This window comes from Meriones unguiculatus, chromosome 3, assembly GCF_030254825.1.
Source record: "Meriones unguiculatus strain TT.TT164.6M chromosome 3, Bangor_MerUng_6.1, whole genome shotgun sequence".
NCBI classification, from domain to species: domain Eukaryota; kingdom Metazoa; phylum Chordata; class Mammalia; order Rodentia; family Muridae; genus Meriones; species Meriones unguiculatus.
Window position 1 is genome coordinate 147,772,191 of NC_083351.1, and position 144,179 is coordinate 147,916,369.

Here is a 144,179-nt window from a genome sequence, read left to right on the forward strand (position 1 = left end):
AACCTAAATAAGCCCTTTCCTCCCCAAGTTGCTTTTGGCCATGGTGTTAGAAACCTGAACTAAGACAATTTGTTTAAATGCAGCAGACGTCGCAATAACCATGGAGATCAATACAATTGGCCGTTTGTAAACTCATTTCAGTGACACAGCCTGGTGCCTGACCATTGGTCCGCCTCATTACCTGGGAACAACGTTGTCTATCTAAATTTGGGTGTGTGTCACTTCTATAACAAGACTTTGATGATGAAACTGAAGTATCAAAGTTCTCATTTACGGCTGCTTGGCATAAACACTGTGGCATGAAAAGAGGATTATAGGCCAAATTCTGTAAGTCTAGAAATTGTAATGTTGTAAGATGATTGAGCCATCAGGGTAGAAAGGAGACTTTTTTGGGTGACTTTTATTATTAGAGGTTTAGTCTCCTCAGAGTGTTATCTAACACCAGTAGTGATCTTGTCCATTTGTTTTTCATCTCCTTCCACAGAAAAGCACATTCTTTGCATTGTTCACCACTGTATATTCATTTCCTGAATAGATGTTAAAAGTATGAATAAATGAATTAGAAGTATACTGAATGAATGAAATGAACAAAACCCAAAAACAAAGATTGAGGCAACCCTTGCCTTAGCGCTATTTCCAGGTTTAAGAATGTTTCTATGGGACTGGGGTGATGGCTCAGTGGTTAAGAGCACTGGCTGCTCTTCCAGAAGACCCAGGCTCAACTCCCAGCACCTACAGGTCAGCTCACGACTATGTATAGACTCCAGTTCTTGGGGATCCGATACCCTTTTCTGGCCTCCACAGACATCAGGCACCCCTGTGGTCCACAGACATATGTAAGCAAAACACCCATACATATTTTAAAAAGGATGCTTCTAGCTGTGGCCAAAGAAACCTTTTCCTGAATGAACACAGACATTGTGAGGTAGGCTCTCTGTGACCTTGTTGCTAGTTTTTCTTAGTCTAGTGAGACAGAACACTGCACAAGCTACTGGAGGCCATTTTGTTACTTATGAACAGTCACCAAAGGACAAAAGAACCTTAGATCCCTTACAAGTGTGTCCCTGAGGCCTGGGATATCTTCTTGGAGCTCACGGTTTTAATTATACATTTCCAGCTACAAACCAGCCCCTCCCTGGACCTTATACCCTGGGCAGTGCAAAATGTGTGGCCCAACCTTGAAGGACATCTTGTTTCTGGGGATGAATGGAACATAGCCAGACTCTGAGACAGCACCCCGCCACCGCTGCCCTCTCAAGGATTCACAGTCTCTGTGTTTTCTACAGTTATTTTTGAGAACTACAAGCAAAATATCAGGGAGCCCAGCGTCTTTCCATTTGTACAACTGTCCTTAAAGAGTCAAAGGGGCATTTGGTATTCAGTAGAAAGGTTCTATTTAAAGGTCATTGGTGCTTGTTGGAGATTGCTCCAATAATCTTTAACTTTCTCCTCTCTCCAGTATCCAAGTGATTCTTCCTGTGACTCCACTCCAAGATCACACCTCCTGGGTTTTCTTAGCTCTCCCAGGGACCAACGTCTGGATTAGTTACCAGTGGCTGGGTGAACTGTTACCCCAGAGCCCAGCATCCATGGAGAGCAGCCTGTACCTTCTCCACCTGACTCTGTGGTATACACAGCAGCTGCCCATCCTGAACCACTCCACTCAGGACAGGTGCAAAGGTCAGATGATGCTGCATCCCATTTATAGACGTGAACAACCTCTATCTGGGCACTGTGACCATAACGCACAAGTCGTTTGATGGCTTCTTTATGCTAATAAACAATTACTGCTTGTGGTCTTATCAAATTAACTAAGGAAGCACAGGCATATGGACTTCCCGGTCCATATATATGAGAGACACTGATCACAAGAACTTACCAAATGCACCAGACAAGCTAAAATGTGATCTTTTCATCCAAGATGCTTAAAAAGAGGGATGTCTGAGACTGTGTGTGAGACACTGGACCTATCACCTCGACGCAGATAATCCCAGCTCACATCGGCTTAATTTCCCTGTCACTGATATTTACAAGCACTGTGTGGACAACCCCCCACCCCCACCCCAGGCGGATCAACATCAGTGTATTGATCCAAAGCCCAATCACATTGGCTCTCTTTACATTGTTGCATTTTTTTTCTCCTTCCCCAATAATGAGAATTAAACCCAGGGCCTTGCCCATGCTAGGCAAGCTTTCTGCCACTGAATTATAACCCAGATCCTTGATTTTTTTTTTCCAACAGTGTTCCCCTGTGCAGCCCTGGCTGGCTTTGAACTCTTGACTCTCCTACCTCTGGCCTTCCTTGTGCTGAGATTATAGGTATGTACTGCATTTTTGCTTCGCTCATGCTGGGATTATGGATATATGTTGTATTTTCAAATCCTACAGTCTCTTTAATCTTTCCCCATTTTCTGTGGCCTAATATAAATGTCTGAAGAGTGACACATGATTTGAGTGTTGAGATCATTACATGTTAAGATGTTAGCAATTAAGGTTGGAATGGAATAGATGGAATAGAGAACTTGTAATGGCCAACTGAAACCAGGGCTGTTCCAGGAAGTAAAGCCAAAGAAACTGATGTGGCTTATGAATCTGTTGGTATTTGATGAATTCTGACACTGTGGAGAGCCCAGATGCATAGATCTATGCTGATGCTGATGCTAACTCCATTTTTTTTTCTTTGTCTTGTAGAATTCTTTTTGTTTTTTATTTAATATTTTTTTTCCAGAGCTGAGGACTGAACCCAGGGCCTTGCTCTTGCTAGGCAAGCGCTCTACCACTGAGCTAAATCCCCAACCCCTACTAACTCCATTCTTCACAACAGTACTATAAAGCAATTATGATCAAATGGAAAATATGCATTTGTTTTTTGTCTTGATTCCTGGCACACAGCTCCTAAACCTCCGGAATCTATGATATTAAAAAGGTTAGTTTTGGTTGGGTAAAGTAGCATGTACCTTTAATCCTAGCACTCAGAAGGCAGAGGCAAGGAGATTTCTATGAGTTCGGGGCCAGCCTGGTCTACATAATGAGTTCTAGGACAGCTAGAACCACATAGTAAGATCCAAAAAATATAATTTCTACATGATGACGAGAAGATTCTTTAATGTGTGGCCCTAGATAGGTTTGGGATAGGGGCTAGACACTAGCAAGTCCACAGAATGGCTTTCCTGGACCTCTCCAGTGGACAGTGGGCTGTTCAGATATGATGACAGTATCCTCACTGCAATTGTCCTAAAAAAGCAAAGATCTGTGTCACATGCTTTATGTACTGTTTTGTGATTGCCAGTCCATGACTGTCCTTCTGAAGTCCTGACCAACTCTTCCACAGACGAGAAGTGTACAGAAAGTATACTTTCACTCTCAGGAAGTAAGACTCTTTGGGAGCCATCTCGGAAGTTATCAACCCACAGCACTCAGATACATTTTCCAAGAAGTGAATGAATTATTCTGATCAACTGGAAGCACTCTAAATTCAATCCACTTGGATCTAACATGAGAACTTCAGTTTCTAGCAACGTGAAACATTTCATAGGCATTAGTGTTTTCACCCTGGGCCCCCGCAGATGAAAATATTCTACTTATATTGTATCTCAAGTCTTGATATGGGTATTGTAAAGTGACCACGAAATTAAGTAATTTTAGAGCCATGGAGAACACTCATTACTAAAACTCTCCCACAGGGTTAGCCCCAGGACAAATCATGAAGCTAAGGAAGTTCATTGTTTCTCATTCACCTTCAAAGCCCTCCCCTGCCCCATTGCCTTGTGTGTGCTGTTCAGCTCAGCAGAAGGAGATGCTTACCGTGCAGGAAATACTTTTGCGTACATACTATGAAAGTGCCAGTTGGCTATAATGATCATGTATAAATGAATGGCTCGTTCAAACTCAATGAAACCCAATTTTTCCCTCTTACTTTAAAACTCCGGTTGAACATCTGATGTGACTGTTTTCTTACACTTGGTTGAGATCTATGAAAATCCTTAAGGCTGGAATGTTTGTTATGGAAAGATTATCAGGCATCTAGGTCTTCCTGAGAGGCAGTAGATTCCCACGCCTCAACATCAACTCACCCAAAGAGTGCTGAGTGGAAGGACAATGGGAGGTCACTTGCTTGTGCGTTTAGCTCATGCGTCCTCAGACTTTGTTAGTGGTGCTCACCTGTCTTCAGATCTAAGTTCAGGGACTTTGCTCCAATATCTTCATTTCAATGAAGGTTAGATTGACATCAGATGGATGAAATGCTGGAATAAGCTAAAGCCCAAGCAGCTTGGGCACACCTGTGAGGATTTTTTTTTTTTTCAAACAGATCATTTGAGGTGAGAACACCTAAATCTTGATCATCTGAGGCCCCAAGACCCACCTTAAATCTAGACCACACCTTCTGGCAGCAGCCTGCATAAGAGGACACAGAGGGAAGCTTTTGCTCTTTGCCTCCTTGCCCTCATTCTCACTGGAGAGCTCCTCTACGGTGCTGCTGAGGCATTCCTTCACTGGTGTTAGAACCTGCTTCCTTAGGATTCCCAAGGAGGCTGGAAACTAACGGAGACATCCAGCTTCACAGACTAAGCCATTATGTGATTCTTGGAGTTTCCATCGGGAAACAGGTCATTATTATTAGCCAGACTGTAGATTTCAAGCCACTCTAATATCCTTTTTCAATATAAACACATTGAAAAATCTATTATATATTATGAATTATATAATAATATATTCATTTTATCAGTTGTGTTTTTCTAGAGAACCTTGACTTTTATATACGTGTCATTTACTAATACATTACAGTTTATTCCTTGTTCTTTTTTTTTTTTTTTTTTTGTCTTTTATGCGTTATCTTTCTCTCTGACCCCAACTCGATGCTAATATTTCAGCTCCATAATTGCAGTAATCTGTTTTCTTCATTGATGCAGTGCCTGGATCTTAAATGGTATTAACACTTGGTACATAAAGTGAGTAGGTACTTGTGGTACAAGAGTAAGAAAGATAGAATTATCTACCTAGTGCAAACTCCCTTAAAACACATACTCACACAAATGATATCCACTGGGTTAACTCCAGCCACGGGGCTGTTGCAATGTTCCTATCTTTAGGTGGTTTCCTACAAGCCCTCTTGGAGCAGAGTGTGGTGGGTCACACCTATAACCCCAGCACCCAAAGGACCGAGGCAGGAGGAGGGCTGTAGGCTTAGATTTTCTTTTCTTTTCTTTCTTTCTTTCTTTCTTTCTTTCTTTCTTTCTTTCTTTCTTTCTTTCTTTCTTCCTTCCTTCCTTCCTTCCTTCCTTCCTTCCTTCCTTCCTTCCTTCCTTTTTTCTGAACCTACTTTATTTAGGGTTCTTAGGCACCTTTACCCCCCTTCCAACCCCCGAAAACTTAGGTAGGAGACTAAGGAGATTAGGGAAAAGGGCTGTAGAGCTCTTTTATATACTTCCTGCTGATTAGAGTCAGTGGATTCTTAGGGGATTACCAGACTCAGTCATCAAGATACCAGCGGTCCAGTTGAAAGGCCAACACAAAGCAGTAAAAGCCAAAGGGCTCAGTTGGGTTGCCTGGAGAAGTTCTCTGGAATGTTTCTCTCTGCAAAGCCAAGTGTCAAAGCACAAAGATCAGCACAGCAATGTCAATTCAAAAAGAGATCTCTCACTCTGCCTGGGCTTCTAGATATGCCCTCTTCTCAAAGTCCACTCACAGATGTTCTCAGCTGGCCAAAGTCACACCTTTCTATGAGAGAGCAAAACACCACATGCCCTCTCACAAGCCAACCTGGACAAAACATCACATGCCCAGCTTGCAATAAAACATAACATGACCAGACTAAGTCCAGAAACTTCCAATTCAGAATACCATGAGTTTGTGTCTAGGCTGGGCCGTTAGAGAGATGGCTCAGTAGAAAGTATTTACTGTTCTTTTTTTTTTCAATTTTTATTTATTTATTCACTTTACATCCTAATAAGGGCCCCCTCCTTCCTCTCCTCTGAGCAGTCCATCAGCTATATCTGTACAGGAAGGCCAGGTCCAGTCCATGCATGGTCCTTAGTTGGTGCTTCAGTCTCCACAATCCCCCAAGGGTCCAGACCAGTTGGCTCTGTTGGTCTTCTTGAGGAGCTCCTGTCCCCTCCACGTCTTTCTTTCTTTCCTTCTTTCTTTCTTTCTTTCTTTCTTTCTTTCTTTCTTTCTTTCTTCCTTTTCTTTCTTTCTTTCTAACAGGTTTTCTCTGTTTAGCCTTAGCTGTCCTGGACTCGCTTTGTAGACCAGGCTGTTCTCAGACTCACAGAGATCCACCTGCCTCTGCCTCCTGGAGTGCTGGAATCACAAGTGTGTGCACCACGACTGACTTCCCTCCAGGTCTTTCTATCACTCCCTCCACTTTTTCGCAAGGTTTGTCTGTGAGTCTCAGCATCTGTTTCGATCCACTGCTTGGTGGAGCCTCTCGGAGGACAGCTCCTGTGTGCAAGCATAGCAGAATGTTGTTAATAATGTCAGGGTCTGGCTCTCTCCCAAAGAGTGGGTCCCAGGTTGGGCCAGGTATTGGTTGGACATTCCCTCAATCTCTGCTCCATCATTATCCCTGCACATCTTGTAGGCAGGGTAAATTTTGAACTGAAGGTGTTGTGGTGTTAGCAGGCAGTTTCCTGGGTCCAGCCATCTCAGGAACAAGTTCCATCTTGCTGGCAGAGTAAAAAATGATTTCATATTCCCAGGCCTTGGTATCCAACTCCTATTCTGCTTCTTCAGGTGGTTAATGTTTGTTTGTTAACCAGTAAAGGATGTAAAGAGGGAAGTTGCTATTATCCGTTACCTAAGCTAAGGCGCACAAGTCATGAATGTGTTGTCCATCTTGACTTAACTAAGTGTAGCTGGCCCACTCCTTTGTTCCATTATCACTAGAAATTCTAGGCCAAAGTCCAAGAGGGGACATGACTGCAAAGAGCTGAGTGGAGGGTCTGAAATCAGGTGACCTGGAAAGAACCAGTCACCCGTGTTTGCTTCCTTGCTTAACCCTTTGAGTCAAAATATGATTAGTAAATGCAAAAGCCCACCTCAATTTCCCTCACTTTGAGTTCCCATCCTTTAAAAGTGTGTACAATCTCCCTTCAAGAACTAGGTACAGATCTCGAACTGGTTACCTCCCTGTGTACCCAGAAAATAAAGCTTGTATCAAGCTTCTGTCTTCGAAGTGAGTTTTCTCAGCTTCCACCCCACACCCAACACTGGGTGGGTTGCTGTTCCCCTCTCTCCACTTACTGTTCTTACAGAGGGCCTGAGTTCAGTTCCCAGCACTCACATGACAGCTCACAATGGTTTATAACCGCAGCTCTAAGGAACTCAATGCTGCCTCTGGCCTCCAGAGGTTCTTGTACACATATGCACTCAGGCATCCAGATACATTTAAAATTAAATAAGTAAATTTTTAAAAATAAATAAGAATATAAAACAAATGCCCTAGCCAGACTATGGCTTCTCTCAGAACACTCTAAGTGCCCTTCTTACAAAGCCCAGATTCTCAAGGCACCCAGTGTTCCAATTTCACACTCTTTTTTTTTTTTTTCCTGAAAGTATAGTTTTCCTTTCAAATGTAAATGCTCCTGAACCACAGCCATGCTGTCTTTACTCTGCCAGTTAATACCTCTGAGGCTTAGGGAAGAAAACATGCTTGTTTTTCTCTCAAGTGGGGTCAAACCAGGTCAGACAGCTACTAACTACTCCTGTCAATAAAACTAAGATAGCCAGCGCCTCCTTCCCGAACTATGAAAAAGACAAACCTCATTACTCTCCGAAAGCCACATAAAAGCAAGTGCATTCCACTGACAGTTTAATAAAAAGCAGGACAGGCATCACAGGAAGCCTAGAGAGAGTGACAGCTGGAAGGGAGCTGCACAGGACGGGTTAGAGAGCCTCAGTGTACCCAAGCACAGAGTGTTTAAAAGACATTTAATTAAAGTGCATGAAAATGGCAACTGACTTAAAGTAGAAGCGTCTACAAGCTCTCAGCATAGGTCATTATGCTTGTCTGTACAATGAAGGTTAGACATGGGAACCATTTTTTTCTGGAGAGAAAACAAAGCGGGAACAAAAAGCATTGTATATCAAGACCAGCCCTGCGAGAGCCAGAAACAAAATGAAGACAAGGAGAGGGGGAGTCACTGAAACCAGCAATTAAGAGCTGTCTTGGGAAGTAAAGGAATGTTTTGGTGGGAGGGACACACGCACACAAAAACAAACCTTTGCGGTTTTGTTTCTTGCGCTGAAGGAAGAAAGCACTAATAGCAACATGAGACAAGACTGCCAGACCTAAAACTCAAGAGCGGAGCTGGCCCAGAAAGAGCTGCTGGTCACACATATAGGTTCCAAACCAAAAATGCAATCACCCCACAAGCGGAGAATTTTACTTCTCCAGTCACCCTCAGCAGCCACACATGACCCAGGTCAGCTCAGGCACAGGGCATTTTTATCACGGCAGGAAGTTCCAGAAGAGATCTCTGTTCTGAGCTAAGCAGAAAAGCAAATCCTGGTTAGGGTCTACAACAATGGGCCTCATGTTCTCTCAGCCCCAAGAGAAGCAGGATAAACTCCCAATGCGGGAGTCCACCATAGCCTTGGCTACTGAGGTCAGGAGTCTCAATGCTGTTCTTTTTTAACTATGTCTCAGTATACATGATGGATTTTATTGTGGCATTTTTTATCTGTACACAATGCATTTTGATCATAGCCACTCCCTTTTCCCCTCTTACTCCTGCTGATCCCCTTTCTCTTCCTAACTGCTCTCCCATGTGCATTTAGGTCTTGCTTCTCTGCTTGGCTTTTTGTAGTTTGTTTTTGTTGTGGTGGTGGTTGGTTAGTTGGTTGGTTGGTTTGTTGGTTGGTTTTGTTGAGACAGGGTTTCTCTGTGCTGTCCTAGAACTTACTCTGTAGACCAGGCTGGCCTCAAACTCAGAGATCTGCCTGCCTCTGCCTCCTGAGTGCTGGGATTAAAGGCGTGTACCACCACACCCAGCTTTTGTTTTTGTTTTGATCCAATGACTTATGTTACAGTTGCTTCCAGGTATGAGGTTTATCACTAATGACTACAGCACTGGAAAAAAAAATACTCTTCCCTACCCCAGTATCCATTAACTTTAAAACTCTTCAGGGAAGGGTGAAAGCATGTAAGCCCCGCCTCACCCTGTGACAGGAGCTGCTGAGCACAACCTTGTGGAGACCTCGTACGGCTGACCACAGCTGCTGCAAGCTCCAGTGTAAAAGCCACTTCATTCCCAAAAGTGGAGCCATGTCCCGTCACCAACCCCACCCCACCCCAACTTTCGACAGCTCGCTCATTCTTTCCACCTCTTCTGCTGCTTCTCTGAGCTTGTGCAGGTGGCTCAGTACTTCTGCAAACAAGATGTATCCACACACAAACAACTGCGGTGTGGTTTAAGGCATGGAAGTGCATATTTGTACCAAAGTGAATAAAGCACACTCTAAAACTTGTCATCATTCACATACTTTGTCAAGGATCAACGTAAAATCAGACTATTACAATAATGCTGTCGATATTATAACAGAGACAGGGGAGGGGGGAGCGGGGGCTAGAGAAATGACGCCGTGGTTAACATCATGTCGTGTGCTATTCTTACAGAGGACCTGTGTTCAGTTCCCAGAACCCATGTCAGGCAGCTCACAACTGCCTGTAAAGCCAGCTTCAAGGGATCTGAGACATCTGGTCTCCATGGGAACGGCACTCACATGCACACACCCACACACCCACACACAGACACACATGCATTTACAGAATGACAGTATTTTTAAAAGTAAATATAACAGGAATATTATTTACCATTGTCCAGCCGATCGGTTTTCCAAAGCTAGCCGAGGCTGTTAGTTTTCTATTACTATAACAAAATACCTCGTGAGGAGAAAAGATTTGATTTTGGCTTCAATTTTTACAAGTTCTAGATCATGATCACTGGGCCCTATCACTTTGGAACTATAGTATATTTCTCTGGGTTCAAAATACTTTCCAGTCCACTAAAAAGAAACAAATGGACCGAAGTATGCGAAGCTGAGAAGTGTACAGGAAATACTCCCTCCAAGCAATGTGCCTGCTCCCCACCGGACAAAACGCTAACGCTTTTCCCCTGAACAATCAAGCTACATTCTGTCTTAGCCATTTCAGTCCTGGGCTTGGCTGGTCACGTGTGTTTCAAACAAATAAAAATGCCTCTAAAATGATAATGAAAATGTATACACTGGGAAGCTCTGTAAGCGTCATAGATGCGTATATTTCCTGTAAACGTCATAGGATAAGAAATACCCACATGTCTGAAGGCTTCTATGCATTAATACTCAAAAGACACGTTGGTGGTGTAGTTAACCTACCAAGACTACACAAGAAATGATGCAAGCTAACTATACAAGGAAACGAAACACAAAGCAAACAAAAGGAGAATTAACCAATTAACCGCTAGAGCTTTCTTTTGTGGGAAGCAGGGACCCAGGCGGGAGATTTGAAGCATCCACAGATGAAACTGGAAAACGTCGAACTGCTGTGCGGGTGGCTTTTGGGAAAAGTTTGTATCCTTCCCCTGTTCCAGTAAGAATGGAGAGGGAAAAAGAAGACTGTATCCAGGATGCTGAAATCCCTCGGTCAGATCAATCCCAGGATGGAGTGAGGAGCCTGCAGTGTAGCGATGAGGAGACTGAGGGAACGAGCAAGCCACGTACCTGTGCAGTGAGTCCTGGAACTAACCTCCACTCCCGTTCTGGAGGGAGCTTCCACCCAATACTGATCGGATGGGGTCAGGGGTGAAGATTGAGCCCACCTTGCTTCAGTTTGGGCTGCACATGCAGAGACATCGTCACTCAGGGGCTTCCCCTGGGCTCACCAGCGCCCCCCCTTATGACTGCCTATTGGTCCAATTTCGTTCTCACGAATACCTGCCCAACTCAGCACCACCCCCTGTATTTGATGATGGTATGAGGAAACCCCGCTACGCCCCCTTTTTTTTACCTCCTGCATGCAAATTTTACTCCAGAGGTCATTTTTCAGGAACCCCTATCCGCGGCCTCACCTGCCTCCAGACCCCTCATCTATATTAACCATGCCCTTGGATATGGAGCACCTCAATGATCTCACCCAGTACCACAGTTAGTTGTCTGGATGGCGTATCCCTATAAGGACAGCACCAAACAGGTTGCTGGAAGTGATACTGTCTTTAAACCAGAATTTTAAACCTTCAGGAAACTTGCTTCAAAATTGGCTAAGTCTCTCTCTGGTGCCTGGGACCAATGAGAGACAGCAAAGTCATCCAAGTGGGACACCCAAACCTAGATCAAGACCTACCTGGCCCTGCACCCCATTCCTCTCCTTTTAGACATTCTCTGATGCTCCTCTGTATGGAGCTGAGGTGGCCTTGAGAGATCCCAGGACTCTCCCCTCTGTGTGTGCTCTTGTTTCACCGTGGCTAGCACCAGTTCTAAGTGGGTATTTGGCAAGTAGACAGCTCCTCCCTGCCAGAGTATTTCTCTCGGGAATCACATAAGACTGAGCTGACAGATGGTACTGACACTCTGATTTGGACCAACTTTCCTATCAGACACAGGAAGAAATTCTAGGCTCTGGCCTATCACTCACTCACCACCCACTTTTAGGCTTGAGTCATGCACATGGAAAGGTGGAGGAGTGATAATGACATATTTTGCATGTTATCACCCTCCCCCCGCAAAAAAAAAAAACAGTCATCTCACACCTCTACAAGCTGCTTGATATGTCCAGCCACCCTCTGTGTGACCATGTCTGTATTACTCAGGTATTTTGAGCATTTTCTCTGAAACTTGACTGGATCCCCTGACTGATTTCCTCCCTTGCCTTCAGTGTATGTTATGCCATGCATGCGCCTCATGCTGGGAAAGGGACAGACCTTCCTTATAGATACAAGACTAACCTTCAAGAGCCCCTCATCTCTCTTCCATTCTGAGAGCCACATCTGGAGGATGAGATACCATCAGCACTACAAAAGGCCTACTACTACTGCACTGATGATACACAAAAGAGCTCAAGATGGAGATGGAAAGATGTCTCAATGGTTAAGAACTCACAACTGCCTGCAACTCTTCCAGGGGATACACAGTTCTGGCTTGTTCAGGCACCTCTTCTCACACACACACATACACACACACACACACACACACACACACACACACACGCACACGCACGCACACATAACTAACTAAAAATAGAGTTCAAGAGAAGCTATTACTGAGAGATACTGTTCAATATTTATGCAAATAAATAAATAAAAACAAAAGCATCCACATCTTCCAGCGTTCCAGATTTCTTGTGTGGTCACCATCAACAAAGTACAGGCTCAGCCTTTAAAGGCATTGTAGAATGCCAGTAAGCACAGTTGGCCTGATGAATGGTTCAGTGTCAGCTGCTTAAATGATATAATTAGCTTTGCATAAGTGGAAATGGCGGCCTGAAGAGGCAAGAAAATCTGTACTGCCTCAGTAAGAAAATGATTGCATTGTGGGTAATCATACCACATATTATCATCATAGAGTTGCCAGACAGAAGCTATGAAGTCAGCTGGAAACGGTCAGTTTGACAATAAAGAAGACAAAGCAATGGTCTCTGAGCCTAAGCGGAAAGAAACGGTCCCTGGATTCTATGAAGAACCTTCTAGTGCACTGATTTTTATGATAAATGAAGATGTAGATTTCTCTTTTTGTCTCATAGAGTTTCTCTTGCTGTGAAGAGACACTACAATCATGGCAACTCTTTTAAAGGAAAATATTTAATTGGAGCTGGTTTACAGTTTCAGAGGCTTAGTCCATTATAATCATGATGGGAAGTATGGTGGCCCGCAGGACAAACATGGTGCTAGAGAATGAGCTGAGAGTTCTACATCTGGATCCAAAGGCAGCAGAAGTGAGTGTGAGCCACCAGGCAGGCTGGAGCCCTGGAGATCTCCTTTTTTTTTTTTTTAATAATTTTTACTTTTTATATTAATCACAGGTTATTTACTTTGTATCCCAGCTGTAGCCCCCTCCTTCATTCCCTCCCAATCCCACTCTCCCTCCCTCATCTCCTCCCTGCCCCTTTCCAAGTCCACTGATAGGGGAGGTCCTCCTCCCTTTCCATCTGACCCTAGCTTATCAGGTATCTTCAGGACTGACTGTAATGTCCTCCTCTGTGGCCTAGTAAAGCTGCTCCTCCCTTGGGGGGATGGGGAGGTCAAGAAGCCAGCCATTGAGTTCATGTCAGAAATAGTACCTGTTCCCCTTACTAGGGTACCCACTTGGATATTGAGCTACCATGGGCTACATCCGAGCAGGGGTTCTAGCTTATATCCATACATAATCCTTGGTTAGAGAAACAGTCTCATAAAGGACTCCTGTGCCCAGATATATTGGGTCATTGTGGAGCTCCTGTCCTCTCCAGGTCATATTAACTCCCCCTTCTTTCATATGATTCCCTGCACTTTGCCAAAGGCTTGGTTATGAGTCTCAGCATATGCTTTGATACACTGCTAGGTAGAGTCTTTCACAGGCCCTCTGCAGTAGGCTCCTGTCAAACCCACACACCTATGAATACTTGATTTTTGACAAAGAAGCCAAAACCGTTCAGTGAAAAAAGACAGCATTGGAGATCTCAAAGCCTACCTGCTAATGAGATACTTCTTCCAGCAAGGCCACTCCTCCTCCAACAAGGCCACACCTCCTAACAGTGACACTCTCTATGGACAAAATGAGTGTATGGGGGTCATTCCTATTCAAACCACCACACTTTTCTACTCATTTTCTTAATCTCCATTGAGAGTCACTGAACATTCCATGGGTCCATGGACTCTGTAATGCTGCCAACTGAAGATGACCCAGTTGACGGCTGCCTCCCTTATCCATCATCTTGGGTAATCCTCATACTTCTGGTTCAGGAGCTGGATTCACAGATTCTCTCCTAATTAACAGAACACGACAGACATGAAGAGTGTCACTTTTGAAACTGAGTTATAAAATAACAGTAGTTTTCAATTTAGGCTCTTCTCCTGTACTCTTGCCCTCAAAACCCTGTCTGTCTCATACAAGTGCTCTCACTCTTTCTCTCAGGCTCTGGGAAACAAGCTGCCATGCCGTAGACTACCCCAAGAAGAAATGAGGGAGGAGAGGAGGCGAGATCTCTCCCCAGCACCCAGAAACTAGTCATCTGAGCTAGCTGAGAAACAGACATTCTAGTTGCTTTCTAACAGCGACCTAAGTGAGTTTAAGAGAGGTCTTCTTCCAGTCAAGCCCTCAGGGGCTCCCCTCACAGCTTGATGGAAACCTCTAGGGAGATCTGAGCAATGAAATTCCTAACACACATCCCCCTCCCCAAATTATGAAGTAATAGGAATTTAAAAGCCTCTTTGAGGTCATTCGTTATAAGCAATGGATGACTCACCCATTGCTAATGAAGAACAATCCAACCTCAGCTAGTAGGAGAGAGACAAGGCCTTCAAACCAGAAATTTCAATATTGTAATGAGTAATTATCAGAATTATTAGTCACCGAATTTTCTTTGAGCCTGTCCTCCATTTAGCAGATTGGCCACTTGCAGCTCTTTCTCCTCTGGACAGAAGCCAGCTACCTCTTTTCTAATCTTTTGCTCCTAAAGCACACACTTTACTCTCTAACACGGTGACATCCAAAATGACAGAAAGAAAGAAAGAAAGAAAGAAAGAAAGAAAGAAAGAAAGAAAGAAAGAAAGAAAGAAAGAAAGAAAGAGAGAAAGAAAAGGTTGGTCACAGGCAATCAAGGAGACTAGACTGTATAGAATTTTCCAATCCTAGAACAGAGCAAAGTTTTAAAACACAATGTGTGGCTTTAAGAAGGGCAGGAAAGCTTTTTTGTTGGGGGTTGGGGTCTGGTGCTAATGTATTCTCATGGTAATTGCTGGTCCCCAAGATCAGGTTGCTTCCCAGATGAACACATTCTCAAATACACCTGTCCATGTTGTGTAAACATTGCTCTACCTAAATTAAAGTTGATTGGTTAATTAAAAAAAAATTCTGAAGCCTGGGCAGGGAAGAAATGAGAGGCAGAGCTAAAGTTCATGGGCTTTGGGGACAGAAGGATCATGGGAAGGCGAGAGATAGGCATGGGAGGAGAAGAAGAAAGAGTCATCATGGGAAAGACCCATGTGGGCTGGGAGGAAGAATGGCATGGAAAGAAACGGCCCAATGGAAAGCATGTGCAAGTATTTGTGGAGATATTGGATGGGAAGTAGCCCAGACACTAATGATCAAAGCAAATGTCACTGGATGTGGGGCTGAGAGGCAGTGAGGTGGATCAGGGGGGTGGTATCTGCCCAGCCCCAGGCGAAATGAGGTTTATTTAAGAACAACAGGTGTCTGTGTCTTTTATTGATATGATAGCAGATTAATAATAACTGCCGCCATGATTACAGGCTTTAATAATAACCATTATTGCCTTATTTATTTTCTACAACACTTTTTACCAGAAGATGCCTTGAGAAAGGTTCTCAGAAGGACCGAGAAGATGGACCGCAGATGTAGGAATGTGATGGAGCTGCATGTGAAGGGACAGAGTGGGGCTAGACAATCAGGGTGTAGATGGTCTTAAATCAAGAATGAAAAGCTGGACCCGAAGCTGGCAAGGAAGGAGCTGCAGCAAGCTGAGCAGGGATCAGTGAGCAAATGATGCCGGGTGCATGAGTCTGACCACAGGCGGTAGGTGAATGAGTTTAGAGATGACCTTTGAACATGGGATCTGTCCCTCCCACCTGTGTTATGTATCGCCGAATGGTCAAGTACCCCGTAATACAGCAACTTAAAGCCTGTATTGTTTCAGCTTCCATGAGTTGGAAACGTAGATGCTGCTGGCTGGTGCTAGATCAAGCTAGATCGAGCTGCTGGTCATGGCAGCTGTCTCAAGCTTTATAGGGGAATACATGCTAGTCACCTGGCTTCTAAGATCACCATTCAGACAGCTAACTTAGAGCCTTATTCTCAATTCCTTGAAGAACAGCTTAAAACAAACCCGGCCTTCTTCAGAGCAGGGCAGTGGGAAGATGGGCAACACAGAAATCCATGTCTTTATGTAACTGAATCCCAGAAGTGATGTGACATCACTTTGCCTTGCTGTTTGTTGGAAGCCAAGTTGCCAAGTTGAGCCCACACCCAAGCAAGAGGATTGGGTGAGTAAAAGAATCCCGTGGAGCCAAAGAATCCTTGGGACCCTCTGAGGGGCTGCCTGCCAGACTTCTGAATGTACTCGCTGTGATCAAAGCCAGCACAGTATGAGCTTCTGAGTGCTGGTGCCAGATGCTTCAGGCCACCTCTTTTCAAAACCTGTTCCGTAGGTACCATGTGGGTTTTTCTTGTTGTTTCTGTTTTTCTTTGCTTTGTGTTGCATTTTGAGACAAGGTTTCCCCGTGTAGCCCTGCCTTGTCTGGAACTTGCTATGTCGGCAAAGTTCGAACTCACAGAGATCCATCTGCCTCTGCCTGAAGAGCTAGGATTAAAGGCGTGTGCCATCACATCCAGCTCATTTGTGGTTTTGTTTTGTTCACTTTGTTTGAGACAGGGTTTCTCTGTGTAGTCCTGGAACTCACTCTGTAGACCAGGCTGACCTCAAACTCAGAGATCTGCCTGCATCTGCCTCCTAAATGCTGGGATTAAGGGCATATGCTACCACTGCCCAGCTCTTTTGTGTTTTTAAATCTAAAATCCCATGTTTAGATATGTTATTACACATACACGATCTTGGAATTTCAGTCTCAGTGTCCTTGTCTCTTCCTTGACACCTTCCAAGAGAAACATTGACTCTAGAGTAAACCTGCTTAGGGTTTCCAGTTACAAACCCACTCTCCTGTTTTCCAGGCAACTTGGGAATGCACTTTAGAGCTTACATCTCTAGCTGTGTGCTTGTAGAACGAAGTGCTCATCCCTGTTCAATTAACTGTGATGCTCTTGTTTTCATTTTCGTTACATGCTAGCAACAGAGCCTGGGCAAAAATCAATCCTGATGGACTTAAGTGTCTCCCTATTGATCTCTGCTCTGGATTTTCCGTCACCCGCTGCCATCCTCATCAATGATGACCACAACACTGGTAATTTACTTCGTGCTGGGCACTAAGATCAAATATTGTCATTTGTATTATATTTTTTTTCCTGCAAAACAACCTGTGAGTTAGTTGTTATTTTAATTCCACATTTTAAATTTAAAACCAGTGACCTAGAGTAGTTAAATAGATCAGCTAGAGTCAGACAGCCCACAGTGATGTAGCAGGTTTAAGTCAATTCTACAGGCTTGGAAGCTGGAGCCTCTCACCGCCATGCTCCCCAATCTCCTTCTGGATGTTAGTCCGTGGCCTTTACTTCCAGACCGTGGGTGTAGCAGAAGACCTAAACAAAAAGCTCCTTGCTGCCATCCCCATTTTCAATAAAAAGGCAAGCTGCTGCTTTGCTGGGAGCAAGAAAAGACAAATTACCCACACTGCACTAGATACTGGGTTGACGTGTTGACGTACTCGGGAGACATCAGAAAGGAGTCCTCTCAGGCTTGCAGAAGAAAAGATACTTTTCCCACTTCCACACAGCGAATTTGTGTAGTAAGGGGTGGCCTCCGCGCTGCTTAATGCTTAATCGCATGATCACTTCCGTAAGGGGAGCCTGAAGTTCTAATCCACAGTGCCTACAGAGTGTGAATAACCCCTGTGCCTAAACATAGCCACCGTGGCAAAACAGACATCCAAGCCAATATTCCTCCTGGGGCGCGAACGCTTTCAAGTCAACCCCTGCAATGACATTTTTCTCATATTTTTGTTTTTCAAGTTAATCTCTATTGTCTCTTTAATCTTTTTTTTTTTTTTTTTTTTAAAGAGAATCAATAGATTGGTGACTTAGAAGTCCAGAGCCATGACAGAATTTACCCAAGAGGTATCATCATCAACAGAAAAATATCAGCAGCGGTACAGACATCGGGGCACTGTCAGTGAAGGGAAAAACAAACGAAGCTTCTTGGAACGCTGTGGAGATGCCCCCAAGGAGAGACAGTCTACACAAGCGGAGTCCTGACAGGGATTCCATGGCAACCATCACTGAAGGCTATGGCTGTAATAAGGGAAGAGAGCTGGGAGAGCCGTCTGGCTGTTATCTCACAGATGCTGCTCTCAGCTCTCTTTCGGGGTTGCGGGTTGAAAGAGTCAGCGAAATGGGTGGCCCCCCTTACAGGGTCTGAGTCCCCAGGAGTCTGCGGCCTCTTTGCTGATATCTTGCATCTCTACCTACCTTTAAAAGGCCTCATGAACTAGCTCAGGAGCGAAGAGCCCGTGGAAACACATTTGCACAGGGCTGTGGACTGGTGGGTGCCGCCGTGGGGGCTTCAGGCCAGCTATTGCCAAGTCTTGAGTGCTGTGGGATTCACTGCTGATGGTTCTAGAAAGGCTCCACACTCTAAGCAGGGCCACCACAGCCTTGGGGACAACCGAGGCAGCACAGGTGACTTCTCATAAGGAGCTGCCCCTGATGAATTCAGACACGTGAGGCTAGCCAGCCTCCTCTCCTGTGATTAGTCTTTCTTGGGAACTTTTTCTGCCTGGTAGGGAGGACAGTTGTGGGATGACACCCAGCAGGTTTGGGCACAGGAGGAGTGAGAAGCTGATCGGTCAGGCAAGGCTGCTTGGCTCATTTCATACTGGGCACTCTCCTTACACTCCAAGGGCGCAATAGGGAAGAACGGGGAGAAACCTCTGCTTTCTTCATACTTCCATTCTACCGGAAATGTCACGAGGCTGATATTTAAAGACCGCAAGACTAGTTTTAGGGAAAACCTACCCCTCGCTGTAACTTAGTAAGAAAACGCCTGTTACACACTTAGGTAGCTACATGTTGGCAAGCTCGGAGGAACGAACACAATGGCCACACAGGAACTGTGACAATGAGTCGAGACAGTCACCCACCCTGGGGATTCTGTATTAGATGTCACTGTCCCTTTCACTGATCCGCTAGGGCTCTAATGTACCAACTTCTAATGTCTGTGCAGTGTCTACTGGACACAGAGTGAGTGCTGAGCTTAAACACTGGTTCTTATAGCCACTGGCAGCAGCAACGCTCCCTTCTCCTCTCGGTGGTCAAGGCCCGGAGTATGCCTGTGTGCTTCCAATAACATTCCCTTTATCTGAAAATCCATTCCCCAAAGCCACTTTGGATTTACACGCTAGACAGGACGTGTCACAGAACTCCACAGTCAGGAATATCGGAGTCCTCTTTCACTATTCAGGGTTTTAAAAGCTTCGTTTTATCATAGTGGAGGGCACAGGGTTAAGCAAGACTGCTGACAGGTATCTGTTGGTCGGGGTCATCCAGTGACCCCTTGCTTTCCTTCTGCTAACAGTTGCTCTTGTCATTTTCTCTGGGAAATCCATCACTTCCTGTTCTCTGTGTAGGATTCAAGTGCATCTGTCTCCCCGAAAGCGACGTCACAGAGCACACATTACCTCAGCCAAGCCGTGTTCAAGATTCTCACCATTAGTAAATGGTTTGAGTTACAAGGCCTGATGCTCTCTCATCAGGACCAGTGAAGTTCAATGGGACCTTCTGTGGAAAGTCTACAGCGAAACAATATGTGTTCCTCAACGAATTTGAAGCCTCAGACCGTGGAAGACCTTTGAACTTGATGGGCCCAAAGAATAAAGACAAAATATAGAATCAGAGTCAGGAAAAGAGAGAGAGATCCTGGGGATGTTGTTACAGCCTTCAATCAAACCATACCGGAAGCTAGAAACAGCCGTAGGCTTCCCAGCCTGGTAATGAGTGAGTCGACAGTGTCGCATCACTGCAGCAGATGCCTGAGACAGCTTCTGAGGGAAGGTTTATTCTTACTCACAGTTCTGAACGTGTCAGTCTTTGCTTATCAGCCCTTTTGCTTTTGAGTCAGTCATGGCAGGGAGCATGTAGCAGAACAAAACTGGTTACCTCAGAGGGTATCTGGAGGAGGAAGGGAACCAGCAAGGGGAAAGGGAGTACATGAGGGAGGTTAGGAATAGGTGAGTGCTTTCAAAGTATAATGATTGAGATGCATATGTCAAAAATAAGCCAAGTACAGTTATTGATACAGTTATATAGATGTACATACATATATCTGTGAAAATCTCGCAATGAAACCCATGATTTTGTACACTAAAATAATTTCAGTTTGGGGACGGAAGCTGGAATTTGGCTCAGTGGTGAAGAGCACGGACTGCTTTTGCAGAGGCTTCATCTGTGACTCCAGTTCCAGACCTGACGACCCTTTCTGGCATCAGAGGTGGTGCATGCATGCATGTGGTGCCCATACCTGTACGTAGGCAGAACGCTGGCATGCATAAAAATAAATAAGCCTTTAAAAAATAGTTTAAGAAATGATTTCCTGCAGGCTAGGAATTTCTTCTGGGTATGTATCCTAAAGCATCTGCCCAGATGTGCAAAGATAAGAATGCACATTGTACTTTGGCTCCTAGTAGTGATGGAGGTTGGAGAAAAAGCAATCAAAATGTCATCTACAGAAGAATTAACTAATCGCACAGTTTTCCAATAGAATATTACTCTACACATTACCGCACATGAATTATTTTTATATACATTAACACGAGTGAATTTCACAGAGTTCAGAATGCATGTGGTATTTATTTATGTGTACTTAAAAAAAAAAGCCATGAGAATGCTAAGCACTAAATTCTGAAGAACTGTTGTCTGTGGGTGTCGGTGAAGAAGATCAATAGAAAGTTCACAGGAGTCCTGCTGAGCTCTGGTCTTCACTCCATACGGCAGATGGTGTGCTCACTGTTACATTGGGTACCACTCTTCCAGGTACGAAAGGTTTCACAGTACATTAAAGTGTGCTTACTAGAAAAAGAAAGAGAGAAGGAAAGGAAGAGAGAAAGAAAGAGAGAAAGAAAGAAAGAAAGAAAGAAAGAAAGAAAGAAAGAAAGAAAGAGAGAGAGAGAGAGAGAAAGAAAAGTCCTGCTTACATCAAGACTGGGAAATAAAAGGGAGGTGGGAATGGGGCTAGGGTCTGTTCCCTGAGAGAACATGATCCCCAATGATGCTCTGAAGACATCACTAGGTCTCATCCTCCAGTATGGTGATGGGCTGCTGCCCTACAACAGACTCTCCTGTTTTTCACTTGAGCCTGTTTATATTAAATTTACAGCTTCTTGCAAAGCCAGAGCCCAGCTATTAAGCCGGTGTGGCTACCATCACCAAGCAAGCAAAAAGAACACCCCACTGATAGGGTTTGAGGGAAAACAGGTTCCTGTCCAGCTACCAACCAGAAGATGTACAGACAACAGACCCTGACCACTGGGAGCTTACAAAAAGCATGGCACTCCGCCGTGGAAGGCTGTGCCTCTCTGTTTATAAATGGAGGGAGGATGTGTGGTTCAAGTGTTTACAGTTAGGGAGCTAACAGGCTGCCTTGGAGGATGCAGTCCCTGGGTCTTCCAGATCCCATTAGAGAATGTGACTCTCACAGGGTGCTACCATTTGGGTTTACACACGTGCATGCGCACGCACACAGACACACACATGCACAATCACTTCTAAAGCCCAGAATCTCTTTTCAAGCTGGGGCGTAAAGTAAACCACATGAGGGTGTAGAGCCTCAGATGCTCCTTATATATTACAGCCATTCACATTTCCAGTTATCATAACGCTGCTCTTTTTTTGTTGTTGTTGTTGTTTTTGTTTTATTAAGACTGCACTAGAAATTTAGAGTGTAGACCCAGAGTGTTGGCTAACCTCCAAAACCAAAGCGCCCTGTTTTCACAGAATGCATAGGGTTCATTTTGTCTTTTTCTTCCAAGTTTGAACCTGGTTTCCAAAACGGATATGCTGCCCTTTGCAGATGATCAGACCCATCTTCTAAAGGGCTCAGTCAAGAGAAGTAACCCCCATTCCCATAAAAGACCCCTGCTGCAAAGTCTTACCTGGGAGGAACCACATTCCACAAATCACACAGCCCCAGGAAAGCCTCCTTCCCAAACAGAGGATTTCGCTTAATGTTCTTCCAGTAGTGCTCACGGCCCAATAAATCTTGTGAGGGCTTCTCCATGGGATAATGAGATTTGGGAATAGGATTAATCACAGAGCATGTATCCCCGAAGTTTCAAAGAATTCATGTTCTTTAAATCAGCTTCTCAGTTTGTTAGAAAATGAAGTTAAAAGAACACTAAATTGTTCCTCGCCTTGTCATTTAACTAAAACAACAACATAGAGCAAGAATACTATCTTTAGTCCACCAAAAGAGATAGGAAGGGAAGGGAAGAAGGAAGGGAGGGAGGAAAGAAAGACTGAAGGAAGGAAGGAAGGAAGGAAGGAAGGAAGGGAGGGAGGGAGGGAGGGAGGGAGGGAGGGAGGGAGGGAGGGAAGGGAAGGGAGGGAGGGAAGGGAAGGGAGGGAGGGAAGGGAAGGGAAGAGAAGGAAGAAAAGCAAACATCTCTGCCCAACTGATCCAGGGCTTTTAGCTGGGCTAAAAATGAAATGAAATGAAATGAAATGAAATGAAATGAAATGAAATGAAATGAAATGAAATGAAATGAAATGAAATGAAATGAAATGAAATGAAATGAAACAGAAACACGTATTGTCGCCTGTGCACTCAGTACTAAGGCAATAACCTGATCCCACTGGCTTATCTCAGTAGAGTTGTGTTGTGGTTGTTGTGTTTGGTCTGCTGGCTGTTGGGGAGGAGGCCTAATGGATCCACCTCACAGCTTATCTTGGGGTGTGCAGGGAGCCCCCTCTTTGACAGCAGACGAAGGAGAGCAGACAGGGCATGCAGACAAACACATGGGCCAGCTGTTAGCCCTGGCCATCTCTGCTGTGGTTTAATGTACAATGTTGTCCACAGGCTCATGTTCGGAATGGTTGGCTCGTAGTCAGTAGCAGTATTTTAGAAAGCTGTAGAAACTTTGGGGGGAAGGCCTGGCTGGAGGAAGTAGGTGTCTGGGCTAATTCTTGAAATGTATACTACATTTCTGGGCAGTTCCCTTTCTCTACTTCTTGTCAGACATGATGGAAAGTGCCCAATATGCCTTCTCCACCAATAGGCAGTAAACCGGCTGAAACCCTGAGCCCAAGTCAGTCTTCCTGCCTTATGTTCTTCTTTCCCATAATTTGCCTAAATTCATGCAAAGGTAACTAACATGTTGCTGTAATCAACCCTCAGGTCAGAGCTCAGCATGGCATCCTTACTAACTGCAAGGGAAGCTAGGAAATGTTTTTCCACTCAGCATCCAGGAAGAGGAGAGTGTTGGGTACTCCTCCAACTGTTCTGTCGCCCCTGTTATGACCCTCATTCAAAGTAGTCCTTATCAAAACCAAGCTAGTTTCTTAATTTACAATTTATAAAGTCCCTAAATATACCTTATTCCAAATAATACTTAAAAACACTGTGAGAAACAGCCATTTTAATTCTCACTGTAAAGATGAATAAAATGAAGCAAGAGAGAATGGGCCGCAGAGCTGGGTCTTGATGCAAGCCTGGTGACTACAGTGGGTTGAGGGAGGTGGCCAAGGAAACTGCCTGTGCCATGGCTCTTTTAAGGGACAACAGCCCAGGGCACTTTGTAAAAAAAAACTCACTCTCAAGAATTCAGCATAAGGTAGCCTTTGATCTGGAGACTCTAACATGATATACTCTTGAACACTATGGGGAATTTATAGTTATAATAACACCACACCACACTTCCACAGAATCCATAATTTATGAAGACATTTTCTCATTTCATCCTTGCCCTATGCTTGCCTCCCAAGAGAGTCATGGAAGATGGTATTTCCCATTTCTAAAGTCCAGCAGACAGGGCTGGGTGTGGGGGCTTAGGCCTTTAATCAGGAGGCAGAGGCAGTAAGACAAACTTTGCCCTTAGTTGTGTGATCTGCAAGAGAGAAGGGCAGCAGGGCTATGAAACACAGGGTTCTTCTAAAGCATGTTAGAGTACAAAGCATCACTGCCTTTCTCAGGATAGAGTTTCTCGGGAGTACAGGAGAAAAAGAGTTCAGGCAAAGTGTTCATTTTAGAGGCCATCTTAGGAAGTGAGGGGAAACAAGGAGGGAATGTCCACTGTAGACCAGGTTATCTTGTGGCTAACTAAGACTCATCTGCTGCAGAACTCGTAGAGATATGGTAGTCATCCTTCAGTTATTGATTGACAGCTGCCCCAGGGCCATTAGCGTATTAGCTAAGAGCCCCTCTCTGTGTAGGACATCCTTGGGGAATTACAGAAGGATTTTTATTAGTCTGTTTGTGTGTTTTAAAGATGATCTCACTACGAAGCCCAGGAGGCCTAGAACTCTTTATGTAGACCAGGTGAAATTCTTCTGGGAGAGGAAAGTGGAAGTCCACATGGCCAAGAAGATTTGAGTGGTATGAACTGGTCTTGATGAGGGTTGGGGGAAACATAAGATTGAGTGGGATGGTAAAGGAGGTGAATCTAAGAAGAGTTTTGGGGAGAGGGTGAATATGAGCAAAATATTTTGTACAAAATTCTCAAAGAACTAAAACTGTAGACAGACAGAAAGAATTAATTCTTCTACGACAGTGGTCCTCAACCTTCTTAATGCTGCCACCCTTTGATACAGTTCTTCGGGTTGTGGTGACCCCCCAACCATAAATTTATTTTCGTGGCTACTTCATAACTGTAATTTTGCTAGTGTTATGAATTTTATTGTAAATATCTGATATGCAACCCATATGAAAAGGTCGTTTGACCCCCAAAAGGGTCATGGCCCACAGGTTGAGAACCACTGTTCTATAGGCTGATGAGAATGACAGAGATATTTCGGGGACCAACAACATTTTCTAGGCGCTTGTGTTAGACCAGGGGGCCTCTTGCCTGTGCCCCTCCCAGCAGCCCAGTCCCATTCTCATGGGTCCCTCTACCATGAGGCTTCGTTAGCAGACCCTTGGCTTTCCCAAGGCTTTGTTCATTCCTCATATTGAACATGATGCTTGAAAACGCATGGCATGAAAGAGCAAGCGAGTGGATGAGTGGGATGAAGGCAGAGTGGAGGGAGAACAGACCTGCCTAGCAAAACCCCTGGTTTACAAGATTCTCCATCAATGTGAGTTCTCATCCTGCCTATGGATTTCTTTACCCTGGTGATAAATTACATCAACTGCAGAGTCAGCATCAGATGAAAACTTTATGCACGGATAAATATCATTTCATTTCATGGGGGAACCATGAAGAGTTTAGAGCAGTGCCCTGCCCCCCTCCATGAACGCTTCGTGTCTACTGTGGCTTGTAGCTATGACTCACTCTGTAGACCTCCCTCTGTCCTTTGCCAGCCTCATCCTGCTGATCCCCCTTTTGAGGATATTGGCAGTTCACCTGTCTGGTGTAGTCATCAGCAAAGGGCAGGGCCGCTCACAGTGCTGCTTGGCTTGCTGTATCTCTGTCCAGCATACGGCCAGCTACATGCTGCCTCCATCTGCCTCCCACCTCTTCACCTCACACTCTATCCCACCATGAGCCTCATGAATGTCACAGTGAATTTCCAAACTCTAAATATCATGAGCTTTATGGTCAGAAAGCACATCCCTTTCAGTAAAAAAAAAAAAAAAAAAAAAAAAAAAAAAAAAAAAAGACTTGCTACATTAATGGTCATATAGTAGGTTGGGGGGTGCAGTTTAGTGGTAAAATATAAGGTTCTGGGTTCATTCTCCCTCTGATATACATGCCTAACACACACACACACACACACACACACACTCACAAACACACACACATCATGTCAATGCTGAAATGCCACAGGAATTCATTTATTACACAAAACTTTAAAGCTTTTTTTTTAAAAGATTTTTTAAAAGTATGTTTAACTTCAACTACACAAAAGGGTATGTTTTGTAAGAGAGAAAGGGAGTGCTGATTTAACTAGCAGAAATAAAATGTCTAGCCCAACCTCTGCTTTCCTTAGTTTCAGATAAGAACTATTCAGAACGTCCATTATTACTACATGAGGGCAATCCATGTCCCGGGCAGCCATACTAAACCACCACAAATTATACAGCTTAAAAACACACACACACACAAATACTTACTTTCTCTGTTTTGACAGGAGACAGAGACCAAGGCATGGCCAGGATCGGTTCCTTCTAAATACTCAGAGAATCTAATCACTGCTTCTCAGGCCACCTGGCCTCGCCTCTAGCAGTGGCCACCATCTTTGACCCAAGAGCTTGGCTCCTCTCATCGCCCCACCCTCTGCCTAGCTCACATTCGCTGGCCCTGCCCTGCCCCCTGTGTTGATTGCCTTCTCTTTCTATGGAGAATAGAGTTTTAATTCTGGCCCTCCCCCTAAGTTCAGAGTGGTCTCATCTGAGATCCTGTGCTTAACTGGGTCTACGTCTGTGCAATAACTTCACATTCACAGATACTGGGAGTTAGGACTGGAGCACATTGTTCTGGAGGCTACAACTGAGCCCACTACTAGTATATATTTACCTATTAGAAAAAATAACTGCACTTGCTAGAGAGAGAGAGAATTTACACGTTTTAAGGACGTATAGAAAAACATCCGCTTCCTCTTTGCTGCCAAATACTAATTTGCTATAGATGTTTGGATCTTTTGTCTTCCCAAGATGCCCTGGAGGAAAGCAGGGGTTTCAGTAGTTACACTGGAGTTTATGAATAAACACAGGAAACAATTTGTTCCATGGTTCACGGCCTTGGAGATGTGTACAAGTTCTTTCAAGCTAGGACTAATTATTTAGTTTAAAGGCTGATAATTTATTTGCCAAAGAGTCAGAAAATAGCCAGAGATTAAAGAGCAGCTGTGGATGAATTAATTTTATCCCTGTCACATGAATGAGAGCTGGAAATTTACCAGGAACAAAACAAGTAAAAGAATTGAAAATCGTAAGCATGTACATAAGACTTAAGCTGATTATTTTCTGTCTGCTTTCTATGACCGAGAATAATAATAACAGCACAAAATACTGAGTATTCATTTCCTGGCTACCAGGCACTGTTTGGAGCACTTTCCGGGTAGGTGTCTTCTCAATCCTTCTTCACAACAACTTCTGAGAATGATTATCCCATATTGCAGAAGGGGACACTGAGGCGGAAAGAAGCCACACAGTTTGGTCAAAAGCCACTACATGCAAGGCCAGGTCTTATTAAAGAGAGACAAGATACCAGAGTGCCCACTTCTTTAATTAATTGATTGATTAATTAATATTCACTTCGTATTCCAGCTGTAGCCCCCTCCCTTGTTTCCTCCCAGTCCCACCCACCCTCCCTCTTCTCTTTCCATGCCCTTTCCCTAGTCCACCTATAGGGGAGGTCTTCCTCCCCTTCTGTCTGACCCTTGCTTATCAAGTCTCATCAGGGCTGGCTGCAACATCTTCCTCTGTGGCCTGGTAAGGCTGCTCCCCCATCAGGGGAGGTGATCAAAGAGCCAGCCACTGAGTTCATGTCAGAGAAAGGCCCTGCCCCCCTTACTAGGGAACCCACTTGGAAACTGAGCAGCCAATGGGCTACATCTGAGCAGGGGGTCTAGGTCTTCTCTACGCATGGTCCTTGCTTTTGAGTATTGGTCTCTGCAGGCCCCAGAGCACCCACTTCTAATGTCTGCTATTTTAAAAGATTTTTCATTATTATTCTTATTTAAAACAACATAGATAGTAGAGATTTATCTGTATCAGAAGGTGTTTCCCTTCTGCAAGGCCAAAGCATTAGAATCTTGCCTATCACTACCAAGTACCAAACCCCTACAACCCTTCATCTTCCCACCTTCAAATTGATTGATCCATTATGTGTCTTTCTCCAGAAGAATAAAAGGTGAAAATACATGCTTCTGGGAGTAATGTCTTTACTTGCCTGTGCATCCAGCACCAGGCACTGCAGACAAGGCCCAGATGAAAGATGCTATGGCAGTTTGAATGAGAGTGGCCCTCACTGGCTAATATTATCGAATGTTCGGGCCTCAGTTAGTGGCACTGTTTGAGAAGGAGTAGTTGGTGCAGCCTTGTTGGAGTAGATGCGGCCTTGTTGGAGGAGGTGTCACTAGGAGTGAGCTTTGAGGTTTCAAACGCCCTCACCAAACCCAGTCTCTCCATCTCTGTCTCTCTCTTTCTCTGCCTGTGGGTCAGGATGTAAAGCTTTCAGCTACTGCTCTAGCACCATGCCTGTCTGCTTCCCATCACGATGATCATGCATTAACCCTCAAAAACTGTAAGCAAGCCCTCAATTAAATGCTTTCTTCTATAAGTTGCCTTGGTTACGGCGTTTTGGCCCGGGAATAGAACAGTAACTAAGACAGATGCCTTCCAATATCAAAACCAAGACAGTCCAGACTACAGATTGTATAGAAAACAGTTAAAAGGTAACAAAAAGGTCAGTTATAAGAAAAAAAATAATTGAGCCACGGTGTTCAACATTGTGCACTAGGTAATAAAATTATTTTTAAAGCCCCAAGAAAGTGGTAGCTCCGAGAGTGAGGAGAGTGGTTGCTCTTGGTTAGTGCAGGACACATGGAAAACTTCCAGAAGGATCACCCACGTTTGGCTTCTTGTCATGTAGTGATTGCAAGAGTGGTTCCACAGGGTCAGCCACGGCTTCGTGTGCTGGTCTGGATCTGCTTTGTTTTACCTTAAATCCATTAAAACATTGTACTAACATTTCAATTTTGAGATCATTTGTATTCTTTATTTGTAAGTGCAGAAGCAATTACCATACAAAATGACCAGAAGAGATAAGGGTGGTTCTTCTGGGGACTGCCTATCTAAGAATGACGAACGCCTGTGTTTCATCAGGAATCTTTTGGTGCTGTCTGAGTCTTAAAATTACATGTATGAGATATAGATTTACAAATCAATTTTAACATAGAATAACCTAGGGATAGTAAAGATTTACTTGCAGAACTCTCAGAATGATTTATTGATGAACACAGACCACCCAGCCTAGCGTTCGGCTTTCAGTAGGTTTTCAATAAATGGCTGCAGTTATTTTTATTCTTTCACACGAAACTGTAAGATGATGACATTAATCCACAGATTTCCCAGCACTACGCAGCATATGCCATACACTCAACGAGTATGTATTTTTTAAACAAGTAAGCAGTCTTTTTTCATCAAGTCCAAAATATCTTCAACATAAATGAGTTTTCCCAGCCTATCCTTTACCACTGTAAACCAGCTAGAAAATGTGACATCACACTGAGACATCTGGTATCAGCGTTAGGGAGAGACTCAGGCTGAGGCTGACACAAAAGAGCATAGTCCCTCCCTTTCTCTGCTTAAGAAGCCGTTCTGCAATCACCTGGGATTCCTGGAATGCCTCCTCATGTAAATGAGGCATCTCAGTGCCTTAGCCCTGATTTTTGCACACCCTGGATAGTTCTACACCCTCCCTCAAAGTTCCATATAATCCTAGTTCATAATAATCCTATAAATTCATTCTAATCCTAGTTATAATCCTAAAATTGATCTGCCTCCCCCCTAAGCTGATCCCAGAGTGTCAACACTCCCATCCGTATCATGGGGCTTTTGAATTCCCCGCTCCTGCTTTATTTGTTTGTCTTTGTGGACCAATATTGGCCTGCGGTTTCTGGGATTCCCACACCTACTTAAAGGATGGCAGAAACATCCTCACAGACGCATCGAAGGTGTGCGTTAATAATCTAGGTGTTTCTCAACCCAATTCAGTTGTCAATCCAGATTAACCACCACACTGCTTTGTATTCAAAAGTCAAGAGGTTTTTAGAAGTGGGAGCTAAACTCCTCTACAGATGCTTCCTCACTCTCTCCCATAGCTAACCTCCTCGGACAAACGGGCTCAATAATGGGAAACAGAACAGAGTGGAGCAGCTTTCAGGGGAGATGCTTGACTTGGTCAAGGAATGAATGAGAATGGCGAAAAAGGAAAGGAAAAAGAAGGCAGGATAGAACAGAACTTTATCTAACCCAGTGAGACAGACCTAGGGCACGAGGTGCTTGGCAGAAGAACCACCTGCCTCCCATAGTTCAAAGGACCCTCTGCCCTCTGATGAGATGCAGCAGAAGAACCCTACCAATGGTCTCTCACCTGCTCGTGGAGAATCCTCCAGCAAGTACCAGTGTAACAGCCATCTGCTACTAGTGTGCACTCTGACTCAAGAGTCAGACTCAAGAGGCAAAGCTAGCAAAGGTCGTCACCTAGAAGTAGATAAATTATTGTACATGCTATCTTTAAGAACAACTGATGGAGTGTGAATATGAACTATTTATTAGATAATAGTTTTAAATCAGTGTCCAGTTTTTTAATTCGATCATAGTGCCAACGGGTGATATAAGAAAATGCCCTCTAAAGAGATCACAAATTCAAGTGTTTTAAGAGTAAAGCATCGTGCTGTCTCTAACACACTCTCAAATGATCCAATCATTGCAATAAGTCTCATATACATAGATATAAAAAGATATGACAAGCCAGGACCACGCATGGAGATAACCTAGAACCCCTACACAGATGTAGCCCATGGCAGTTCAGTTTCCAAGTGGGTTGCCTAGTAAGGGGAACAGGGACGCTCTCCGACATGAACTCAGTGGCTGGCTCTTTGACCACCTCGCCCTGAGAGAGGAGCATCCTTACCAGACCACAGAGGAAGACAACGCAGTCCTGATGAGACCTGATAGACTAGAGTCAGATGGAAGGGGAGGAGGACCTCCCCTATCAGGGGACTGGGGGAGGTTTGTGGGAGGAGAAGAAGTAAGGGTGTGGTTGGGAAAGGATGAGAAAGGGGTTACAGCTGGGCTACAAAATGAATAAATTGTAATTAATAAAAAATAAATTTAAAAAAGAAGATATGACAAAATTATTAAAATCAGAAAATCTACACAAGGGTGAGTATATGTTTATTACTCTATTCTTGTAACTTTTTGGTATGGTTTATGATCTTTCAAAGTGAAATATAAAGTAAATACCTCAAGCTGTTATTCTAGGAATGAATTGGATGGAGCAAGAAAGAAAGTCAGACCCAGAAAGAAAGAAAAATAGCTTGGGCTCAAAAGTTTGTGCCTGATGTGGTGGATGTTGTTGGCATGTTTTGAAAATAGAGGAATAAGGCCTGGGAATGAAAGAATGACAATGTTTCATTTATACATGTCAATAAAATTGGACTAGTTAGCTTACTACAATTGGTCTAGTAACAATATTAATTTTAATAATAATTTCGTAATAATTTTTAAGATCACCACCAACAGGTGCTATATGATATACCATTGTTGTGAATTATTATTAACTTCATAATAACTTGTTCCCATTGTTATAATAATCATGGTGTTGTACCCAGATCACGGAGACCCCAAAAGACCACCAGAATTTGAGTCTGTTGCAAAATGATGAGGGTTTGTTTAATACAAGCTCAAGCCTGGGTCTCAGCAACCTCCCTGGTGAAGAGGAGGAGTGTAGTGGGGTGGTCTAGGGGAACAAGGTTTTTAAAGGGAAAAACTGCAAGCAGTGGATAACATGCCTTGGCATTACATAATTGGGTAAGGAAAATTGACTTTTAAAATGATTGGTTTACTTTAGGCGCCAAGACCATAAACAGTTCTGGTCTGGCCATCTGGGCCCATTTCCTAGCAACTCTATCTCTAGTGGGCAGGAAAAGAATTTGGTAAAGCTAGTTCCTTTCCTTAGGTGGCTGGACATATCTCCACCTGGCTGGCCTTCATTCAGGCTGTGCTTTAAACTTTAAACCAATACCCAAAAAAACTAATTTCTAATTCTTTGGTCTCTCAATGGATAAGCCGAAATGCCAACCAAATTTATCTATAGTTCAAGAGATAAGGAAAGAGGCAGTGAGAGTTATTGTTGTTTGTTTGTTTGTTTTGTTTGTCTTTTTAAGATTTATTTATTTATCCATTTTGTGTATATGAGTATCCTAGCTGCATGTACACCTGCACACCAGAAGAGGGCAACAGATCACATCATAGGTTGTGAGCCTCCATGTGATTGCTGGGAATTGAACTCAAGACCTCTGGAAGAGCAAACACTGCTCTTAATTGCTGAGCCATCTCTCCAGACTCGTTGTTGTTATTGGTGGTGGTGGTAGCGGTATTAGCATTGTGGCTGGCATTACTGGTAGTGGTTATAGTAATATTGTTGGTAATGGTGATTGTTGATAGTGGTGGTATTGGTGATGGTGGTGGTGTCATTGGTGTTGGTGGTATTACTGTTGGCATTGGTGGTGATTGTAATGGTGGTCATGGCATGTTTGTAGTTGGTGATGGTGGTATTAATAGCAAAAGCCTCGTATGATTCTGACGAACAGTCGGGTCAGTTACCCATTGCCTTGGGCATAGTCTATCTGAATTCTAGACTGATCATGGTGCCTTTGGCTTCTCTCAGTGTTTTAGAGCAAACCTACCCTCAGGCTGCAGTAGCATAAGGATAATCTGAAAGGAAAGCAAGAGTATGTAAAATCCCTTAAAGTGAGGCAAGCTGTCCTGTCTCACTGAGGGCTTTGAACTGATAGGCCACTGAGTCTTCTTTCTAAAGCCTGACCTTCAACTTTTAGATTTATACTTTTCATCTCAAAAATAGACACACAAAAAAAGTAAAAGTAAATTTTATTTCATTCACGTGTCCATGGTGTGACTTCGGAAACAATTACAAAACAACTACAAATCAAGAGAAATGTTTCATCCAGAAGACAAGTTTCACAACTAGACCCACTGGAAATTCCAGACACTGTTGAAAGGGCAACAGTAGAAAAATATGCTATCAACTTTCAAGCCTCTCTTGGGCTTAGGAAACTTGAGAAGAAAGTACTCCCCATGCCGGATGAGGACAGACATTAAGCAAAATGATACTGTCTTCTAGCAAACTCAAAATTATGTCTCAGTTTACCATACTTGGATTATAGTGGTGCATATCAACAAACATGAACCTTTCGCAAGATTGTCTTGGCACACAATAAAACCAAATGGTGATGGTGTTCCATGTTAGCTGTTGGTCCAAAAGGTTTAATGAGTCCATCCAATTTATGCAACGACAGTCTCTGAATTAATTTGACACGCACACACAAATACAACATTCCTTTTATGCCTGCTGGTGTAAATCCCTCATGCTTGGTGGGAAAAAAAATTTACAAGTTTAAAAAAAAAAAAAAAGTCCTGTTCATTCAACTACATAAATACAAAGATACTCACAGCACAGTTGCTCATAATAGCAAAACACAAAGCAAGAGAGTAACAAATGATCTTTAAATAAATTACATACAGTCCTTATTTTGGAAATATATGTGGTGGCTCTATTTTAATGGTGTAGAAAGAGCTTCGAAACTCTAAAGCTGGGGGGAGGGGAAACAAGCTGCAGAACAAAATTTAATGATGTCAGTTTTTAAAAGTCAGTGTAGGTACTTGGATGGCACAAACACAGATATGTGTTTCCAAGGAAGGAAGTTTGCTAAGGGCCTTCTGCCAACTTTCATTCGGAGAAAAAGTGGATAAGTAAAGGGGACTTTGCTGTTTTGCTCTGATTTTCTTTATTTAACTGGGTAGTCTAATTTTGTTTTATTTTATTATTTAAATTTTTTGATTGTTTATTCAATACAGGGTTTCTCTGGGTAGCTTTGGCTGTCCTGGAGCTCACTCTGTACCCAGGCGTCTCACACTCAGAGATCTCCCTTCCTCTACCTTCCTCTGCCTCCCGAGTGCTGGGATTCCAGACATGCACCCCCACCACCTAACTCAACACTTATTTTTAAGATACAGTGTCTTGTCTGTGAGCAGTGATGCTGCTCGGGAAGCTGAGGCAGGAGGATACTATGAACTCAAGAGTTCAATATAGGAAGACCCTGCCTGTCTCCAGAAAATAATAGACCAGTAACCCCAACACTTAGGAGACTGAGACAGGAGGATTGTGATTTTGAGAGCAATCTGGGCAACATGGTGAATTCCAGGCCAGTCTGGGCTATGTAAGAGGTGCCAACTGAAGTTCTCCGGAAAAGCCCATACCCACATTAAACATCGCACAGTGCTGATGGACTTAGGGCTTCACTGACAGTGGCCACTTGTGCCTTCCTAGCCCCCAAGTGGCCTTTTGCTGCCTGACTGAGCCTGACTAAACATCTTGTGTCTCTTAGGTAAATCCTCTTGGGCTGTCCAAAGAGACCTGAAATTCCACCAACCCCCAAACTGAGAATGCCGGGAGATAGTACTTGAGGTCTACAGCTGAGATTTCTCTACCTTATAGTCTGCCTGTCTGCAGTTTACAGACACACACACACACACACACACACGAAAATGTTTTTATTTATGACTTTCTTTGTTCTGTTACTATACAAACTTCATGAAACTGTTTCTACCTTGGAGCATGGAATTTAAGATGACCCAAATCTTTGTCCTAGGCCACAGTTACTCACACTTGGCTCCAGAATAAACTATCTCTTACCTTATTTGAGGGAGGGCTGTTTTTCACATTGAGCCAAGATCATGTGTCTCAAAAAAAAAAATTAAACAAAAAGTAAAGTGCTAGAGAACAAAATGATCAATAATTTTTCAGACTGAGATTAGGGGAACCCAAAGCAGTTTCATGTAAAACAAACAAACAAATAAACAAACAAACAAAAAAAAACAAAACAAAACAGAAGAACATGCCTGGGTAGCTCCAGCAGTGGGTGGCTACAATTTTGAAGTGTCTGTGTCCTCAGGGTGACTTCAGATGGTGCTTCTGAAATGAAAAGGTCTGCTGACTGGCCTCCAAATCCCATAGCATGTGCCTGTGTAAGCATAGATGCACCTCACCAGCCCCATGCACATCTGTGAGGAAGACCCAGGGCAGGCAAGCCTTCCAGAGTGCAGAAGCAGCCCTTGTAGAAAAAAGCCCGACTTTACCACCAACCAGTGGTGCCATCAGCTCCTGGACCAACATCTCCCTCAAAGCCCAAGCGTGAGAATAAGAATCTGGTGGTACCAGCGATTTATTTTCTTGGCTGGTCATCAAAGCATCATCTTTCAACACCCTGAGCCCCAGTTTGTAGATTGTATTGTCCTGAAAGATGCTAAATAGCTCCCTTTAGAATCAGGCCACAGTGCTAGCCACACACAGATGATCCAAAAAAAAAAAAAAAAAAAAAGAAAGAAAAAGAAAAAGAAAGAAAGAAAGAAAGAAAGAAAGAAAAAACAAAAAGAAAAAAATCTTGCCTTCAAAATAGAAAATAGGAAAAAAAAAAAAGCTAAAACAGTTAAGCTAAATGATACTCGTCTCATTTCATTTTAATTAACACAATTTCACCCATGATTTTAAAAATGTACTTACTCAGGAGATTTGGTGGTACTGCCGTCATCAAGTGATAATAACACAAAGATTCCATCACTTACGTTGTGTGGGTCACATGGTCACATACATCACTGTAGGTGCCGGGTGTACTTTCCTCATTTAATCCTTGCGATAGCTAGACTGAGGTGTGTCATTATCCCTGCTTTGCTGGTGGGCAAACGGAAGCTGGCCAGGTATGCCCCGGAAGCTAATTTGTGTTCTCTGGTTTCGAAGCCTGTTCTTTGAATGTGTTATTGTGGAAGGAAAATAAGAAAGTTAGTCTTTAGAGGAGAGTAAAACGTAAAACCTCTAAAGCACCTCATCATTTGGACTTGGGGAGAAAACTCCCCCAATGGTCTCAGAAACATAAGAATGTTTGTAAGAGAATCTTACATCCCACTGTAACTGCATAGAGGTTGCTCGGTGGTTCTTAATGTTGAAAGAGTTCAGACATGAGACACAGACAATTTAAGAAAAGTTTATTTGACAAGGCAAAGGCTAGAATGCTCCAGGAAGAGAGGGAGAAAGACGCAGAGAGAGAAAGACACACAGAGAGAAAGAGAGATTGTGGACTGAGGCAAAGGAGCAATACCAGCCTATTGATCTACTAAGATGTTGTTGTGGGCACCCATGGTGGCAAGGAGACCTTTTCCGCTACCAAGCGGATCAGATCCTCCATCTTGAAAAGCCCACAAAGGGGTTCACAACCCACAGCGCAAATGGGACTATAATGCAGCGAGGGTCTTTAGAGGATGTAGGCCCTTCGTGAGTGCACGTGTGAAGCTCTCGAAGGCCTCTTGGTGGTAGACAGTGAGAAGAGTCTACCTTCGGCTTCAAGGACCTTTAACCACACAGAGGCCTCCTGACCACTGGATGTTGTGATATGGCAGCAATGCCATTGGTTCCCTCACTTCGAACAGGGAGACACACCGGTCAGGACACAACTGCAGCTTCGTGCCTTCCCTCGCCCGTAATTCTTCCCCACCTGGTCTCTCCAGGCTGTTAGGGGAACCCAGTGAGCTAACTCATGTTGAGAACGGTGTCAGTTAATCATGATTGTCAATTACACTGTCTTGGCAGGCACACAGGGGAGGGTAAAGGGCTTCTCTGTGTCTGGGAGGGTTCCAGAGGCAATTAGACAGGACAATGCTGACGTCATCCGTGATTTAAAATAGTTGTACTTTCATTTTTTTTTTTTATTGTATGCATGTGAATGTTCGCCTGTATGTACATATGTATATCACATGTGTGCTTGGTGCCCATAGAGACCAGGAGAGGGCGTCGGATTCCCAAGAACATGAGCCTCCATGTGGGTGCTGGGAATTGAACCTGGGTCCTGTATAAGAGCAGCAAGTGCTTTTAACCACTGGGCCATTTCTCCACCCCACCCCACCGCAGTCAATGGTTTAAACTGTTGAGAGAGAGAGAGACTTCAAATGACTTTCTGGTGGGTGGCAGAACTGTGGATGGTGGTGCTTAGTTACAGGAAGTGGGTTACTGGGGATAGGTCTTTGAAGGGTACATTCTGTCCCAGCCTCCTTCCTGTTACGCCTGACTACCCTGTGGCAAGCAACTTTCTCTCACCACACCCTCTTTGCCATGATATTCCGTCTCTACAGAGCCACCCCACCCCAGACAACGAAGCCAGCCAGCATGGACTAAGACTTATAAAACTGTAGCCAAGACAAGAACTTCTATGAAGCCTTTGTCACAATGACAGTCTGAGGAAGGCAATTGCTTAGCTTACCACCTAGCACAAAATAACTGCTCAATGAATATGTGACAGGAATAATACGTATTTGCAAAAGAGTACCAGCCAGATTAGTTTAACATTCAGCCGGGACACAGTCCGGGTCATGGGGCACCCAGTGAGGAAGTCTCTGATGGAAAATAAGACAGAAACAAATCAAAACAAAACCTAGGGCACAGCACCCCAGGAACACAGTGCGTGTTGGGGGAGGAAAGCAGTTTTGAGCTAATGGAGCGAAGGCTCCTAACACAGGACAGGCCATAAGTCCTCTTGTGCTGTGATTTTACTTGACTCTGGCTGAGACCTCATTTGGGGTGTGCCAGCAAGAGGGGACAGGTGCTGGCGACATGTGAGGGCAGGGACTCCGGGAGAACATGCTGCTGCTTCAATTTCTTTCCATCCTCAGTGAAATCAAGTTCCAACGAGTCTAGTGCCACCTCTCTGGGGAAAATGAACCACACGGGGGAAATGCAAAGGCTGAATGATGTCTCGGGCAGGAACAAAAGGTGAGCCTTACCTTTTACCGGGTCAGATTGATGGCTTTCAAACTGTGTCACATTAAACCCTGCTCTAGGAGTTTAAAAAAAAAAAAAAATCTCTTCATTAGAATTTCATCTTTACGGTATGTCCAGGCTCAACAATCCACCGACACCCTCAAATGTCTTATAAATGAAACTTTAACTCGGTGGAGATCTGATGTCACTTGGGAGGTTAACTCAGTTCTGTGAAGAGCCCTAAACTGAAGTCTCCCCCACTATTCTTGCTTCTTTGAGTAGAATTCCAAATGTTGCAAAGCAGGTGATTAAAATAAAATAAAATAAAATAAATAAACAGAACAACCAAAAACACTATTGAAAATAAGACATCTGTGTATATTTGAATTATCATAATCCTATATGAACAAAACAAAATTCAGATTTAAATGGGTGTGAAAGATGTTTCCTATTACCAATTATCCCTGATTAAAAAAAAAAATCATTGAAAAGCTTGGCAATTCTCTTTAAAGAGCTTTATAAGATCATTTTTGGGAGTGCATCTTACTTGACTCATGGAGGGGCTCACATGCTCACATACACAGTTCTAGATCACTTGGAAGATACAGCAGCTCTAATTCTGTGTTGGTTGCTAAGACCACATCCTCCTTCCTCCCCAGACCCTGCAGCAGGGGCTCTCACATGCCTCCCTGGGGTGTCCTCTGCAGAACCAAGAGAGAAGCTGCTGCAGAATGAAAGTGGAGCTCCCAGAGCCGGGGGATGGGCCAGTTAGCAGCATGCTTGCTGTACTAACAAGAGGTCCTGCGTCCAGATTTCCCAGATTTCCTCATGTAGCAGCGTGGGCTTGTCACCACACCAGTGGGCAGGAGGCAGAGACCAGCGGATCCCTAGCCTAGCCAAACGTATGAGCTCCGAGTTCAAAGAGATCCTGTCTCAAAAAAGTGGAGTGGAGAGAGATCGAGGAAAACAGCCAGTGTCAACCTCTCACCTCAACACATGTGTGACACACATCACACCAGTGCACGTACACAAGCACACACAACAGAGCTCGCACCCACTCCGCTTGGGTGGCTCAGCACAGAGTAGAAGTGCCGCTTCGGTGCGGGTCTCCTCCACCGGTCCTCCTTGGTATTCTAGGTGATGCCAACTCGGAAAACCTCACGAGCACATCTGTGGTGATGTCAGGCTTCCCTTTGGAAAGTCTGGCCCATTAACGGGAACCCCCTTCTGTTCTGGCATTCTTTAACATCATCCAGGGATCTATGAAATCTGTGAACGACATGCCATGAGGGCAAAACAGCACAAGAAAAGGCCCAGACAAATGGGAACATTAAATCTGAGTCCTTTAAAAAATAATTGAAAATAACATTTTAATATAACATATCTGGTTATGGTTTCTCCTTTCTGATCATGATTTCCCCTTTCTAAACTCCTCCCAGCTCTCCCTACCCATCCATCTCTCCCTCCCCTCTCACTGGAAAACAAACAAGGAAAAACAAACAAACAAACCTGAATTTAAAAAAATAGCCAATGAAAAAGCAGAGCACACACACGCAAAACCAGAAAAACACAAAATTGAAAACTGTAATATACAAGATAAAAATCAGTGAGGAGGAAAAAAAAAAGGCAAGGACCGAAGAAAAAAAAAGTCTGAACAAAGCAACAGAGTGCTGTCCACTGTCCAGTTGTGTGACCCCATCCTTTTGAAAAATTCAGAAAAGTAAGGGGTAATAGGAAAGGTAAAAGGCCTAGGAGAAGGGTATGTTTAATGCAAAAACTTTCATGTATACATAAACGTATGTAAAAACTGTATTCATAACTATTTCATTTTTCAAATCTATGCCATCACTCCCATTCTCTGCAGCTTCCTTTAAGAGAGATGACAGATTAAGTGGCTAATCCTCTAGAGCTGGCTGTCGGCGGGACCACATTCACACCTCCTGCATGCATCTGTAGGGGGACAGAAAGCCCGAGGAGTTGAGACTTGATATTTTGGTGACAAGGCTCCAGTCCTTTCTGATCATCTTTTCAGTCTGCAGGAAGGTAGGCCAGAGTTGGCTGCCTGCTGCCCCTGTGAGCTGCTGTAGTCTCCTTCCAAGGATGAAGCTATTTTAAAAGAGATACATTTGTGCTGTCAAGACTACTGGGAAAAAATGGACCAAAGAACTGAAATCCCCTCACTACCCCACTCACCCTCCCCCACGACCCTCATCCCTCAGGAAGTGCCTGCTGGGAGAAGAAAAGTCTGAAGCCCCAGCCCTAGGAGTTACTGGCCTCCCAAGAAGAGATTCACACAACTCTGACAACTTAGCAAAGCCAGGACACCTGGAGTAGGATGGCTAATGCATGCATGCCTCCTGCCCTCCATTTAAACCTACATGTCAGGTCAGCATGCTGGAACAGAGACTTGGGGGTCACTGGACTCCCTTATTGGTCCTTCTTCCAGGTATGGCCACGTCGACTAGGTCACCTTTCTCTCTGCGTCACCATCAGCTCTTTAATTAGCATGGTGCCAGAGCTCAGCTTGTTGAGCATTTCAGAGCCCGGGCTCTGACCCTAACATTAACTGTGGGTTCCGCCTCGTTCCACATTCTGTTCTGGCTTTATCCATTTTTAATTTCCCATAATCAGAAAGTTTTCTTATAAATAAAATATATCTGACTCCCCTGAAGTTTGTTTTTAAAATAAATTCCATGAAGCAGCTTCCTCTAAATCTTAATTTGACAAAAGTCACTCACTAGTCACGCGTTCTTTCTCTCTTTTCAGCTCAGCTTGACTTTGCAAGTCCTCTTTAGAAGGTATTCTCTCCCACTTTCACCACTTGATTCTTCACAGCTCTTGTTCCCAGAATGTCACTGCAGGCTTTTTGCCAGATGCCTCACTCCCCCACTGTGTCTCCTTATGGAGAAGGGACAACTTACGAGGCTCTTGGAGACGGACTCCTATTATGTGGCCTAGAACTGGGGACCAGCAGACACGATGACACCAAAGCGCAAACCAACTTGTCAGAATAGTTAATAGGTGCTTCTGCACCACTTTATATACTCTGTGTGTGTGTGTGTGTGTGTGTGTGTGTGTGTGTGCGTGCATGTGTGCACGCACACGCAGATGTGTGCATGAGGGAGAGCGCTTCTGTATGTATGCAGTTTGTCCCTGTGTGTGCACATGCATGCTTCTGTGTGCATGTGTCTATGTGTGTTCGCTCATGTCTGTGTGCACGTGTCTGTGTGCATGTGTGCTGGTGGGGGTGTGTCAAAAGACAACTTGGAACAGTCAGTCCTCCTTCTGTCACATGAGGATCTAACTAGGGCTGTAATGTTTGAAGGTAAGCACCTTTTCCTAGTAAGCAATCTCCCTGGCTAGTGGCCTTAAGCAGGACACCAGGGACTGCAGTTGTGCTATGTTCCTTTTACAAGTTAACTGAGAGCGGAATGTGTCTCTCCCTCTTCTATCTCCAATCCCATCCATATCATGCATGCATTTCACCCAGCAGCCCTTTGAGACACAAGGTTTGGGAGAAAAGCAGGACACAGACTTCACGAGCCTGCTGTCTTCCCCCCAAGTGTCTCTTGCTCCGTTGCTTTATTCTGCAGAAAGATGAGAAAGATGCAGAGTCAACCTTGGATTGCTTTCACAGCAGCAGTCATTGGTTTGGGGTTTAGTAATAGAAGACCCATAGATAGACTGTATAAAAGCACCTGTATGACAGCTCTGAGAAAGCTTTGGGGGTGTTTCAGGCTGTTCGCACTAGAGGGCACCAGACCCTACGGTTGTGTCCTGGGTCACTTCTACAGCCAGGACTTGTATGTGGTTCAAGTCCAAGTTTAGGGTTATAGAAAGCTTTTGAGTGTACATAGTAAGATCCAGAGAAACTGGGGCCATTTCTATTGAGGCAGAGTGGGCTACCTGAAATAGCCTTCCAGCCTCCCACGAGGAAGACTCTCAAGTCCCCGTTTCAGGGTTCAGTGGAGATTCTGATGCCTCAGCAAATTCAAAGGTTCTGGAGACAGACACAGCTGAGTCACAGGGACTCCCAGAACCGGTGTGGAGGCTCGCGACATTGTGCTTCCCAAAGGCTTCTATCCATCAAAGCTCTGCTCTGTTGATCCTCTTGCTACAGGGTAGGGAAGACTAAAGTCATTACTTACTCAAAGCTGGAAGTCTTGATGTCCGGACCAATACAACCAACCCCTCAGAGAAGAATGGCTGTACTTGTGGTATATTCTGCAGTCCTTTCTTTTCCTTCCAGCTCTGACACCAGCAGAGCACAGGAAGTGGCTTACCCTCTCTTTCTGGGACATTCCTGTCATAACCCTCCAGCCAGACTACACACACAATTACGAAGCTGAGCAGAGTCCAGCACTCACTGTCCTGCAGAACCCTGGCCATCTCCTAAAGGAGTTTTAAAGCTAGAACCTGAGCTCTGGCTGGGACCATGGAGGAGGGCAACAGTGGCTCTTCAGGACTGGGTACCATCCGGAAGTGGGGATGGCTCTTTGTAAATCCTGCTACTCTTTCTACATTAATCAAATGAATAAATTAATAAAGCATTTGTTTGAAAGTCATATGGAAAAAAACCCTCAAGATATCTGGGTCAGACACAAAAGGAGGTATAGTGGGAACTGGTAAATCAGTACCCCCTCACTCAGACCAGGAGAGCGATGCTAGCATTTTACCATTTACACAGTGACCTTGTCCTCACCTGTATCTAGAGCAGATTATGAAGTACACACGTTTCTTGTCCGAGTTCATCATGGTCACAGCATGACCTTGTCTAAGGCTGCTGTTCTGTGATATTGCTTGTGGCAGGCAAGAAGACTCCCTGGCCTAGCTCTGAGCAGCAGGCTAGCTCCTGCCAGCATCCAAGGTGAAGCTTTCTCAGGCTATCTCCTGGCTGTCTTCCCTTTCTTGCCTCACTTTAGTGTTGGCTTTACACTCAGCTGCTGTAATAAAGGTCTCTGCATGTTAGAGTTCATCTCTACGCAGAGAACTGCTGCTTTTTTCATGCTGAAGAGCATGTGTGTGTATACATGTGTATGTGTGGGGGGGGTGTATGTGTGACTGTGTATACATGCCAGAAGTCTTTGGGGCCTGACTTCTTTGAACAACTAGCTATTACATGGTTTTATCACTTCACAACTGTGTTTCGTTCCCTTAAGCATCTGTGCCCCGGGTGCTTTAGGATAGGGGTAGAGGGTTGCTCAGTAGTACAGTAACTGCCTGTGACGCATAAGACCTGAGTTTAATCCTAGTCCCTTAAAGGAGCGGGCACCAGACCCAAACTGCGGGCAGGGTACCCCCAGGCCAGATGCCAAGCAATAATGAGACTTAACTTTGTTCCCCAAATCTTCTCCCAAACCTCCTGCATCCTACACAGGCCCTCAGCCAAGGACAGGCTCCCCAGAACGTTCCTACTTCAGCAGCCACCATAGGCTCCTCAGATGTGTACCAGCTAGTCTTGGATGTTGAGTAAACATCCCAAGGGGTGATCTGTCCACAACCTCGAAAGACAAAGTCTTCTATATACAACCGGGCACAGACATCACACCCAGGCTGACAGCTTATGGTGGTGTTGTCTCCCAGGGCTGGGAGAGGATGAGAACCTGGAGTTTAATCCCCCCAGAACCCCAGAAAGGCCAGATGCAGTAGCACACAATTGAGATCCCAGTGCCGGGGACGCAGAGACTGGCAAATCTCAGGCACCCACCGGCCGGTCAGCCTAGCCTCACTCCCAGGAAAAGACCTTGTCTCAAAAAGCAAGGGGTCCCACTCCTGAGCCACAACATGCAGGGCTGACCCCTGGCATAGGTACACACACACACAGCCAAAGAGACAGAGACAGAGAACGAAAACAAGCAGTTTTTTGTTTTGTTTTTGTTTGTTTTTTTGAGACAGTTTCTCTGTGCAGACCTTGAACTCACATCAACCCACCTGCCTCTGCCTCCCTGAGTGCTGGGATTAAAGGCATGTGCCACCTCACCTGGCTGCAATTCTCTACCTGGAGAAAACACTCTAATATACATAGACCTAGATTTCTGCATGTCTCAAGCTCACTCCCCGATTCTTCTGGTAGTTATTTTTAGTAGGACATGAATTCTCTCTGGCAAGGTCCGTTAAGGTAGCTCTGGAATGTGAATGCATTTGAGTTGGCTCACACACGGAAGACTTGGCTGAATATATAGAAATGGTGATTTCAATAGAGTTATTTTGCTTCCAACCAAGCCAGATCCAAATTTCCATTTTAATCTCCAAATCCCCACTGTCACAAGGACATGAAACAAAATAGGACCACAGCCTATGACACCTGCCTGCCTTTCTGCTTCACATAAACCCTCATGCTTACTCAAGAGATGAAAGGTTAAAAAAAAAAAGAATCTGTGTTAGAATAATGTTAACAAATACAGCCATGTGAGAAATGAACACAAAACCGGGCATTTTTCTCTTTACATTCTCATGTAAGTTCCGACCCTAATCCTTCACCACTACAATGAAGTTAATCATTCACTTGTGTGCAAATTCTTCATGAGTCGTCCAGAGAGCTGTTTTTTTTTTTTTTTTTTTTTCAGATGGGCACCTAAAAAATACCAACACTTGTTAGAAAGCCAATAAACCTGATCATCAGGACCCTCACGCCCTATTTCATTCTGGTAAGTCTGGACAGAGCCGAATGACTTGGTAATGACGTAACCCAGCTGTGTAGAAAAGATCCACACTGGAGTCCACAGAAGCCACCGACTTTGACAAGAACGACTTTCTAAAAGATCTATTTTTATTCACGGGTGTACAGACATGTGGGTAAGATGCCCCCAGAGCTGGAGGTGCAGGTATTTGTGAGCTGCCAGCTATGGTTGCCGGGAAGTGACCTCAGGTCCTCTGTGAAAGCGGTACTCTGAACCACCGAGCCTTCTCACCAAGCCCGCAAAGTTGAAAAAGCAAACTACTCCAGTCCATTAGCGAAACATAATGAATTTGCACTTTCTGTTGTCGGCAGTAGGAGCTAAGAAGAAAACTAAGGCAATGCTCAAGGCATCGAGGAAAAAGTGGGCCCCAAGGCCTGCTTGGTGCCATTGGCACAAAACATCTTGGTCAAACGCTCTTGCCCACCCCTTGTGTGGAATCTCTACAACTTTAAATTTTCCTCCACACACTTTTTTCTGAGGCAAGAAACAACAAAGGGGACTCCATCGGTTTCATCTTTCTTTGCCTCCATATGTGTTAAATAATAGATTAAGAATCCCTCCACCTGAGGCATTATTAGGAAAAGGTAACTCTGCTTTGAGTACTATCCCTGAAATAAAAATTTACCCTCAAGGAGCATAACTCAGCATTTTCACACTCATGTAAAGATGAAGCCATGGAAACGGGAAATCTCTATAAAAGATTTCAGTTGCTTGTTTGCTTCAGATTTACTTTACTATTGTACAAGTGTTTTGTCTGAATGTGTATGTGTGTACCATGTGCAGGCCTTGTACCTACAGAGTTCAAAAGTAGGCATTAGATCCCCCAGAACTACAGCTATGGATGGTTGTAAGTCATCATGTGGGTGCTGGGAACCAAACCCAGATCCTCTGCAAGAGCAGCGAGTGCTCTCAACAGAGCTGTATCTCCTGCCCTCTTAAAGTTGTTTGAAGCATTCATGAAAACAGAAGAACATTGGACGAAGAGGGTGGCTTGTCATTCTCCAGAAACCGTTCTCTGAGTGGCTTGCAGTGACAGGCCTACACTTGAAGTCCATTTGACAGAGGAAGAAAACAAAGCCCAGGAAAGAACATCTTCTTCCCAAGAAGGTCTCCTGTTCCTTTGGCTGTCCTGGAAGCCAGGGACTTTCTCCACAGCCTGTTGGTCCAGTCAGATTCAAGCACATGAACCCAACTAAAGACTCAGGAACAAGGAGACTTGCAGTCACTTGCCAGTCCCTCCTCCTGGCCTGTAGGGTTGTCTTTCGATACTGAGGCCTAGTCATAGACTCAAGTCAAGTCACAATTTCCAGTCCACACACAGACCCCTTGAAGTCACTATCTGCGAAGAGAAGCCCACGACAGTGGACTTGGCTCTTGACAACAGGGCAGGACCTACACTCATGTACATGGGTCCAAAGTGGACAGCGTCCAGCTTAGATTTTGGAAGGTAGGGTCCCCACAAATCAGGCCAGAAGGTCCAGGCCTACGGGCACACTCCCGCTTTTGAAAACCAGTACAGATAGGACCTCAGAGCTGGAAGCCACATTCTTATTTTAGGAATAGTATGTGAGAGCTAGAAAAGTCCCACACAAGGAATTCATTGTCAAGTCTAACTAGCTGGTGCTCCCGTTCTTGTCACTGAATTTCTCAATGAGGTGTTGCTCCAACGGCACTTTCTGGATTCTGTGACGTAGAATGAAGCACATTATCCCCGGGACATGGATTTTGCCAACCCGAATGTGCTGTTTCCATAGTCCGATATGCTGAATCTTCTTCAGGTTTTTCAAAATTCAGTTCAGAATAACGCCCTGCGCACTGACTCACCACTGGCTCAGATGTGATGCCAAGGACTTAAAGGGCACACATGCGGCATTATTCAGATATGGTTCTCTAAGAGGAAGATAATCCCTATTTTATCAATTTTTCTTGCAAACATTTCTAGAGGTAGAGTGTTAAAGTGAGTGCAGTTTCATAAGATTGACAGTATTACTTAAAGTGCTTGAATTGATCACATAAAAAAAAACAAAGATGCAGATTATTTAAAATAAAAACTACAAGCTTTTTTTTTTTTAAAGCAACAAAATCAAGTGAATGCCACACACATATAGCAACTATTTTGGTTACAGAAATAGAAGCCAAGAATAAATTAATGTAATACTAGAAAACAGAAATTTAATTAGGCAGAAAAATAGGCAATAATTTTCTTTGGCCCATGCCATTAGCATGAGCTAATCACACGGTACTGGCAAATGCCTTGACCAGAGAACAGCAAACCAGGGGGAAACATTTAGTGCACGATATTTTAATACACATGAATATACAAAGTTGATCAAAATGAAATGTTTAAGAGATAAAATCCATCCATAATAAAGCTACACTCCAGTATCTAAAATAAGCCTTAAGCGCCAGTTACAACAGACTTTCGAGTTAGGCATGCCCATGAGATTAAGGGTACCCATGAAGACAAATGCACAGGGACTGTTTCTGTCGTTTTCCATTTTATGGTAAGTCCAGAATATAACCAGGACATAAAACCACACGAGGATGGCTTCCTATTCAGACCGGCACCCTGACTGCATTACTCCTGGCTCTCTTCCAGCCAGTCTACCTGATGATGCCTGGGAATGGAAAAAAAATGCATCAATGTAACAGGACTATACACATCACCATTTTACTAGAGTTTGCTTTGAAACAAAAGATTTAGCCTACTGTACCCTAATCTAGATGTTAAACTAGCAAATAACCAACGAAACAAACATTTCATTTTTGTAAAAAAAAGTTTTAAAGTCTTTTGAAAGACACTTAAATTTCTTTTTACCCAGCTTTTACAGAAACTAAGAAAAATGCAGCAGGCTTACTCGCTCCTGCTGGAGAAAGGACACACAAGCCCCCATATAGGGGCCTGCTGCTGGGTCTCTGTGCTATCACTGTGACCTTAGATTGGTCTCACGTGCTCTACCGCCGCTGTCATTCCCTGCTTTACGCTAGGAACAAGGGACGGTAAGTTAGAACATGATTTCTCTATGAAAAGAAAAATGATGGGGGTGGAACAGAGCTGCCTCGTGTTTTCTTTACTGAAAAAGAGGTAAGTAGTTACCAGAGAGTCCAGTATTTGAAAAAAGATGGAGTGTTGATGGAGATTCATGTTTGGTCTTCTCCAACTTCCTTCCCTGTACCATACAACCAACTGAAAGTCAGTATCATAATCTCCACGCTTATCTCTTTCTGTTCCAAAGACCTTTTCATGAATACTGAATTTTAACTTACTTTCTCTATTAAAAGCAATGACTTTGGTTACATTATTGGGGAAACTTTACATTATCACAAAAAAAAAAAAGCGAAAAAGATAGAGAAAGAAAAGAAAAATGTGCTGAACTTTATAATAGCATTTGGGCTTCCAATTGAAACATTTTTGTCTAATAAATTAACTTCAAGAGTTGTTTCAAAGATAATTTTAATAGTTTTTGTTCTATGATCAGTTCCAAATATATTAGAAACCAGTAACCATTTTCTTAACCTTTGTAACTCACAGTCAAATATATGGGCTGTATGTGTACAAATATTTCCCTCTATCAATCACTTTCATTTGGATAGGGCCTTTCCTTAAAGAATGAAGGTTCACCTCCAAGATAAGTGATTAATAAATATGCTTCACGGAGGAAAAAAAAAAGACAAAATATTTATAAATATGCATTGCCTCTAACCAAGGCAAGGTCCATTTTCATCACTTGCATAAGACAATAACATGAAATAACCCTGTTTCGTCTTCTCCAGTGAAGAGTGAATGAAGCATCTCCCTTCAAGCATGAACAAATGAAGTGTCAGCATGCTTAGTTCTGCGTCACAAACAGTTCAAGATAGTTCGAAAAGAAAAAGTCCAGTTTTCACCTAGATAAAGTGCTATCCTCTTCATTGTTGCAAAATGGCCACTGACATTTTCAACTGCAGTTTTAGTTCACATTACGCCAAGAGTCTGCATGTTCATTTGCTGATGTATTAGGTCACAACGTAACAGGTTCACAGTATACTATAGTATATGGAAGTCAACTGATGTCCCAAAGGAAGCCAAGATCTATGACTCAAAGTATTTGTAGAAAAACCAAGATCAACCCAACAGTAAAACACCAAATCAATCCTTTTAATAAAAGGTACCAATATGCAAATGCTCTAATAAATACACACAAAACAAAAGGGAAAAGAGATGAGGTTCTTCCGGGAAACTGTCTTGTCAGAGCATTCTAGGAATCTGAGCCAGAGAAACAGTGCCATCTTGTTCACCCTTCCACCCACCTCCTAACACTTCCTGTGACCCACCTTACACTCCACTAACTCCAGCATTCCTTTCAGGGACAGTTTTGTTTTAGCCCCGGGACTCACCAGCGCCTCCATAAACAGAAGGAATATGTTTAAAAAATAAAATAAAATAAAACTGTACAATCTGCTGATGGTTGTCAAGGTGAACAGAGTTTTTGATTCATCTTTCTCATCCAAGAAGGATGTTGGTGTTGACTGGCTAGAGAGAGATGTACCAGAGGCAGTCAACTGGTGTCTCAGCCCTTACGCCACTGACGGCAAAACATCAGCAGGATTGGAAAGATAGCTTGAAAAGCTTAGCAGTGCCAAAATATGAGAAGAATACAACTACAGGACCTGACGGAAGAAAAAGGTCACCAGAAATGAACAGCATTGCATTAGTTTCCTGAAACTTGGCTTTTGGTAGAAAGACAAATTAACTTTTCACTACCCATAAAAACATCTTCCTCTTGGCTTTGCCTGCCCTGAGCTCCATAATGTCTTAGCCCCTGGGATTCTACCAGCTAGGTAAGCACAGTTGAATGCACACACCAGCCACCACTGACAGCCTCTCTTCACCCTATTCCAATGTGGAGGACGATTTCAGCATCAAGGTCACTCATCTTTAAACATTTTCACTTGCACAAACTTAAAGCTATGGTTGCAGCCCTCACGGATGAACACCTATGTACCCAACCCCTCTCGTCAGAGGAGGAGGCAGGCAAGCTAACACCGGGGAGCAACGTTTCCAGGGCGGCGTCAAAGGAATTCCTGGAAACGGCACCCTAGAAACCATTCGGGAAGTCTACCAAACACTCAAAATGGACCGTGACGTTTCCAGGAAATGTCACTACAGTTCAGCCAGACATGACGAGTGGCATAACATTCACCCCAATCTTAAAATTAGCGACAGTTATTCATAGACATCTGACTACAATCCAACTGCAGTTAACTCTACTTCAGACCGAAACAGAACCAGGAGTAGTGCTGCGTGTGAAAACACAAAGGAAGAAAAGTTTAACACTGCCAGAGCAGTGGGCATCAGAGTGATAACATCAGCGGGCCACTGGGGGAGAGGGAGGTCTGAAGAGAAACAAGGCTAGAGTGCTCTGAGGATTTCCCCGCTTGAACTGGTCCCACGTTCCACTAGGTTACTCTCTTGATTGATAGAATAAAATATATCCAGATTCTGAATTTTTTGATATATCTGACGTCAGACCATAGAATTCTTCAATAGCTTGAGCATCTATTTTCTGCAATGAAGAAAAAGAAAAGAAAAGAATGTAATCATTTACAGTGATTCCTGGGAAAACAAAATCTAAAAGGTAAGAAACACGAGTTGGCATAAAAATGCAATTAGGAGCCTTTATTGGTAAATGATTCATTTGATACATTTGAAAGATGCAAACTGCTGGCGAAAGAAAAAAAAAAAAACCCTTCCATCAAACGGTAACCGTTAGTGCCCTCTGAAAAACTTAGGAAGTCTGTCTTTCAGATAGTAATCCAAAAAGCTGCTCAGTTCTTTCAGTTCACCACAGCTTATTTCCTTTAGTGTCTACTGTATTCAAACCCTAATGGGTTAAAGCAGATTCCACCTTTGAGGGTAGAATTTATAATATTCCTTTACAAGAAAATTAATGCACGAAGTACGTAGATGTGATCTAAATATTTCCATACTATGGGAAAGCAGATCTATTTAGGTAACGTTTGCAACAGTTGCCCCAGCCCAAATCCCTTCTCTGCCCTGGGCCCACGAGAGTCATCAAGCACACTCACCTCTACAATATCATCGTCAAACAACAGCCAGAAGCCGTGACTCTTCACAATGGTGATGTAATGCCCACGGTTAGGACCACTGAAGAGAACGAGGGGGAGAAAGTCACCAATGCACACATCCAGTGTTGGGCGCCTGCACATGTCTGTAATCCCCGCACTGCGGGAGGCAGAGGCAGGCAGATCTCTGAAAGTGCAAGGCCAGCCTGGTCTACAAAGTGAGTCCAGGACAGCCATGGCTAATGGAAAAGCCAAAAAACAAAAACCAACCTAACAAAAGAAAACACCCAGCCCAACCTGGAGTGGCATACTCAGGATAGAACGTGGGGTGTCAGACATGAAGTCAGGGCCTAATACCATCTACCAAGGGCAAGGTGAAAATTTAAGCAGCCCATTCCCAACATGGTGACAGTACTGACTTGGTAAATGTGTATTCAAAGTCTCCAAACCAGGCAGAGAGAAAAAGACACTTACAACATTACATTTGCTCCAAGGCAAAACTGACACCCAAGGGGCAATCCCGTGCCCATCCCGAGAGAGAACAAGAACCTACTCATCCATCCCAAGCAAATGAAGAATGGATAGAGAACAGGTGAATTTTCATTATACTTTCCCATGATTATATCAAATATGGGATTTTTTAAAAAATGTGCTAATAGCATTCAGCAAAAACCCTTTGCTTTTTCATATCTACAGGCTTCCTTTTTTTGGTCTCATGTAAATCTTACATGTGGGAAAATGGAGTCAGCCAGGGCTCAGCTGGTAAAAACCTTTGCTGCCAAACCTGATGATGCCCTGAGTTCAATTCCCCAGGGTACACTTGGTAGAAGAAGAAAAATCAACTCCCACGGGCTGGCCTCAGAACATCCACTTTCATGCCAAGGGATGCAAGGATGCATATGTGTGCTAAATAATATGATCTTTTAAAAAAAAAAAAAGTTATGTTTTTAAAAAGGAATTGGGGAAATGGTGAAAGTTACATAAAAAATATTTTTAAGAACGTATTTTTGATCAGCCAAAATGCCACAAAATTATTACATGTGATCTATTGCTTTCAGGCTTGAGTCATACATATTAAAATACTCTCCAGATTGTGAATTTTATAGATAGGGATGTGCATATATTATATATGGAAGGCTTCTTAGAAGATTTGTTTTATTTTTAATTATGTGTGTCTACGTACACGTGGCTGAGGCTGGAAAAATGTTAGGTCTGCTGGAGTAGGAGCTACACAGGTGGTTATGAGCCACTGGGCACAGACATTAAAACTGATTTCAGAGAAAAACCTGGAGGGGATAGGAGCTCCATAAGACAGCAACAGAACCAAGAAATCTGGGCCCAGACTGATACTCCAACCAAGGACCATGCATGGAGATAACCTAGAACCTTTGCACAGATGTAGCCCATGGCAGCTCAGTCTCCAAGTGGGTTCCCTAGTAAGGGGAACAGGGGCTGTCTCTGACATGAACTCAGTGGCTGGCTCTTTGATCACCTTCCTCTGAAGGGAGAGCAGCCTTATCAGAGGCCACAGAGGAGGACATGGCTACCAGTCCTGATAGGCTAAGGTCAGATGAAGGGGAGGAGGACCTCCCCTTTCAGTGGACTTGGAGGCATAGGAGGAGCTGAGGGAGGGAGGGTGGGATTGGGAGGCAATGAAGGAGGGGCTACAGCTGGGATACAAAGTGAATAAACTGTAACTAATATAAAAAAAAACTGATCTCAGGTCTGGAAGAGCAGTTAAGCAATCTTTCCAATACCTATGCACAGCTTTTTAAAAAAGAAAATCAGGGGCTGCCGACATGACTCAGTGGTAAAGAGCGTCGGGGTGCAGTTCCCAGCACCCACGTGAAGCAACTGACAAACATCTCTAACTCCAGCTCCAGAGGATCCGCCACCTTTGGCCTCTGCCGGCACCTGCACCCACATGTACAGACCCACATCACACTTACAGATAATATGCATGTACCCACATGCAGAAACACACCTATACGTGATTAAAAATACATTTTTAAAAATACATACATGAATAAAGCCGGTGGTGGTGGTGCACGTCTTTAATCCCAGCACTTGGGAGGCAGAAACAGGTGGATCTCTGTGAGTTCAAAGCCAGCATTGTCTACAGAGTGAGTTCCAGAACAGCCAAGGCTACAGAGAAAAACTGTCTCAAATATATATATATATAGATATTTAAAATAAATAAATATATATACATATATATGTCATATATAATATATATAAAATAAGGTCATACCATGAGCATATATTTCTCCATGTCACTTTGAACTCATCATCTGTATCATTTCTAGCCAAAGGAGAGGAAATTACTTCCCCTGATAGAACATTTAGATTATTGATGTTCTCATGGTATTTTATATGCATAGATTTGGACATGTTTTTTCTCAATGGCATTGTCTATGGGTCAGCAGTACCCTAACTCTACACTCCCTAGTCTTAGTTTGTGCTGAGCACCCCTGGTCATGACCACATAATGATGTAACTTTTCAGGTACATCTCCATGTTAGGCTTTTCTATGTATTTTGAGGTGATCAATAAGAATCTGAGCGCCATGTCCGGACGAATTCTCGCAATCCAGCAAGGGCGTAGCTGGGTCTGCTCTGATGAGGCGGGAAGCCCTGTGCTTATCCCAGAAACCTGCCTCCCAGCCCACCTTTACCTTCCGCAGTGAACGACCACAGCAACCAGGTCATACATGCGGTCCAGGTTCACGGCATCGCTAGAAGTGTTGAAGAGCCGGAGCTCCAGAGGGAAGACCACCCGGTAGGACAGCTTGGTGTACCTGTGGAGCTGTTCCATGTACTTGAACCTCTTTAGGTGCAGAGCCAAAATCATGGGCAGCTTTTTTACCCTCATCCTAAGAAAGCATAAAACAGAAAACTGATTGTATCCAATGCCTGTTAGAAGAAGAAAACACACTATTGCCTACACAAATAAGAGCTGGGGGGGGGGGCAGCAAGTATCCAGACTTTTCACAAGCAGAACGGTGTGCTCGTGTGTAAAGACTGGCGCATCCTGCATCCTTGGCTAGCCCAAGTAAGAGAAAAGCACAGGCATGCAACTCCATTTGGTCACGGCATAGGCAAAATCAAGTGTCTTGGGACAGTCCACTCCCTTGTACCTGGACAGGAGGGCTGAGAAACTAAGAGAAGGAAGCTTGGAAAAGGACCAGGCAAAACGATAGACTGGCAAAGCTGCCAGGCTCACAGCCACTCCTGACTCTAGCCATTTCAGGCACATGGGTCCCCGCTACCACAGGTGCAGAGGTTAACTCGGGGCTGTGTTCCCAAGCTAGACTCCAGAGTCCCAGGAACAGCAGTAAATTGGGAGGCAGGAGCTCTCGTCAACTTTGAACAAGGCTTCTTCCCATTTCGAAGCCTCCACATATAATAGTGCATTGAAGGTTTCGAGAAACGATGCCTTAGAATTATTGCTCTGGTCCACACCTTACATCAACATTTCCCCCCCTACTATCTGACCATTAATTGACATTCCTGGGTAAAGAGTCACACAGTAACCACTTGTGTAGGTAACAGTGCTGGAGAAGATCACCCAGTCCTTCCCCCAACCTCTACCCCTGCCCCCACTGATGAATATGCTGAATTGGCACAAACACCACTGGACCTGTACACATTTTACAAGGACCAATTCTGAGAGAATATTTACTGAGGAATCTACTATGGTTTAAAAAAAAAAAAAAAGCCTCTTTGTAAAAATAAACAAAAACATCAGTAGATAGAGACAGGCATGATGCCAACAGGAAGAGCGCAAGTTCTAGAACAGCCTGGGCTACACGGCCAGACCCTGTCTCATAAAAACAAATTAGTAGGAAGACAATAATTATCCAAAACCTCCACATTCCCCAGGAACATATGTCATTTTAATACACAAAACCTCCAGGGGTGACCAGAAAATACCTTCAGGCCACACACGCAGACCTAGGCTGCCCAAGGCGGAGTGAGGGCCTCATGATGGGAAGCAGAGTCATGTCCACTGACTACAGTACCTGCTGCCTGTGACAGGGGTTGGCCTGCTCACGCTGAAGGCAAGAAGAATGGTATACCAGGTCTACCCGGGTAGGTTGGAGGGTGAGAGAGGCTAGACAGAAAAATCACTGCAGCTCCAGGTCTGGATCCTCAGCCTTTGAGGGCACCACTGAGGAGCCTCGTGCTCCCTTGACATCGCTAGAACCAACAAGATAAACTTATCCCAAGGAGGAGTTCACAAGGTTCTTGGTTTCTGGGGATGAGATAATGGGGAAACAACCAACTGGCACAGATCTGTAACTGGCAGATGCTGGTAAAAAGACGGGGAAGCCTGGACAGGATGCCATGGCAGACAGGGTTTCTTGGTGTACCCACCCAACTTCCTTATCACCTATTCCTGCAACTTGTCCTTGACCTACAGCTCCTCATGAAAGACTTTGTTTTTAAATCTCTGGCTGTAAATAAGGAGGCCAAGCTCTGCAGCCAACAGCAATGCTGTGTCCACTGTGACATACTGTGATAAGTACCTTATACAATTTGTCCCTAATCCCTAAGAGGGGCAGTGAGTATATTCAGTCCCCACTGTTTACACTTGATACATGTTGATGATAAGAAAAAAATGAGGAGAAAGAAATGACAGCTCTCCAAGGCAGCATTCGTATCCAGGTTTTCTGGATGAGGAAGGCCACTGTGACGCGGAGATGCCAGACCCACACAGCCCTTCTGACAGGAGCCACCCTCGCTGCTCAGCCCTTCACGCACCTCTTCTGGGCCTCCTGTTTGCTGCAACATGTTTCACAATAATATTTTTGTTCGCTACACAGCGTTTCTGTGTTGCTGAAGTCTCTGTAGAGAAAAAATATTTTCACCCTTTTAAAAAAAAAAAAAGCCCAGACATATTTAATACACCACATTTAAAGCCCTCTATTACCTGAAGGGTAATTTCCAACTGAAAGTGGGGAAAACAATAACCACAAAAGAGCCTTCTTAAGACTGGGGCTGTTATGCCATTAGTACATGTCTGCAGGACCGGGCTGTGGCTTCACTGTGAGAGGTTTGGAAATACAGCTTGATGTAAGCCAGGCCTGTTGGCACATACCTCTAATCCCAGCACTCGGGAGGCTTAGGCAGAAGGATGGGAAGCCAGACTAAGCTACACCGTGGGTTCAAAAGCAGACCCTGCCTCTGAACAATAGAGAACAAAATTTTATTTAAGAAGATCCAGACAGATACAAACTAGAGTTTCTAATAGATTTAGAAGGGGAAAAGGTCAGTATTTAGTAGGAGTAGTAATAACACTTGTAAGTTAGAAAAATACCATCTTCAGCAAAAGCCTCCTTGAACGCCATAAGTTGGGTCCCCAAAAGGCAATCGTACAACCCAAAGTGGCATTTCTATATTAATTAAAAATGGCATCTCAGGGGTTCCAAAGCCCTAAGATCATAAGAGCTAAAGATACTGAAATCAGAACTGTGTACAACTGTCCTTATGTCCAGCTTAAAAAACAAACACACAAACAAACAAAAACCTAAGGGTCTAGGGATGTCACTCAGGTGGCTCCATACTAGCATACTCCCGGCACCCTGGGTTCCATCTCTTACGCTATATATACTGGCTGCGGTGATGAACACTTATAATCTTCACACTAGGGAGGGGGAAGCAGAAGGACCGGGAATTTCCAGTCACCTTTCATCATCTAGTTGATGTAGCTAGCCTAGGCTACATGAGACCTCCTCACCCCACCCTCCTCTTTCGATCTCTCTCACACACACACAATCACATTTGGGTCATGTCATCAAGAGATAGTGGCCTTTTACCCAGCCCTGCTTCCCCCCACACCCCAGGATAAGCACTTTGGTCTGACTTCTTTTAAAAACAAAGGCCACTGTGGCTGTGCTGGATATAATCTCATCAGGTCCTGCTGGCTACTTAAAGCTTTCCGTTTCTAAATGTCACAGCCTTTCATTCTCTTCCAGATTCAACTCTGCGTTTCTGTGGTCGGCTTCAAAAAGCTGCAAACAACATTTAGAGGATACTACCCTGCACTTTCAAAAATGCCTGTGGACACTTCCTTCTTGACACGGTCTCCCAGCGGCAGAATGAGCAGGTTTATTAAACAGAAAGCGTTATTTAACGAGCTATCACCAGCAGAGAACACATCGGAAGAAAGCCCTGTCCCTGTGCTAACTCCCCAGACAGGCACTAGGTCCTGGGGATTTGGAGAACAACTGTACTCGTAAGAGACAAGTGCAAATGAGCAAGCAAGTACACCTTAATCATAAAGCACTAGTGGCGACTCCCCTGTCTAAGACTCCCCCTTCGTCAGTTTCCCTGCTGCGCTCAGGAAAAACAGTCCCACTGTCACACCCAGAGGTCATGGGCCCCATCCCCTACCATTCTTAATCCTGTCTCCTGCTCCACTCTGCATCTGCCTGATCCAGACACCGGGACTTTGGGTTGTCCTCTTCCATTTAGGGGAACAGCTAGGGGCTACTTCCTGAGCACTGAGATTGCTTCAAGAGCCCCTCCTCAGTGGCTGGGCAGGCTGCTATTCACAACTCAGCGAACACCCCTCCTCCAGAGCGGATCTCTCTGACCATCTAAGGAACCCCACCAGGCTTGGATTTCACGGCCGTTGGCTTTCTTTTGTTTGCTTGTTTTGTTCTTAAAGATGGTGTGTTTGTGTCTGCGTCTGTGTGTATGTGATTGTGTGTGTTTGTGAATGTGTATATGAGTATGTGTGTCTCTGTGCATGTGAATGTGTATCTGTGCGTATGAGCATGTGAGTGTGTGTGTGTGTGTGAGAGAGAGCATGTGAGTGTGTGTGTGTGTGTGTATGTGCATGAGTGAGTGAGTGCATGTGAGTGAGTGAGTGCATGTGAGTGAATGAGTGTGTGTGTGTGTGTGTATGAGCATATGAGTGAGTGTGTGTAAGGGGGGTACACACATTATGCACAGAGGCCAGAAGGGGGCATCAGATGTCCTCCTCTATCACTATTCTCAAATTCCTTTGGGGCAGGTTCTCTACCCTAACCTGGGCTCATATTCTCTCAGCTAGTCCTAATGTCAAACCATTCTCCTGCCCCATATACCTCGAACTCTGATTCCACGCATGCACACGATTCCACGGATGGCTTATCACAGGGACGTAGGACCCTGAACGTGGATCCTCTGGATTACACAGCACACACTCTCAGAAGGGCAGGGAGTGAGTGAGTGAGTGTGTGTGTGTGTGTGTGTGTGTGTGTGTATCTCCAGTCTGATCCTGATAAAATGGATGAATGAATGAACAAATGAATGAACACAGAAGAATGAAGCCCAGGGGGAGAGCAGAGAGAAAATAAATCTCTATTGGAATAATCAAAGTATCTCTTTAAGAGGCAATGTCCAAGTCAGGTCCTCACGGAAGGAAGCATTTGGGAGAGTAAGGCACAGGGGTGTGTGGGAGGGCCACAGACAGCCTCGGGTGTCACCAAGAAGCCAGCAGGGGCCCTGCAGCTCAGTGGCTCCCGAACAGCACAGGAAAGACACAAGCAGACAGTGTTTCTGAGAACTGCTACAGAGAGCACTGCAGAGAAAGGCTTGGAAGAGGTTGGGAGGCAATCATGCCGAACCTTCAGGCTTCTAGTCCTCAGTCTGCAATCAGACTCCAACGCAGCGGAATGAAGACCTCACCGAGTAACTGCTGTGGAGCATCCTTTGTGATTGTTTCCTTGATCAGAATAATCAAGGAAAGCACAGCCAACGGGAAGGAGCCAAACACAATCACATCTTAGCAGCTAACTGTTCTTTGTAGGCAGGGACAGGATAAAATACAGCAAGAGTTTTCACTGGTTGAGAATCCCGGGTCTCAAAATCCAAAATACTCTGAGTCCAGAGCATTTAGATAAGGGACAGCCAAGCTGTATTAATTTAAAGGCCCCATTTAAAAATGTCACTATTTTTCTCAGTTCCAGTGTTTCCGAAGGACAATGCCACAGGGGGTGGTGGGCTACGCCTTTAATCCCAGCACTTGGGAGGCAGAGGCAGGGGGATCTTTGAGTTCAAGGCCAGCCTAGTCTACAGAGTGAGTTCTAGAACAGTGAGACCTACATAGAGAAACCCTGCCTCAAGACAGAGACAGAGACAGAGAGAGAGAGAGAGAGAGAGAGAGAGAGAGGATGAGAAGCAGCACAATGCCGTAATAAAAGGTGTAAGGTTGTCATAGCAGTGAACCTGAAAAAAAGAAAGGGAAGGTCGGGAGGGGGAGCAGGCCCCACAGTAACGGAAAGCAGAGCAGGTCTGGGAGTTCACGGTGACAGTTCTTAGAACAAGAGCACGGGCATGAAGCGGTGCCCTGCAAGGGCTTCAGTAAGGAGGGTCATGGCCAGCCTGGGCTACATGAGGAGCTGACGTTTCTCACAACAGTATCAAAATAATAGTAAAGAAGCAAGTCAGAATGGCTGGGGAAACTTTCCAAGGCCAAGTTAAAATAGGCAGGAGACAATGGAGAGACTTTCTGCAACTTAGGATAAATTTCTGAGGCACAGAAAGGCTGGGAAGTACAGAGCTCTCTGTGTTGCTCCTTAAAAAAGGGTCGCAGTAGCGATCAAGCATTATTTTAAGATTCACCATGGGAACAAATCTAATAAGAAATGCATGCCTTTATAAAGAAACCTGAAAGCTTTATGGAGACGTATCCAGCCTAAGTGGAGGAAAAGTGTCCTCCATGGAAAGGGGTGCCCATGTTTCAGCAACCCCAGGTGATGGGTGGACTTGTCACGGTTTCAATTAAAGTCCCTTTAAAAAATAATAAAGTTTCCATTACATTTGCTTTTTATTATGGGTTCATACATGCATATGGGCATGCGTGAGTGGAGGTCAGAGGAGAATTTAAGGGATTGGTTCTCTCCTTCCATGACACAGCACCAGGGGATTGAGCTCTGGCTGTGAGGCTTGCCAGAGGGTGCCTTTACCCACTGAGCCACCAATTGCTGCCTTCAATTTAAGTGTTAATCTACACCAGAAAATAGAATCTGATTTGGAAGAGAAAAAAAAAAAATTTTTTTTTTCAGTTGAAAAACTCCTGCTACAATTCTGATCACAGTTTTCCTTCCCCATCTCCTCCTGGAGCGTCCTTACCTCCCCACCAACCAACCCTACACCCCCTTCTCTCTTGAAAACAACCAAACCAGAGTAAAAAATAAAAATTAAAAATATACAGACATACACACACACAAACAACACACACAGACACACACAGTAAAAGACAAAAAAGAAAAAAAAACATAAAACACAAAATCGGAAACCATAGCATACAAGCACCAGTAAGATTAAAAAAAAAAAAAAAAAGCCCAAAGCAATATAAGACAAAAACAAACAAACAAACAAAAACCAAATAAAAATCACAAAAATGCCGTTGATTCATTTCATGCTGGCCACCCCTAAGAGCAGTTTGTATTTCCAGTGAGACTCTATTGGAGAAAAGAAATTTTTCCTTTGCAAGTGACTGTCAGTTGGAGATAGCTTCTTGGTTAGGATGAGAGCTCATGCCCAATTCTCCCCCTCAGTGCTCGGGAAGAGAATGTTCTTAGGCAACGCCTCTGAGGCTCTTAGGACACTTTAGGTAACTGTGTGGCTGCTTCTATTACTGGTCATAGTCTATGGCAGGGCCAGGCTGTGCCCAGTCTATCCGGGTATAAGGAATCAACATATATGTGCAACCCACACTCTCTAGAGCTGGAAAGCTTTGCTCAGTCAACTAGCTTCCCTGCCCCCGCCCTCCCAATCCCAAAAGCTAAGCATTAGAAAATGTGACACTTGGGAGCATGGAAGATGGCACCGTCGATAAAGTGCCTGCTCCACCAAGCTTGAGGATCTGGGTTTGGTCTCCGGCACCATGACAGAGCCAACCAGTGGGGCAGCACATGTGTGTAACAGGAGTCCCTGGGTGGGAGGCTCCACAGCAGCTCCCTGCGAGCCAGTGCAGCTGAGCTACTAAGCTCCAAGGCCAGAGAGACATCCTGTCTCCGAAACAAATACAAATACAAATGCCAGACAGTGTTAGCACACACCTCTGATTGCGGCACCCAGGAGGCAGACAGGCAGGCAGATCTCTCCGAGTTCGAGGCCAGCCTCGGCTATAGGGTGAAGTCCACGACGGCCAGGGCTACACAGAGAAACTCTTGTCTCAGGGTGGGACAACAAAACACAAAACAAAGCAAAGAAAAAACCAAAGAAAAGAAACAGGAGGTTCCTGCATTTTGAATGACTTATCCCTTCTTGTGGATTCCTGACTGCACCTCAGCTTGGGCCTACAAGCACTTTGTGTTTCTTTTTGAAGATCTGTTTTGTTTTAATTGTCTGATTTGGTGCTTGTGGTGGTGAATGCAGGTGCCCACTGAGGCCTCAGATCCCCTAGAGCTGGAGTAAAAGGTGGTTGTGAGGCCGCCACATGGGGCTGAGAGCTGAACTGGGGTCCAGCAAGAGCAGCTAGCGCTCTTAACTGCTGAGCTATCTCTCCAGCCCAAGTGCTCCATGTTTTAAAAGCATCTCAATCAATACTCATCCACGCTCACCTCAATCAAGCCCAGCAGACCCCTCCGGGTAAAACCCAGGCATGACTGGGCTGCCCGGGTGGACACCAGCTGTCCTAGTGCCACCCAGAGGTTAGCATGCAAATGAAGCACCTAAGGAATCTGGGCAAAATACAGTCTGATTCTAAAGACTACATTTCTAGTGACATCCCAACCAATGTCAATGCTGCTGGCCCACTGACCGGAGGAAGACAGCCAAGAGTGGGAGCTGAGCTTCTCAAGATTTTAGTGGTCCCAGAATCCCCAGAACACACATTAGAGACAGGAGCCCAGACTCACTCAAGTTCTTAATGTGCTCTATGCCTCTATTTTTTAATACCAGCCAGGTGGTTCTGATATAAGCACCAAAGTCTGAGAACCACTGATTTGAATGTTAAAGAAAAAGAAAAAGAGAGAGAGAGAGAGAGAGAAAGAAGACATGGGGACAGAGGGACAAAGGACATATGCTATGGAAATTAGTATACAGGTTCCTCAAAAATCACAAAAAAATTAAAATGGAGGACCCAGCTTACCATGACTAGGTTCATGCTTGAAGGACTCTTAAGTCAGAATACCTCAGAGACATGTGTACGTCCATGCTGACTGCTACACTATTCACAATACACGGAAGCAGCCTAGATGTCTATTGACAAACAAATGGATAAAGAAAATGTGGTACATATGTAAGATGGGCTTTGATTCAGACATAAATAAGAACGAAATAATGACGTACAGGAAAATGAATGGAACTGGCCATTATTATGTTAAGTGAAATAAGCCAGATTTAGAAAGATAAATTTCCCTTTTGTGGACTCTCTCCGTGTGTGTATGTGTGTGTATGTGTGTGCTGTGCATTGTGTGTAGGACATGAAAATAGATGAAAGGTCTATGAAGGGAGGAAGAATTCTAATGAAGGGAGACAGGAGGGAAATAACAAAGTGATGAGATGGATGTGACACAAAAGCAGAAGGGAGGACTGTCTGAGGAGAGAAGGGAACCAAGAGAGAGCAGGTGAGACGGCAGGGTAGTGGCGGTGGGTAAGTAAGAAGCAACTATAATGTCTGAAAATGCCACAACAAAAGACATTACTTAGCATGTTAACTAAAAAATCAATTTCAAAAAATTCACTGAGTGTCACATCCAGGAAATTCCATCTGTCACTAATGACCAAAACTAAGAGAAAGGTCAATGACCCAGACGAGAGATGTAGGAGACGAGCAGTGGGAGTGACAGTGTGTGTAAACTCAGGACATAAATTGGGTTTCTCAAAGCAGGTGGAAACAGGATTCCTAGAGATTAGTTTTCACATGGAGAGAGCTCTCAGAGGATTCAAAGATCGCTCGGACAGCCGGCTGACCTCGTGCCCTCAGAGTATTTCAGGTGAGAGGAGGAAGGGAGAAAGTCCTTTTAAACCTGAGCTCTTAGAAACAAAGGCTGGGTTCTGTGAAGAGCCGCAGGCAGAAAGAGCAAAGACACTCAAAGGGAGGAGAGGAACACGAGAAAGGCTTTAGAAGGACAATCAGGACAGACTGCACACAGTCTAAGTCTTTGCTCAAGGGCATCCCTGGGCTTTCCAGCGGGGGAGGGGAGGACAAGACCACCCTCTTTGGCAGAATCCTCAGTCACAGGCTGCTCATCCTGCCAGGGACACAGTACTGAGCTCTGAAGTGGGAGTGCTCAGCTCAGACAACAGTGTGATTTGTGGCTTCTCTTGATCTGTTTTCTGGGTTTTAATGTAATTTCTACCAATTCTCTGAGGCAAAAGTTCAGTGAGAATACCCTGGAATCTGTCACTCACACCCCTTCTGGAAGGAGAAGGCTGAGCACTTACTTCAGGTCACAGGATTTCAGCTTGACTCCTTAACAGTCATTAAAACAGATGGAAGATAGAAACAGCACATCATAAAACATTAATACAGGAGATGTTAAAGAGCTCCTAACTGAAAAACAAATAAAATGGATACAATCCGAACTGAGTCATGGTCATTAATGTCATGGTCATTCCTTCTCCCAACTCAGAGACTTTGTTTGTTTATTCCTTTATCTATGTGAGTCCTGGTTATCATGGAACTCACTATGTATACCAGGCTGGCAGTGAACTCACAAAAGTCAGCCTGCCTCTACTTCCCAAGCGCTGGCATTAAAGGTGTGTGGCACTACAATCACCTTGATCCAAAGATTTATTTGGCAGGAAAAACAAACAAACAAAAAGCAGCTACGGGGTGTGCTACCCACTCCTGACAGAGGGATGGAAGCTGCGGCCCGTCACAGAGCCTGGACGGTGAAGGACAGCGGCTGGCTGATGTCTCATTATGACACGTGCAGGTGTAGGTGAGCTGGCCAAGGTCTAACTTAGAGGTGATGTAAAGTTGTGGAGTCAGCATCGGGATACTGGCCTGGACTGTCCATTCAGATAGGAATCTGAAGGTTCTAAAAGGCCAGTTTGGGAGCTGTGGTGGTTAATCTTCACTGTCAGCTTGACTGTGTTTAAGGTACCCAGGAAATATGCTTCTGGGGGTAGCTGTGGCGGGTATTTCTAGGAAGGATTACTGGGAACGAATGGCCCACACTGAATGTAGATAGCACCATGCCATACCTGGGTCTAAGACTGAATAAAAACGGGAGAATGAAAAGAGAAGGTGAGTATGAGTGCTCGCCTCGCTATTTCCTAACTGTGGGCTTGTGTGACTGTGATTCCGCCACCATGCCTTCCCCACTGTGATGGACCCTCACCTCAAACTGTGAGCCCAAAGTGACCCTTCTCCCCTCCAGTTGTCTTGTTTTTGTCATTTTATCACAGCGGTAGAAAATAACTGATGTAAGAGCGAGAACATACTCCCCTATCACAGCTCTACCTTGCCTTTGCTGGGGAATCTGGACCCGCATTCACATTCCTCTATGGAAACAGAAATCCGTGTTTCAGGTCTCCATAACGTGTCTGATCTCGGAGCTGACCACCCAGCACTCTATCGGCCTGGTTTCAATGCTACAGCCACTGCAACCTCCCTTCAAACAGCCCAGGGATTCCCCATGAGGAAGCAGCAGAAACTCCTCAAACCTGGTCTACCAAGCAAGAGAACGGGCAACGTCCTTCCCAGTAGAACCAACGTTGAAATAACTTCCTTTTTTTTCAGCCAAGTGTGCTGGGCATCCATGATAGTTAGAAAACGCTTAGGAGATCCAAAGATGGTCTGTTTTTACAGCCTCTTAAACAGAACCAAGCTTAAGAAACAGGCCAGCCTACAAAACATATTGCAAACTCTCCTTCCTGAGAGTGGAGAGGGAGGAAATGGGAGAAAGGGGCCAGTGAACGGGAAAGCCATCAGCCCCCAAGTCATCCAACCTCCTGCAGCCCAGGTGAACCAAGGCTCCCACGTCATATAGCTTACCATACCCGCGTGAACCAAGAAGCCCCTCTCAGCAAACTCCTGTCTCCTGATGCTTACTCATGCAAATCTACCGAGCCTTGCTATGATGCTCTAAGACGCCCACAGGCTGAGGCAGCTGCTGGTTGGGGAAGCCCAGAGCTACCCCTCAGCCACACTAACACTTTCACCATCAGCTGCTCATAGAGTGCTCTCCTCCCCTCAGTGCTCATCTACCCACTCGACCAGAAGTGGCCACATCTTAGGCCTTAGAGCTTGGTGGTGCTTGACATCCACTCCCGTAGTGTGGGTCTCGGACAGAACTCCAAAAATTAGAAGCACCTGTTTCCTTGTTGAAAGGGAGTGGGGATGGGGAGTCTGGTCTTTGTGGCAATTCTAAGCACATTCTCTTTCCTTTAAAAGGATTTGTTTCACTGTGTATGTGTGTGTGTGGGGGTACAGGGGCCATAAGCATTGGCTTCCTCTACCGCTGGAATTATACGCAGTTGAGAATTGCCTGATGTGGATGCTGACAACTGACTTCAGGTCCTCTGTGAGAACACTGTGACCATGTAACCACTGAGCCACCTTCCCAGGCTCCCCGAGCAAAGTTTCAGTGCATAAGTGAGTATGTTTCATCTGTAGTAATCTTGGGTACATGTTGTTAAACTCTGGCTCATTTCTCTTTTAACAGTACTGAGGAATCTCTACAGGATATTAAAACAATGTAGAAAAGGCAATTGCATCACTAGTTCTCAAAGCACATAAATGTTAATTAAAAGGTAACCCTTTGAGCAAGGGTTCTCAACCTTCCTAATGCTACAACCCTTTAATACTGTTCTTTATATTGGGGTGACACCAGCACCCCAACCATGAAATTATTTTCACTGCTACTTCAAATATTTAATTTTGCTACCATTATCAACTGTAATGTAAATATCTGTGTTTTCTGATGGTCTTATGCAACCCCTAGGAGAGGGTCATTTAACCCTCAAGGGGTCATGACCCACAGGTTGAGAACTGATGCCTTAGAAAATGAGCAATGATTGGCATCTTTATTATTTATTAACTTAATTATGTAAGTAAGGGAGATAGATACACACATGCAGGCACACACACACACACACAGAGCTAAAACATGTATCTGTATTAAAGATTAAAGTTTTATTTTTAACTACAGTGACTGATTACTTCCTCCTGATCTTCTCTGCTCACTAAGACCCTTCTCTAGACCACATAGGTTTATTTTTAATGTCTCAGGGAAGAAGGAACAGAAAACAGTAAGGCTATCCTGGTTTAAAAGCAGGGACGAAGGTGTGGGATTGGGGTTTCCTTAAGTGTTTACCCTGGGAAGAATACAAGCAGTTACCTCAGACAATGGGTGATGGAGGTGTTCTGTTCCACGTCAACAGAGAGGTCAAGGAAATCTTCATCTTTGCTACTCACCTGGAGCAAAACAAAAAAGAGGGGTGGAGATTAGGTACAAAATACACAGTAGACACCGTAGCTAAAACTTTCAGCTTTTATAGGTAGCCCATGACACGTGACAGCAGAAAAGGTCACATGTGGCTGCAAATATACTCAGCAAACCAGTTACTTCAGAACATCCAACCCAACCGAAGCTTCCCAATTCAACTTCATCCTCTTCATAGCTCTGATTAAAAACTCAGTGACTAAAACTTAACCTGATTTCCCTTATGCTCCAGCCGCATTCCTCATTGCTGCAACCCGAAAAGTATCAGGCAGGCAACTATGTAGCCCACCCTGGCAGAGGATGGGGACAGAAAAAGGCCGAGAGAGAAGACCCCTCCACCCACACGGTGACTCTTCGCTAAGCCCCGTCCCTTGAAGTCACTCTCTTCCTCCAGGGTCTGTTTAAGCCCTGTGGGATCAGGGAACTGGACTGTCATGCTGTGTTCCATCAAGCTGCCCTTCCAACATGCAGATTCCTGTGTTGTAATTCCTGAGCTGGTCACACACTCACAGCTAAGCCCGTTCACTGGCCCCAGTTGCTCCCCAGCACTCCATGTATCTATCAAAGCTCCTGAGCGACTGCTTCCGTTCTGCTCACTCAGCAGCAGCCCTGAGGTTTCACAGTTTTGCTGGTGGACTGGGAGGGATGAACTGACCCAGCAACAAACTTGAAGTGTTCAGTCAGCCAGCGGGAAAATGAAGAGCACACTCACTGAAAAGAGCAACTCTGGGTGCCCATGCTCCAGGAAGTATATGTACCACCCTAACTGGACTTGGCTTTTTGGGAACTGGGAGCTAAGTCTGATGGGGTGCACTATGTGAAATTCCCAAATAATCAATAAAAAATATTATGGGGGGGGAGAGCAACAATGACCCTATAATTACAGATTCTAGAAAAATGTCCTAGAGCAATACTCAGAGCTGCAGACACACTCTCTGCTGCTTTTCAAGTAAGCACAGAAATGGGGGCTGCCCCTGCTGACTATGAAGAGTACAAACTGAGACAGTTACTCAGACTCTCTATACCTGTTTCGTTACTGGGCTAAGAACAGCATCTCCTAAGAGTATTGTTAAGAGAAGATACCATATGCAGAGAGAGCTTTAACAATTATGTGCTCAGGACTGGGTAGTGGAGCCCGCCTTTCATCCCGGGACCTGGAAGGCACAGGCAGGTGGATCTCTGGGAGTCTGAATCTACATAGAAAGTTCAAGACTGGCCAGGATTACAAGGTCTTTAACAAAAGCAAAACAAAACAACAACAACAAAAGTCTTTAATCGCAGCACTTAGGAGGTAGACATGCAGAATTTGAGGACATACTGGTCTACATAGTGAGTTCTAAAACAACCAGAGCTAAGACATAGCGAATGCTTATCTCAAAAACAAAGAAAGAAAAAAAAATATTTAGTAACTGGAAGAGAGGTAAAAAAAAGATTAATGGCTTAAAATGTTCACAAAGCTAGAAATGGTTTGCTACATGGTAGTTACGACGATAAATGAAAATGTAGGCTACACAATTACATACACTAAGTCTGTTCAAAAGGTATGTGTATATCTAGATGGACAGTCCTGTGGTCTCCCTGTCACCTGCTTTAACTTCGTGGAGCTCTTGCTTTGCTATGGTAGAGGCCATCCTTAGCTCCAAGTCTCTGAGTACAGCTCATCTCATCAAGACATTACCATCAGCCCACCCCCCAGCCGTGTGTGTGTGTGTGTGTGTGTGTGTGTGTGTGTGTGACACTCTGAGACAGTAATTCACTATGCAGCGAAGCCTGGCCTTGAACCGAATTCATGATCTTCCTGCCTCAGCATGGTGAGTGCTGGGATTCTAGGCAATTACAGACAGGCAGGCATCTGTAAACACCCAGCTGTTTCCCCATTCTTGAATCCAAGTGCAGCTCTGGAACCTGTCTCGGCCAGGGAGACTTTAGAAGACACACTATCAGCAGAGGTTGACAAGCACTGGCATACATACATATATGTATATTTTTAAGTATGAGTATTTTATATACATATATGTATATATGTATACATATATATGCATATGTGTATATGTATATATAGACATACACACATACATATATGTATATTTTTATGTATATGAGTATTCTGACAACATGTATGTCTGTATGCTACATATGTCTCTGTTGCCCCTTAACAGACTTACAGAGGGGGTTGGGTCCCCTGGAACTGGGGTTATAGACAGTTGTAAACTACCACATAGGTGCTAGGAATCGAACCTGGGTTCCCTAAAAAGTAGCCAGTGTTCTTAGCTGCAGATCCACCTCTCCAGAACCATGAGACTGCTTTCTTGAACTTCTGTTGTCACCATAAGGATGCTCAGCCCAGCTAACCCTACAGAAGACTCCAGAAATATGGTCTCATCTTAGACACTCCTCTAAAGCAAATGCCCCGGCCAACCTATGACACAGGCATAAGCCAACTGAACACTAACACAGAACTTGAGCCAGATCCAGCCTAAAGCAGTTGCCCCTAAGCCAACACATATTGCAAGGGTTCTAATAACACATGACAGATGCACTCCAGCCTCAGAGCTATGAGGGTAGCTGATAGCAAACTACAGAGAACTGACACAGACACATGACATTATATATATTCTATTTTCCTTACTCAAAGCTCAGAAGGTTGGTTTTGGCAGTAACTAAAATCTTGGTTTATTAATATGCTTCCAAAAAAAAACCTATAAATATCTCCAAGTAATTATATTTATGGATCACCATAAATGAGGAGGCATAAATGAGAAAGGTGTTGGAGAATGAACAGAGATAATATATTCATGGAGGAAGAACAGTAAAGAATGACAGAAAGATTATGAGCGGGGGAGGTGGGGGGGGGCTGAGAGATAGCTCGGTGTTAAGAGCATTGGCTGTTCTTCCAGAGGTCCTGAGTTCAATTCCCAGCAATCACACGGTGGCTCACAACCATCTGTAATGAAATCTTATTCTCTCTTCTGGTGTGCATGAAAACAAAGCACTCTCATATATATTAAATAAGGAAAGAAAGAGAGAGAAGGAAGGAAGGAAAGAAAGGGAAGAAAGGAAGGAAAGAAGGGAAGGAAGGAAGGAAGGAAGGAAGGATGGAAGGAAGGAAGGAAGGAAGGAAGGAGAAAAAAAGAAGAAAGAAGGAAAGAAAGAAAGAAAGGAAGGAAGGATGGAAGGAAGGAAGAAGGAAGGAAGAAAGAAGGAATAGATAGGTGATCATGGGTCTTTGCCTGGATGATTCAAACAGCAGTTGAGGATTCAACCATGGGCATCAGGAGATACGATCTTTAATGTGCCCAAAGAAACCTTATCAATACAGAATCCAGATGTGCCACAAATAAACCTTTAAGAATACAGGCAAAAGGGAAAGAATTCTTTTATATTCCTATCTGTTTGCTTGCTTGCAATCCTCCTCGAAACCCTCTCACCACCCTCACCAACCACCAAACAACAACAAGGAAAACAACCCCTCCTTATCCAAATGTTAAACATTTCCGCAGTGTGTCTCTTGACCGTGCCTCACTTCGACTGTGACTCACTTCGGCTTGCTTGCTTGCTTGTTTTTGAGGCAGGGTCTCTGTGTAGCCCTAACTATCCTGGAACTTGCTCTGTAGACCAAGCTGGCCTTGAACTCAGACATCCCCTGCCCCTGCCTCATAAGTGCTCAGGTTAAAGGTGTGCAGCATCACGTCTACCAGGAAGATGATTCGTTCAGCCAAAGAAAAATCATGTGGAAACCCAGATCGTCAAGAATGGTGAGTATCTGTGTGAATGAAGGTATGGATCGACTGTCAATGCTAGTTTGCCTGTCTAAATAATACTCAACGCCTGGCAGTGTTGGTAGTGATCGTGGTGGTATTGGTGGTGCTGCTGAAGGTGGTGGTGGTGACAGTGATGGCAATGGAGATGGGGGTGGTAGTGCTGCTGCTGCAGTCAAAGGGGAGTCACAGTTTAAACATGCATATCAGTAGACAGAAGAGCAAGGATTATGCTTAAGACCTGACGTAATTTCTAGCACGTGACAGGCACATAATAAATACATCCTACGTGAATTCCTCAGCTGAAGAAAAACTGAATAAATACCTAAATCAGTGGCCTCTCAGAGACAAAAATAGCAATCATTTTCTTTTCAGCTCATATTTCTTTTTACATTTGCTCACAAATATTCTATATTTAAACTGATAAAGCATTCTCGTAACTGAAACAGCCCCTCTCGGAGAAAAAAAATAAAAGTACGATGGCCAAGTGGAATCACACCAAAATCATATAGAAAGGGGTGCAATGAGGCGGGGAAACAAAATTTTCTGTGGGGTCAGATGTGAGTCTTTTTCGATTTAACCATTTCAGAGAAAGGTAGAAAAATCTCAGGAGGTAGCTGAAGAAAGTTGTCACATCTTTCTCAGCTCTAAATGCAGAGAGCTCTTGGGATGAGAGTGGTAAAGCACTGCTCAGTAAGTCAGCCCTGGGGGGAGATCAAAGCCTGGTACACTGTCCCATCTGGACGGTTTTCTGTCCTGGCCGAAGTGAGTCACAGTCGAAGTGAGGCACGGTCAAGAGACACACTGCGGAAATGTTTAACATTCGGATAAGGAGGGGTTGTTTTCCTTGTTGTTGTTTGGTGGTTGGTGAGGGTGGTGAGAGGGTTTCGAGGAGGATTGTTTTCTTCAAGCCAGCTGCAAGGAAAGCATACTCTTCCCTGCACGAGGATCTGACCAAAGGGAAAATACAGCTTGTCTCCAAGGCAACACATCACTGAGAGATTCCAACACTCTCAGCACAAACAGCCTACAGTCACTTCTTTCCTTCCTTAATTTTGAGCCTGATGTCCTTGCCCCCATCACCAAGAGTCCACCCCCTTTAAAAAGAAGAGAAAGAGACCCTACTTGCTCAGTTTTAAATAATTGTAACTCAATTAGTAGAAGAAATCAGCCTATCGGTCACACATTTACATCATGAGCAAGTGAGGTCATCTGTAAGTGTGCTGATTCCTTTCCTGGGTTAGTGGGAATGGTAAGAGCTCCTTAGGATTCAGCTGTGATGACACCACCCCAGCTGGTACCAAGGACAGACTGAGGGAAGTAGCCCCGGCCGCCCAACTGAGGCCTGGCCTCAGAATCTCCACTGAGTGTGTTAGCAACCTCTGCCTCCCCAGCTCCCCTCTCTGTCTGGGCAGGTCTTGGAAAGCTCTCTGGAGCAATACAAACCTCTGAAAGCTAAGCAATAAGACCTGTAGAATTGGTACCGTTAACAGAAACAGTTCTTTGCACATTGGTTTGGCTCCTGCAACAAACATAAATATATCTTAAAGCCATAGAGATGCTCTGAAAAGCCACAGATCTTGCAAGGAAAAGAAAAATCAGCTTTATGTAAAAAGAATTAAAATAAGCAACAGCAAGACTGAGCTCCAACTGGCCTAATAAATCTTACGAAAGAAACAAAGGAACAAGCCAGGGAGTGGTTAGACTCCAGTGGAAAATCCTGAGACCCCTGTTCTGAAGTGCCCTTGTCAAGGTTATGTGGACAGATGAGCCCTGATTACCCCTTAAAATAGCCCCTCTAGATCCACGGCAGAGAACATTTGTCTCCATAAATCCTTCATTTGGTATCTGCACTGCAGTCATAGGCAACGTTTGACGAAGACAGGCCCTTTGGAAAATCAGCCCTCGTTTTCGGAATCTGAAGACTAGCACAGAGGTTTTCCGCACTTGGAGGAACAAGGAGAGGATGAAGCAGGGGCAAAGGTAAGGTGCCCCTAGGGGCTAATCTGTTACCCAGGATCTAGGACGGCTTAATCCACTGCAAGATTTCACAAAGAGGGGCTTCGGCAATTCTGAGTAAAGTGAGTGCATGGCCTGCCCTAGGACAGTCCTCAAAGGGGGTTCCCAGAGGAAAGTTAGATTCTGACATTTGTATTAGCTCCTCTGGGAAACCCAGCCCTACACATCTGATGGCAGGAAAAACCCAGAGGCCATGTCCTTTCTTAGAAAGTCCAGGGCTTTCTAACTGTTAGGGCTGGCTAAAAATGGAATGCATCCTTGGGGAGATTAGGTTGCCTGCCTCTGGCAGGGTCCACTGGATGATGGCGACCAACTGGCTGGGACATCACAGGATTCACCTGGGCACGGGTAGAACAAGGATTACATGATTCCTGGAGCCTGTCCAGCTCTGGGAGCTAAGAAAATAGAAGGGACTATCCAAGTAAGAGAAAGAAGGGGAGTGTGTGTGTGTGTGTGTGTACATATATATATATGTATGTATGTATATACACACTCATTCGTCTCAAATGATTTAGTCATTTTCAGGGGGAGGTTAAAAATTGTTCTATCTAGATTTTGAACGTTTCACCACAAAGAAATGATAACTATTTGAAAGAGCGGACACATTAATTACTCAGGCTTGCTTTATATAATGTATACAGTTTCAAAGCATCAAATCAGAGTCCAATTTATACGTTGCATATTACTTTAAATAATAATAAACAAACATGTGAATTTTAAATTTTGTTTTCACTTTTACTATTATTTTATGTTACAGGGTGTTTTGCACGAATGTGTGTCTGTGCATCACACTCATGCTTGGTGCTGGTAGTAGCCAGAAGAGGGTCACAGATCTAGAACTGGAGCTACAGGTGGTTACAAGCTTTGTATTCAAACCCAGGGCCTCAACAAGAGAAGTAACTCCTAATCTCTAAGCTATCTCTCTAGGCCCTATTTGTTTTTATTTTATGAGTGTTTTCCCTACATGTATGTATCATGTGCATAGAGTGGCCACAGAGGATAAAAGAAGGCATTAGAACCCTAGAATGAGAGCTACAGATGGTTCTGAGCAACCAAGTGGGTGCTGGGAGCAAATCTGAGTCGTCTGGAAAAGCAGCGGGTGCTCTTAACCACTAAGCAACACTCCAGCCCCAAAATGTGCATTTAAAATCAAAACAAAAAGACTGTTCTATTGTCCAGAAAGATAAATTATCACATATAAGCACTTGGAATCCCATCATAACAAATGTTCTCACATGCTTAAAGAATTGAGGTGGAATCTTTGGACTCAGCTTCCCGTCTGGGCTAACCCTTCAGGATATAAGGCTACATAGCAACTTTCTGTAGCATGGGTACTTAATGCAATATTTGCATTTGAGGGATCATTTGTTCTGTTCGCAGATTTTTTTTGTTGTTGTTAAACTATAAATATGACTGAGCCTGTTACTGGAGTCATCCTGAAAATCAGCACAGAATGCTGCCAAGGTGGCTTTGCTAACAGTGTTAAATGACAACCCCAAAGGAGGAGCCAGCTGAAGATGCAGCGCAGCCCTCCCAGCTGCAAACACAGAACACAATGCCACACTGCTCTGCTTTCTGACTCACGAGCACATGGACGAGTCTGCACTTCCTTCACAGGGCCTCGAGATTGTAATTATATAACCAATTATTCATCTTGTCCTTCAGATCTGGTTTTATGGTGGAAATCGGAGAAACAAAGCAGGCACTGAATCCCCAGTCTTCATATATTGACACAGCAGTGTGTGTGGGAAAGATGTTCACTGAACCTAAGAATACTTGCAGAGCCACCAGACAGCAAAGGTGGTGTAAGGGGAGGGGATGAAGCGCTAAGGCTGCTCACACACCTGCCGAGGAGACAGCACAGGGGCTGATAGCACTTGCTTGCAAGCATGAAGACCTCTGTGCAGAACTCTCTAACACCCACAGAGAAAGCAGGCATGGCCATATGTGCCCCAAACCCCAATACAAAGTATCACTGCAACTTGCTAGACTTCGGCCTAGGAGAAAAACAAGCTCCTTGCTCAGTCAGTGACTCTTTCTCAAGGGACTAAGGCAGAGAGAGATAGAGGAAGACACCTGACAGCCTCCTTTGGTCTCCAGACGTCCCCAAGCATGCCCGCCTGCACACACGTTTACATCCATAAATGCACTACACAAAAAAATAAACAAAGAAAAAGGATGTTCACACAGGGTGTAAACTGGCATTACCATCTTGGGGAATGGAGACGTTCTAATGATGTTAATGATGAACATATCCTGCCCTATTACCTCATAAAACTACTTTCATGAGACAGTATACTTTCCTAGAGAAATGTGGATTCTGTCGCTAGGTTTTATGTACTCTAATATCCACGGCAGCATTGTTCACAGTTGCCCCAAAGTAAAAATGACCGAATAGCCATCAACCACAAAGTAGGTTAATAGACCATGACACTAGTGTACTAAACCACCACATGGCAGTGATGTGAACTAAGCATCATGTGATGGTGCAGGAAATCATACCATGGATGCTAACCAAAGGAATCAAGACACAAAAGGCTACACGGCTGTCCGTGTAAACAGCAACAACAAGCCAAACTAAACCATGAATTTTAAGGGCGCTAAGAAAAAAAAAAAATTAAGGGTGCTGAGAGAAATACTAAGTCCCAGCAGACACGCAAAGGGTAGAGAGATCAGAATGAGTGCAGATTCTGCAAACTCTTCTACAGAAAAGTGGCTTTAGAAAACAGAAAGGTACACTACGAGAAAAGAAAAGTTCACATCAATTTCACCTAAAAATTAGTGGCAGAAATGTTAAACAAAACATTACATCTCAAAAGCCAAAAGACAAACAGAAAGCTTGGTGACTACAAAACCAGAAAGCAGGCTCAACAGAAATAACTCTCCTAAGCTCATTTTCACCACGGCAGAACCAATCAGCTTTACCTCGTCCATCTGAAGATGTGAGTGTTCCATGCCTGAGGGCTACCCTTGAAAGAAGTTACCCCCCACCACACACACCAGATGTGTGTGAGAAGGTTTCCAGCAGTGTTGTCTCAGAGAAAGCTAAACTCCAGACATATCATCTAAGAATGGAAAAACAAGCTGAGGCACATTCCTGAAATAAAATGCTACACAACAATAAAAAACAATGAACCACACTGTATACAAACAAAAAAAACAAGTTTGGAAGACTGTATGTACATGACTTTATACATACACACATCTGTAAGCAGAAAGGTCCAGAATTAAGTACATGACTAGGGATAAACATGCAGAAATATTATATATAAAACTTCAAAGCAGGGGGCTGGGGCGATGGCTCAGCAGTTAAGGGCACTTGCTGCCTTTTCCGAAGTCCCAAGTTCAGTACTCAGCACCCATGTCAGGCAGCTCACCATCTATACCACCAGCTCCAAGGGACCAAATGCTCAGGCCTCCACACGTACCTGCACCCACATGCACACATACACACCTACGCCTAGCTGAAAACTAATAAAAACAAATATTCGTTAAAAATGTAGAACAAGTACTAAGACTATCTAAAGCCGAATATAACAATGAGCTCAAAGGGAGAGGGTGAGAGTAGAAGAAATATGAAATTGTAAAGAGTCACTCAGGGCCTTCGGGATGCTGACAATGTTCTATTTCTAACTATGTGTTGGTTACACGAGCAAGCTTTTGCTTTTAAAATGTTGCTCCAAAATCAGCTTTTTCCAAATGGAGGGTCACTGGCCTATCAGCCACACTCCAGAGCAGGCCCCATGCCCAGGAGTGGTTGGCCAACACACAGTAAATGCACACAGGGTGAGGGGGTTGGGGGCTTTTTGTCTCTTCTTGGTTGGTTGTTTTCCTTTTAGACTGTTCTGATTTTCAGCGTCTGCTTTGTTTTGTTTTAGGAGAAAGAAAGATTCTGGGTAGTGTGAGAAGGGAGGTGGGAGTGATCTTGGAGAAGTGTGGGAGTGGGCAAAGATGACCAAAATACACTCTGTGGAAAAAAAATAGATAAAATAAAATGCTGCTTCAAGCCTTCCTTTGCACGCAGTCTTTTAGCGCGCACAGGCGAAGTCTTCCGGGGACAATTGCTGGCATTTTATTGAAAAGTTAGGTAAAGGGGAGCCTGGCGAGACAGCTTGGGAGGGGTGAGGAGGACAATGACAGGGAGTGGTAAAGGCTCTTGCTACCAAACCCGAAGAGCTGCATTCAATTCCCGGGACCCATGTCGTAGAAGCAGACACTTGAAAGTTGTCCTCTGACCTCCCACCCCTGTGGCATCTGCACAACACACACACACACACACACACACACACACACACACACACACACACACGTAATTTTTAAAAATTTTTTAATTCGGTAAATAACACCAAAAAAAGATGTTTTCAAAAAAATGTAGAAAATACTACAGGACAAACAACCTGATTTCTTCAACAAACTCATCACAAGAGGGGAGGAGGAGGGCAGGGATAAATTACAGATTAACACATATACTGCTGTAAGGATCATTAATTAACCAACCTTTGGACTGGGGTATGGCTCAGTGGTTCATTTGCTGTGTAAGCAGGAGGACTCGGAGTTTGGATCCCCAGAACCCATGTAAGTGCTGACTGGGCACGGGAACCCACTTACAGTGCCTACCTTGAAAACAAGAGGAAGGGGATCCCCAAAGCAAGCTGGCCGTATCAATTAAGTCTGGGCTTCACTAAGAGACCCTTCCTCATTGTGTAAGGTGGAAGAGTGATGAAAGATGATTCCGACATCAAGTTCATGTCTCCACATGCATGTGCACTCACCCCTACAACACAACACACACACACATACACACACACAAAATGGAAAATTAAAAAAATATAATCAACCAACTGCTGTAAGTACAGGACACAATCAAACAGACTTCAACACTGAGTGAATAATGGTGAAATTATTTTTAGCTGTGAAAATGGTATTGTGCTTTCAAAAAGACCTACCTTTTAATGATATATACAGATAACAAATACATTACAAGTGAAATGATATCTGAATTAGTTAAAAATCAACCAAGTTGAGGGGAGAGAGATACGGAAGGAGAGAAAAGGAAGATGAAGCCAAGACTCAGCAGTCATCAATCCTAGATCTCAGACACATATACACAATGCACTATGCTATTTTTTATTTTTTATTCACTTGAACTTTACTGAAAAAGAAAGTATAAAGAGATAGAAAATGGGAAGGGAAAGAAGGAAGGTAGAGATCCAGATAAGTAAGTTTGTGCCAAAAATGCTTTGGCAAGTACAATTGTAAATTTTTTAAGTGCTAATCTCTAGACTTACATAATCATAATTTTTTTATAAAAAAATGTCATAAATTTATCATCTCCAGATGGGAAGAATACTTGTAATTTTTAGTCTTCTTCTGGCTTATCTGTGTTTTCTAACCATTTCTATGGGGAACAAATCAGAATCTTGATTCAAACAGTGTTGAAAAGGACATTAAAAGGATTGCCAAAGATACAAAGCCTCCTGCCTCTCTTTGATGCTGAAGTCTCCTCTTCTTAGCTGTTTAAGGACCACAACTTGCAAAGGGCTGTGGGGACCTCTCAAAACTGCCATTGATGCGCCCCTTGGGAAAGCTATGGTATGTGGAAATGGAGCCTTTAGGTCATGTGTATGCATGAGCGAGCTTGCTTTCTCTCCTCCACCAGGGGAGCGCCCTCCTCAGAACCCAAAGCAGGCTCCCTGACCTCAGTCCTCCAGCGTCCCAGACTATGAGGCGTAAACCTCTACTCTTTGGGGATTGTGACCCAACATAGGTTCACATAACTAAATGTGGGAGCTGCAGACAATTTAGCAATGAAAGGTTTTCAAACACATAATGGCCAAAAATTAATCAAAAGCAAACACTCAATGAACCTGAGGTGTTTCTATCCCTCACCCACGTTGCCCAGAGACTTCACTGAAGTCTTGATTCTGAACACACAATATGTGTGTTCACACATATTCTGAACACAACATACTCACTCAGCACTGTGCACAGCGTCACCACTGCCTACGGATACCACCCGAAACATGTGGGCTCAGATCTGAGGCGGCTGTACTTTATGAACTGCAGTATTTGTGCTGTACAAAGTTTTCTGTTCTTAAAAAACAATGGTTGAAGTATAGAAAACAAAGGTTTTTTTTTTTTTTGGTTTTGTTTTTCAGTTTCCCTGCAATCATTCCTCAGCATTATTAAATCAGTATATGCTTGGATTGTATTAGACTACTTGATCTTAAAAACTGCTGTTGGAGTTGCTTGCTTGAACTTCTTTTAAACGGGGGCTGGGTGTTGTATGTTCTGAACACACACTTCTCTATTACAGGACCTGGATTGGGGTTCTAATAACTACATAGGGTGGCTCACAGCCCCCTAAAACTACAGCTCCTGAGGATCACCAGCCCCTTCCGTCCTCCAAGGGCATCTGCAGGAATGTGGTGCACATAAGCTCACACAGGCATCCACAGAAATACAAGTAAGTAAGTGCATCTTTTAAAAGCACAAATACACTTGGAAAGGGGCGGGGGGAGATGAAGGAGGGAGGGTGGGATTGGGAGGGAATGAGGGAGAGGGCTACTGCTGGGATATAACCAGCAGTTATAACTGTTGGTAAATAACCTGTGATTAATATAAATAACCTGTGATTAATATAAAAAATAAAAATTATAAAATAAAAAAGCACACAAATACAAAAATTACTAAGTTAATTTTGTCCGGGGATTAGGATATGATGAAATGGCCCTAAACATACCTCTGCCATTTTTTCCTATGTGTTTATGTGAAGCAGTGTTTTCAGCACTGATGATTATAAAATCAAAATATTGATCACCTCTGAAAAACACTGATGGTGTTCTGCATCCTGCAGCATCAAGAAGCTAGCCATGATTGAATTATTTGTGTGAAAATAAAGAACTGCATTCTATCACATTAGAATGCAAATATGGTTTAACCTTTAATAAATGGTAAAATTATGTGGATCCCCCAAAGAACTACTGTAAAATAAATTTATGTTTATTATAAATGTTTGGTTTCTATGCCTACTTCATAAACCAGTCATATAAACATTTCTTGGGCTAAAAAGAGGTCACAAATAAAAAAAAGTTCAGAAGGCCTGGTTTAATCACCCATAATAGACGGCACCATTAACAGGAGCCAGGCCGACCATGGCAAGGGGACCCTTAGCACATTTTCTTAAAAGCTACTTATCTCTTCTCCCAGGAAAAAAAAAAGTATATTCAGACAGATCTGTCTGAATCAAGAAACCCTGAGAGCTCTAAAGAACCACAGACTTTCTGTGGGTTTAGCAGTTAGAATAAATGACAGATGGCATTCAGTACATACTTTTCTGCATGTCAAGTACGGCTCTGCGGTTAACAGGCTCCACAAAATCCACTCTTCCTTGACACCCGGGGTCTAATGTGTGTGCACATCATCCCTGCTTTACCGATGAGGACAAGGAAGACAGAGAGGAAAACTGCAATCTCATGGCCAGGTTGAAAAAGTCTTTGAGAGTCAGGGCCAGTGTGGAAACTCGGGCAGCCAGGTTCTTCCCTAGCAAAATGTGAAGCCACTCTCAAAGTTTAAGTTAAATGTGACAGGCAAATATGTCACTCCCTAGAGAAGATAGCCTTAAATCCAACAACTTTACGGGCTTTCCATGTGCCAGATGGAACCAAGCACTATAACCAAGCACACAGGAACAGGAACGACCAGCTCCCAAAATAACACTGGCAGACCTCTCACCTACCCAGGTGACTGGGTACAAGTAGGAGTCAATCTTCCTTTACATCTAAGTAGGATACACTGCAGTGGACTCCCAGAAGTCAGAGCAATGGTCCCTATATCACAGCTGACCTCTTCATGACGAGAACCTTATTTAGCACGTCATGGTCTAGTTCAATACTTCAGTGTTTAGCCGTAAAATCCATCCACGAAGCAAAGTAAGCCAACATTCAGGACACTTGCCTTCAGCCATCTCTTTTGCTTTCAGGTGAGACAGCATGATGAACCCACACTCCCAAGAGTTTGCACCCGAGTCTCAGCAACACAATAAACAGGATCAATAAACAGGATGGTCCACATGTACTGAAGGCAACAGTAAGCATGAGAGACCTCACCACACACACCAGGAGACGAACATCCCCCCCCCCCCCGGCACTCACCGTTTCACAGTTCAAGCATCGGGTTTCATTGGTGAGTGTTCCCTGAAAAATCTCGTGGACCCAGGTGAGTTCTGGCTTATTGTTCTCTGCTGGTTCATTCATGTTGCCATTTTTTAATTTCCCGTTTTGTTTTTCCTGTTTCTTCTCTTCCTGCAGGATGTCCGCAATAGTGTTTAGCAAATAATTTAAAAATTCATGCGCATCCTGCTGCATGTAGTTATCAAAGAGATCTGGAAAGGAGAAGACCATCATTTCACACGCTGCATCTTGAAGAGCAAACAGTGGACAGGAGTGGCACGTAAATATATCTCATCTCTACTATGCAATTACAACGAGTAACTTTCCAAAGAACTGTTACTTTCTATTTCCTCCCATCCAGCAAAAACATGTATATAATAATGAATCAAAGTTTAATTCATTCTAAAAGAACTAAAAATTATTAGACAAGAACCTTGATTAAATATCTATTGGCTTTGCATGTATGTATGCAGTGTGCATGTTGAGGGAGAGGGACACACATCTGTGAGCAGGTGCACATTTGTGTGTGTGTGTAAGTATGAAGAGGGCCAAGGATGACACTGGCATCTTCCTCAATCACTCTGCACTTTATCTATTAAGAAAAGGTCTCTTGCTAGCTCTGACACTCACTTTATGTGGCTGGTCTAGCTAGCCAGCTTACTCTGCCCATTGGGATTACAGGCAGGCTACTAGGCTGGCCCAGCTTTTTATGGGAGTGTTGAGGATGTGAACTCTAGTCCTCTTACTTGCTACATCCGGTTGATATTAATTCTTGATCTGATGTGACCCCTCAGTGACTAATGAGTCCTTGAGTCATCTTGCCCTAGCAACTGGATTCTCTTCCTGAGAGAGAGTCATATCAAACCTAAGAGCAGCCCGGAAGAATCTTATCTGCAAGATGAAACAGACATGTGGGGCATATGTGAACAGGTATGTTTCTCAGAGTGCTCCTAAAACAAACGCAAACACTCTAAGCGTACTGCTGACCCCGCTGCTGGGCAAGCAAGCAGCCGGAAGCCCCGTTATTCATGATCTCACAGCTGCACTGAGACGGTTGGCTTCCTTCTCCATTCAAGTCATGTCTGTTCTAGCATACATAAAATATTCCAACTTCTAGAGACAGCCATCAAATTAAACCAGTCATTGTAAAACAAACACCAGCTTAACCGAACATTTACTGGAGCAGGTGGCATCCAGGGAAGAAACAAGTTACCACGGGAGATAGTCCCATAATCAGAAAAATTAACAAGCTAAAACTTCTGGAACAGGCAACATATTTCTATCACCATTTCCCTTCAAAAAACAAACGCTACCGACTAGAGATCTTGACACTGATATTATCATCTCTGGAGTCATGACCATGGCAAAACACCTGGCCAAATAAACTCCGAGGAAGGAGGATTTGTTTGGACTCACAGTTCCAGAGGGTTTGGTCCTTGACTGCTCAGCCCCAGACACTGGAAAGACACACCCCACCAACGGAGTGTGGCAGAAGCCATCCACCTCACAGTGTACAGGAGACACAGAATGTGAGAGGGACCAGGAGCCAGGTGTCACCTTCAAAGGCCCACCCCTGTGATCTACTTTCTAGCTAAGTCCTATAGCTCCTCTAGTTTCCATGGCCTCCCCAAACAGCACCACCCCAAAAGCCAAGAATTAACCACCACAGGCCGAACACACACGAGCCTATGGGAAATGTCACATATCCACACTCCAGCACTCATGTCCCGTTTAATACACCAGAGCCTCCGAGGAGGTAGTGTGTGCTTGCTTCGTTCTCAGTTCATAAGGAGTACTACGCCACTCAGTGATTACATCAACATGTTTAACCCTAGGAATACAGCACTCAAAAATCTGCCTTGGACAATTTTTTTTCTTTTACAATGATCCTTTGTCAGAATGCAACATGTTATAAAAAGAAAAGAGAAGGAAAGAAGGAAGGAAAGAAGGGAGGGAGGGAGGGAGGGAGGGAGGGAGGGAAAGAAATCATTCTAAATGGCATACCCAATATCAATTTTTAAATTTATATTCTGTTTTGTGTTTCATGTCTAATGGGAAAAGAAGAAATGTCTTCTTCTGGGTGGTGGAGGTGTACTCTTTTAGTCCCAGCACTCAGGAGGCAGAGGCAGGCAGGTCTCTGTGGGATAGAGGCCAGCCTAGTCTACAGATGGAGTTCAAGGACAGCCAGAGCTATAAAGAGAAACCCTAGTTGTTGTTGTTTTTTTCTTTTCTTTCTTCTCTCCCTTTTCAAATTTAATTAATTTACCCATTTAATTATTATATTTCATTTTTTGCAACAAGGTTTAATGGGAGCTCTAGGTGGGCTGGAACTCACAGTGATCTGTCTCTATCTCCTGAGTATTAGGATTAAAGTTATGCACTATCGATCATACCTGCTTGCTCTCTCTCAATCTCTGTCTCTCTCCCTAAGTTTTCTTTTTCACTGTCATTTGTGTGTGTGTAAGTGTATGTAATGTGTAGGGTAACAGATCCTCTGGAACTGGAGTTAGAGTGGCTGTGAGCCACTCAACATGAGTCCTGGGAACTGAACTCAAGTCCTCTGAAAGGGGACAGTGCAACTTTCAGAGTGCCCACTCTTAGCCACTGAGCCATCTCTCCAGTCCCTGAAATGTCTTTTCTTAAGCACCACTGTAGTTAACCATGCTTACTTCCTCTTTGAAAAAGTTAAGCGAGCTTTTCATCTTAAGGCTGCCCAGAACCACTGCTTTTCCTCATGTCAGAGCCTGGGCCCACGACGGCCACATCACTCACCATTCTCCTTCCTCAGCCTTGAAATGAACTTCTTTGGTGGGATGACGCCAACCTTCTTCTTCTGCGTGGCAATGCTGTGGAAAAGGTCTGCCAGGCACGTCAGCAGGTTTTCCTTCTTCTTCTGCTGGGCCTTGTATGCCAAAACATTCTCCCGGAATGGCCGGCAGAAGTACAATGCCTGAAGCACGGAGTTACAGTAGCATGTGTTTCCAAACTGCCAAAGCATAAGAGGGGGTGGTGGAATCACTGTCTGGGAGAAGCCACCTCTGAACAGGGGAGGAGAGGGGGATGCCAGGATCCAGGGACCTGCAACCCCTCCATTCCCATATCAGAGGCCAACGTGCCAAATTAGATTAACAGCGGAGCAGATCGACAAGGACAGGAACCTAAGGACACACCAGTGGTCCTCAACCTTCCTAATGCTGCAGCCCTTTAATACACTTAATCATGTTATGGTGACACCAGCCATAGTTATTTTCATTGGTACTTCATAACTATAATCTTGCTACTATCATGAATCACAATGTGTACATCTGTACTTTCTGATGGTCTTAGGAGACCCCCTGTAAAAGGGTAGTTTGACTCCCAGAGGGGTCACAACCCACAAGTTGAGAACCACTGGGGTATAAGGTTGTCATCTTCCCTGCCCCCGCTTAGCTGCAGTTTTGCTTGCCATGCTTTCAGTTATGAGGACTCAACCACAGTCTGTGAGCGTTGAATGGAAAATTGCAGAAATAAATTATTGATAATCTTCTATTGTGTGCCGTTCTGAGTCATGTCATGGAATCTCACACCATCCTACACCATCCTGGGATGTGAATCATCTTTTAGTCCAGTGGACCCACAGAATATATGATATCCGCCCACTAGTCACTTAGTAGACATCTTAGGTATCACAGGTAACTTTTATATTACTTAACAATGGCCCCAACCTAGTGTTAACAAACAAACTAATACTGACAATTTACTGTAATTGTTCTATTTTATTAGAACATTATTTAACCTCTTTTGCCTCATATATAAATTAAACTTTATCACCAGTGTATACATACAGAAAAAGCATAGTTTATATAAAGTTTGGTACTATCCAGTTTTAGGCATCCCTTGGGGGTCTTGGAATACATCCCCCACACATAAGGGAAGACTACTAATCCTTGTGCTTTTTGATCCATCAAAGTCTATAAACTTACAAGAAACACTCTGACTGGGTATGTAGTAAGATCTGGTGCTCAGGAAAAAAAAAAAAAAAACTTACATAGCATGGGGACTCAGAAAAGTAGCTGGCTACAGAAAAGGCACAATGTGATATTTTAAAAGCCCCTATGCTTGCACGTGTGGTGATCACATTTGTGATCCCAGCTCTTGGGAGGCTGAGGCAAGGGGACCACCGCAAGCTGGAAGCCAGCCTCTACCACCCAATGAGTTCAGTGGGGCAGCTTGAAGTCTTAGAGGCAGCTTGAACTCATAGCTTGAACGACAGAGGGAGAGAGCCTGTCTCACAAAAACACCTCCTGCGACTGAAAATCAAAGCCCAAAGCAAAAAGAAACTCAGGGGACTAGGGATATAGCTCAAGGGGAGACATATGTACATGTATGTGTGTGAGTATACATACATATATAGCCACATGTGTCGGTATACATATGCCTATATACATATATTATACATTGGCTGGGGGTATTGTTTAAGCAGTTAAGAACTGCTTGCTCTGCCAAAGCCTTTCTGTCGCTGCCCCACAGTGTAAAGTTTCACTGACTGCAATGCAATGGAGTAAGAAGTGTCTCCATAGGCCACCGTCCCTTCTATCCATCTCTTACCTTCTAAATTACCCTGCCTCATGTTTGGTCCAAGGTGACAATTGTCCCGATATGGTATCACACACGTCCCCAGCCCCCCTATAATCAGATTAGGGCCCACACAGCAATACTTTATCCCTCTCTAGGTCAGCGACACTGAGATTTTGACTGTGAAGGAAAAGTCATTATCCCACTGGTTTCTAAGTGACTGGAAGCCCAGCTCTGTGGGAGAACCCAGCTGAGCCCTGCACTTTAACTTTAAAGCTATTCCCACTCAGTAAATGAACAGGAAAGAATTCCAAAGAAATAAGATTGAGAGCTCAGATTAGAAAGTATTGTAGAAGGTCAAATGAAGCATGGCTGTTTTCTCTGAATGACCTCATGGCTCGGACACCTTGCGTTCCCATGTGTTCTAATATTCCTTGACACAACCGTGTAACAGGTGACAAACTCTTTCACATAGAGGTTGGCACCTTCATAAATTACCAGTCAAGGAATCATTAATGAAGCTATTAATAAATACAGCTTCCATAATTCTTCTGCTGTGTAGGCAGCGGCCTTAATTCTCCCTTGTCTGCATTTGTATTTTCCTTAGTCGGGAAAGAATTCCCATGAATTGAATAACTCTCTTCTGAGAGTTAAGTGGAGGCCCATGCACAGTGGCTATAATAAACTGTATTAAAATTCGAAGACTGGGTTTTGCCAATACAAAACCCTATATTCCCAGGGCCTTGTATTGCCTTTCTCTGCCCAGTCTTCTCCCTGCTTCTCAGCATCTTTTATCCAGATACTCTTCAGTTACAACTGGCCTGATCTAGTAATCAACTCTGGAGAAACAAAAGGAATAGCTTCCAAGTGTCTAGACCATGCCCCAGCCTCTCATCAGGGCCTTACCTGGGAGCTCTCATTCTTCTTTCGCTGTGGTTCAAGAGTGAATGTGGAGACGGAGGACCAGAAAGGCCAAGTTCCTTGCCACAGATCACACCACCAGTTAAGCAGTGCAGGGGAGATCACACATAGCTCTTTCCTTTATACCCAAGGTAGCATTTGCTTGCAAAGAATGTGTCCAGCTCCTCCAAGCACACTTCACAAATGAATACGGCAGAGCAGCTACCCCAGAAATCTATGTGTCTGTAAGTTAATATGCTCATCACCTAAAAACATCTATTCTATAAAGAGGATACAGTGAAGTAGAATGCCAACAGGGGTGATGGGCTATACTATCTTACCATGTGGCAGTTACCACCTTACCCAGGAAGCAGGATATTAAGAAAAGCCAGATACTAGGAGGTTCTTGCCTAGCACAAAGAAAACCAGTGGTATGTGATAGTTTTCTCCAAGATTGAAACCCTTCATACTGCAGGGGAACTCCTTACATAGGAGTTTAGGAAAGTTAGTAACTCAAAATATTCAGGAAGTCCCTGAAACTGACCAGATTCACTAGGCCTCTCCCTTATCAGAGTAAGCAGAGCTAAACTTCAAAGAAGACTCTCGGAAGAACAAAAGCTGCTAAGAAGACTATGAGACTAGGTCAGTGCCTGGAAGAAGCAGAAACCAGACAAGCTGCTTGGAGAAGGTTTAGACCAGAGTCACCTGGAAAGGACACTCTCCAACCTGTTGAGCTGCCTGCAGACTGTGTAGTGTGCTTCAGTTTTCCCAGCATTTGTGAGCTGTCACCCATGTTGGGGTGGGCCTTGGTGATACAGCTGACTTTGAGGCATTTTTGCTGCTTTAAGTAATTTATACATCTATAGTCATGTAAGTAACCCCAATAAAACTCATTGGTTCACCAAACTGGACTTTGGTGGTATATGTAATTTGGTCTATCATAAGCTCGCTATCTGGTGTGAGTATATGTCTGTGTTGCATCTCCCTATTAAATGTTCTCTCACACAATACGGCCAAGTGATTCCGGGATAAATGACTCTTGGTTCTTGATTCACATTCCACCCCTACCTCAAGTGGAAAGTCTACTTACATTATTATAGATCTCTAATATTGAGAGGACCTGGCTAAATAAGACTGACCGACTTCGTGGCAGGCTTCATTTACTTGCTGACATAGAACAGGCCTGAGTTTTCCACTCCTCAGAAAAAGAAACTTAAGTTGCAAGAAAACAAAACAAAAAACCAGAAATGGGCTGGGCCAGGACATTTGGCCTGGAGAGGAGAGATAAGGTTGCTTAGCTACTGTTCTGAGAAGCCCCTAAGCCCTCATCAGAGTCATGTAGCCTTCACAGCACAGACCAAGCCCCAATTAAAGTCATGTAGCCTCCATAGGCACCCATGAGTTTGGGCAGGTTTGAACCAGTTTAGAGAGCCTCCAGCCCCTAATCAAGCCCTAACCAGCCCTAGCCAATCCTCGGTGCACTCAAGCTTTTGACCTGCACCCATCAAAATAAAGATGACCTAACTGTCATGGAAATTCCCTAGTTGACCTTAAATAGAGCTTGTGTGTTCATCTGAAGGTCGCCATTCTGCCTGGGTGGTGATCCTTGCGTGCTGGACTTCTGTAGAATTTCTTGCATGCATGTTAGAGTCTGGGATCACTCTTCCAGCTATATTATTAGCCAAGTACAGATAACAAGCTAGTAACTCTTACAACTCAAGTTGTACTAGCCCATAACAAAACAAAGACTGAACTGTTCATGCTATAAGAACAGGAGGACAAATCAAAGCAGGTTTGGCCACAAAGGCTAATGAAGTCACTGTGAAAGTGACAGATACAAAGGAAATCCCTCAAGGCATGCAGAGAAGGGGATGTGAATTTCATCAATAATGTAGTAATTAAGTCCTTTGCTGGGGACAACCATTAGTACATTTTTTTAAAGTAGATTAAAAAGTCCTTTTCCGCCATTTGCCTCTGCTATACAGACAGTTATTTAAAACTGAGTAGCGCCTTGGCTATGGAGAGTTGGATATAGTTATACACACCTGTGATCCCAGTGCTCTGGCAGAGGCAGAAGGATCACAAAAAAAAAAAAAAAAAGCCAGCCAGATCTATCTACATAATGAGTTCAGTACCAACCTAGCTAGATCTTGTCTCCCAGAACAAAACCAAAAGTTGGCAGAGTTACATCAAATACCCTAAAATGTTTGAAACAATAAATACTTACATTGACCAATCCGAAGTAGTGTTCATTGATAGGAAACTGCTCTGGACCAATGTCTTTTTCCAGAGCAGAGGCATTGGTGCCCTACAAGAAAACATAACAAAAGTTCTGTGGTGTGAAAACAGATGGGGAAGTGAGATGATGTGCGCTCGCTCACTCCTGAAACAATTTCCCCTTGTCAACAGCACACGTGGAATGTGAACCAGGAGACTCGCTAGCAATGCCATCACTGTACTTCTCACCCAACCAACTGGGGTGCTTTCAGGGACCTCCCGCACTGTGTGGTTGCAGGCACCTCCCATTCGGAAAGGACACTTGAGACAGACACGTAAATGAGAAGATGGTCTTCTGAATAAAACATTTCACATAGCCGCAGCAGCTTTCAGAAACAGCACCTGGAAGACGGGACCACGGACACAGGCAATGTCTTCATTCTGCTAAGGATTTACTGTTCACTCTCTGAGCCAAGCACTAGTCTCTAGGTCCAAAACAGACATACATGTCTACTCTCATGGAGTTCCCACTGTCACACATGAAGGGAGCCTGAGCCACGAAGCGAGTCTATTAGACAATACACTAGGAGGTGATGAGCACAACGAAGAAAAGTAAGCCGGGAGGTGGGCTGGGGAGAGCGGGGATGGCTCAGGGGCGTGCACACGGTAAAGGGTTAGGCTCACAAATGTACCTTTACGCAAAGCACTCAGGAAAGGTCTATGTCCAGAGAATGTTGCAGATAATGAACGGATCCAGTGTGGAACCAGACAGCTGTCAGATGCATCAAAGTGCTAAGCCTGGTGCTGCTGCAGAAGGAACAGCCCCTGTGCCCTCTGTGTGCAAGGGACCGAGCCTCGTGATGCTCATAAGAACTAAGAACTGCCGGTGATGGCTATTCTCAGTTGTCTGCATCTAGAATCAACTTAAAACCCAAGAGGCTGGGTCCACCTGTGAGGGATTTTTTTTCTTAATTTAATCATTTGCAGCAGGAAAATCCAGTTTTAATCTGGATCTTCTGGGATGGGAAGATCCCTCTTTAATCCAGATCTTTTAAAAATTAATTGTTTTATTCACTTTACATCCTGGTTGTAGGCCTATCCCTCCTCCCCTTCCAGTCCCACCTTCCCTTTCTCTCCCTTCCCCCCCTTTCCTCTTCCTCAGAAAAAGGGAGCTCCCTTTCCCATCCACCCCAGCTCATTAAGTTGCATAATGACTGAGCATGCTCTCTTCCCCTGTGGCCTGGTAAGGTAGTCCTGCCAGGATCAAAAAGCTGGCAAATGAGTCTGTGTCCGCTGCAGTCCCCACTTCCCTCACTAGAGTACCCACATGAAGCCTAAGCTGTCCATCCGCTATATCTTTGTAGCAGGTTTAGGTCCTGTTCATGTAGCGGGTTTTGGTCCTTGGTTGATGCTTCTGTCTCAGCAAGCCCCTCTGGGCCCTGTAATCAGATCTTTTTAATATGTAAAGATCCACCTTTAATCTGAGCCACAACTTCTGCGGACAGCCTATCTGAAGGGCATGGAGGAAGGAAGCTCGCTCTCTTGCCTGCTTGCTCTCACATTCCTTGGCAAGTCCATTCCTTCATAGGCATCAGAGCCTACTTCTGGCAGCTGAGATAACCAGCCTCATGGACTGAACAACTACTAGATTCTTAAGCCTTCTATTGGTAGACAGCCATGGTTGGAACAGATGGCCCACAGCCTGTGAGCTGTTCTAATGAAGTCCAAAGGCTGAACTGAGGGGTCAGGTTCAAACTTATCCAAAGGTAGCACAGGGCCTCTCCATCAAAACAGTAATGAAACCCTTACCTAGGACCAGCCATAGGGGATGGATGGTCATTTCTCCCTAAGATCTGAATGAGTTGGCTGTAAGTAAAAAAACAAAAACAAACAAAAAACCTCACTCCAGTCAGGTACAGTCATCATTGACCATGGGGAGCAGGTTCCAGGTCCCTGAAAAGTCATTCAGATCTTTTACATAACTGGTATAGTGGTTGATTATAACCTATACACTTTCCTACATTACTTAAAATACCTGGTATAATATGAATGTTATGTAAATTGTTGGTACAGTACATTGTTTGGAGAATAACGACAAAGTCTGAGTGCTTGGTTCAAATGAGATGTTTAAAATGTTTCTGATCTGCACTTGAGTAGAGCCCGCGAATGGAGAGGGGGCAGTGGGTGGGATCAGAGTCCCCTTATGGGTGCTGTTTCCCCTCCATCTGTAGCCTTCAACTTCTCAGGCTACCATGGAAGACTCAGCCCATTATGAACCAAACTGCCCCTATTTTTTTCCGAATATACACACAAACAAGCATTCAGTACTTGAGGACAAGAAAGGGCAGACAACAGCAACTAGACTCATCAAAATTAGCCCAGTTCTAGAGACCTTACAAATACAGACAGCATTGGAGTTGGACAATCGTGGCACACGCATATAGTCCCGGGACTCAGGAGGTGGAGGCAGAGGCAGGCGAATCTCTGTGAGTTCAAGGCCAGCCAGCCTAATATACAGAGTGAGTTCCTAGACAGCCAAGAATACACAAAGAAACCCTGACTTAAATAAATCCAAAAAGAAGAAGAAGGAAGGAAGGAAGGAAGGAAGGAAGGAAGGAAGGAAGGAAGGGAGGGAGGAAGGAAGGAAGGAAAGAGAGAGTGACGGTATTCCAACACTACAGAGTACAATTGCTCCTCATACCACAAGGGCTATTTTCAACTTTTTTTGAACCCCTGAAACATTAGCAACCTCCTTATCCCTTCCTAGCTTAACAGAAAAAAAATTACACCAACTGTCAAGGACCCCTTAATTGACTGCTTGTAAGCCTCTCTATAGTAAACGATGCTTCCACAATCTAAGCATCTCTCCTTCTCAGCCCCATCACATAAGCTCAACACCCTTCAGCATCCCCCATGCCTCGCACACTCCCGCCTCTCCTCCCGCAGTTGCCACCTCACTCTTACGTCTCCTTCAGAGTTAACATCTTGAACTGTTTCTGCTGAAACACCTATGGATCAGAGGATTCCTCAGGTTGGTGAAGCAAGGAGAGGGAAGGAAGATTATGTTAAAACTATAGTGGAAGTTGAGTGATAGGTTTTGAGGGGCTAGTTATGCATCTCTTAATCATGAGTACATGTTCCGAGAAATAGGTTATTTAGGCCACTTTATTATTGACGGACATCATAGAGATTATACACAGAAGCCTGCAAGGGGTAGCTTGCCCCCTCCCTAGGCTATGTGAGACGCATATTGCATATATGTATTTATATATGGAACAACTCATTGCTTCTTGGGGCAGGACAAAGGAAACAGAAGATCAAAGCAAGTGCAAGAGGAAAAGGTGAAATCAAAAAGGCACATTAAAAAAGCTGCAGCAATGGCTCAGTGGTTATGAGCACCTATTGCTCTTTCAAAGGACACAGGTTCAGTTCCCAGCACCCATACAGCAGTTCACAATCATCAACAACTCCACTTCCAGGGATCTGAAGCCTGCTTCTGGCCTCCTGCACCCACATAAAGCATGTAAACCCACTCAAGTGCATGTGCATACACATAAAGGTAAACCCATATTGTTAAGGAGACACCTCAGCAGGAGCCCTTATAAGGCTGTTTCTATTACACTACAGGAAACTTTTTATAAATGGACTGCTTTCTGAAATAGCCCAAAGCACAGTAAAGCAAATACATAAGGCAGACACTTAGCTGTTTAGTATCGTTACCAATTCTTCCATGCCTGGCATAATAGTGTGTGCTGTACTTTCATACAACTGGAAATAGGTTTATGTCACCACAAAGACTCAGGCTGTGTCACAGTGAGGAACAGGTCACACTATCCTGTTACAGCTATGGTGTGGCTTGGGATACCATAATGCAACAGTGCCCTCTGAGTTGAAACGTTCCTTCCAGAAGAACGGGGAGAGAGGCTCATGAGACTCAGGGGTAAACAAAATTCACCTGCCTGGGGAGGTTGCACTTCATGAGGGCCCCATGAACTCCAGGGCTACAAAAGCGGAAAAGAGTGTCTGCGGGAGGAGACGGTGACCAGTCTGACTGCAGAGAGGAGGTTCTTGGACCTGTTGAGCTGGCTGCTAGTTATGCAGACAGCTTCAGGGTTGCAGCTCCCACGAGTCCTCGCCCTTTCCCAGATGCAGCTGATTTTGAGTCATGCTTGCTTCTGTAACCAACCCTCACCCAATAAAACAAACCCATACACACAGATATACGCCCACCCACCCCCCGTGTGTGTGTGTGTGTGTGTGTGTGTGTGTGTGTGTGTGTGTGTATGAAGTTCCACAGAAGGGGTACTTGTAGACAGCTGGCTTTCCAAAGGTGGCCTGAGGCCTTCTCATGCCTCTCTCAGCAGAAGCCTCTGCACCTGCAGGGCTTTAGTCAGCAGCCTCAAGCCAACCTTTCCTAACTCTCTCTCTCTCTCTCTCTCTCTCTCTCTCTCTCTCTCTGCACCTTGCAGACTTCCCTTTGAGCCCCAAGCTGCCTTAATATGGGCTTGCCTATCCACTGGCCCTCAACATCCATCTACTCAAATAGGACATTTCGCTCCTTTGCTCTTTTCCAGCATAGTAAAATGGCCCTGCCTTCATCAGGGCTCATGCCAGAGTCTTCAGGTCATATTCAACATCCCTGCTGCATCGTTCCCCATCCATCACTGTTCTCAACCTCTCCACTCCATGCACTTCTTTCTCAGCTGCAGCTAGACAAGGCTTCAGCATCTCTCATCCACGCCACCACCAGCTCCTACATTGCCTCTGCCACCCTCCTTAGCCACCCCTAACCACGACAGGAGAAGCGTTCTTTTTAAACACAGAATTGTTTTGGAAATCCCCTGGTGGACTTGCCTGCTGTCACTGTCCTCACTTGTCACTCATTCTCCTGCACACCCTGCCTAGACCAATGGCTGCCTTCCAGTCTTCACTCAGCCAAGTGCTCACCTACTCACTCCCCTGCCTGCACCTTAGAAGCCTAATGTAAAGAGGGAACTATTCACAGAGCAGCGTCTCTGTTAAACCAGTACTGTGGCTAGCAGAACAACATCCTTTCCAGTGTGCACTTCCCATCCCTGGGCTCCATCACATCACCGCTCATGGCAAAGGGGACTTTGCAGATATGACTAAATGAAGGATCTTGACACAGGAAGGTTCTTCTGGACTCTCTAAATGGTAGATGGACTTGTCTGCATACTCAGCGTCCCCACAGGTCAGAGTGAGTTAAGACAGGTGATGGTGGAAACAGAGCTCATAAACACTGAAGCCGCTACACCTCTGGCCCTGGAGACAGAAGGGCCCCTGAGCCAAGGAACACAGGCAGCCTGCAGAAATCCCAAAGGCCAGGAAGCAGGTGCACCCTAGAACCTCAGGAGGACAGACAATCTGGCTACACACTGTAAGAAATAAGGCTGTTCTTTTTGAGCTACTAATTGTGTGTGAGGTTTTATTTGCACCTATGTGTGAAGGTGCACAACCTTCTGTGTGTGCATAGGGAAGCCAGAGGAGAACATTGGGTGCCATAGTCTATCACTGTCTACCTTATTCCCCTGAAGAAGGGTCTCTCACTGAACCTAGAGCTAGTCTGGCAACTAGTAAGCCCTAATGATACTCCTGTTTCTGCCTCGTCACCCAGCACTGGGGTTACAGATATGAACTGCCACACTTGTCCTCTTACGTGGATGCCAGGATGGGAGCACAGCTCCTCGGACTTGCACAATGGGCACACTCACCTACGGAGCCATCTCCCTAGCTACTAGGGTAATTTTCTTATAATAGAAGAAACTAATACACCTCCTCCACATCTCTCCATGCACACTGTCTCCCCCACATATGGCAATTCTTATTTATATAATCATTAACATCTGATCTAATCCATAAACAATCTAACCTTCCCAGTGCAACATTCTCAGTAGTGAGCACACAGTAGGCCCACAGCACCTGCAGGATAGATCGATGGTCAGGTGAATGGGCTCAGATGGTATGGTTAGGGATGTCTGTGATACCACTGTGTACATGATAATTTTTGACACAGGTATGTATATTCTCCCAATGAACGGTTTGGTTCAATGAAGCATGAGTGGTATCCTCCATCACTTCCTCATTCTCCCATTCCCTTTATAGACACACAGGAATTGGTTTCCATGGAGACAGAATGTAACAGATACTGACATTTGCAACTAAATTCTTACTTTTACATTCTAGCATTTTTCTTTGGTAACATGAATCTTTATACCTCTTCAATAGATTTGGGGGTTATATTCATTAAATGTAAATGTATCCATGACACGGTGACAGACATGATGGCGACTGACATGATAGGAATGATAATGAGTAGGCAAAGGTTAATTAGGTGGTATCAATCAAGAATTTAAATGACCATGTCCTTCAATGCGGCAATTCTACTTTATTACATACATATATCCATGCAGGTGAATACAGAGAGTGTAACAAAGACCCAAATCACATGTGTGACTTCACAAAATGGAAATTCATTTGTCTCTTTTGTGCAAATGTTTAAGAAGGTGTAGTGCAGGTCTGGTGCAACAGCTCTGCAGTGCTGTGGACATAGAGTCCTTATATCTTGTCACCTTGTTGTAAGCAAGAGTTAGTTTGCAGCTCTGGAACCAAGAGGACTATTTTATCTCCTGCCACCAAATAATCTCTGTCACAGCAAAGTGGGGAAATGGATGAATGGCTCCCCTTACAAGAAGGCTCTTAAGAACTACAAAGGATACTTTTGTTTAAGAACTCTCTGGCCAAAAACCTAAGTCATGGAGCCACATAGCTGCAAGGGAGCCTGGCAAAGGTGGTCATTACCCAAGTATTTGAGGCCAGTTAAGGATTTCTCTTACACTAGAGATAGAAAGTAGATATTGACAATCAGCAGGCAATGTCTCAGATAGTCTTTGCAGCAAGGGTTGTAACAGAAAAAAAATTAGAAGTACCTCAAGCTGATTAAATATTTATAGTAATGGTATAGACTACCATGTCAGTATTTTTATTTTTGTGGTACCAGGACTGAACACTCATGACCAGTTGCCTGCAAGGCAAATGCTTTACCAACTAAACTATATCTCACTCCTTCTCTGTAGGTAATTTTTAAAGTAAGGTTTCTTTTGAGGTACTTCTACGTAAAACTGAACAAGACAAATGATAAGTAAAACACAGTATATTGACAGTGTACTTAGGACAACCTGGGAAATGTCATTTGTTCAATCAACACACAACTGCCCCTGTCTATGCTTGCTGTGTGCTCCACATTCTTCTATAGGGGAGGAAGAAGATGAACAAAGCCAACCAAACTGCTGTATTAAACACCTGCGTTTCAGTGAAGACTTTCAGAACACTTGCTTCTGGCTTGAGGATTTGTTTTAATTTTGTTTGTGAGTTTTCCTTGTTTGCTCTTTGGTTTTGGTTTTGAGACAGGCTCTTCTTAGGTTGCCCAGGGTGACTGAAGCTCAATTCCTGGGCTCAAGACATCTTCCTGCCTCGGCCTTCAGAGCAGCTGGGGTTGCGAGTGCACAGCACTGCACCTGGCTCACACTCAAGACTGTATCAGTGACAGTGCCACAGAGTAGCACTGAGGGCTGAGAAGGTCAAGGAGAGCTTTTCTTTTCATAAAGACTTACTTATTTTACACGTATGCATCTTACCTGCATGGATGTATGTGGACTACTTGTGTGCCCACAAGGGTCAGAAGAGGGCATCAGATCCCCTAGAACGGAAGTTACAGACGGCCGTACACCACCAGGCAGGTGCTGGAAACCAAACCTGGGTCCTCTGCAAGAGTAACAAGTACTCTTGAACACTGAGCCATCTCTCCAGCTTCAAGGGCTTTTCTTTTTATCCTTGTAACTCTGAACTTTTTACTCTCAAGATATATTATTTTGGAGTTCACATTTACTATGTTTAATAAAAGTTTAGTAAGCTAATCGTCTGTGCCAGTGAGCTAAGGCCTGCACACCCAACACGGCTGCCTGCTTTTTCTTCCCCGTATTTATCTGTCTTCGAGTTCTGTTCCTTCACCTTCCTTTGGAGCTCAGAGGCCCTGGTGCTGATGTCCAGCCTGCCTATCCAAAGGACAACAGAGAGGTAAGGCAAATAGTGAAGGTTATCAATACTGTCTCAATAGTGAAATCACTATATACACAAAGCCTGCCCTCCAACTGCGAGCACCCAGCATAACAGCACAAAAGGCCATTGGAGGCCCTCAAAATATAAATGCTGTTATGACCAGATGCTAAACAAAGAACCAATCCTTGAGGGACAATCCCAGGATCCGGAAGCATAGGAAACAAAAGTTCTTCCATCAGTCAGTGAAAGAAAGTGGGAACCTTTTGAAAAACAATACAGATATTATTAAAAATAGAATCTGAGCTGGGACTAGTTCCAACAAGACAGCAATGTTAACTTTTCAAAGCACCTCTGGAGACTACCAAGGGTGCTTCCAATGCTCACAACAAACAACTCTTAAAAGATGAATCGTGAATGCATAGAATGGCACCGAAAGGAATTTCTTTTTAAAACATTTTTTTTAAAAGCAACTTATAAGGAAAATAGTTAGAATTCCTCCAGGAGAACATGGTTGCCTGACAGAAAGAAATAATTAGAACAACATCATGATTAGGTCAAGGTCTATAAGAAATAGTTAGAACATTGCTGCAATATGTGAGACCCAAAAACAAAAATACTGAGGCCAGGAGGCATCCTTAGAAGTGCGCTAGACCACACCACAGGTGTACTGACCCAATGTCAGAGAAACAAATGCCCTTGCCCTAGATCTCCCCAAGACAGTTCATTTAGCTGCAGCCCAGGTCATGTCAACTCTTTCAATTTTGTACAAAGTAGAAAGGGGACCTAGGGAGGGCCAAAGAGTGTTTCTAAATACAACAGAAGAAGGCATTGAATACAGAGTGGATTAAAGCAGATGACACAGGTGGGGAATGTTGCTGGTAAAACTCTAGTTTTACGTTCAAAAAGCTACTCTACCAACTTCATATCCGCAGAACAATGGAATATTCAAAAAGGTCTGTATTCCTGGACTTCTGGTGGCAAAGGTCATCCCATGGCCCAGTGACAGGATGCAGCCCAGTGTGTGGGCTGAATGAGTCGAGAGCCCCCAGGAAGGCTCAGGAGGAATAAGGAACCTGGAGCCTTAGGTGTTCAATAATGACAGCAGGTGAGCGGGAAAGAACATTAGCTGTGCAGTCACTTCTCTGAGCGCTTCCTGCATACTTTACTCATTTTAATACTTACAGTAATTATTCTTCCTATCGTGTGTGTGTGTGTGTGTGTGTGTGTGTGTGTGTGCGTGCGAGTGTATATGTATGTGTGTGCACATACACGTGCATGTGGGTATGTGACAGCGTGTGGAAGTAAGAGGATAATGTTGGGGGTCTACGTCACCCACTGTCCACCATATTTGTTGATCCTCTCACGGAAGCTGAAATCATCCATTAGGCTAGACACTGGTGTGATCCAGGAGCATCCCTATGTCAGAGACCTCCCCTGAAATAGAAAAAGTCCCAGTCCTCTTACACAAAATCCTCATTGGGGGCTGGAAAGATGGCTTAGCGCTTGAGAGCACTGGCTGCTCTTTCGGAGGACCAGGGTTTAATTCCCAGCACCCGCAGGGAGGCTCACAACCATTTATAACTCCAGTCCCAGGGATCCAACTCCTCATTCTGGCTTCCCTGCACAAACATGGTACAGACATATATGCTAGCATGTGGCCACACACTCGAGTAAAACAACATTCAAACAACCAAACAACCAAACCCTTTACAAGACACACAACCTGCTTGAAGGAAATAAACCACTGGGACTCGCAGAAACAGGACATTAGGTGTTGTCAAGGAAAAAAGGCTTTTCTGCCACTGTTGCAAGCCTTTACCCAAGTAATAAAATTACATTAAATTTCAAAAGGCAAAAAAAAGGGGGGGTTAATCCAAATTAACACTAAATACTAAAATAAGTTGCTATTTTGCCCCTCCAACTGTTAACATCCTGCCTAGATCCTACAGTCTACCAGAGCAGGGGACACCGGAAAGGGGCTGTAACTACCAGGAGTAGCAGAACAACAATGCCTTAGTCTAGCACATAGTTCAGCTCTCTGTAACAGGGCTATGGGGGGAGAAGGAAAAGGGAAGAGAAAACTGGAGTGGGATTACATAGAGCAAAAATGTATGTTTATCCAATGCAAGCTAAAGAGCATCTACCACGCCTTCAAGAGAGATAAAAGCAGATTAAGAGACCCTTGGGGGTTAGAGGACAGGGAGGGGACTATCTCTGCTATGTTTCCCTCCCTCAGGGCTGTACCCTGTCTGGCATACTCTCCCTCTCCAGCTGTCTCTACCTCATCGTGTGGCTTCAGTGCTACTTATTTCTTGACCCTTTCTTCTCACAGATATTTCCGTATCTGCTTTCTTTCAGCACTTATTCCAATTTGTAACTTCTTAGTGGACACGCTGTCCTGCTGGATGCCTGTGAGCAAATTACAGCTCACAGACCTACTCTGAGCTAACAGCTGTCTTTATAAAGCTTAACTGGGACGCAGCTGTGACCATCCAGGTAGTCCTTACAACCACATTGCCGAGAGAACAGTGGGATCATGGAGTTGTTGCGGAGATAGTATGGCCCAGAGAATCTAAACAATTTACTATCTAGCCCTCTACACGAGACCTATCAATCATCCAGAGTCTCCTCGGGAAGTAATTAGGTCTGTTTGTATGCCAACACCTGGCAGTGTTTTCCGTAGGAAGAACTTGACAGATCTGCTCACTGAACAAACCTGGGAAAATAAGGAAGGGTAGTGAATGGTACACACGCCGTATTCCAAGAACTGCACATCCGCATGCTCATGTACTCTCACCCGCAAACCCAAGCAGTGTCCTCCCATCCTGCACATGGAAACCGGGGGGAAGCTGCCCAGCCCACTGAGCCAGCAAGGGCACGGCCAGGGACCCAAAACCGCAGCATCTGTCTCCAGAAGCAGCTGCTGACTACGAGTCAGGCCAGAGAAGGCTTCATTCACGTTGTCAGTAATTCCTTAGGACTGAGTGGAGGGGGCAGGCAGATAGCCAGGAGTATTTCCTGGCTGCTGACTGGGCACATCCCTGAGTGTTATGAATGGCCGTCCCGGTTATGAGCTAGCAAACATCGCCACAGAGCCTCTGTGCCACTAAGCAACATTGAACCCAACTCTCCCAGCCAATAAGTCACCAATGGGCATGCTCACCCCCACCTCACAGGCAAAGGAGAGGTGTGGGTGACGGAGCTGAAGAGACTTGCCAAGATCAGGCCTCAGCTGAGGCAGAGGCCAATGGTGGCCAAACTGAACGCTACAATCCCCGCTCCGGTTAGAAAACCATTTCTCGGCACTTCTCTGAGCATCAACAGGGAAGCCAGCCACCAGCAGGAAGGCGGAGCAGGACAAGCACATGACAGCATGAGTTCCTGTCATGGATGTGATCCCAGACGGAGTAGTGGAATTCTGAAACCTAACAAGATCTCACATAGCAATTGTTAGATGGAAGCCCAGCCTCTACCTGGAGGAAGCAAGTGCTCCCTGGGGACATGTGGCTACACAGTGGCACCAAGTCACCTCATGAAGGAACTAAGGGTTCTGGCAAGTAAAACACAGTCAAAAGCAGCTCAACGAAGTCCTCACACAGAAGTTAATTTAAATTCAAGAGCATAAGAGAAATGGCAGTCCACATCTGTTTTCCAGCTGAGGATGAAGAAGGGCAAAACAGCCACCCAGCCACTGACCTCAGTGAACTGAAGACAAGAACTTCACTCCCAACCCAACGCCAAAAGAACCATCCTCAGGGATGATGTCCGTTTGGCTCTGGTTTGGCTCATCTGTTCTCTTATCTCTTTCCAAAGAGGTAGTGGTGGGAGTAGGATCCTGGCAAGGCCCCAGCCAGCTCTCTGCAAAGTTTTCCTACACGGTCATTTCCTCCTCCCTCTTCCCCGGCCTGCCACCCCTGTCTCTGTACTCAAGGTCTGGAGTGGAAACCATGAGCCAGGCAAAACCAGAAGCCAGGAGTCCTTCCTCCCAGCATGGCGAGAACAGACTGAGCACGCCTGAGTATTAGCTGCCTCGTCACCTCCAGGAAGCACATCTTTCCAAAGGAGTTTGGCCCATTGGAGATGTTTGATGTGAGGAGAACATTGGCTGTGTACGGATAGCGAGAGCAGAAGTAGAAAACTCTGCACTGTCCCCCTCGTGCCAAAGAGCATGGTGGCGGGAGGAGGAAGGGAGGGAGGAGAGAGCAGTACTGTGATACTAGAAAGCACTAGCACCAGCCCCAAACCCCCTCAAGCTCAGAAAATGCAAACACATATCCACAGCAAGCGGCTGCGGCAATTTTGTACCCGTCAGGCTGAGTCATAAAAAAATTGAGGCTTCTGTTTTACCTATCTTTGGGTTTTTATTCCATTTTGCTAGTGATCCTTTTTTATTTTTGTATTTTCACAAAAAAAAAAAAAAAATGGGTCTGAGGCAAACTGAAAATAAAAACGAAGCACGTGCTTCCCTACAGACTTTGAAAATAATTGCCAAAAGCAAACCGCTGAAATGAGATTGAGTTGCCGTACATGTGTGAAGAGCTCCTTGGGCACACTTCTAGTAAGAGAGATGCAAACTAGAGAACACACCAAGACACCATTAGCCCTAACTGGCCGAGCCCAAAGGGTTTCTGTGTGACACTTGCTGGGACAGGCTATCAGCAACCCAAGCTGCACACGTGGCCAGTGGAAGGCAGTTTGGCAAAATGTGCTCCGAGTTACCACTGCAAAACCATGTCTAAGAAGTCAGTTCACAGATGTGCTCCCCCACTGAAAACATGAGACAGGAACATGTTGGTCCTTACAGTTTTGTCGGCAAAAACGAAAGAAAGAGTAGGAAGCTGCTAGCTGTTCGGCCTGGTGGCGCACGCTTTTAATCCCAGCCCTTTTGAGACAGAGGCTGGTGGATCTCTGAGTTCCAGGCCAGCCTGGTCTACACAGCCAGTTCCAGGACAGCCAGGGCTACACAGGGAAACTCTGTCTTGAAAACAATAATTAAAAAAAAAAAAAACAGAGCAAAATAAACAAACTTAAAGGAACTCAAAGCAAAAAAAAAAAAAAAAACAAAACAAAACAAAACAAAAAAAAACCTTAGTACTGCATTATTTTCCCAGTTAGGAACACATAATTGTGCACACCAAAGAACTCAAAGAAGTGGCAAACACTCATCAGATGACTAAATATCTTTTAATAGACCATATGCCCTCATTATCAGGAGATGGAAAAAAAGAAAAAACACACACAAAAAAAACAATGCATCCTAACTGATGCTTCCAAAACTTGGTTGCAAGCTACCAGCCTGGGCATCCTACGACATTTCAGCCTGAAGCCTCTCCCTCCTTTTGCCTTCCTTGACCAAAGCCAATACTAGGCTCCAACAAGCTCGCCTTTGCACCAAAGGTGCTTACTGTGTAGGCACAGATGGGTCTCGGAGGTCTGCCTGACACTGCTGAGCTAGAAAGAGACTGAATCCTGGGATCTGGGACGCTGAGCTCAAGGCTCCATCATCTGCGCTCCATCTGTATCACCTGGGCTCCTCTGCTAATCGACAGAGGAAGGACACTCAAGCGCACAGTCTCAAAACGCACGGGTACCATGTGAAGCCGTGGGCATAACTGATGCCACCTGAGCTCGACAACAGATCAGGGAGGTAAATTCATTCCTCACCCGTGTGATAGGGATGAGGGGGCGGTCAGCGAGAGTCGGGAACACTGAGCTCTTAGACCCAACCACCAACACGGAGAAACTCAAAGCAGACCTTAGTCGCAGGCTAGCTACCCTCAGGATGCACTCTTGAGATTCAAAATGAAATCTACGTGAAAGGAAACTATTAGAAAAGTTTGGGTGAAAATCAGCATTAAGAGATGCTGACCAGGGCTGAGAGATGGATCTGTGGTTAAGAGCACTGGCTGCTCTTATAGAGGACCGGGTTTGGTTCCCCAAACCCACAGGGCAGCTGACAACCAACTCCAGTAACCCCACTCCCAGGGGACCTGAAGCCCTGTTCTGAGCTCCACAGGCCACAAGTGATACACAGACATCCATGCAGTCAAAGCACCCATTCACATAAGAGAAAAAATTAAAATAAAAAGAGCCACTGACCTAAGGAATTGGACCTACTCCGTCATTTTTTTTCTAGAGGAAGAAGATTTGAGAAGGTCCCTTACCCCATTATACACACACAAATGTTCCTGAATGTCACTGAACTTAATTTTTCCCCCACACCATATGCCTTCCCTCAGACCAATGAGCCAGAGTTCCCGCCACTTATCAAAGTGCCCTGAAGCCTGGCATTTAAATGGCACTCACTCTCAGGGTGCCTCCCTGCATCGCTGAGGTTCCAGGCACCATGGAGTGACCGAGGCCACACAGTCATCTTCAGCGCCACTTTCACTTTCAGAAGTCCAACTTGGAGAATAAATTGCAGTCTCCTGTTCCAAGGCAAAGCTGGTTAGGAGAGAGCGGTGGGCTTCTCTCTCGCTGCCTGGTAACACAGAAGCAGTGAGACAGAGCCCCTTTCCTCTCTAGAATGAAGGCGAGGAGTGAATTCATTTTTTTATTTTTGAGAATTTCATACATGAGGGCTGTACTTACATAATTTCTACTTCCCTCTCCTCTGTGTCCCCTCCACTTACTCTCAAGTTCATGACCTTTTCCTCATCTATAATTATTGTTGCACACATATACATTCACAAAAAAACACACGCACACACGCAAAACCTACTAAGTCCATTTAGTGTTGCCCTTACGTACATGTGATTGGGGCTAACTGCGTGGGAAGGGACCTTTGAGGAAGCCACGACTGACTCCCTCTTCCAGCAGCCATTGATTGTCTGTAGCACTTCCTCTAGCGGTGAGGCCTCATGAAATTCCCACTATCCACACTGGCATGTCGGCATGTCAGCTGCCACTGTCACTGACCAGGACACCTGCGGCTAGATAGGGTCTTACAGACGTGATGACGGTGTTGCACCCGTAAAATCTCAACAAGGGGTAGACTTGGCCCATGCACCTCCCGAGTCACTACTCCCAAAGCCAGACGAAGCGCCCCATTAGCCACAAGAGGCAAGACAAAGGGAAAGCAGAGGTCGCTTAGGCCTTGAGAAATTAAGAGCTTTGTGCTTAGTGAGGCACAGGGTGCACACCTTTGACCCCAGCACTGGGGAAGCAGAGGCAGTTGGATCTGAGTTTAGAGGCCAATCTAGTCTAGAGTTCTAGGACAGCCAGGGCTACACAGAGAAACCCTGTCTTGAAAAAGCAAACAAACAAACAAACAAACAAACAAAAAAGCTTTATGCTTTCAGCAACTGAAGGAAATATTAACTCACTATCAGAGGGAGATAATTATAAAAAGCAACTTGTACAAGGCCAGCACAGCTTGCCAAGTGCCTCCACAGGGGAGTTTTCTTTGATGCCCAAGAAAGCAGCGGAGAGGAAGGGACTTGGCTGTTTGCTTTTGTTGAAAGGGATGAGGAAACGTGCTCTGAGATTTTCCAAGCAGGATATTCCGATACCAAACCCTCACTTTACCACTACCCGCTGGACCGCCACCCTTCTGCTTCCCTCCTGAGACCTTGCTGCTCCAAAAGGGGATCCCAACAAAAGCACCTGCTTCCCGAGAAAGGGGGTCACATGGGCAAAATTTCACTCCAGACCTGCCAATCAGAATCAACATTTTTACAAGCTCTTTGCTTGTAAAACAAGCAAACACTGATTTATGAAAAAGTTTTGGGGCTTAGGGTTGTTTAAGCCAAGTTGGCTTTGAACTCTGAAACCTTGATCTTCTATTCTCCACCTCCCAAGTGCTAGGATTACAAGTGTGCACCACTACACCTGGCTACAAGGTAGTCTTTTCATTCTACCAAGCTAGATCTCTTTATTCGTTCATCAAGAAATATTTCTTGAACACCTCTCACCCAAATGTGCTAGGCACCACGCTGACAGATAAAAAGTCATGAAAAGACAAGCCTAGCTTCGGCCCCGGTGGGCTAGCAAACTCACAATTTAGGACCAGTGAGATGGCTTGGTGCGTAAAGTGCTTGCTGCCCAAGATGACAACATGAGTTTGATTGCCCAGTTCCCACACCAGGAGAGAATCAAGACCTGAAAGACGTTCTTCACATATGCACACAAATTCCTCAAAAAAAAAATAACATTTTCATCTTGTAAACTATGGTGGTTTAACCACCTCAGTAGCTCATCAGCACTAGCCTTGACACTTAAACAACACATACATGAACAATCCGGATTACATATACTATATGCAGTAAAAAAAACTCTGAGTGCAAGGCCCTTTATCAGCTGAGTATCAAATTCCCACTGACAGAACCACTTTGAAGAATACTGTCAACAGTTACTGTATTGACTCCATTTTCTACTACTATAACAAAATACCCCAAGGCTACATATCTCATAAAGAAAAGAGAGCCAGGCAATGTGGTGCACACCCTTAATCCCAGCACTTGGGAGACAGAGGCAGGTGGATCTCTAGGTTTGAGGCCTTCCTGGTCTATAAAGCATGTTCTGGAACAGCTAAGGCTACAAAGAGAAAGCCTGCCTTGAAAAACAGAGAGAAAGAAAAAATGAAAGAAAGGAAGAAAAAAAGGAAGGAAGAAAGAAAAAGAAAAAGGGGGGAGGGAGAGAGGAAGGAAGGCAGAAAGACTCATTTAGCTTATACTTTTAAAAATGTATTTTATAACCTGGGCCCAGGGGGGCCTGCAGAGACCGATATGCCAATCAAGGACCATGCATGGAGAGAACCTGACCCCCTGCTCAGTCTCCAAGTAGGTTCCTTAGTAAGGGGAACAGGGACTGTCTCTGACATGAACTCAGTGGCTGGCTCTTTGATCACCTCCTCCTGTGGGGTGCAGCCTTGCCAGGCCACAGAGGAGAAGGATGCAGCCAGTCCTGATGAGACCTGATAGGCTAGGGTCAGATAAGAGAGGAGGAAGACCTCACTTATCAGTAGACTGGGGAAGAGGCATAGGGGAAGAAGAGGGAGGGCGGGACTGGGAGGAGATGGAGGGGCCTACAGGTGGGATACAAAGTGAACAAATTGTAATTAATAAATAAATATAATAAACCCCCCAAAATTATTTTATATATGTGTAACAAATTTGTATATTATATTATACATTGTGTATGTGCACACACGAACATGCATGTGTATAGGAGCTCAAGGAAGCCTGTGGAATCAGAGGACAATTTGTGGGATTGGTTTTCTCCCTCCACCATATGAGTCCCAGGAATCCAACTCAAGTCATCAAGCTTGGCAGCAAACACCTTCACCTGCTGAGCCATCTCTCTGGCCCCAAGCTAACAGTGTTAGAGGCTGAAAGTCAAAACAGCATATGGCAGGAGCTCTGGCAAAAGCCTCCTGTGCATGGCTCACAAAGACAGGAGCACATGTGGCTGGGAGCCATCATACTGTGAGGCAGGAAGCCACAGAGCCCAGAGAAGGGCCAGGCTTGCTCCCTCAAGGACCCTCTCGCAGGCAAGAGCTCAGAAGAATCCCAGAAATACACCACCAGTTAGTCCCTTCCTAGGCCATGCGCTGTGATGACCTAACATCTCCCACTAGGCTCCACCCCTTAAAGGTCCCACCATCCTACTGGGGAACCAAAGCTTCCAACATGTGAACCCTCAAGAGACACACTAGACCTGTTTCCAAAACATAGAGCCTCAAAAAGCCCCAGGCGGCATATCCGTACATCTGCCGGACCCTAGGACACAGAAATGAAGACACCCATACAAAGAGAGTACAGGGACATCCGCTGCAGCCCTATTTTCAGAACAGGGTGTTTTAGAAGCTATGGAACCTGCCCCTGAAGAAGACAATGAAAAAAACAGGACCATAGCCAAGAGCACTGTCACAGAGCAATTGGAATGACTGAACTGTATTCCCGAGTCAGAGTTGCAAAGACTTGGACGGTCTGACACACACAACCACAGACAGACAGACAAAAGGCATGAGTGTGAATGCCACCTCAACTCCAGAAATGGTCTGTTCTAGGAGCAGAGATAAAGAAAAGAGGAAGGGTAGTGAGTGTTGGCTTCTAGGCATTGTGTCTTAAAAAAAGAAGAAGAAAAAGAAAACAAAACAGCTTAACTAAATATGGCTCCATTTTGATATCTATGAATTCTGAAAAGTAGATATTTAGGTATATGACATATATTACATTTTTTAATATTTGTGATGATAGTTTATGATTTATTTTTTAAAGCTTCTTTGAAAGGCCCACAGGGGATGCCCGGCAAACACTCTGAATCTCTGTGAGAGAAGAAGGGAATAAAAACCTAGTTGTCTAATGACAAGAAATACAACTAAAGAATGGCGACAATCTCTGGCTTTTGAAGTTAAATCACTACCTTAAATCATTTTAACATTGATTTTTAAAAACCTCTCACATGGCAGGCAATTTCTCTAAACAGTATTTTTGAGAGCTTGGGGCTATTACCCAGGAACTCGGCATTTCCCAAATCGTGGACCTCAAAGTGTGTGGGGGAATGGAGGTAAGGAGTAGGCATTTGAAAATGCAGGTTCCAGGGCCCCACTTGAGAGCTGCTTACTCAGAATCTCTCAGGGGCAGATTCCCCGAGTCTGGATTCTTAATAAGAGAACACACAGGTGTTCTCCTTTCTTTGGTACACAAAGAGCCACCAAATTATAAGGCATTTTGGCACCTGTTGTGCTCAGTGAGGTGCCACTCATGTAGGGCTGGTGAAGGCAATGTTTTCTGATATTGAACACTGCACTTGCACCAGGTACATTCAAGCCAAGCCTGACGAGCACTGGCTTCCTGCGCACAAAACCGAACCCAAAGGACAAAGAAATGCACTTTTAGAATAAGACCAGTTTCTGAAAAGATCTTCAAACAGCAACTGGGTCAACAGGAAAACTTCCCAAGTCCGGCCTTCCAGCTGTGCGTGCCAGAGGAGGCCTGACATGATTTTCACCGAAGCTGACTTCATTCAAACAAAGCATGGGCTTGAAATGAGCCCAGCTAGCACCAAAACAGATCCGGAAAGTACCTGCCACACTCGGAGCACCTCTACTGGTGTCCATCACTTCCATGCTGCCAGAGCCCCACCCCGGAGAACATGTTGGCATCATTCCTTCCGCCGTATCTTTTGCTGTCTCCCCACGTTCCCTCCCTCACTTTCCTCTCCCTCATCCCATGCCCCGTGTTCAGACAAAACCAACACTGATGCTGAGTTAGAAACAGTGCAGCGTGATATACACACGAGATGTTCAACCTCGCTAGTAAAGAATAAACTGCAAGTTTAAACCACAGAGATGCAATTTCACACCCATCAGATTGGCAAAATGCCACATCTAACAATATCAAGTGTCAGCAAGTGTATGGAGCCACTAGGCTCCCTCCCCCAACAATGCGGGTTAGAATGCAAATTGGTACAACTGCTTCAGAGAGCAACCTGGCAATATGTTACAGTGGAGGACGCCCGCTTCCTTTCACATAACAATCCCCTTCTGGACATTTACCACAGAGAAACTATAAACATTTACACAGGAAGACAACTTTAAAAATGTTTATAACACTGAAATACACTGACAAAAAATAAATAAACCGTAAGCCCATGTGATTGTTAATAAATTGACTATATGGTAGCACATTCATTTGAGGGAATATTATATAGCAGACAAAACAAACTAGAATTATGAGCACCTTCATGAGTAAAACCCATGATTATTTAATTAATAGTAGAGAACTGATGTGAGCTCAGATTTACAGAGTGTGTTTAAAACAGAAGAATCGGTACTGTATCTTGTTTGTTGGTGTACACTTATCTAGCACAAGTATGAAACACATGATAAATGCCAAATTTGGAATAATGCCCACTGTGTCTGGGGAGTGGAGGGGTGAGTAGAGCCGCTCACGGGAGGTTTTAACTGTGTGTGTCAGTGTTCATTTCTTCCTTGGGTGGGGAGTGCTGGCTGCTGGCTCTATTATTCCACATACCTTTCTGGATGCCTACAGTTCACCTCCACCCTAAGAAGGAATCCCAGGACTGAGTTTATTTACTGTTTGTGATTTATTTTTTTTTTAATTTGACAGGTTAAAAAACGTTACCATTATTAAAGAAGAATACATACGTTTAATTATTAAATGTCTTTTAATATTTGCTTTTTTATTATTATCACTTATTACAATTTATTCACTTTGTATTCCCACTGTAGCCCCCCTCATTTCCTCCCAATCCCACCTTCCCTCACTCTTCTCCCCCTATGCTCCTCCCCTAGTCCACTGATAGAGGAGGTCTTCCTCCCCTTCTGTTTTGAGTCTAGCCTATCAGGTCTCATCGGGACTGGTTGCATTGTCTTCCTTCCTTTGTGATTTCCGAAAGTAGCAGGAGGGGGCTGGACCAATGAATGACAAGGGATCCACAGCAAATAATCACACTCATCACCCTGGTGAACCTGTGATTCACAATGTCCCTTAATTAACCCGTAATCCCAAAACAGCAACAGTGCAAAAAGCTTATAGCACCAGCAAATGATACAGGGGCCATTTATGTGAAGAAAGCTTGTGCTGGTTTATCTGGGGACAATTTCTCCCCCCAAAATAACAAGGCCTTTCAAACCCCTTGACAAGCACTGATAGCACCACTATCAGTGATGGCTGACTGTTAACAACTTGCAAAAAAAGGTATTTAGACTACACAAGCTAGCCAGACACCACCTTTTACAACTCTGCTTGCTTTGGGCCGTCTTCCTGGGGTGACCAGAGCTCAAACCAGCAAGAGGTGTCTTTCTGATAATACCAACCAGCTTAATGCCCTAAGAAAACTTTTAAGGAACCACAAAGACCAGGCTCAGATACTGGTGGACAGGAGACCCACATCTAACTAGAGAAAGTTCTCTTAACTACAAAGGCAATTGAAGTTCAAAATTACTTTCCATTTTAACCCAAACACATGAAGACCCCACACTAGTGAAGATGAATAAACAGGACTTAGTGTACAGCTAAGTAGAACATGGGGCTTCAAGCTCAGAAAAGGTATCGCAACCTTCAATTCTGGCTAAATATTGGTGTTCAAATTCATCTACCCCCAGGAGGCCAGGGAAAACAGAAAATTCTGCAGACTTGTCAGGGTCTGACCTAAAATAAGCTCTAGGATATTAGACCTGGAAGGCCAGAAAAGGAATTTTTGGGGGTTTTTTGTTTTGTTGTTGTTTTGTGTGCTTTTTTGTTTTTTTCCTTTAAACATTAACCCACCTCACCTCAGGCTGTGTTTGTTAAACACCTGACAACTATCAGAATGGACCCTCATTCATAACTATAACCTTTGCCAGCTGATACAGTAAACTCCACATCCAGCTGCCAGTAATCTTTGTAAATAGAATTCATGAGTCGTGGCAAAAAAGTTCTTCTTCAGGCACATTGTGAGACTGGCTTTATTTGTAGTAGTAATAAAATAAAGTCCTGATTATTCTCAAAGCACTTGCTTTAGGTAAGCTGATTTATTACGATTAAACTATCCTTACAAAAGCCCTCGGTTTGGGGACTGCCCTTAGAGAGGACCTGGGTTCAGTTCCCAGCACTACAGGGCAGCTCACAGTGGCATGTACCTCTCCAGGATTTAGCACCCTCTTTTGGCCTTTGTGGGCACCTGGCGCACACACAGCACACAGACACTCAAATGCATGTAAGGTCAAATCCTCGGGTTTGCTGCCAACGCTTTGCTTACTCGTTTTGCTTTCTCTTCATCCGAAGGCAACTTCATCTACATAAAAGGACCCAAATATGGCACACCAATGGGCCTCAGAAAACATCACAGAGTGGTCCACATTAAACCGCCAATATCTGTTAAGTTCAACAAGGTTTGAAACAAGGTAGATAGGAACCAGAGTGACTTGGCCGGTTAAGAGAAGAAAGACTTTAAGAAATGCTAATCCCTAAGAAATGTCTCGTGACCAAAAAGATATATTAAGCGGTTTTACAAGATGAAAAAAACTACGGTGCCCAGAGGCACGATTGCCCAAGGCCACCAACACTGTACTGGCTATGTACAAGTTAACACTATACTGGAAGGACGCCAGTCCTAGAGCTCCAATTCCAATGGGCACTGACCTTGATCACACTCATGAAAAGTAAAAAATATCACAGAAGAGTCTGTCTGGTAGCACTCATCAGTGTGACCACAACCTTCTAAGATTCTGCTCACCCCCATCTGTGTGGCTACCACACTGCACTGAATTTATTCATCTATTCCAATACCAGGCCACAGGCTCGGGTTTGGCTGAGCTCCTTCGGGCTGTGTGCAGACAGTATGTGCCAGCACTGAAACTGCTGGTCCTTGACAGACGTCATTCTGTCACACAAAATTTGTCACACACACACACACACAGCTGGAGACAAAACCCAAGCCTCACAGGCTAAGCTAAGCACTGCACCCCTGAACTGCATGTCCTATACCCACCCTCCCCGCCCCCACCCCCCCCCAAAAAAAACCCTACTGCTTGTTACAGTCATTTCCTCCAAAACACATCTTAACAGCACTATTAACAAATGAAATAAGAGCTGCTTCAGGCCAGTTGACACCAGTACAAGTCACATTTGGTTCCTTTTTTATATTCTCTCATTTAGAAAATTCCTCAATTCAAACAGGAAACAAAAGAAAACCTAGCCACAAATGATATCCTCCATTGGTAGGCCCGTGAAACACACAGGGAGTGAAAACCCATTGGTCTGGGCGGCAGAGGATTATCAACAGGGGACACTTCCTTGTGCTTGGTGGCAGCTGAAGCATTTTCAAAATTACAACACACCAGCCAAACAAGCTTTACTATCTCCAACCACACACGGCCATGTGGTCAGGTTGACTTGCCCTGAGATCAGGCATTTCCATGGGAGGCATCCACAAGAAATAAATGGGAACCGGCTCTAAACTTTCAAAGGACAAGGAAACCTCAGTGGGATGAGCAAGAGGAAGAAAGGAGATATGAAGACATTCTGCTTAGTGCTCCATCACAAGAAGGACTTTCTGCCAGGCTCATTTAGGCTCTGCTGGGCTCTCCCTCCATGGAGGAAAGGAGTCGGCCTTTCAGAGCTGGATCTTGGTCTGTTTCTCTTCTTCAAGAAGATAGTATCTTTAAAAGAGACAGAATACATACTTTTCTAAGAAGCAGCCTGGGTGTGTGGCTGTGTGGCAGAGTCCTTGCCTAGCTTGTACAAGGACCTGTTTTGTGGCACTCGGTACCAAATAAATAAATATAAACAGGCAAGCAAGCAATCCCAGCTTGCTCAACAGCTCCTCAAACCAGCGGGGCCAAAAGGGAAAAGCAGGAAGGCTCAAAAGAAAGCCCAATAGCAAGTGAGACTGAGAAGAGGCCTACCTGGAAACAGTTCATGGTCACGTCAGAACTCTACACGGTACAGTGAGCTTTTATCTCACTGTGCAGAGACCGCAGTCTCCTCATCACCAGCCTTCTCCTCTGGGAAATGAGAATGGGAGGGGCGGACGTGACCTGAGCAGCTTTTTATAAGGGGCGGGGTTTCCAGTTCCCACCCCAGCTTCTCTACAGTATCATTCAGCCTGCTTGGCATAAATGACCCTATGGGTTGTTCATACCCAGGTAGAAGAACACTGTGGCCCCCTGAAGTACTTGAAGGTAGCATCATAATGAGAAAGAAGGTACGGAACCCAGGAATTCACTCAAGGCCACCAATATCAGCCCATTTTTACACACAAAAGCCTAGGCAAAAGAGCAGCACGCTCTAGAACACAAAGCCCCTGTGCGCCTGTCCAAAGCAGGACTTAAAGGCCGGATGAAGCAGAACACATCTGTCACCTAGTGCTTAAGGTCTACCTGGGCTAGCAAGACTCTGCCTCGAAAACACAGTCACAAATGAACACATAAGCAGGACTGGACCTAGAGTCTCACTTGAGAATGCGAACATTTCTCCGCCTGCCCAAGACAAGTGTCTGAACAGAAAGATAATAGGTTTGCGTTCTTGGGGGGAGGGGGGTGTATGAGCCTTAACTTGGTACCCTTTTAGGTCACCAGAAGTACTTGAATCTATTGACACAGTGTTGGCCCATTCCGCACACATCCTCCCAGAAGCTCGTCTCCCTGGCTGAGTTTCACTGAAAACAGGTTGTGACATTCTGTCCAGGTGTGCCAAGAAGTCCTAGCTACATACAGCAAGGGCAAGAACAAGCCGGAGGCAGACTTCCCTTGGGACATGCTAGCTCTTGAGTTTCCACTCTGCTTCAATACTGAGAGGTGTCACTGAATACAAACTGGACAAGAACACCACCACAAACAGCCATTGAGCCTCAGGAGCCTGTAGGCCCGAGGCCACCCCCACAGGCGGCATAAACAACATTGCAGCTACTGTGGTTTCACACACACATACACACATACACACACACACACACACACACACACCCCAGGAACTTGGTCACAGCAGAGACACTGAGAAGACAGGCATTGTCTTCTCAGGGCATCCGGCCACATTAATGCCACTGGACAGGAAGAAGCAGGAAACCTGTGTCTTCAGGCAGAAAGGGGAAAGGGCAAGGCTGCAGGAGCCACTGCCATCATCTGAGGAGACCTGTACCACCAAGGAGGCACCTATCACTCCCACACTTCCTCGGCTGGCATGGCCTCAGCGGCCAGCGCTGAGAGCTGGAGCCAGCCCCAGCAGGCCTCAACTCCACCTGAGCTAACACATGGCTCCTTAATGCTCTGTGCCATGTGTTGATCTTGCAACAGAATGTGGGACAGAAGATTTAAAGAGCTGGGTGATGGGGGAAGGGCCGCCAGATCACCTTACCTAAGGCCTTCTCAATCAGGCCTCCTCAGATTCCCTTTAGATGCTAGTATTACTATCCATCTTGGGGGCGGTGGGAGGTATATTCCCCAAAAAGAAAGAAAGAAAAACAAAACAGCAGTACTCCAGTTTGAAGGGGCTTGGAGTGGGAGAGGATCCAGAGAGTGTAGGCAGAGCACACAGCCCTCAAGCCCCACACAGTAGGTAATGCCTTACCCCAAACTGACCTCCCAAGGCTCTCACAAGTGGGGGTGCCATCTGAGTACACCCAGAGGACCCAAAGGCTGGAGACGGGTGCTCAGGAACAGGACAGGAATGTAATGGGGGAAATCCAAATTAAAGTGACCGCTGAGTAACACGCCCCCTCCCTCTTCCTACCCCATCAGAATAGTAACAAGCCAGGCAGTGCCCAAGCTAAGCTAAGTGGAGAGGAGGCGGGGCAGGATGACCCCTGTGGACTTCCTCACACCCACAACAGGCTAACTCCCAGGGCCTGTAAGCATTACTGCCGTACAAGCTGCAGGTGGGGAAACTGAGGCCTCCAGAACAAATTGCCATGCTTTCCCATACCGTGTTCACCTCTCTAACGAGATTCTGCACTTGGATTTTCCCACACACACACAGCTTTTATGTCTATCCAATTTCTCCCGGTAAGAGCACAGCTATTGCAAAGCGAATATTAAATACAATCGAGCCTGAACTCCAGAAGGCGACGAGGACGGTCAGGGGAGTCCAGCAAGGGCTTATTTACTGCACCAGGAAGATCTGAGTCCTCCCCCTCCGGGCTCGTACCCTCACGGTCCTCCCTCGGGACATCAGTGTGCCGCCACCCCGCGCCCTTCACTCCCACCCACCGCCCGCACCACAACTCGAGGGCGGGGGCATGGGGCCGCCCTGGGGATCCCCCGGTTCGGCTCCGGGTCCCCGGCTGGGGCAGAGGCGGGGGACCGCCGTCCGCCGGCCCAGCCTCGGGGCCGGGAACTTCTGGCCGCGAGGGCCCCCATGACCGCGGCGCGCGTGCAGCTCCAGCCCGGGGTTCCCTTTCTTTGCCTGGCTCAGCCGCGGCCGCGACCCCCCGGAGGCTCGGCGGCCACTCACCATATTACAGATGGAGGCGATGTTTCGGACAGTCATTAGTCTAAAGGTTGCAGCGATCGCGCACCGCCATCTTTACCAGGGGAAAACGGGACTGTCCATGGTGGCGCGCAGCGAGGCCGGGCGGCGGCGAGGCGGCCTGGGGCCGGCTTGCAGTCAGCGGGGTTGGGCGAGCGAGGCCGGGCGGCGGCGAGGGCGGGGCGGCGGCGCGGGGCGGGGAGTGGCGGAGCTACGCAGCCGGGGCCGCGGCCGGCGGGAGGAGGAGCCCGGAGCCGGGAGGCGCCGAACCGGAGTCTCTGCAACGCTCCCGCCGCCGCCGCCCGCCCAGACTCGCCCCGCCAACCCCCGCGGGAAGCCGTTCTTGCTCCGCCGCCCCCCCCCCCCCGGCCTCCCGCTCTGTGCCCGGTGCACCGAGAAGCCAGCCCCGGGCGAACCCAGCAATGCGGCCTTCCCGCCGGACCCAGAAGCACACCGGGCACTGGACACCGGCCGATCGCGGACAAGGGACCCACACGGCTCTCGGTTTCCGATTTCCCTCTCTCGGTTCCTGCCGATCGATCTCCAGCAAGCCTTGGGCTTTAGGGGTTGGCTGGTGGAGGGTATGGGGAGAAGGGGTGACTGTGGTCCAACTTTAAAGTTTCTCTCCCGGGTTCTAGGCAGATGGTATCCGCCGGAACCCGAAAAGTGTAGAGCAGGACATGGGCGTGGCCTGAAAGCCCTGGCCAGCAGCGACCCAGCTGCCTAGGGAAAGAATTCCGGATCTGAGCAGATGCACTCCGGATATTTGTGACATTAGCAGGTACAGAGGAAGTGGCCAGGTTCTGGGCGGAGCTAGAGGCTGTCCAGGAAGGATCAGAACAGAACTTTCAAGCCCTCCGTCCGCGGGGCTCCTGATCTCAGTTTCGTGAGAACGGACGCTGTCTTTATACGTTTCTGCAGGCTCAAGGTGCAAATGTGTACCCCGTATTGAAGAATACGTTCGTGAGAACCGAAAAGGATCCATCTCAAACAAGGGAAACGGCTGTGCAGACAAGCCTGCAGTCCCATGCTTTCCACAGGGAAGCTGTGCATGTGAGACGTGATAAATTCCTGAACCAATGTATTTTGTGGCAAATTAAATTAGGAAAGAAATTAATATAATTGAAGACAGCTTTATCGAGCCAAGAGTAACATACTAGGGGAGGGAAGTAGGGTTATGCACATAACACGTGAGAGCCATCCGTTGCTAAATCTCCTAGGACCTGGGGTGGAAATAGACAAGCACTGCTGCTTTGAGGGCCACGTGGCTACTGTATTTTTTAGTGTGCTCACAAACAATGAGTCGTTCTACCTAAACTTTTCTTTTTTTTTTTTTTTTACTGCTGTCAATTATGATATGCTTTATGATTCCTTCAACTCTACCGTGACTATGGATTAATTAATAGACAAGGTTAGCTCCATAAGGCTTAGAACAGGTATCCCACCCAGCTTTGTGATCCCCAGATGGTACAGATGAAGTTGTGCTAAATCTAGGTTGGGCACCATTTTGGGAGAAGACAGTGATAAAGCATCCAAACTGACTGGCCGGAGCCGTGAGGCCCAGAAAAGCTTAAAGAGTGATAAACGCCCTAAGCTGAGGCCCTAAGGCCTCCGTTTCACGCGTGTTTGATGCAAAGCTTTGAACACAGAAGCTTTTCTGGTGAAAAACTTCATGATTTCTTCCAATATGGGTGCCTTGACTGCAAGGCCCTCAGGACTTAAAGCACAGTTGAGAAATGGCTCAGTCAGTGCTTACTGCATGAGCATGAGGCCTTAAGTTCAGTACCCCCACCCCCCGAATGCACACCCACAAATAAAGAAACATGGCCACAGTGTGTAACCCTGAGCTGGAAAGGTAGAGAACACACAGGGCTTGTGTTAACTCTCCAGTCTAGCCAAATGACTGAACCAGAGCAACTGAAATTCTGGGTCTCCACGTCTATTCTCTTGACCAGGATTGTTTTTTCTTCCTACCAAGATGACAGATCGAGGAAAGGGGACGAACAGGACCAGGAAAATTCTTGTGCTTCTGGGTCACAGCCAGTATGCTCAACAAACCAGGTCCCATTCCTCCTCAGTGAACCAAACAGAGGAGTCAAACCAATAGTGAAAGGCAGAAAAAGAGATTAATTCAATATGACCTTACGAGAAAGGGACCCAGCAGCTAGCTCCCCCAAGTTTGCCTTCAAGTGTACGGGTAGTGTTTAAATAAAAAGCTGCAGGTTCAGGGACAGACAGACCCTCTCTGTCTCCAAAAGTAAAGCGGGTGGGCTAGAGAGATGGCTGGATGGTTAAGAGTACAGACTGCTCTTCCAGAGGGCCGGAGTTCAGTTCCCATCATCCATGTTGGGTGGCTCGCAAACACCTGTAACTACACACCTGTAACTTCAGCTCCTTACCACCCAAACACAAACACACCCATAGTAGGAAATAAATCTTTAAACTGGAGAGGGGGCTCAGTGGTTTAGGGTACTGGTTGCTCTGCCAGAGGACCCAAGTTCGATTCTCAGCACCCACATGGCAACTCACAACGGTCTGTAACTGCAGTTCCAGAGCTTCTGACTCCCTTCCACGGACATACATGCAGACAAAACACCAATGAACATAAAATAAAAATAAGGGAGAGAGAGAACTGTCCAACATCAGCCTCAGGCCTTGGCACACGCGTGTAGTCACACATGAACATATATACATGTTTACACACACAAGCACCACTGACCCAGTGAAAAGTGATCAGCACCTGGCCCCTGGGGGCTGTACCGAAAAGAAAAAGGATTATTTGCACGCCCTCACAGCACCTAAAACTACGTTCATAATAAAGGCACACAGGTTGAAATCTGGAGGTGGTGTGGTATAACCCAGCACTCAGGAGGCCAAGTCAGAAGGACTCTCACAGGTTCAAGGCCCAGCTGGGCTACAGAGTGAGTACCAGGCCTACCGGGCCAAGGTGGCCCTGTCTACCTCTGGAGAAACAAACAAACAAAAACTTGAAAGGCTGTGGGTTAGTCAGCAAATCAATTGAACATAGCAGAGTTTACCCAGCTCATGAATGATTAAATGTGCTTTACAATTCGACAAGGTTGATATTCACGAGTCTCTGTTACAGGAGGCTCGGGTTGAAGAATTGTAATCTTAGCTTCATGCAGTGAGGCAATATTACTCACAGGTGGGAAGAGTTAAAATCGTGAACATGGTACCTAGCTGATGAGATTTTCAGGGAAAGGATTTCTACATACAAAGGTCAGCTAGTATGAGAGCCATGGTGAGGAAAGGAATAGCCTGGAAAGGAAAAGATGGCTTCTAGGCTAGCATCAACCTAAGTGGAGCAGGAGGAGGCAGCCACACCAGATTGTGTGTTCCTTGCTGTAAACTGAGATCCATGGACCAGCCTAGGATGTGGTTAGTTGCACCCATCTCAAAACAGGTCATATTTGCCTCAGCCAAGCACTGTGCTGAAATTTATAAGGTGCCTGCCCTGGGATCATTCTTTCTTCCAACAGCTGCTCCTGGACCTACCCTGGGAACTTTCCCTCTCCCATGCTCAGACTCAAGGGATCTGACGAGTCTTACCTTTGCAGTTTAGAGTCAGAGGGAGGCCTCTCAGCCCAGCCACAGAAAGTGATTTGTTCAATAAAGAGTCAGCCTGACAGGCAGAGCTCTAGGACTTCAAGGCCACTCTGGTCCAGGACAGCCAAAGCTACACAGAGAAACCCTGTCTCGAAAAACAAAAAAAGAGTCAGCCCTGGGACTTCGTGTGCACATGTGCGTGTGAGTGCTGGAACATATATGTGTGGTGCAAGGTTAATGTCGGGTGTCTTAATTATTTCATACCTTATTTTTGGAGACAAGGCATCTCACTGAAACTGGAGCTCACTAATTCTGCTAGGCTGGTTGGGCAGCAAGCCCCAGGGACCCTCCTGCCTTTGCTTCCCTAGTGCTGGTGCTGTAGACATGTGCCGACATGCTCATCTTTGCATGTGAGTGCTAGTGATCCAAGCTCAGATCCTCATGCTTTGATGCACTTCACCTACTGGGCAATGTTCCCCAGACAAATCTGTCTCTAAAACAAACAGACAAACAACAGCAACAAAAGCAGGGTCGCACTACGTGAGTCAGGTTGGCCTCAAACTTGAGGCAGTCCTCACCCCCAACCTTCCAAGTGCTGGGACTACAGGTGTGAGCCACCATCAGACCCGGCATTTAGCCCTGAGACGTTAGTGGAAAAACAGGCCCTGCCCTATTCCTGATTCTGAAAACTGATAGGACATGACTCTAGAGCCGACCTCTTCCCCATGACCCAGAATGAAGCCAGCACAGGAAAATGGCCCTGAAGTACAGAGGAGAGATTCTATTGTTTATTCTACTACTGCCAGATCTAAAACCCAGACTTCTCAGTAACCCAAACCACTGAGGTTGCTCTTTCCCCTGATCAGTTCAAGTTGGGCACCTGCGCTGAAGACTGAAAAAAAATCCCAATTCATCAGTGTCTCCCGGCTCACGGAACTCAAGCTCATTTTGCAGCGGTGTCCCTAGGTCTTCTCTGCTGGCCACCCAGACAGCTCAAGGTCTGCCTCCAGGATTCCTCCTTCCACAGCCACTGCTCTCCTAGCGCTCACTAGACGTGAAGATACAGTCTGTTTTGCCCCATGTTTCACTTGAGGAACCAGTGAATTGTCCACTGGAACCATCACCCCTCAGTCACCACACAGCCAGCAAACACTGGACCCCTCAGCACCACAGTCTGTGAGCTGCACCGGATAAACCAAGACAATGGGTGCTGGAGCTCTTCCAGTTCTAGCAGCGTCTGTGGCCACTGCTTAGGAAGGCCTCTGCTACTTTTGGGGTACCGTTATTATAAAGTAAGGCCAGCTTTGGGGTGAGCATCACATCAGATTTCCTCTAATGTAATAACTACATCTAACATCACGTAGTTTCATGTGTGTATTTCCTGGTGCTATTTTTTTTTTAAGCCCTCAATAAAGTCAGCCTATTTTGAACTGCCATTGAATGGCCACTTAAGGGCCTTTGAGCTAGATTGGAACATGATTAGATTTTTATTTGATAATACATTGTGACTGGAAAAACATTGCTCTGGTTGGCTACCCTGGGTGAAGGAAAGTTGAAGGGCAGTGGAGAGGCTCCAGGTGAAGCCAGTTAGAAATCTGCGAGGGTTTGGGAAAACAGCTCAGTGAGTAAAACAGTTGCTGAGTAAGTGTGAGCACCCCAAATCCATGGAAATTCCAGGTGAGTGTAGCAGGCCATCTGTAATCCACACTCAGAAGACAGAGACAGGAGAAGGCTAGACTAGCCAAATCAATGTGCTCTGGGTTCAACTGGGATGCCCTGCCTCAGAGAATTAGGTAATCAAGGAAAACTACAGATGCCAACAGTGGGCCTGTTTCCACACAAATGCATATGTGTACACACAGCTAGGTACCCACTCAAACACAAACATACACAAACAGACACTAAAATGAGTAAGTCATATAGGCATCTGTGAAAGTCCCAGAGCTGAGGAGATCCTGGATTAGGGGATGGGCAATAAAGAGAGAGAGGCAAACAGCATCAAAACTGGCTTTTGTGGCTGACTGGGAGGGAAGAAAGGGACCAGCCCCAGGTTTCTGACTAAAAGCAAGTGTGTGCCACTTTAAAAAATAAAATGTATGGATGGATTTATTGTTTGCATGTCTGTCTGTCCACCACATGCATTCCTGGTGCCCACTGAGGCCAGAGGAGGCATTAAATTCCCTGGAACTGAAGTTCCCAACAGTTGTGAACTGCCATGTGGGTGCTTAGAATTGAACCCAGGTCCTCTTGAAAAGCAGCAAGTGCTCTTAACAGCTTGAGCTACCTATCCGACTTTCCATAACACTTTTATTTTTTTATTTTTTATAATAGAAAATGCTAGAGGACTAGATTCAGGTGAGGGTGATTAGGAGACATGAGCATGGCTCAGAGGTGCGGCTTTTGAGACAAGCACTAACAGCTTGACTAATTAATCAATTAAGCCCTTAACTATGAAAGTTGGAGGTTAAGAAAAATCTTCACTGGAGAAATGAATCGAAGAGTAATTAATGTATAGATAATAACAGAGAACAAGCAGCTCTGGAGGAATTTGCCCCAGGTAAAGGTAGAACAAGAGGTGAGGCAGTTGTCAGAGAGCGCCTCCAGGCAAGGCAGCCGTAGGAGAAGAGAAGCCAACGGGAACTGGAGGAACCCTGAAAGAGAAAAAGAAAGACTGGTAATGATAGAAGCACGGTGTTGAAAGACAGGGGCACTTGAGGGCAGAGAGGTGGCTCAGCAGTTAAGAGCACTGTCCGCTCTTTCGGAGGTTCTCAGTTCAATTCCCAGCAACCACAGGCTGGTTCACAACCATCTACAGGGGGATCTGATGCCCTCTTCTGGCAGACATGTACACATGCAGAAAGAGCACCCATCTACATTAAATAAGTAAATTTTTAAAAATTTATTTTTCTTTTTAAAAAAGACAGGGGAATTGTAGGATGTATAAAATCAACATATCCTACCACCCAGCACCCTCTACCACAGCCAGCAGCTACACAAGAAGGCCAGATAAACGATAAAGGCGACTACGATCTCTCTCAGAACAGGCGCTAAGATACCGTGTCGTCCTCACAGTTCTTCGAGAGAGGTGGGATTCGATTCTGTTTGGAAGGAAAGAGAGCCAAGGCTCTGGAGAATCTAAGAAGGTTGCCTAGAGCCGGGGTGTGTGTGGTGGCACGGGCCTTTAATCCCGGCACTTCCGAAGCAGAGAGCGAGCGGTGGAGCTCTGAGTGCAGGACCAGATGAGAAGAGGCAAGACCCAGCGTCAGGTGGAGGATGGCTTGGTGGAAGAAGGCGCCTGCGGCCGAGACTGCGATCTCGCCCAAGACCCACGAGGTGTAAAGAGAAACCGACTCCATCAAGCGGTCTTTGACTCCCAAACACATACTGGAAAAAGGGGGAGGAGGAGACGGGAAGGCAGGAAGAGGAAGAGAGTGTTCTCCCGAGGGACGGAGGGACCGTGGGACCGTCTGGTCCGGACGCGCGCGCTGTCGCTCTCTCTAGGGCAGTTTGGGGGGGAGGTTAGACGGAGTCCACTTGGGAAATGGTTGTAAGATAAAAGGAGAGCAGGCAGCAGGCCGAGGGTGTCTGCTGTGAGGGCCAGGAGGCCCACGCCATGAAGATCTCAAAAATGCCTTCAGTGAGGGCTTTCTCCCTTGACTGCAGGCCCTGGCTCTGCCCACTTTGTCCACCACCCCGACTCCACGCTTCCAGGCCTGCAGCCCGCTCCTGCCCCTACCATCTGCTTCTGCCTCAGGTCCACTCATTCCTCCTAGCTCGCTTTCGCAGGGAGTCTCCCTGGTTTAATTTTCTCCAGGAAAAGTTCTGTTCAAACATAACTGTTTTAAATACCTCCTTAGAAACGTGAACTGGCTAGGACAGTGGCCAGCGCCTTCAAGGGGCGATCTCCGATGCCTCACGTGCCCTTACTTTACCCGAAACACGCAGCTCACTCGGTCTTAACTCACCATCTTGCTTTCCAGAAGGGTCTCTGGCCTCCATCCACGCTCCGCTCTGAATTAAGTAGAACTGGAGGCTCTGATTGATGTGGGAGAGCGGCGTTTGCAGGTGAGTCTGCCAGAGAAGGTTGAAACATACCGGCTTCCGTAGAAGCCCGCATCCTAAGGAAATTTGACCATAAAATTGGGAGAATTCTCAGGCAAAAGCATAAGAGAAGCAGGGAATCAGGGGGCTTCCTTGATTGTTCCTTTTGTCAAGATTATCAGTGTGGGAGACCCTCAGTGTGTTTCTCATCTAAAAGGAAAAGGTGTCAGGTCTGGAGGCACAGATCTAAAATCCAAGATATGTAGGAGGCTGAGACAGAGATTGCAAGGCCAACGCTTACCTGGGTACACAGTAAATTCAGAGCCAACCTGGGCAACTTACCAAGCAACCTGAATCAAGGGGTAGGGGGGAGCCAGGACCATTTGAGTTAGGACTCAGAAAAGTAAAAGGTTTTATTTTTTCTTTTCTTCTATTTTTGTTTGTTTGCTTGCTTTTTTTTGTTGTTTGTTTGTTTTCTCGAGACAACAACAGTATAATTGCCCTGGAACTCCCTTTGTAGATCAGGCTGGCCTTGAACTCACAGAGATCCTTGTGCCTCTGCCTCCTGTGGACTGGGATCCAGCAGGTTGTCCTGTTTTCTTGACACAGGGCTCTCTATGTAGTCCCAACTATAGGTTAGTCCCGACTGTAGGTTTTCCTTGTACTATCTTTATCATCTTTTTTTTTCTTCAGGTATTGGCCAAAGGCTAAGCATGCTCTCTGCGGCGCTGTGGGCTCTTTTTTTCTCTGAGGATACCCTTCTACCCATTTTTGTTACGTGGCTGCTTGCTAACCTCCATTGTAAACAGCAGGGTTTCATTCCCCCTTTGCTCCATTTCCCTTATGGACGCTGCCAAGACTTGCAGCTGCCGGCCTTCTTGTTTCTCTTTAATGCTTATAAAAATATTTTTGAACTTCAAAGGCATGTAACAACAACAACAGTAATAATAGTGTGGACCTGGAGGCGTGGCTCAGTGGTAAAGGACTGGCCTTGCCTAGCACCTGGCACTGAAAAAAATTAATAAGTACAAAGATAGCTTAATTATGTTCCAGGAGATGGTAATTATGAGCCATTTGATAGAAGTTCCTGTAAAAACAATGAGCTTCGACTCCCAAATAGAATAGACTCTTACAGGTTATAACAACATTGAAAGACATGTTCTAGCTAAATTTAAAAAAAAAAACAAACAAACCTAACTCTGGTGCTCTTAATATTTGTAATTAAGGCAACACATAGGAAAGTACATGAGGCTTAGGTGAGTGCTGATACAGCAGGCGCACCTGTGCAATGACTGCCCAGGCGAGGGCCCAGAGCAGCGTCCATTGCTAGGACCTCCACTCCCTTTCCCCCAGGCTCCCCTTTGCTCCCCTCCCAATGCTTCTTCCATTTCCCCAGAAAACCTCACCCTGCTTTCCAACACCATAGTTTGGCTCTGTGTGCGGTTTTGTTTGTGTACAATTTACATAAATAAACCCATGCAGTGAATGTGCACAGTATATGCGTTGGCTTCTTTTCCTCGATATATTTGTGAGGTTCATCCGTGTTGCTCAGAAAAGCTGTGATTCTGGGCTAAGCCTCAGTTGTAGAGTGCCTGCCTACCATATTGTAAGACCCAGAGTTCCATACCTGGGGCGGGGTGGGGGTGGGGGTAGGGGTGGGGGAGGGAGCTCTAATTAGTTTTCTCATCTATTTTATGAACATCTCCTAATGCATTTACAATAAATTTGGGGATTTTTTTTCTAGTTTGGCCTCATCACCAAAAATGTATCTGAAATTTTGCATGTCCTTCACTGTACATATTTCTGCTTGTAATCCACCTCGTGAGTATGAACTTCAGAAGACAATGCTAAGCCAGTGTTTGAGGTGACCATATCAACTTTCCCTCCTGCAGAATGTTGGGGTTCTCTGCTCCACAGTCTCCAAGGACTTAGACAGTGGGCTTGATAATGCTAGCCTTTCTAATGAATTGCTTTACAGTATCCTCACTGTATAATTTGTTTTAAATACTGTGTTTTAATAAAGCAATTGTGGTTTTGCTTACAGCACAAGAGAGGGAACCATAGATAACTTCACAATGCTCCTGAATATACTTTTGCTCAGCATACAGAAGGCTAAGGGAGGAAGATTTTGAGTGCCGGGCCAGCCTGGACCATTGGCAATGACTCCACGGTATCCTGGTTCCTTCCATTGTGGTCTCGATACAAAAACACCAACACAGACATGAAGCCGCTGTTAGGCCAAAGGACTCATCTAACATCCCCTTGGAACTAAGGGAGGTGGACACTAAGGTAGGGATGTGGCTGAGTGGTGAAGAGCTGCCTGGAGGCTGTGGGCTCAATCTCCAGCACTGAAACTTGGAAAAATAAAATAGGAGTTAGGCAAAACAAGCCAGAAGCTATAAACAGTAATGGAGAAATAACGAACTTAAAAAAAATAAAATAAAGGGGACTGGAGAGATGGGTCTGTGGTTAAGAGCACCAGCTGCTCTTCCAGAGGATCTGGGTTTGATTCCAGGCACGCACATGGTGGCTCACAGCTGTCAGTAATTCCAGTCCTAGGGAATCCAACACCCTCCTCTGGCTCATGCAGGCACCAGGCACACAAGTGGTGCACACACATACATGCAGACAAAACACCCATACACATAAAATAAAAAATACATGTACATTTAGAAACTAGAATAACTGATACGACATCAAGATTCACATAATTTAACCAAGTTAGAACCAAAAGCAACTCAGTATCTAGAACCTCAGTCTGAGACAGAGGTAGGAGTTTGGTCCACATACCACAGCCTCCCAGAACTACTCCTTGAAACGACCTTTCTAAAAGTCTAAAGTTTGTTCTGAAACTCAATCTAACTTCTCAAAGTTTGGATTCCTTTTCAAAATTTACTCAGCTAACCGTGAAGAAGACTGATCTGTCTGTATGCTGAAACTGTATGGCCATGCTTTCTCTCTCTAGATAGTTAGCAGACAACACAACACTGGACTCCAATCCCAGCAGAACATACTATCAGCCTATCACTCTTCAGAAAGGTGGGAGCAGTCTGTCTAAATTCCCACTGCTTTCTCGGCCAGCAAATCAAGACTTGGGGCAGTGGTTCTGAACTTTCCTGATGCTGCGATCCTTTCAGACACTTTCTCTTGTTGGGGGGACCCCAACCATAAAATTGTTTCCCTTGCTTCTTCGCACCTATAACTGCTATGAATAATAATCTAAATATCCCAGGTGCAGGGTATCTGATAAGCAACCCCTGTGAAGGCGTTGCTCGGCTCACGGGTTGAGAACGCCAGCTTGGAGTCTTAGAGAGCAGTCCCGGTAAATCCTCTGCCCCCTTTTCATCTGCTGAGTGCTAACCGCGTGATGGGACAGCTTTCTCACAGAGGTATCAGACGTTGGGCCTACAGGCCTTAGCGTGCGCACGTTGAGTGACTGGTTCGCACCTACCCCTTTCATCCAGAGCTGCCGGCAGACAATGGCTCCCATCCACAGAAGCCTGGCCTTTCCTAACCACAGCTTGTCATTTAACTTGTCCATGGTTTGAGTGTCCACTAATGGCTTTGACAAACCAGCTGTAACCCGATTTCCACTCATCTCTAATCTAATCCTCTTCTATTAGTTTTTGGTATTAGTTTAAAGCATTTATTTCCCTTAAATCTAAAGTTCTAAAGTGATGGCCCGCAGACAGATCTAGTTTGACTGTTGCTGTATAGAAATCCATTTGAATCAGTGTCACCGCCTGAAATATAATGAGTTCACATGAAACTTCAGATGATCACAGCTGAGAACCATGGTGCACACCTGTAACCCCAGCACTTGAGGAAAGGAGGCAAGAGGATCCAGGAGCTTACTGCCAGCCTTAACTACATACTGAGTTTGAGGCTAGCCTGGGCACCATGCTACAGTAGCTCAGAAGAAAATTTAAAAAGGAAAGAAAGAACCATCAAAAACTCAGGACCGAGGAAGCTTAAGTGTTTGTCCCACAAGCATGAGGTTCTGAGTCCCATCCCTAGAATGCTTTTTGTTTTATTTTGGAGACAGGGTTTCTCTGTGTAGCCTTGGCTGTCCTGGGCTCTATTTGTAGACTAGGCTGCCTCTGCCTCCCTGAGTGCTGGGATTACAAACATGAGACACCACACCCAGGTGACAAACCCCTGTAATCTCAGTACTAGGGAATCAGAGGCAGGAAGATTTTTGGGACTTGCTTACTCAGTGCACTCCAGGCCAGTGGCAGTGCCTCTTAAGAAATGACGCCAAAGGTTGACCTACGTCTGCCACATGGACTTGCTCACATACCTTGACACAAATGTGTGCACACATGTACAAACACACACATACACAATAAAGAAACAACAACAGAAAAAAAAACCATTATCAGTGTCTAAAAGCTATAGCCATTCAAGTCCACATTCCTGGCTGAGGCCAGAGGTAGCTTACTGGAGTGGCCTCCTTCAAGGGGGCTGTGTCTCCTCACTCACCACAATCACTCTATCCAGGCCTCCCCCTTCTCTTATGTCACCTTCCTGGCAACAATGGCGTTTGAGTTTCCAAATTCTGACCTAAGCCAGTTCTCCTCAGGCCAGGTTACTGTCTGGACACAGCAATGTCACAACACCAGCGGCAACTGAAGACTCTCAAAACTGGGCAGTCGTATGTAAGTGTGCCCCTGCAAGGCCCTGGTGAAGTGCCCGACCCTCTCATTGCTGTACCCTTTCTTTGTGCTGATTGTTGGCAGGGCTCCTCTGGCACACACACAGGAGCTGCTCCCACTGGAGAATGTCAGGATTTCTGCATCCCCCATCAACTGGATTCTGAATCCTTCTTCCGAAGCACCTGCCAAGAAAATTGCTGGGATTTGTGATCTAGCTTTCTCTGATCAGCAAAAAACACAATCGACAGGGAGATCTGTGCACCTGAATCTTTAATTTTTCTGAAGCATCACATTTTCCCTCTGTGAGTCAATGCATTCAACAATGCCACTTAGAATTCAATAACCAAAGACAAATGAAACTATAAAAATGGAACATCTTTTATGGAAAACCAACTAAATACGTGTTTTGCTCAAAATGTCAAGCATCAGAAGACTTAAATAAAATATGGAAAGTGTGTTCCCTAGGGGGAGATGAGCAATTCAGAACTAGAGTGGATGACAACAGTGCTAATTCAGATTTCAGCTACAAGCGGAAGAAGAACTGTGTTACCTGGTGAGGTGACATAAGCCAAGAGAGGAGCAGGGGCTTGAGGGGGCTTGAGGGAACCTCCGGGGCCAGAGCAAGAGCAGTGCAGGAAGTGAGGGTGTAGATATTGTTACACTGTGTCCCTGACGATCCACAGGGGAAATTAGTTCCTTGTCGTGTAGAACCCCATTACACAGGACTTGGTGTGTGGGGAATATATCTCTAGAGTTCTAAGAAACCCAATCAAGTCTCAGCCCTGACAGGATCCCAGCCCTAATGGCCCTGTTTTGGTCTGCAGGGCTCTGCCAGAGGAGTGAAGCCTTCTGTCCTGCCTTCTCTTGTAAACCTATGTGGGATAAATGCAGGGGGTCCCTCCAACTGTCCTTTAATCCCAGTGCCCCTGTGCATGCTACAGCCATCTTAGAAACTTCCAGAGAGTCAGCAATATGGATGATTCCAGAGCTCTGCTCCCAAAGACTCTAACCCAGGAAGTCCTGGGAGTGCTTGGGGTGCGAAGGCAGGAGCTGACATATCACACAGGATCCCGGGACTTCTGATATAGGAACGCCCTGTCAGAAGGCTGATGTTAGCATATCAATTTGAAGAACACATCTGCTGTTGAAACATTTAATACATAAATATTCTCAGTTTGGTGCTGGAGAAATGGTTCAGCAGTTAAGAGCACTGTCTGCTCTTCCAGAGGTGCTGAGTTCAATTCCCAGCAAACACATGGTGGCTCACAACCATCTATAATGTGGTCTGATGCTCTCTTCTGTCATGCAGGCATGGATGCAAATAGAGTGCTCATATGTATAAATAAATAAATCTTAAAAAAGAATTACAGGAGCTGTGGTGCATGCCTCTAATCCCACTACTCAGGAGGCAGAGACAGGTTGATCGCTGTGAGTTCGAGGCCAGCCTGGTCTACAAAGTGAGTCCAGGACAGTCAAGGCTACACAGAGAAACCCTGTCTTGAAAAACAAAAACAAAACAAACAAAAAAATCTAAGTTCGTAATTAGTAAATAATACAAAATTAATCTCATCGTAACTTAAAGTTTTTCTGCTAAATTTCCTAATGGGCAAGAAAGAAGGATTAGTGTTGCCATTCCTATATAAACTGTTTTCCATGGGACCAAACAGTCTGAGAGAAAGCTCTTCCCTCCATAGAAGCCCAGATATTAATGCAAAGGTGCTGGTGAATCTTGAAAAAAGATGGCTAAGGATGGAAGTAGAGACTTGCCTAGCATGCACAGTGCTGTGGATTTGATCCATAGCACTGCAAAATTAAATAAATAAATAAATAGATAGATAGATAGATAGATAGATAGATAGATCATTATTTCACAACTACTGATTACACAAAATGTGTGAAGAATGAACACAGATGAATATAAAAGCCCTTTAGTTAACAGGTGAAAAGGGGAGTCACACATAGTGGTTCATGTCTGTAATCTCAGCACTTGGGAAAGAGGGATGAAGGAAGACCATGTGTTCAAGGTTATCCTTGGCTACATGGTGAGTGTGAGGCCACTGTGGACTACCTGAAACTCTGTCTCAAGGACAGAAGCAAAGCAAACACAAGAGAGATGAAGGCCAACTACCAGGATTAATATGTATTCAGAGCCCACTGGTGGGGCCTAGAGAATGTGGGCCAACGAATCACAAAGAACCTTGTGACAGGGAATAGCAACTAGAAATCTTCTTGCCTAAAATTCAATCTCATTCTCATTAAGTCAGAAAATAAGAAACACAATCGATAAAGAAATAGCAGAGGAAAATATAAAACAAATCTAGATCACAGGTCATTTTGAAGGACCATCTAATTTCCTTGACAGATCAGGGACTGAGTAAGGACAGATGGGTATTATAAAGACTTAAGGACATTCTAGATGCTATATGTAGGTCTTGTTCAGGCTTTCTGTCTCTCTCACTCACTCTCCTCCTACACACACCCAGTTGTTGTTGTTTTGAGGTAGGATCTCACTACATATAGCCTTGGCTGGCCTGGAACTCCTAATGTAACCAGACTGGCTTCAAAATCACAGAGATTCACCTGCCCCTAACCTCCCAAGTACTGGGATTAAAGGCATGCACCACCATGCCCGGCTTCTAGTTTAGATTCTAACTAAAAGAAAGTGACTATAAAAGACAAATATGAGCCCCCAAACAGATGTGGTAGGTGCTGCCCAGGCCTCACCCCTTCTGAGGAACTTTGGCAGGTAATAGTGCCTGGGGCAGGCTGTGTCCACTAGTAGGCTTCCATGCTCCAATGGACTGCCCCTCACCTGTTAGTATAATGTTCTTTTGGACTGCATACACCTCACCCTTGTTCATTCGAATGCTGATTCCTCTCCCCCACTATCTGGTTTCAATTCGGACATTACTCTGTGATACTTAATCTAAGCATCACCTGTCTCAAAACAATCAGCCACAATGTTGAGCAATGGAGAGGACAGGGTGGGACATCCTGGTTCAGAGCAGGAGGAGAGGAAGGAGTAGGAGGGGAAGAGGAGCAGAAGCTGAGAGAGCAGAGGCTGGAGGAGAGGTCTTGGAATGACGTGGAGAAATGAATTGGACCTAAGATATCACTAAAAGCAAGTATAATGGGTGAATCTAAATGGTATGAAACTATGTAGGCTTGGAGGTCTAGGATGGAGTAACTATTGCCCAGCATTGTGTTCTAGGTTAACTAAATAAATCCTAGTCTCTGTGTGGTGATTTGGTTAAACAGCTGTTTAGGGTTAACTAAACAGCTTTACTAAAAGATATATCAACAGTAAATATTAATAACTCTAATACAACACTCACCCATGGACAGAACTAATTGGGCTTAGTGAGGTTTTTTTGTTGTTGTTTTCTGTTTTTAAGATACAAAGTTGAAAGAACTTCTTGAGTGGAGATATGGGGGAAATTAGAGGGGATAATGGGGATAAATATTTTATTGTATATATGTATGAAACTCTCAAGAATAAAGAGAAAAGTTAAAGTCAAGTGAGATAATCAAAGTCAAAGAGTTTTGCAAAAACTGGAGTGAAGATGAGGTGGGTACCAGATGAAAAGGATTATCAAAATATTGATAATCACCAAAGCTTGCTACAGTCTTCTTAATTAGAGGGATGCTTGGCATTTTCCATGATTAAAAGCTGTTTTAATTGTGCTGTTGCACTGCCCCACTCTCCACCCACCTCAGGCTGACGAGGTCAGGAGAACCGAGGAGGGGGTGGAAGCCCTCAGGGTTCCTCAAGACTCAGGGTTCCCTTTCAGAGACTCAGCATAAACCTCCTTCAGACAGCCATCATTTACTGACCCTGGAACCCATGCCTTTTTACTCAAAGTCCCTATCTCAGTTACTTTTCTCCTGCTGTAATGAAGCACCATGACCGATGCAACTTATAAGAGAAAGCATTTAGTTTGGAGGCTCACAGTCATCATGGAAGGCAGCTTCGTGACAAGCACAAAGACATGGCGCTGGAAAAGCAACTGAAAGCTTGTGTGTTCAGACAGCAACCACAAGGCAAAGAAAGACTCAGCTGGAATGCTGCCGCTTTTGGAACCTCAAAACCTCAAAGCCTTCAGTGACACACCTCCTCCAACAAGGTCACACCTCCTAACCCTTCCCAAACAGTTCCACCAACTGGGGACCAAGCATTCGGACAAAAGAGTCTATGGGGACCAATGTCATTCAAATCAACACAGCCTCCCAAATGTACCGATAGTTTTCCTTACCATTCCTTTCCCCTTCCTCCTCCTCCTCTTTTCCCTCCACCTTTTTTTGTTTTTCCTTTTGAAGCAAGGTTTCTCTGTTGTAGCCTGGGATGTCCTGAAACTTACTCTATAGAGCACCTTGGCCTAGAACTCAGAGATCTCCCTGCCTCTGCCTCCAGAGTGCTGGGATTAAAGGTGTGTACCACCGCTGCCTGACATGTCCTACCATTTCTTTAAGACCTCATGAGATCAGAGTTCCATTTGCAACTTGGGGGGAGGGAGTGTAAAAACAGCCTAAAAAGCACTACTTTTCTATTAACTGATCATGAACACCTTTCCAGGAACATGATAGAAAACAATTATTCACATTTGGTAGCTTTTCTGTTGTGAAATGCCATTTTACATGGTGACCACATGTGAGAGTGGTGATGGTTGCCTTTGTGTTGGCCTACTTCTAGTGTAAAGTGACAGCTGGATTGCAGCAGCCATAACTTGATTTGTTCTGGGTCAATTTAAAGAAAGCAGAATCAGATTCATGGCTCCAGTCTTCCCACATCTGAGCCAGAGGGAAGGCTCAGCAAGTAAAAGCTTGCGTACACAAGCCTGGTGACCTGAATTGGGTCCTGACCCCCAAAGTGGAGAAGAGAACCAACTCCCAAAAGCTTCCTCTCCCCCAGCCTCCACAAGTGCACTGCAGCACTTTCTCTCTCCATAAAATCAATTTCCCCTACCTGATTAATTAATCAGAGTGCATTTGTAAATCTGGAGATCAACACTATGAAGACATATACAATAAGTTTGTTATGAGAGGCCACCTGGCTTTCATCACCTATAAAAGCTAAACCTGGCTGAAAGCAAGGAGGTTAATAAACACCACACATAATTCTCATGGCCATCATTCTTTCAAATGTCCAGCTCACCTCAGAGCTTAGGTCCTTTTTAGTAATTCTAAAAGTGGTATTTGCAAATTTATGTTTTAAAAGTATTAGAGACCTGACATGTTTTTATCGCATTTCCCGTGTCATGCTAAGTGCTGCTGAAGTCAAGATTTAGGGACACTTAGGAGTGTTTATTTATTGATTGATTAATTTTCCTAAGCTGTTTGTTTGTGTGTGTGTGTTTCCAGACAGGGTTTCACTATGTAGTCTTGGCTGTCCAGGACTCACTTTGTAGACCAGGCTGACAATCGAACTCACAACAATCTGTCTGCCTCTGCCTCTGCTGGGATCACAGGCATGAACCACTATGCCCAACTAGAAGCATTTTCTGTTTTGTTTTGTTTTTACAGTGTTCTTACATGTGTCCAAGTTATACTCAATGGCTGAGAACAGAGCAACTGGTGTGTTAAACATACAGAGTCCAGACTCCCCCAGAGAGCACTGAAAATCATTCTCTGGGACTGGAGAAATGGCTCAGCACCGCTGCTTTTCCAGGAAACCCAAGGTTCCATCCAGCACCCACATGGTATTCTGCCACCAGGCACACTCATGGTACACAGACATACATGCAGGCAAAATGTCCGCACACCCAATAAAACAAAAATAAATGTCTTTTTTTTTTTTTTTGAAACCATGCTCTGGTAATATGGCCTGGAACTCTGTACCTCTAGCAAGCAGACCAGAGGATTTATTTCAAGCACTAAAGTTTAACAATCAAACCTTCAAGAATATAAAATTTCTCTCAAGTTTACGAGAAAAATCACAAATAACAACACCAGAAATAAACAGTCAGAGCCTATAAATGGCAAACTTTACGAGAGTGGCCTGGTCTTTAGAGTTAAAAACTAGTCTGTAGTGATGGCCCAGGCCTGCCCACAAGGAGATCAAGAAACAAGATCAGGAGGTCAAAGCTAGCTGTGGCTACATACAGGAGATTCAAGGTCAGCCAGGACTACAGGATCCAGAAAACAGACTATACAAACCTGATGAATGGCTAAACAGATTGCTGTTCTTTAAAAGGCAGTTATTGTTCAGCCATAAAATAAACTGATGTATGATGCGCAATACAACGTGGAGAAAGCTTGAAAATATTTCAAATGGAGAAAGCCTATTTTTAAAAGGTCAGTTGTGGCAGGGTGGTGGTCGGACACGCCTTTAATCCCAGCATTCTGGAGGCAGAGTCAGGCAGATCTCTGTAAATTTGAGGCCAGCCTGGTCTACAGAGTGAATTCCTGGACAGCCAGGGCTACACAAAGAGAAACACTGTCTCAAAAAAAAAAAAAAAAGCCATTTCTATGAAAATTAAAAAAAAAAATGACAAATCCATAGAGAATGTTTTCCAAGAACCATGGAAGGTTGTTTTAGTTCTTTTGTTTTGTTTTTTTAATTGTTTATTTTTACGGGTACGTGTGTGAGCTTAGGAGTGTCCACAGAGGACTTTAGATACCCTGCAGCTGGAGTTCCAGCAAGTTGTAAGCCACCTGAAGAGGATTCCTAGAGCCTAACCCTGATCCCCTGCAAGTGGAGCAAGTGCTCTTAACTGCTGAGCCAGCTCTCCACAGGGCTTTTTTTCCCAATAAAACCCTAACTGTGCAAATGACCTAGGAGTAGACAATGATGATGATGATGATTATAAAACCTTGAAAAGGGGGACTTATAACACTTTCATTCAATCTCAAAAAGTTATCTAAAAAGTCAAAGGAGTTACAAAGTAGTTTTTCTAAACTAAAAGAGGCTTCATTGATTTTTTTTTTTTCCAAACTAAGAGGCTTTAAAGAAACACAAGTGACCATAATGAATAGATCGTTTGAGTCATTACTGAAAGGAACACACTGTAAAGTAACATTGTATAACATTGTATGAAAATCGGGATGTGAACCTGCAGCCATTGTTTGTTTTAGCAATCACATTGGCATTGTCCCCGGGCGTGATTGCCTCTTTTCTTTTGAATATTGAAATATTTAGAGCTGAAATAAACGAAGGCTTGAAATGTTTTAAACCACCCTCTCCTCGGCCCCAAAAGATGATAGGTAAAATGAGAAAAGTACGTGGTCTGGGGTGAATGGTTGGTTGTTAGCTGCGAGGAGAATGCAGGAGAAAGAACACGGAAATAGGCCGGTCCTTCTAGGCTTAGGGACAGGCCCTGGGAGGGAACTAGCTGAACCAGACAGGACCTAAGTGGGAGCACACGGAGTCCCGGCGTAGTTTTAGGGAAGGAATGTGCTGGACCTGGATCGGCGGGGACCCGCAAGGAGGGCGACGATGAGTACCGGGTCCAGCGCAGTGAATGGAGAACCTGCTCTGCAAGCTCGCGGCCCCGCCTCACCTGGCTGTTCCGCAACGACCCAGCGATTGGCTCCCCGTGCCAGCCCCGCCCACAATCCAGGACTCGGCTGCTCTCTTTTTCCTGTCCTGGCCCCCTCCGAAAGGCCCGCTGATTGGCTGCGGGTTTCTGGCCGGCCCTGCCCCACTCCCCGCTTGCTGTATTGGCGCAGCGCTCACGGCCTCGGTCTTTCTGCCCCGGCTGAGGGAGGTGAGTGTCCTCTTGGGAGGAGGGTGTCGGGATGGCCCGGTGTCCCCTCGAGCTTTGCCCGCCCCGAGCTCAGCTGCTCCTGGCGGCCAGAACGGAGGGGTAGAGCAGTCCTCGGCGGCCCGGGGGGCGGGCGGCCGTGCCCAGCCCGGGGCCGCGCGAGACACAAGGCCCTGTGCGCTGTCCGGCCCGGGCGCCCTGACCACCGTCCTTTTCCTCCGCAGGCCGACCCTCCTGGACTCGGTGCCCAGCCGTGCGGCTGCCTCGGACCCAAGCGCAGGTACGTCCCGGCACTGGTGGAAGGAAGGCGCAGGCCACGTGGCCGAGGAGACCGAGGTTCCGGCCGGTCTTTGTTGAGCTGCTTTGCTTAGGCCCTCCCGAAGCGCCCTTTCCTGTGCCCTTTTAAGGTTGTCGCGGTACTTTGAGAGGCTAACACAGAAGGGCAAAGGAACTCTCCATAAAACCCAGAGAGGAGCCTGTACACCTCCGCTTTGGATCCTGTCTGGAGACACAGATCAGCCAGGAGCTTCGCCTAAACTTTGAGCGTGCTCCCTTTAGATTCCTGGTGGTTTCTAGGAAGTGGTTGAGAATTCAAGAGAGAAAGAAGGGGCTGGCCTGCTTTTCTAGAAATGGAGTTTTAGATCAGCCGAAAAGGATATATGTAATCATTTTCCACGATTCTATCTGAGACGTTTTTTATTCTTTTCTTATAGGTTGAAAACTGCAAGAAAGAGGTTAGTGAACTGAGGAGCTCCAAGGTGAAGTAGTCTCCACGTATCGCCCTGGCTTGCCTGCCTCCCACCTTAGGGCTAGTGCCAGTGTAGCAGATTCATTGCCTCCCCGTTTGACAGATAAGAACGGGGCCCGCGTGAGAGTGTCCGTGAATTGTAGTAAGTAATTAATTGGCGGTGCTGAAGGTAGACTCCCAAAGTGTCCCATCAACATATTAGGGTCCTCTCCTGCCCCTTCCTCTGCCTCTCGAGGGCATGAAACACCAAGCTTAGGTCTGGCATGTTAGGCATTTTTAAATAAGCAGGCAGAAGAAGATTTAAAGGACATTCATAAGAATAAGTTGTCAAGAGTGGGTGCTTGTAACCCCCTGCATTCTAGGACGAGTTCTTTGCTAGTAGCTAGTCAGGATGTTATTAACCTGTACATTTTTGTATGTTGATAATTTCCCGCAATCTTAAATAAAGTCTTTTCCTTGTGTCAATTTCATAGTGGTTTTGAGTAATCCTTTGTGCTTGCCTGTGTCCTTAGGACAATTGAAGGAAGTAGTCTGTTCTATCACGTGGGCTCCTCGGATCAGGATCAGGCCAGGCACCTTTAGCTGTGAGGTTATTCTTAGCATTGTTTTTCCTTTGGCCTTTCCATTTTGCTAGGCAGGTACTGTGTGAGAGAGCTCCCCCTCCCCTTTTTTTTTTTTTTTCCAAGGTAGGTTTTCTGGTGTAGAGCTGTCCTGGACTCAGTAAGGCCAGGCTGGTATAAAATTATGGAAGGAATTTTTCTGGTGACTGTTAAGCAGTTGTATGTTAGATATTGTTTTTACTTCATAGCTTTTCTTTTTAAAGCAGTTCTGGAAACACAGTTGGCTGTAACCATGTTGGCCACACGGTTGAGTGCTCAGTTGCCACATGTGGCCAGGGACCGAACAATATCCTGTAACCAAACTTTTTTTTTAACAAAAATGGACAGCTCAACAAGTGGTATGGGCAGAAGAATGCACAGGAAAAATACAAAGGGGGGAGAAGGTAATATTCCCCCTGCTTTGAATTGGTCCAGTGGGACTAGTGGCACTAGCCAGGAAAAGGACACAGAAAATGTACTTAATTCAAAGGTTTCATTTACAAAAATTCAACTGGAATATGATAGGATATTCTATATTTTTGGCCTACAGTGTCCCACAAGTAAAATTAAATAATCGATGGGTTTTGTTTAAACACCAGTTTAAACAAACTGATGTTTTGTTTAAACACCAGTTTAAAGTGGGATCTCTGAATAGCTTTAAATTTTTTTGAAAGTATCAGTAACAGGCTGGAGAGCTAGCTCACCATTGAAGACAGCTTGTTGGGTTCCCAGCATCCCTGGATGTTCACAACCAAATCTAGTAAGTGACCTGGGTGCCAGGCAAGCTTGTATACATATATGTAGGGAAATGGTCAAAATGTAAAAATTAACTGTGCCAAGACTACTTTGCAGGCAGGCTTTCATGTTGTAATCTTGGTGTTTAGGTTGTGACAAACATGATGCAAAGATGGGGAAGGAAACAGGTACAGAATTATTGGTGTTTGAGTATTAAGTCCATTTAAAGTAGAAATTATATATAGAAAGAACAGTAATATTTTTCAGGGTACAGGATCTAAGGAAAGCAGCTTTAGCTGCCCCATTCCTCTTAGCTTCCTCCATGGTGTTCTGGGAGTGTTTTATGTTTGAAAGGAGTAGCTATATATATACTCTTGGCTGATGTAAAACTCACCTGCCTTTCTGCCTTAGGATTAAAGGTATGCTCTAGCATACATGAAACTTTCTTACTGAGAAGACTAAAAAATTTTCATTGTCAGTATTTCTGCCTGCCAGGATCCACCCATTCCCTTGGAGACCTGGCTTGCAGCTAGCTTGAACATTGAGGCCTGTGCTCTCAGGCTGTTTGAGCTAGCCTTCCAGGCTCTGGATTAACAGCTCCACCCATGAACTACATAACCACTCTTTCACATGCTCAATATGTCATGCACCTCACGCACCAATAAAGCCAAAGCCAATGGAAGATGTTTTAAGACATCTTAAAACATGTTCAACCTGTTACATGCTGCCATTTTCCCCAAAGCTAACTTGGTATACACGCTGTGCCCTGCATGTATACAAAGTTACAGGTTCTTGGTGTGTTTGCTTTGTCCTCTGCAGGATCATCAGCAAAGGTTACACTGAGAAACTTTGCAGCTACTTTTCTCTTAATTAGTTGGCTATTGGTATGTCTTGGCTTCCAGGCCCTCTGTGATTGTGTGAATTCTGTGGCTTGACTGGACTAGGTCTCTTAACAAGTTATCAGGTTACCTAGCACTATCTGCTTCTCAACCTTAAGGCTTCGACTCTAATACTGATGTTGCAGTGACCCCCCCCAACCATAAAGTTATTTCACTGCTATTTCACAACTGTAATGTAAGTATCTGGTATGCAGGATATCTGTATTCAACCCCAAGTGGGTCTTGACCCACAGGTTGTGAACCACTGTTAGATGAAACAAGTTAAAGCCAATAGCAGTAATATCTACCATGGATAAGTTCACAAACTATTAAAAGTACACCAAAACACCCCAGCCTTCATTTTTCCAGCTGGTTAAAGGGTAATTCTGCATTTTCCTAATTGTCAGTGGGAGTGATGCATCAAGTACCATATTATGGCAGACACCCCCCCACACACACAATCTAAAGATGTGCCCTAAAAGCTGACCTTAGGCTGTATAATTAGAATGAGCTACTTTGAGCCAGGTGTGGTTGCACATGCTTTTAATCCCGGCACTTAGGAGGCAAAGGCAGGTGGATCTGTGAGTTCAAGACCAACCTAGTCTACAAATAAGAGTTCCAGGACAAATAGAGTTAAGGGTAAAACCAAAAGAAAACATGCATACACACAAAAATGGGCTAGTTTGAAGTTCGTTGACTTTATTGGGGGGGGGGGATGAGTACTCTCTCTCTGGGAACTGCAAATGCAAGAAATCAATATAATAAATTTAAACAGTGGTTGCAGATTTATCCAATCTGAATAATAGACTGTGGATGTGTATCTATAATTCTTGTTCCCTGAAACCCATACTGCAAATAGAACATATATTTGACATTAAATGTAACACACTAAAAAGCAATACTTTGTAAGCTTTGAATGTTCTCTGTACGTAGAGTTCTGTTTTTGCAGGCAAATGGAACTAGAAAAGGCCATCCCTGAAGCAGAAAGACACAACATGGTATATACTCACTTATAAGTGGGTATTAGACATAGGTTAAACATACTAAAATCTGTACACCTAAAGAAGCTAAGCAAGAAGGAGAACCCTGGGTTAGATGTTCAATCCTTACTCAGAAAGGCAAATGGGATAGACATCAGAAGAGGGAGAAAACAGTGAACAGAACAGGAGTCTACCACAGAAGACCTCTGAAAGACTTTACCCAGCAGGATATGTATCAAAGCAGATGCTGAGACTCAGAGCCAAACTTTGGGTAGAGTGCAGGGGATCTTATGAAAGAAGTAGGAGAGAGAAAGACCTGGAGGGGACAGGAGCTCCACAAGGAGAGCAACCAAATAAAAAAAGTCTGGGCCCAGGGGTCTTTTCTGAGACTGATATTCCAACCAAGGACCATGCTGGATATAACCTAGAACCCTGCACAGATGTAGCCCGTGGCAGTTCAGTGTCCAAGTGGGTTCCCTAGTAAGGGGAGCAGGGGCTGTCTCTGACATAAACTCAGTGGCTGGCTCTTTGGTCACCTCCTCCACCTGAGGGGGAAGCAGCCTTACCAGTCCACAGAGGAAGACAATGCAGCCAGTCCTGATGAGACCTGATAGGCTGAGGTCAGATGGAAGGGGAGGTGGACCTCCCCTATCAGTGGACTAGGGGAGGGGCATGGGTGGAGAAGAGGGAGGGAGGGTGCGGTTGGGAGGGGGCTACAGCTGGGATTCAAAGTGAATAAAATTATAATAAATAAAAAAAATAAATTTAACAGTGTGTAGAGTTCTTTTTACTGTATGTGTAGGAGGGTTTCCTGCTCCGCGCTTGCCTGAGGGCCTTGGGTCTCCTAAACAGAACAGCTGTAAGCTGCCATGTGGGTGACATAACTAAACAACCGTCCTTGCTGAGAGCAGCAAACACTTAACCATCAACTTATTTCCAGCCCCTATTTCACTTTTTGTTTGTTGTCTGTTTCTGAGACAGAATTTCATGTCACCCTGGTGGGCCCAGAACCCTATGTAGCTGAGGATCACCTTGAACTTCTGATTCTCCTGCTTACAGCCTCCCAGATTTATGTGGTGCTTGGGACCAAACCCGGGGCTTGCATGCTGGGCTCTGTCAAATGAGCTCTAGCCCCACCCCTCACAGTGCAATAATAATGTCTAAAAAATGAATAATGTTCAAATGTATGCCTAATACAACAGATGAATATTGTTTGAAATGTTCATCTCTTGGACATTCGGACCAGTTCCTCCTTCTGGCTATTGTGAATGTTAATCTACACACTAATGTGCAATCATCTGAATCTTATAGGTATTTACTGAGAGGTTAAGTGTTGGCTTATACAACACATCTACTTTTAATTTCTGAGGAGCCATCCTTTATCCGCAGCAGCTACCCCACATCCTCACGAGGACTGTGTGAGCACAATATTAAGAATAAGGTTCTCTAAGATAATTTAGAGTTTCCTGCTAATGAATAAATTTGACCCACACTGACAGTCCTTTACTGGAAGAGTTGCCTTACCTTTACGAGAGAAGGAAAAAGACTTCCTGAAACTGTTGGCAAGGGAAAGGCATTTCAAACTATAAACGTCGCCTTATCCCACTTCAGCAGAAAAATGAGCTAGAAAATGAGTGGGACACTCAGGAGCAGTTAGTTGTCCAACCCAGGGTCCCAAGGCCCTTCTCAGGCACCAAAGAAACAAAGGAGTTAGCTCTCTTTTCACGGCAGGGAACGGGACCTTTAGGTCCCCCTAGCTGGGAGCAGTTGGTTAACACAAGTGACTCAGACACAACCAGAGGTGAAACAAAAGCAGCAAGGGCGAAGGAATCGAAAACACTGGTGGACAAGTCTGCGGATCACTGGCCAGGGAGACTCGTATTTCCCTAAACTCAGCCCCCCCCAACTCCGCCCCTTGGCCTGAATCCCACCCCGCCACAGCTCGGGCCCTTCGCCGACACCGGAAGTGAGCGAGGCCAGCGTTTGCTGTTGGAATCCAGGGTGGAGTCCCAGGTCCCTAGGCCGGTTTCACGCCGATCTGACCTGTCCTGTGTCCTACCGTCTCCCAGTCCCAAGCAGGTGGGTCTCCAGCTGTGCTTGGAGGAAGATGGGTCTCTGAGACCCATCATTTCTCTCAGCTCTAGACTTACGTCTCGGGGCATTGACCTCCCGGGCATATTACAGCTAAACATTAAGTCATCAAAACAGCCCCCAACAGATACTCACGTTTTTCAAGAACTCGGAGACCAGTCTCATTATGCCTGCTGTCTCTCTGGATATCACTGTAGTCCTTTTTTTTTTTTTCGGTCTGGTGGTTGATGCTCTCCATCCAGCATGGATTACTCCTGCAAAGCAGCCCGATTTAACCTCCGCCTCCCATCTACTAATCTCCCTAATGCAAATCTGATCATGTCTCCCAGATAAGTCTTGAGTCTCTCAAACATCAAATCCCACGACCCCTCGTTAGTTACAGGTTCCGGCACTTTTTATTCCACTGGAACAGACGACAGGCAGGTAAATGCGCCGAAAATGAATGCGGTCTGTCGAAATTTCACAAACAGAGCACACTTGGGCATGAACACAACCAGCAACCAGAGATGCCCTCGAACGCTTACCCGCTGTCCTCCACCCTGGGGCTACACCCTTGCCTTCTCCTGGTAGAGTACTAACTTTACACAGGGCAAGGTATGTCAACCTACATTTTGTTTTTGGCTTCTTTAACGTGCTGTTGTGAGGTTCACCCTTTTTTTTTTTTTCAGTCTGTTCGTGAGGCCGCATTCAGTTGTGCGGCTGCAGTAAAATGGATCCAGAAAAACGTTAGCGGTAACTGGAGTCGCTTACATTTTGAAGCTAGTAAAACATTGTTCCATCTTTTGATGTATCTATTGGCGCGTGTATCTATCGGTCAGACGCCAGCAAACAGAAGTCGTGAATCAAGGTTATGGCCATGTTCTGAATTATTGGATATATTTAATGTCTTCCAAAGTGTCTGTGTTAATTTATACTCTCAGCAGCAGCATATGGAAGTTGAAGTTCAACCTTCCCATCAACACTTTTTTTTTTTTCATTTTGTTGGGTGATAATTGAGTTGCCTATGTTTTTAATTTGCATCTCTGTGATAATGAAGTTGAGCATGATCATTTTGTTTGCTTGTTTATTTTGAGACAATGTCAGACATAGCTCAGGCCGGCCCGGAATGCATCACATGCCTGAGAATGACTTCTTTTTCTTTTAAAGCATTTACTTATAAGATTGTGCCTTGGTGCGAGTTTGGAGGGAGTCAGCTCTATCCCTCTACCCCGTCGGTTCTGGGGATGGATTCCGGTCAGCAGGCTTGGCGGCCGGGGCCTTTCCTGCTGAGCCATGTCTCCACACGCTGGGGCAACCTTGCTCTGTTGACTCTTCTCTGTACAGACTTCACTACCATCCTCGCCCACTGAGCCCCTTTCATCTGCCTTTTAGCTACTCAGAAATAACTCTGGAGCATTTGCTAACTTTTTTTTCTTTTTTGCACCCCATCCCCCCCTTTTTTTTCCTGAATGTTTTGTATCCTCCTGGCACTCGACTATGAAGCATCTTGAGTATTCAGCAAATTTTAAATAATTTTATAAAGTTAAATCCCTTAAACTGACCACATAGATTCTGTTGTCAATGCTTTATACCACTGGCTTTATGACATTTCTTTCCATCCTTCCCTCTATCCATCTTAACACTTGCATTTCAAAGTAAATTGGTGGTAATGTGTTTATCCAGCCTCACTGTGGGCCAATTATGCCAGTTCCAGATTTTGGTATAATTGGAAGCACGTTCTTTGCTGTATGGACTTTCAAATTCAGCATGTTGTATCTGAAATTTACCCACACAGTTGCACATCAAACATTTATTCCTTTAGGAGTTTTCAGAGTAAACTTTCATTTGATAAGGCAGATTGTTTATCTATTGTCAATGTGGGTTTTAATTTTTAGTGTATATGTGTTGACTATGTATATGTCTCTGTATGCCATGTGACTGCAGTGCATACAGAGGCCAAACAAAGGTGCTGAATCTCGTGGAGCTGGAGTTACAGGAGGTTGTAGCACCTGACATGGGTGCTGGGCACTGGACATGGATCTTCTACAAGACCAGTATACGCTCTTAACCACTGAGCCATCTCTCCTGACCCAAAAATCCCTTTGTTGAGACACGAGTACACTACATTATGTCTATATTCAATTTCTGCAACATGGTGGATGTGGGAGTAATTTTATTATTTTCAGAGCATCAACATGATCAATACCTTAAGGGTGTCCATCACTGGTGTGGTCCCTGCTGCCTTCTTGATTATCGACATTATAATGCTTGAGATCTCGTCTGTCACACCATCCTAAATACAAAGCACGGCCAAACTTTCATTCCTTCAAGACAGGGTCTCACGCTGTAACAAGGCAGGCTTCAGAGTCTCCGAGACCCTGCCTCAGCCTCCCGAGTGCTAGGGTGACAGGTGTGGACTATCTAACCTGGCTCTGTAATGCTTTTAGAATGTGGGTGTGATGATTCAGTGGTGTAAGCTTGGAACCTCAGTGCTGGGTGGTTGAAGAAGGATCTCAAATCTAAGGCCAGAGTGGGCTACATAAGGAGGAAACCACAAAGGGCCGTTGAGATGGCTCAGCAGGTTGACTTGTGCCCGTCGTGACAACCTGAGCGTGAGCCTGGGGACCTACGTGATAGAAGGGGAGAAGCAACTCCTCAAAGTTGTCCTCAGATCTTCACACACTTATGTTGGCAAGCACACGCCAACATAGTGCAGGCAGACACACACTTAACAAATGAATAAGCAAATGTAATTAAAATAGCATTTAAAGCAAAAGTGCTGAGACAGGCATCGGAGTGTATGCCTTCAATCCCAGCTCTTGGGAGGGAGAAGGAGGCAGAACTCAGTGAATTTGAGGCTAGCCTGGTCTACATAGTGAGTTGCAAGACAGCCAGATATACATAGTGAGTCCCTGACTCGAAACAAAACTAAACAAACAAACAAAAAACGGTGTTATATTTCATTTTTTAATATCCCAAATATTTGTCTATATATATTGAAAATATCTCTTCCTGTTCCAATTTCCTTTTTATTCTTTTAATGAGTTCCTTTGAAGAAAAAAATATTCTTGACATTAAAACAATTTTATTGTTATGGTTAGTTTCTCCTGTATGTGAGAAATGTCTACCTTCTTCAAGTTTTAGTTTGCTCATCATCATCTTCCATCCACTTAAAGGTGGAATGGTGTCCTGGCTAGTTTCTCTCAATGTGACACAAACTGAATTCATCTGAGAAGAGGAAACCTCAAGGAAAAAAAAAATGCTCCCACATGATCAGGCTGTAGGCAAGCCTGTAGGTCATTTTCTTAATTAGTGATTGATGGGGAAGGGCCCAGCCTAATGTAGCTGGGAACAACCCTGGGCTGATTGATGGTCCTAGGTTCTATAAGAAAACAGACTGAGCAAACTATGAGGTGCAAACCAGTAAGCTGCACCCGCCCCTCTGCATCAGCTCCTGCCTCCAGGTTCCCACCCAGTTTGGGTCCCTGCCTTGGCTTCCCTCATTGAACTATGTGTGATATATATACTTAGTGTGATATATAAACCTTTTCCTTCTCGAGTGCTTTTGGTCATGGTGTTTCATCACAGCAACAGAAACCTAACTAAGACAGTGGGGTACAGAGGTGGGCTCGCATTCCATTCCTCCATGTGGATAGCCAAATGTTCCAGCATGTTTAATTTCAAAGATCACCTTACTTGGAGTTGTCACAAGGCAAATGGTTATTTATAAATGGAGTTAATTTCCCAACTCTATTCCAGGCTATCACTTGGTCTATGTATCTCTGTGCCAATACCAAATCTCCACTACTATTGCTTTTAGGACAAGCCTTGATGGTATATCAGGGGATTTGATTACAAATTTAATTAAATAGCTGTGTGGTTATTGGCTACATGGCAGACAGCATAGATAGATACAGTACATTTCAGTACTCTATCTCTCTATTCTCTTGGAAAGCTTATTATACTAGCCTGCCCTAGAAGGAAATCTAGAGGCTTTGTTTCATAGGTGCATGCTCCTGAGTTTAGAGGTAGGATGCTCTTGAGAATATCTGTTCAGGGGCTGAAGAGACGGCTCAGCAGTGAAGAGGACCAGATGCTCTTCCCTGGGTTTAGTTCACAGAACCCACACGGTGGCTTACAACAACCTGTAATTCCAGTTGCAGGAGATCCAACAACCTCTTCTGACTTCCAGGGGCACCACACATGTGTGTAGTACACATATATACATGTAGGCAAAACACTCATATCATGAAATAGATACATTTTAAAATGCAGAACATTTATGTCAAACTCAGAACACAGTTTCTTGGCAAGAAGACTCTAGAATCGCAATGACTGGAGGGGTGTCACACCAACGTGGCTGTTGCCACAAACAGTAGTAATTTTCATGGCTGCTGTAACACGTATGTGCCTTGAAGCAAGCAGTATGTATGTATTATTATTTTATAGTTCTGGATAAATAAATATGATACTAAGTCCTTTTGCACTTGTACTTTTAGAATTGAAAATATTAGCTGGGTGGTGATTGTGCATACCTTTAATCCCATCACTTGGGAGGCGGATCTCTGACTTTGAGGCCAGCCTGGTCTACAGAGCGAGTTCTAGGACAGCCAGAGCTACACAGAGAAACAATAACTTGAAAATTGACCCCCTCCCCCCCAAAAAAAAAAGGAAAAGAAGATACCAAATGGGTTTCTTTGATCAGACAGGATAATTTTATGCAGTTTCAAATCACAAAAAGGTGCCTGTTGAAATACAGTGGTCACTAGCCATTGGCTAATTATTCAGTTTGTTCACGTGGGAGACTAAATAACAGTGTATAGCTAGGTCCACACTCTAATCCTGAAGCCCTGTGTGGCGAAAGGGCTTTGCAGATGCAGTTCAGATGAGGCTCAAGATGGTACAACTGCCTATATGAAGGATCTATAAGGACTATATGCAGGACTGAAGAAAATTCCAC

The 144,179-nt window shown here is 44.9% G+C and overlaps 2 protein-coding genes and 1 non-coding gene across 3 annotated transcripts; 2 read left to right on the plus strand and 1 right to left on the minus strand.

The window, feature by feature from the left end:
- Positions 1 to 46,328: 46,328 nt before the first annotated feature.
- Usp46 (ubiquitin specific peptidase 46) lies at positions 46,329 to 113,449 on the minus strand. Its single transcript, XM_021645911.2, has 9 exons — positions 113,232 to 113,449; positions 87,272 to 87,352; positions 82,363 to 82,576; positions 79,573 to 79,802; positions 65,538 to 65,614; positions 55,012 to 55,095; positions 52,923 to 53,120; positions 50,252 to 50,330; positions 46,329 to 49,728 (listed from the first exon to the last, which is right to left on the minus strand). The coding sequence occupies exons 1-9, from the start codon at positions 113,265 to 113,267 to the stop codon at positions 49,627 to 49,629; spliced, it is 1,101 nt and encodes a 366-aa protein (XP_021501586.1). The 5' UTR covers positions 113,268 to 113,449; the 3' UTR covers positions 46,329 to 49,626.
- LOC132652875 (uncharacterized) lies at positions 113,329 to 114,368 on the plus strand. Its single transcript, XM_060378809.1, has 3 exons — positions 113,329 to 113,792; positions 113,885 to 114,027; positions 114,168 to 114,368. Exons 1-2 carry the CDS (start codon positions 113,329 to 113,331, stop codon positions 113,916 to 113,918), a joined length of 498 nt encoding a protein of 165 aa, XP_060234792.1. The 3' UTR covers positions 113,919 to 114,027; positions 114,168 to 114,368.
- Positions 114,369 to 133,603: 19,235 nt separating this feature from the next.
- Positions 133,604 to 133,725, plus strand: LOC132653398 (small nucleolar RNA SNORA26). The gene has a single exon (XR_009591142.1). It is a non-coding gene; the product is annotated as a small nucleolar RNA SNORA26 (small nucleolar RNA).
- Positions 133,726 to 144,179: the final 10,454 nt, after the last annotated feature.

Excerpts from the sequence above, each read along its gene's own strand:
- LOC132652875 (XM_060378809.1), top strand. The coding sequence starts at position 113,329 with ATGGTGGCGCGCAGCGAGGCCGGGCGGCGGCGAGGCGGCCTGGGGCCG. Across the intron at positions 113,793-113,884 it reads TTCCTGCCGATCGATCTCCA|GCAGATGGTATCCGCCGGAA; the intron begins GCAAGCCTTGGG and ends CCCGGGTTCTAG.
- Usp46 (XM_021645911.2), bottom strand. The coding sequence starts at position 113,267 with ATGACTGTCCGAAACATCGCCTCCATCTGTAATATG. Across the intron at positions 82,577-87,271 it reads ACTACTTCGGATTGGTCAAT|TTTGGAAACACATGCTACTG; the intron begins GTAAGTATTTAT and ends ATGCTTTGGCAG. Across the intron at positions 50,331-52,922 it reads GTGGTCGTTCACTGCGGAAG|TGGTCCTAACCGTGGGCATT; the intron begins GTAAAGGTGGGC and ends CGTTCTCTTCAG.